Source organism: Furipterus horrens, unplaced genomic scaffold, assembly GCF_987537825.1.
Source record: "Furipterus horrens unplaced genomic scaffold, mFurHor1.1.pri manual_scaffold_13, whole genome shotgun sequence".
Taxonomy (NCBI): domain Eukaryota; kingdom Metazoa; phylum Chordata; class Mammalia; order Chiroptera; family Furipteridae; genus Furipterus; species Furipterus horrens.
The window spans coordinates 13,713,875-13,835,770 of NW_028327183.1; the positions used below are offsets into that span (position 1 = coordinate 13,713,875).

General features: G+C 44.0%; 4 protein-coding genes across 5 annotated transcripts in view; 3 read left to right on the plus strand and 1 right to left on the minus strand.

Moving 5' to 3' along the window:
* The window catches only part of LOC149994047 (chemokine-like factor), a 7,711-nt gene extending 2,848 nt beyond the window's left edge, over positions 1-4,863 (plus strand). Inside the window, exons 3-4 of the mRNA XM_090259010.1 lie at positions 2,210-2,305; positions 4,747-4,863. Coding sequence (XP_090115136.1) covers positions 2,210-2,305; positions 4,747-4,863 — 213 coding nt within the window. The remainder of the gene's footprint in view (positions 1-2,209; positions 2,306-4,746) is intronic.
* An 11,985-nt stretch (positions 4,864-16,848) lies between these two features.
* CMTM2 (CKLF like MARVEL transmembrane domain containing 2) lies at positions 16,849-27,744 on the plus strand. The gene is made up of 4 exons (XM_090259011.1): positions 16,849-17,121; positions 17,253-17,411; positions 26,977-27,078; positions 27,519-27,744. The coding sequence occupies exons 1-4, from the start codon at positions 16,849-16,851 to the stop codon at positions 27,738-27,740; spliced, it is 756 nt and encodes a 251-aa protein (XP_090115137.1). The 3' UTR covers positions 27,741-27,744.
* Positions 27,745-36,690: 8,946 nt separating this feature from the next.
* CMTM3 (CKLF like MARVEL transmembrane domain containing 3) lies at positions 36,691-43,706 on the plus strand. 2 transcript variants are annotated; one of them, XM_090259812.1, is made up of 6 exons: positions 36,691-36,959; positions 37,480-37,699; positions 40,747-40,902; positions 41,764-41,859; positions 42,222-42,342; positions 43,334-43,706. In XM_090259812.1, exons 2-6 carry the CDS (start codon positions 37,556-37,558, stop codon positions 43,360-43,362), a joined length of 546 nt encoding a protein of 181 aa, XP_090115938.1. In that variant the 5' UTR covers positions 36,691-36,959; positions 37,480-37,555; the 3' UTR covers positions 43,363-43,706. The 2 variants fall into 2 exon arrangements, with proteins under 2 accessions (XP_090115938.1, XP_090115937.1); XM_090259811.1 differs by lacking the exon at positions 36,691-36,959 and having other exon boundaries at positions 37,440-37,699.
* A 9,155-nt stretch (positions 43,707-52,861) lies between these two features.
* CMTM4 (CKLF like MARVEL transmembrane domain containing 4) lies at positions 52,862-112,561 on the minus strand. Its single transcript, XM_090260623.1, has 4 exons — positions 112,193-112,561; positions 62,862-63,038; positions 54,136-54,234; positions 52,862-53,099 (listed from the first exon to the last, which is right to left on the minus strand). Exons 1-4 carry the CDS (start codon positions 112,376-112,378, stop codon positions 52,935-52,937), a joined length of 627 nt encoding a protein of 208 aa, XP_090116749.1. The 5' UTR covers positions 112,379-112,561; the 3' UTR covers positions 52,862-52,934.
* Positions 112,562-121,896: the final 9,335 nt, after the last annotated feature.

Sequence of the window (121,896 nt, forward strand, 5' to 3'; positions counted from 1 at the left end):
TGGCATTATATGCTCAACTAAGTTATTACTCCATTATGAAACCCAGTTTCCTCTCTTTTCTTGATCTAACAAAATCATTTATTCAACAAATGTTAAGAATCTGCTAATCCCAGATCCTATAATGGGTTTTTGTAATAAGATGAAACACAAATCTTGTACCTGAGAAACTTCCACTGTAGCCAGGAAGAAAGATAGGTGAGCAATTCAGTGTAGCAGATGCTGATAGATGTGCACCCTGGATGATGTAGGGGCACCCATCCAGGGAAGGAGGCCACATCATAACAGGCTCGCCTGAAGAAAACCATGCCTGAGCTGAGGGCTGAAGGATGGAAAGTAGTTGGCAGACTGACACGGGGAATGAAAGGGCTTTCGCCATAGAAGGAGCAGTATATGTGAGGGCATGCGGGGGGAAAGCATGACCCTCAAAAACCTGCAGGTAGTTATGAATGGCTGAAATCTTGAGTTGTGAAGATGACAGGGGACAAGAGATGCTTGAGAGGCAGTAGGAGGTCAGAGCACGCAAGGTTTTGTATACCCTGGGTTTTAACCCAAAGGCCACTGGAAGCTTTTGAAAGATTAGGTAGGAGAGTGACATGATCACTTACATTTTAGGAGATGGCAATGGTGGCAGGGTCAATAATGGCTTGAAGTGGAACAAAACTAGAGGTAGGTCTGAGAGATCACTTAGAAGTCTGTTACCATAATCCAGGCATGAAACTGATAAAGGCCTTGGACTAAGGTTATAACAGTAGCTGAGAGAAAGGGGACTTTAATGAGGCAGAATGGACAGCACTGAGTAACCAAGGTGAATCAAGGATACCTGCCACTTAAATAACAGTCTTGAGAGGAGAATGAGACAGGAAATACAGGAGGAATAATAGGTTTAAGGAAGGACCAGGGAGAGTGGTATGCAATGAGTTCAGTTTGAGAAATAATAGGTTCTCATTGCATGTGGGTGTTCAGATGGAAATGCTCAGACAGATCTGAAGCTTAGGAGAGAGAAGTTAGAGCTGCAGCTTTGGGAGCCATCACATCACGTTATGATGGACATAAGCTCTGGAACTGACCCAAATGGCTCAGAGAGAGTATAGAGCAAGCTGAAGGTAAAACTAGGAAATAACAGCATATGGGGTGAAAAGGAGGAGTGGCCAGAGAAAGGCAGGACAGGACCCAAGGGAGACCCACATGCATCCTTTGTTTTCCTGTGATTCTCTGTACAATCTAGACCACTTTTATCCAAAGCCATTCATATACACACACCCAAATTACAGGAGGCAGAGCTGCCTGTCTGAAGGAGAGGTACAGTCCATTGTCTTGAAGCAGAGCAAAATATCCAGCACTGAGGGGCAATACCAAGTACAGGTGATCTTAGTATCTCCTGAAAATAAGTTTTTTTCTTCCAAAGTGTATCTAATCTTGTCCTGTCTCCATTGAACCTCTTTCCTATTTTCTTTTAATAACTACTTTTTTAAGTTACCAGAGTCTTTAAGTTTGCTATTTCTGTGTTGACAATTCCTGTCTACAATTATTGGCAAGCATACATAAATCATTCCAGAATAAAGATGATTTACCTTTCACACACCACACATCCATTTAAACTGTAAGCTGCACCTCTTAAAGACAAAGTTCAGAAAGAAAATGCTTCGTTTCAAAAAAATCATTAAATGAATGAGCTACATTATCAGAAATAATAGCATAATTGGCCAACCGTTGCATAGAGATGTGTGAGAGTCTCTTCCTGAAAATTACCATTTTCTCCTAAGTTTGCACTGCTTTTAGTTTTATTAACTGCATTTTATTAACATTATAAATTTGTTTGATTTACAGTGTAGACTACTTTACACTTCCTCTTATATTATTACAATTGAGCATCCTGACTTCCCAGTGTACCTACCATTGTATATTAAACCTTCCACATGTATCATCCACTCCTAACCAGATGAGTTCTCCCTCCAACTACATTTAAAGAGAAGAAAAAAAAAAAGAAAGAAGCCCATTAAGTAGTTAAATGATTGGTGTGTTATAGATTGAGAGGACTCCTAGGCATCCTTATAGACCAAATACAATATAAGTGTTACTTTACTGTGGCAGTTTGCTTTCCTAAAAGATAAACAATAAATTTGCTTAATAAAATGGAACTTTTAAAATCTTTAAGGAGCTCTTTTTGTGATCTTCATGTAAAGCTGAACTTCCTATTATATGTTTTCAGGATATTATCAACTCACTGGTAACGGCAGTATTCATGATAATTGTATCGGTGTTGGCACTGATACCAGAAACCACAACATTTACAGCTCTTGGAGGGGTAAGTGGAGGCCCTTCTCATTTCTTCCTTTGGGGTTGATCAGAATTCAGATTTATCTGAAAAATAGATACAAGAACAGAAAACTATACTCTATTCATCCTTGGGTCTTCTAGGCCAGGATTACAGTATCCAGTGGCTTAATACTTTTTTGTATGAATACATGCCCTGATTAACATAAAAGAATATGATTTCACACTAAAACTGAAGTTACCCAAATAAAGAGGCTCCTACATATTTCTCATGGGTATATAGGGCTAGACTAGACTAAGGTATATAGGGATAGTCTAGAGAAAACCTAGACTGAGAAAAGCTACTGGAACCAGTTCTAATGCTTAGCTCTGAGAAACTTGATGTGAAGCAAAAACACCATGAATGAGTTTCATAGCTCTCCCTTCAAAAAAAGAATACATACCACCTGTTAAGGTGAGACAGACTATTTATTCTGAGCTCAGGTATCTCTTGTCCAGAACCTTCTTCAGAGGCAATATAATAGGTCTCATGATAAGGGAATGGTGGTAGGAAGCGTTGTGACTAAAGGATTATTTTGAACACTGCTTGAGGAGACAAAAATCAGTTTAATCAGACTTTATCCTGGAAAGCAAGCCAAAATAAAAGTGTTAAGTAATGTAATTGAAAGAGCCCCATCTGATATTCTTCAGAGATTTCTCAAAGGAGGGCCAAAATCATTTGGCTTTTCTAGGTTCTGAGCTAGAAAAGTGAATTAAGACAGTTCTTAAATAAATCTCCCTCCTACTTCCTTGTCTTTTCATAGCATGAACCACTTAGGAGAACTGACCACCCTCAGATGGCCATGTATGTCAGAATCCATGCCGTTTCATCTCCCCTCTTAGGCCCTAAGCAACTTCATGAGGGATGGGAATTATTCTGGAAATGAGATAGTGCTGTAACAGCCATTTCCCACAGTTGTCTTTAAAGATAATCTTAACCTCTGCTATGGAGAAAGAGGGACCAGGCATAGGACTTACTCTCATTCACTTATTCATTCATCCATCCATCCATCCATCCATTCATTCTTTAAATGCACTGCAGGAGGTGCTGACCGAGTATAGAGCTATGCCGTCCAGTGTGGCAGCCACCGGTCACATGTGGCTACTGAGTACTGGAAATGTATGTGGCTGGTCTGTAGTGAAATGAGCTGTATGTGTAGAATACACACTGGATTTCAAAGACTTACTACCCCAAAAAGAGAATGTATAATATTTAATTAATAACTTTGTTATACAGATGACACAGTAAAATGATGTTTTGGATATATAGGGCAAAATAAATTATATTATTACAATTAATTTCACTAATTTATTTTTTTAATGTGGCTATTAGAAACATTTTTAAATTAATTATGCGGCTTACTTACATTGATGACTCACATCGTATTTCTTTTGGACAGCACTAGACTAGAGTGTGGGCCCTGTCCTCAAGTTGTTTAGAGCCTAATGTAGGAAACAGAAGTGCCAACAGCTGTATGGAAGCTGTTGACAGAGTACAGGGCACAAGAAAGAGAAAGCAACTACTTTCTGGTAGTGGAATCAAAGTTTGCCAGGAATAGAGGGAAAAGGGGGGATGGTTCTAGGTGGAAGAACCAGCAATGCGCAGAGTACCAGAGTCATGAAAGGATAAATAGGAGGTACCTACTGTGGTCAGAACCAGGGAAGCCACGCTTGAGATTCAGGGTGGAAAAAAGGTGGTGTCTGGACCCAGGTAGCCAGACTTTCAGGCCTTCAGACAGAGCTGAACAAACAGCATGGAGGGACACCCACCCCTTTCTCTAGCCCAGGCACCGGCTCTCCAAGAGCTATTAGAGTACCTAAAGACCATGGTCTAGTTTATTCCCTTTATGTTCATTTTATTTTCTTAAGGCCTATTTAGAGTCCTACCCCTTACGTGGATGTAGCCCAGACTCTGAGAGTTCACTTTGAATTATTTTATCACTCCAGTTCTCCAAAGCTTTCACCACAGCTACTATCACCACGCTTTAATCTTGAGCTGATATTAACTGGAACCCTTTCTCCCATCGAGTTTGCAACAGGAAAGTCAAACTGTTGAACACTGGCGATCTAAATGTTGACTGACAACTACTCATAAATATCATCAGAAGGCCTTTAAACAACACATTCCAGGAGCGAGTCAAGAGATCCAGACACATATTTACTTCAGAGCCCACACCAAGTCAATATTATTCCCATGCACTAAATTATCTTTTCCCTTCCTCTAGGCAGGTATGGGGAACCTCTGGGAGTGAGAATAAAATGATCTTTGAGGTCTCTTCCCATGTTTAGTATTAGGTGGCTCAGTAGGGAGCAATCCCAGTACCCTAGCAGGAGAGGAGGCCAGTGGGCAGACCACTTAAAAAATCAACCCTGTGTGAAAGCCGCAAGTCCAGATCACAGCCACAGCAGTGACACGGGTGTCTTTGTTTCCAGGTGTTCGGACTCCTGGCGGTGGTGTGCTGCATTGCTGATGGGGCTCTTATTTACCGGAAACTTCTATTTAATCCAAGTGGTCCTTATCAGAAAAAAGCTGTTCATGAAAATACATGAATTCTGTAATTTTATATTTCTTTTTAGTATTAAACCTATCTCTTTATTCTTCCACATGACTGTTCTCGTTTTAATCTCAATACGGGAGCTGGAGGAAGAGATTTTGGAATTCTGAGCCCAGTGTTCACCTGTACTGTAACTACCACGGAAGCGCTGCTGGGCTCAGTGGGGTTTTCCTCTCCTGGGCCTGGGAGGCAGGGAAGAATGCGCTGGAACTACTGTAAATGGTCTCCGGAGCCCTCTTCCTGGCTGGCTGGCAGCACTGGAGGGAGCGGGGCGGGATGGCTGCAACACTGAGTTCCCAGGTTAAGCTACTGCGCATCTCAAGGGGCGACGCAGGTGGCAGAAGAGCATAGTTTGTCCTCGGGCAAGGAGAGCTGGGAGCGCGCGAGGGGTGGGCAGCCGGCAGCCGTTGGGGCGCCACGCTGGTGACCGGGGCAGAGGCAGCCGCCACCGTTTAGGGTCAGAGCCGCAGGACTAGCCTGACCTAGCCAGGCCCGCTGTCCACCATGCATTCTGCAGACGCTAAGGAACATTCACGGGACTTGCCATCCCAGGGACATCCCCAGACGCGTCCAGTAAAAGGGGGGCATGCTGCCTCGGGGCATCCTGAGCGCAGCGCACCCACAGTGCAGCAGGCCAAACGCTCAGCAAAGCCCACCCCCCTGGAGCATCCGGACCCCAGTGCGCAAACCGCGCCCTCAAAGAGGCCCACAGGTGCCCTACAACAGAAGCCGGATGAACCAAAGCCCCTGAGCGAATCGGAGAAGGCGGCTATCCAGAAGCGTGCGAAAGGCCGGACCAAAGTCCCGTCCCAATTCAGGGACAGCATCAAGCGTTTTTTCTTCTCGCCCACGGGAGGGTTGAAGGTCCTGAGGCTGGTGAGCAGAGAGAGCCTGTGACTTCTTTGGGCAGGTGCTGGGCGAGCGCGGGGGGTGGGGGGTGGGCGGCTCAGCCTCGGGAAGCTTCCCACTGCCCTTTGCCAGTCACCCGTGTTTTGCCTCATCTTTCCTCTACCGCTCTTTGTTCCTCCCCCACACTCAGCCCTCACTACTAAATTTGGCTTCTTTTCCTGTCTTACATTTGTATTTCTCAGGTTTCCCTTTACAAACGGGATTAGGGAAGCAATGAAGATAATACCACAAGTGTGTAAATTAGCCAACACAAATAATAGGACAGACCAATAACATTGACAAACCTCTGGCCAATATAATGTGAAAAAAAAAAAAAAGGGAGAGGAGAAACCAGAAAGGGAAAATTATCATAAATACTGATGAAATCAAAGGATCCACAAGAATACTTGCAAAACAAATCAATTTGAATAATTGGATGAAATAGTTGTTTTTTTCCAGGGAAATATAAATTACCAGAACTGATCCCAGCATAGAGAAAAACCTAAACAGACCAATAAAAACACAGAAGAAAATCAGAACTTATCAAATGATATCAGACCCAGACTTTTGCACAGGTTCACTCTTTCAAACCTTCATGGGATGTAATTCTGATACTATTCAAAGCTTTGCAAAGAACAGAAAAAAAAAACACTTCTGAACTATTTTTACAAAGTCAATACAACACTGACATCAAAACCTGACCAAGTTCAGAAAAAGAAAAGTAAATAGAAATCTCACTTGTATCAAAGCAATGAGTATATTAGCAGAAATTGTTCATCAGAACTTTTAAAAAATACACCATGAAGAAGAAACATAGGATGATTCAATATTAAAACTATATTAAACTAATCCATAACATAAGTAAAAGGAGAAAAAATAGTACAAGTAGGGAACAAATCACATTTGACAAAATTCAACATTCATCTCTACAAAGAGAGAGAGGGAGGAAACCAGTAAAATAGAAATACACAGATACTTCATTGACTTTGTAAAAATAAACCCAAAAATCAGCATCATACATAATTAAATACCAGAAGTATCCCCATTAACATGAGGAACAAAGAGGATGCCCATTATCAATGCTGTTATTCAATATTTTTCTGGAACCACTAGTCATCACAATTAGGAAACATATAAGAACATTTGAAAAGAAGAGGTAAATATGTCATTTCTTTCAGCTGATATCTAAAATTCAAAATCAACTGGGAAACAATTTAGAACAAGATAATTTCTACTAACTCATTAGTAGAAATAAGCAAACAAGCCTTAAAATAGAAAAAAATATTTTTGTTTACAACTATCAAAATAAACATCTAAGATTAAATGAAATAAGTTTGAAAACCCTATATGAAAATAACTTTAAAACTCAACAAAGATATTTAAAAACCACTAAGACAACTGGAAAGACATACTTTGTTCTTGAATAGTAAGACTTAATTTTGTAATTTCCAGATTATAAATTAAATGAAATCCCAATTAAAACACCAAAAGGCTTAGTTTGGAGAACTTGACCAAAACATGCATGGGAAGCATAAACAATCTCAGACTGAGTATGGGGAGAGGAACCAGGTCAGATTATATAATATAAAATAAACTTCCTGTAATTTCAAAAGTACTAGAGAAGAAATCATCTAATCAATGGAAGCGAACAGTTTCAAAAAAGACACAAATCCACCTGAGAATTTAGTATATAAAAAAGATTGGGTATTAGATCAGTAGGAAAAATACTGGTGTTTCCCAATAAATGATGTTGGGATCATCAGCAGCTCTTTGGAAAGAAAGAATGCTGGTGCTCTTCTCTAATTGTATATACATACTTCTTCCTGGTATAAAATATATACTGTTAACAGTGTTTACTTTTAAGGAGACAGACTAGGACTGGGTTAAGAGAAGGGAAAGAAATTGATGTTATATTTTATCCTTCTAAACTGTGTGCATTTTTATTATTTGCATGCATTATTTCATCTCTTAAAAGTATTTTTAAAATTAAAAATAAAAGGTATGTCCAAAACAATGCAGGCAATTTCAATATAATCATATTTGTATTCTGACAATTTTTTTAATAGCCCAAATGCATTAAAACAAATCCTTTTTTTTTTTAATTGCAGGGTCTTCTCATAGGATCAGCAGCTTGTTTCATCATCAGTGAAGCCCATGAGGCATACATAGTAATCACAGTTCTGGAAATCTGCATTGCTTTTTTTTTTATTCTAATATATATGCTAACACTTCACCACTTGCTGACTTATATACACTGGCCCTTACTAGTAAGTGTTCATTTTCATAATTCAAATATAAGCTTTGCCCTCAGCCCCAGAATAGAGGCTCTCCTTAAGTGAAAACTCCCGGAGCCACCTGTCTGGACAAGGACATAACTGAGCTGTGACAATTGGGACCCCGCTGTCTGCAGGACAACCAGCACACACACCTACTTCCATCTCATTATGGTCCTGAACACATGGCACTTTTCAGCTTGTCCTAAAGAAAAATTTAATTCATATATTCAGTAGGTACCCATTTCTTACCTATTGCTTATGAAACAGCACATGCTTCTAGTTTTCAAACAAAGCAAAAGTGAACATGGCAGAGCTGTAGAAAGACTGAAGGAGTCAGCCTTTTCATGTGTGTTAAGGGTCCGTACCCCCAAAGGGGTGCCAGATGGTGGAAAAGACATCATCACACAGCCTTCTTCAATAGCTGTTTCAGAATCCCACATTCTTTAACAACCAAAAAATTCCTGAAGCTAGTCCCTCGGGTCTCAGATAAATGCTATTTGCTGTGGAGCCTGAAGCTCTGCATCCTCACAGACTAGACAGGAACTACAGGTTTGTCCAGATACAGACATGGCCCAGGTCCCAGCCCTGCACCTTACTAGCTGTGTGAACTTTAGCCTCAGTTTCCCCATCCAGGAACTTCAGGGAAGGAAAAATGTGATAATAGCCGCCTCACAGGGTTCCTGTAACAGCACAGTGCTTGGCACAAAGGAAATACTCATTATGAAGTATCCGGCAGACCCCATAAGGTAGTTGGGTGGCTTTTACCATTTTAGTTTGCACTGTGAACAGTCCTGACTCTGAGCTCAGGCCTCTTCCATACCCCACTTCCTAACAGCACCTTTTTCTATCCTTAAGGTAGAATTGGTGGCTACTGAGCTAAAATTCAAAATATTTTCTCCAAGTGTCTGAGAGATTTTCTGGAAAGGCTGCTGAGCGCTCTCTGCCCCAGAGTGCCGAGCAACAGGAAGCAGACAAAGCCAAGTCTGAACAACTTCAGTTGGACGTATGGAAGACCGTCTTAGTTATGGAGAGCTATAAGCACGCAGAGGTTTCAGAGGGGAAACAAAAATTTCTGTCCCTGGAAATTTTCAAAAAGGGAAGGTAAAGTAATTGTTCTTGAGCACATACCATGCGCCAGATACTTTTTTCATATAGCTTACCTTATTTAATCCTCACAACATCCCGACGAGGTTGTAGTCACACACACCCCATTTCCTGTGTGACAAGTGATAACACTGGAGTACAGTTGCCTGTGGTCATATGTAGGCATGGAAACTGAGATTTGAACCCAGGTCTGTCTAACTCTGAAGCCTGGATTCTTTCCCAGCTTCAAGGATGCCCTGTTGCTCTGTGATGGTTTCTCTGTCTCCACCCTCCCTACATCTGGGTCATCCCCAGATTCTCTGAATTTTGTGTTCTCCGTATCTTGTCCTGTTTCCTCATGGTTTCCTTCAAATCTGGAGCCAAGGATGAACTGATTATCCCGGAGGAGGGAGAGACAGGTCCTTGGGGTGGGTGACTGAGGGCCACACAGCCCCAGGGTCAGCAGCTGTGCGCATGAGGACCAGAGCCCTCGGAGCAAAGGTCCACCGCCATAAAGTGGGAGAGAGCCACAAGGCACCCGGCTTCGCTGTAAGGCCCAGGCAGTGTCCAGGAAGTGTCTCAGGCAGAGGCCAGAGGTGGGTCTCCTAAGCATGAACCAGGAAGGTCCTGGGAGAGGAGCTATACTCGCAGTGGTCACAGGCAGCTCAGGCCAGCCTCTGCGGAGCTGCAGGCTTTGGTGAGCCCCGATAAAGCCAGGCCCCCTTCTGCTACCTCTGTCCTCGGGTGAGAGCATTCTCTTTTCTTCGGATGGCTATGAGAGCCCAGAGCGTGATTCAGCGTCCCTGCTTTTTCCTCGCTACTGTCCTCCAGCGTGCGGGCCAGGGCCCGGACCAGCACGTGGATATGCCTAGTGAACTCCCGGGAGCTTCGTAGGTGGGAAACTTTGTCTTACCACAAGGTTGCCCAGTTATTCTGACGCTCAACTAACTAGCAGTCTACATACTAAGCAACTACATACTAACCACATATTTGGTCAGGTGGTGAGTGATCTAATTGACTTGGAAGTTTTCTAAAAACACCCCTCAAAACAGGATCCAAAACTGTGTTTGCTTCTTCTATCCAGTCACTTCCTTTCTGATCTGCCCTTTCAGATCCCGTAAGATGAAGGACGTGTACATGTATGATCGCTCAGAGGCGTAAATAGGTACCACTGGGTGGTAACAGGGAGGCCTTGGCATGGTAAGAAGTGTGCTGGCTTAGTGGCCATATTGATGCCCAGGAGGTGACTAACTGAAACTTCAGAGAGTGGGTGGACTTGGGAGGTGCTGGCATTGAGCTGCAGGAGTCACTTGGGACCTTATCGGAAGGTCAGTGCAGCAAGCCGGAGAACACATGACCTGTCTAAGACTGCAACTGTTTCAGGGCTCTGCACAGTCCTGAAGCCCTGCCCACACAGCGGCCACTTTCTTTCAGCTCTTCTCTCCAGGCAAGATGGTTTGGTGCCCAGGAGGCAAAGAATTGGGGTAAGAAGTACTGATTTTAAGTGGCAATTTCCTTCAAGGCTCACACAAAGTTAAAGTCCTGATTTCCCTATTCCCACTCTTCGTTGGGGGAAGGCTAAGGATGAAAGTTCCCAGCAGGGAGACAGAAAGTCTGATGAATCAAGGCTTTAGACCCTCAGCAAGGCAGCACCAAGGAGTACTGGCCTCACAGAAGATGACCTACTGAGGTCTGTGGACTCTGGGACCGCATTCTGGCAGGGTCTCCTCCTCTGGAGATATGTTGGAGCCTAGGCTTGGGGACCCACATCCCAGTCTCAATTGCAGCTTCTCGCTTCTGTGAAAGTCGTGCCAGTGACACTGACACGCATGGGTAGGGCGCAGATTCAACCCTCAGCCAGCCCCTGACTTATCAGCACGGCCCTGCATCAGCTGTCCCCAGCTCACCACGGCGGGTCACCCTCTTCATTTTTAGACTAGTGTCAATGTACCCAAGGAGAGCATCAACTGTAATTACTGTCTTCTGAATAGCCCATATTTTTAACACTTCCACATTGTAAAAAATATTCTCCCATAAGGTCAGAGAAACTGAGTCCTGGTCAAGCAGATGTTTTTGCCAACAAAAAGTAATTTTTATAAAAACATAATAAACATGGTGTAAAATAAAACTATAGAAGTGATGATTCGAAAACTACTAGCAATATCTTTACATTTATACATGAGAAGTACCAGCTTTAGAATGTCCCCTTCAAATAAGATCAGTGAAAAACAACAGTTCTAGTGGCTTCTGATCAGACTCTGCCAGGTGTTTGGAGAATTCCTGATGCAAATGGAACCAATGAAAATTGCAGTTAGTTGACCACCATCTAAAGTTTATTGTGTATAAACTCTTGTTACAAATACCACATTTTGTGACAAATTTAAATGTTCAATTTTTTCTTCTAGTAGTGATATTTAAAAATAAGCATTTGACATGAGCATCTTTTTCTTTCCCAGTTATAATTCTATGTCATTCTGTTGATCTCAGAGAACAGTTTGAGAGCTTCAAGGAAAAATAACCATCAAGTAACAAATGCATCTCTCATTTCCATTCAGAGGATGATACTTGAGTCAACAGGGTATTTCATCAAGGTCTAGGGTGGGGAAGAGATGATGCATAAGGATGGCATTAGTGGGGAAACCGTAAGTCCTGTGGCACGTAGCAAGGCTCAGCTGCAGTTCTACCTGATCAAGGAGAACATAGCTCTCTGTGAAAGATGAGGTCAATCAGAGGGTCTGTGGCTAAGGCAAAAGGGAGGGCAGTTAGTCAGGAGGAAGCCTTTGGGCACTCAGGTCAGACTGCTGAGGGTCATAGCCACATACTGGCTGAACAACCCCGATAAGTTGCTTCCCCGTCTGTAACTTGGAGGGAATGAAAGTTTGTTGTGAGAATCAAATGAGATCACGTATTACCACCTTGGTACAGAATGTGACACATAGTAAGTGCTCAAGAAATGTGAGCTACAATAGAAATGTTAGGTGTAAGGCAAACATGAGCTCCAAGGGACAGTTCAGGAGAGCACTTCCTTCCGAGGAAGGATCAGAGTAAACTGTAACGCCCAGTGGTCCAACAAGGAGATAGATGGATTCGTGACAGGGAGTCAGCGTTATTACTACTACCGTTGTTAATGTGTGGTCTATGACAACAGCCAGTTTTTATTTTTGAAAGTCTATACTCTGCTTCGTACTTGTAAGAGTCCTTGTTCACATCTTTGAACATCTTAGTTTGCACTGTCCTCAGCTACTCGGTTTCCTGCAAAACAGCGAACTGCTGTTCCGGCCCCACAGCAGCCGGACCTCTCACTCAGCCTGCAGAACCCCGCTGGCCCTTACTGCCCACCATCCCCGGCCCTGCTCCCTGTACCCCTTCCGGAGTTACACACCAGGTGCCCAAAGAGACATCAGTACCCTTCCAAGAAGCAAGTTCACAATCCACAAAAGGGTTCCTTGCTTGCCAATCTCAATAGCAAAAACACTTGGAGTTTGCCAGAAGTTTACTTACTATCTGCACATTTTGAGGACAGACATCACAGATCTACATTTTGATGCAGCAGTCCCTCTCTCTATCGTGGTTCACTTATTGTGGCCTCACTGTACCACGGGATTTTAAAAAATATTATATTTAATTATTTATCGTGGATTTTTTTTTGCTATATCGCGGGATTTTGCGGTACTGTATACGTATGTTGTTAAAGTTACGCAGGTTTAAGAGTGTAGAATAAATGTAAGTTTCCTACTTCGCGGGGGGGTCTGGAATGTAATACCCGTGATAAGTGAGAGAATACTGTACTCCCACTACCCACAAATGCCAGGCACCTTATCTGACGCTTTCAAATTCATTATGCCATGTAATCCTCAGATCAACCCAGCGAATCCCAGTGATTATCTTCATGTTAAAAACTAGCATGTTGACACAAAGGGGTGAGAAAACCCACCCCAGATCACACATCGAGGAATTGGCAGGCCAAAATAAGTTCGGCAAATGACATCAACAAAAAGCGTTCTCACTTTTTTTGGTCCTATACCATGTTGACCTTCCATGACCCATTCCACAGAAATTGCCAAAGATGGATGCTGCACTTCCAACCTAGGGTGATGGTTTATTTCTTCCTTGTCTGGGTGTCTCTGATGGGAGGCAATAGTGAGTCAAATTCTCGGGAGATATTCAATCGTAGGCAATTTAATAAACCTCTCTAAGCTTCTGTTACATCTTCTTAAATGGAAAGCATAACAATACTGACTTTTCAGGGTGTTTATGAGGATTAACACCCATTGAAGAGCTCCATTGGAGCCATGATGATTCCATACACTGGATTGCAGGGCCCTCGCTATGTTTGGACAAGTACACCAGACAGGCAGGCATGACCAAGTCAAGTCACTTTAAAACTAAAAATATTCAAATTAGATATCTGAGCCATATTTTGATTATATCACCCTGGCTTTTACCCCTCTCTTCAATTATTGCTCCACCACCAAAGCCCAGCCTCTGCTTACACTCAGAAATGCACCCCACCCACTTATCCTTACCCTTTATCTAGCAGTTAAGGAATCCAGTATTGAAAACCCAAAGGAAGGACACATGTAGCCTATAGATGTCAGGGCAGACTCAATTCTGGCCATGTCTTAGGAAATAGCAAAAGTCAATAGCACAGGCATCACTCCAGAATACCAGGCCCGCTCCTCAGATGAGTTCCTGCCTTCTTGGTCTGTGTGAACCTACAGAATAAATATGACCCAACTTCCAAAGGATAGGTTCTATCTGCAGATTTGAGAATGGAATTAAAGCAGCAAAGTCCTACTCTAAAATTTTATTTTTATATTAAAACAAATATATTGTGGAATAGAATGCAGAAGTATATTGATTTAAAATATAAGGTTTCAAAAAATCATATTTTGTGGAAAATGAGTATGGGGCAGGCCCCCAGGTTTCTAGGTTTTTTTCATGTTTGCTTTTCTATCGCCTTTAAGAAAAGTCTGATGAAAAAGTTGTCAGCCTTTTTTGTTTTAAAGATTTTATTTACTTATTTTTAGAGAGAGGGGAAAGGAGGGAGAAATAGAGCAAGAGAAACATCAATGTGCCCTGACTGGGATTTGAACTGGCGACCTTTTGGTTTGCAGGCCGGCATTCAAGCCACTGAGCCACACCAGCCAGGGCAGCTTTTTTTTTTAAATGGTGTTCTTTAATAAAATGAAACCCATTCCTGTTGACAAAGTCCTATCTAAGACCTTACAGTCATATAAACTCATGTCTCTGGAAGAGGTAAGAACTATGCTGCTGAAGGTTCCTCTTAAAGGGAAAGTTTTCAAAAGGTATCAGTCCTTAGATGGGTAATTGGGCAACTTAAATATTTTATGAAATTACATTTTCATGTAAAGTCGACAATTTTTAATTCTGTATTACAGGATCTTATCAACGGTTTCATTACGACTGTGTTCCTTTTAGTAGCTGCTGTCTTGGCAATGCAAGAAAAGGAAAGAAGGCATTTATTCTATGTTGGAGGGGTAAGTAGAGGCCTTTACGACTCCGTTTGAGATGAGTATGTCAAGACTCTTTCAAAAGGGAAACTGGCAGACCTTCAATATTTCACTTACAGAACAACATCCTCACCACCACCCCTTCTCTCTCTTTCACCAATAACTTCAAAGATGTGAATTTATGCAGACTCTCAGCTCAACAAAATCTGCATTCTAATACTCATTCTCAAAACAGGGACAAAAACAAGTCTGTTGAACCTCTTTTGAGAATGGTATACACTATTCTTTCAACCCTTGCAACAAGCCTACAAATAGCACTTTGACTTTTCTGGATTAGAGAATATTTTTAAAGCACATGAAAAGAATGACTGGAGTGGGTGCCGGATTGTCAAAAGTGACTGACCCAGCCTATTCAGGAGGGAAGGAAGGAAGTTCTCAGCAGTGCCCCACACAGGAGAGGCACGTTTGACTTCATCTTTACAGATGTGGTGCTAAGTACCTTGCCCTGGGTCACAAGGCTGGGATAGACTGGGACTCAAATCCTCATATGAAGAGCACAAAATATAGAAGGTTAAATGCTTGGAAGATGTGGGGTGGGGAGTGGGGAAGTGAGACTTTGATTCAAGAAGTTAAGCAATGGTAACAGAAATTAATCCAGAAAAAAAAAATTTAAATTCTTTGAATTCATTCTATAATCAGTAGATATTTGTCAATCCCATTGGACTGTGCCAGGCTTCAAGCCAGTGTTGGGGTCAGATTCCTTGCCCCCTGGGGGAACTCACAGATTAGATGGGGCAATACCTACCATGAAAAGTTCATTGAAGCAGCCAGGGGATTAAGTTTAAGTGGCCAGAAAGAGAAACATCCAAGGCAGACACGAGCTGGGCCCCATCTGCTAACTCAGCCCCAAGCCTTCTCTCACCTGCCAGGGACTCCCACTCCCTGGTCTCCGTCAATTCTTACCTGGCTGGCAGGAGCCCCCCACCGCCACCCAGTGGTTCCCCTGCCTCCAGCCTGGTTCACGTTCCAGTCACCTCTCCATTCAGCAAGTGGGCTTTCTGAGTCTCACAACTGACCTCTCCGCTTCATAAAGTCCCAGATCCTGCCCCCTCCCTCAACGGCTCCAGAGGTCTCAGCCACACTAGATTCCTGGGAGACCTCAGTTCTCCTCCTCCCAGCTGGTTCCCCTGGGAACTCCTTCCTGCCCTTTCACCAGGACCCCTCCACCACCTGGAGCTTCCTAAGGCCAATGCCCTTCTCTGGTCCTTTCCTGCGCTTCGGGAATCCAGTGAGGTCATTACTGGCAGCAAAACCCACCATTTCCAAAATTCCTTTTTCTGGGAGCGGCAGAAAGGGTCACAGCGAGTGTTGGAGGGTCAGAGGACAGGAGGCCACCCGCATCCTGGGATGGGGATAAGGAAGACAGGTTGCTCCCAAGCTGCAAAAATAACCGCATCTTTCCTTCCCGCACATGGACAGTCCCTGTGCCTCACTGCGGTAGTCGTGTGCCTCATCGATGCGACTGTGGTCACCAAGAAGATGAGGAATGAAATGAAAAAAGTGCTGAGAATCGGAGTGGAAGCTGGTTTCTCCCCAGCCCCGGCTGAACCCACCCCAGAATCCGGGAAGGCGCCGGTGGTCGCCTAGTCTCAGGCGTCCTCTCCGGCATCCACAGCGGCGTCCTCACGGGCCCCCTCGCGGGCCAAAGCAGCTGCGGCCCCCTCCCGCTCCTCCCACTACTGAGCTCACACGCTGTCACCCATCCCGGCCCTCCTGCGATCATAAAATCAAGGCTGCTAAGTCGGGAACACTTCTGCTTCCACGTGTTGCCTTGTGTAAAAGTCGAGTTACATTTTCCGTGCAGGCCGGTGCGCCCGTGGGGCACTGGGCGTGGCTGTCCCCAGAGGCTACGCGAGGCCTTTGCCCCTGCCCTGGGTCCAGCCAGCCCAGCCCTGGGGCCACCTTGCGAGGCCACGCTAGACCACGAAGGGAGCTCCAGGCAGAGGTGGGGTCCCGGGGGTGCGCAGGGGGCGGGGCCGGCACCGCAGCTGCAGGGTCCTCGCGGGGAGGGACCAGCCTGCGCAGTGAGCAGGGGCGCGCGCAGCAAGGGCGCCAAGCGTTAGTTTAGCTGGGCTCGGCCGTTGGCTGAGGGTGACCCCTGCGGAAGCCGGTTGGCACCAGGCTGGCTGAAAGGCCAGGCCTGTCCAGGGCCAGCAGAAGAAATTGGGCAGGCCGTGAGAAACTGAGTCCCGCGCAAATATGGCAGACAAGGGCAAAAAGGGCAAAGCCGCGGCAGCACCTGCACCTGCACCTGCACCTGCACCCGCTGAGGCGCCCCAGCCTCCCGGCGCCAAACCCCCGGACAAGAAAGATGCTACAAACGTGGACGAGAAACTGCCAAAGACAAAGTCGGTACAGCCCAAAGATCAAGTGGGCACCAGGAAGGGGTGTCGGCGCTACAAGTGGGAATTCAAGGACAGCAACAGAGAGTTCTGGGTTATGGGGCACGCGGAGGTCAAGATCCTGAGCTTGGTGAGTTGGCCTGGCATCCCTGGGCGGGGGCCTAGGACACAGAGAGGGAGGAGTGGGTTCCAAAGGCTCCAGAGGGGCTCAGGGGTAGGTGAGAGCCCTTCGCCAGGGCTCAGGATCACGTCTCCCAACAGGGCTGCCTAATAGCTGCGACGGTCATGTTCACCGGGACCACCGTGCACCCCCTCCTGACACTCATCATCTCCATGGAAGTGTCCATCACCAGCTTTTTCATCATTGTCCACACCTTCGCCATCCAGAGATACATGCCCTTTATCCTGTGGCCCGTTACTGTAAGTGAGGGGCAAGGGGACGCGCCAGAAGCAGGTGTGCATTCACAAGTGTTAACGGAGACCTGCCTCGCCTCCCACATTAGTGCTGAGACACACAGGCTCAGCGCCTTTGGCTGGGGCTGGGGTAGAGGCAGCTGAATTTAGGCCAAAAAGGCTCCGGGGAAGCCCAGCTTGGGACAGGAGCCTCTTACCCTCCTCATGGTCAAACGAGGTCTTTGCTCTTCTAAGGGTTTGCTCTACTTGGGCAGAAGGGAGGTGTAGCAACTACGTTTTCCTCCCAGCCCCTGTCCCAGCTCACATCTGACTGGGGAGATCACCCAGAAAGTACCCTATTCCCAGAATTCAAAGAAAAAAAATCTTCCCATAAATCAGTAAAACAAAAAGAGTATTTTTTTTTTAAATCACTTCTGAAGCAGCCTTACAGTGACTATCCCTGTAAAGAATGTTCTGCCCCAGAAGATGTCCAGCCCAAAGCAGTCATCCACCAGAACAGGACTAGGCGAGTTACCCAATCACTTCTAGCCTCTGTGTCATCCTTTGCGACAGGAGGACAGTAATACTCACTTTGGTGATTGTTCCTGAGAAATGAATGTAAAGTGCTTGATGAGGAGCCTGAGGACTTGAATGCCCGCCCATCCCTGCACAATCACAGAGCACACCTGCACCTAACTCCCACCTCACCCAGGGCCACCTTATTTATCCATTGCACATTCACAGCATGCCTCCAGAGTCCTGCGCTCACTGGTTCACTCACTTTCCACCTGAAATGGGCTCAGAATGGCCAAGTAACTTGCCCCAGGTAACTCAGCCAGTAAGTGGCAGGAAAAAAGACTCAAACCCAACTTTGTCAGTAGAATCTAAGTCCTTAACTATACTCTGTCCTGCCAACTTCTTAAAAATTATTAGAGTCCAGCCCTGGCCAGGTTGCTCAGTTGGTTGGAGTGTCATCCTCTACATCAAAAGGTTGCAGGTTCGATTCCTGGCCAAAAAACATACATAGGTTGCAGGTTTGATTCCCACTCAGAGTGTGTATCTAAGTTCCAGGTTCGAACCCCAGTCAGGGCATGTATGGAAGGTGACTGAATAATATTTCTCTCTCACATCAATGTCTGTCTGTCTCTTTCTCTTTCTCTCCCTCCCCCTCCCTCTCTCTAAAATCATAAAAAACATATCTTAGGGTGAATATGAAGAAAAATTATTAGGGTCCAGGGATCCACAAGTCTCAGTGAAGTATGTGAGGACCCCCAGTACAGCAAGAAAGGAGAAGAGGACCAAAAAGACCCTTGGGAAAGGATAAGCAGAGGACAGAGTAAAGGGACAGTCAGAGAACAAGTTCCTGGCCAAGGAGCTTGAGAGAGGGCACTTTTGTTCCAGTAAGATGAAAAATCAATGAACCCTGAAAATTCTCCTGCTGCACTTACCTAAACTACTAAGGAGAATGTAACTACTATTGCTTTAACTGAGTGGCTGAGCTGGCAAGAAAAGAAAGGGAAAAACCATAGGTGCCAGAAATGGAAAACAGGAGCAATGATCGAATAAGCCTCTGAAGTGTGGGTGAGATGGCTCCCGGCGTGTTGTCCCAGAAACCCAGAGTGTGGGTTTTCTCCCACTCTTATGCTGGGAAGGAGGCCTTGGTCCCAAGCAAAGTGGGGATTTAGAACTGAGAGCCCTGCATAAAGCCAGAAACCTGCAAAGACTACACCCTTAGGGAAGAGACAGAGAAGATACACCCCCCCACCCCCCGCACACACATACACACACACACACACAGAGGAACAAGAAAGCATATTCATCTGAGCTTTGAGTGGAAAAAAAAGAAAAAGGACCACCTTGAAAACAGAAATCTTGAGCCTGGACTTTATACAGATTTGGTTTGAATTTTTATTACCTTCAGCGTAGAAATCTTACGCAGCCTAGAAAACATAATGCCTGAGGATTTACATGAAAATTGATCCCAATTTGATGATATTTTTATGATATCCATGGGACTCTTGACAGAAACAGAGAGTAAATCATGATCAAAGCCTAAAGAGAGCCTCACAAGGTGGGCATGGGGAGAAGCCTTATCAAAAATGAACTCATATTATGGAGAGGCTCACTGTCTTTTGTGCAGCAGGCAGAGGCATTTTGGAGTCTCTTCCTCCGAAATGTTATGTGTGGGGAAGTGGGCATTTTGAGGGAGAGCGGGGACTCCCGGGGACTGTTGAAGTGACCTATTCTATGGATTATTTACTGTGGTGCCAAAAAATATGTAATAAAGCTTGAGTTTAAAAAAAAAAAAATGAACTCATAGTTCAAAACTACAAAATGTCTTATTTTAAAATCCCCATGACTAAGAATCAAGAAACAGCAAACATAACAAATGGGAGGATTAGAACACTGAAAATATATGATAATTGAGAAGCTTTTGGAAAATAGAAGATATATTTACAATATTAAAGACATAAATAAGAGCCTTAAGAAAAGAATAAGACATTATGAGGCCAGAATAGACAGATGTACTTTATAATGGCAGTTTTTTTAATTGATTTTAGAGAAAGGGAGGAAGAGGGGGGAGAGAGAAAGAGATTGAGAGAGAGAGATTTGTTGTTTGACTTATTCATGCATTCATTGGTTGCTTCTTGTATATGCCCTGGCTGAGGTATCAACCCTGCAACCCTGGCACATTGGGACGATGCTCCAACCAACTGAGCTACCCGGTCAGGGCTAGACAGATCTTTTTAAAGTACAAATGTAATGTCTAGAATTAAACATACAGGGTGAGGCAAAAGTAGGTTTACAATTGTTCATATGGAAAACAATACAACAATTCATAAACAATAATACAAGAACAAACTCTGTGTGTTGCATACTCACAACTGTAAACCTACTTTTGTCCCATTCTGTATAGTTATTGAAAAAAGAAAAATCAATAGATGGGTTAAAAAACATATCAGATAAAGCTGGAGAGATAGTGAACTTAAAGATGTGGGGAAATTACCCAGAACATAGCACTGAGAGATAAAAATTGAAAATGTGAGAGAAGGTGAGACAGAGAATATGGAATGAGAAAGTCCATCACAAGCCTAAGAGGAGTTCCAGAAGAGACTCAAGAGAATGTAGGAAGGAAACATCCAAAATGATAAGAACAGAGAACCCTCCAGATTTAATGAGTGGTGTCACTAAAAATGGCAGAGTAAGGAACTCTAAAACCCTGCCCCTCCATTAAAGCAATGACGAGGCTGCCAAAACTGTCAGAATCAACTTTGTCAGAACTCTGGACGCTAACTTTAAAAAGACTTAACCAGGGGAATGCTTAATGAAGAACTCAGCTATTGAATTTTGATAAGAGAACACTGTGACATTTTAGGTCACGTGCCAGCCATCACTCACTCTCCAGCTTCTCGGCGGTCACAAAGATGACAACCCACACACCTGGCCACATTCCTTATTGATGGCAAAGAGAACAATGCAGACTTATCCTCAAAGAATTATGGTGTGTGTTTTGGCCTGTCTGGTGGCTTCCTGATGGACTGGCCCAGGGACTTGCCTTTGTTTCACCTGCCTCAGAGCTTTCCCAGGGCTGAAGCCACCTCCTGGATAGAATTTGTCAAAAAGCTTTCAAAAGCAAATATACTAACTAACCATAGTCTTTTGGGACAATGGAAAACACATTAGGCAAGCTGTAGACAGACCAGAAGTGTGGAAAGGAAGAGGGTGGGGAAGGAGATACATGGAGAAATAAGAGGTATGAAAAGTTTCTCCCTACAACAGGGGATTTAGAAGGCCATGCACATGCCCAGGGCTGAATGCATTCTCAGGAAAAAAAAAAAAAAAAACTCTAAGCTTTCACCTCTGGCTGACCTTTAGGCTCTGCACAAGCAGTAAATGAAAATTAAGAGTTGTATGCAGCCCGGACAAGTGTTGAAGGAGTACCCCAACACAAAGGGAGTCTGCAAAGACTGGTAGAGTATTTTTGTTTGTTTGTTTCCAGATATTTAAGGAAATGTCTGTCAAATCACTACCTGACTTTTCAGCTAATGAAACAGAGACTTCAGTGTCCACACAAAAGTAATAATACAGTTTTTCAAAAACTAGTTTAGAAAAAGTCACTAAACATACAAATGACTGTAACTCACAATGAGCAGCAACAACTGATCTAGTGAGGAGGGAGAATCTGGTTTTCAGAGTTTCTACATTATAATATTCAGAATGCTCAGTTTTTGAAGAATTATGTGGCATACAAAAAAAGAAAGAAAGTTAGGCCCATTAACAGAAAACATATTAATAGAAACCATCCTGAAAGTGGCCAGACAGAGTATTCCCTCACTTATCACGGATATTATGTTCTAGACCCCCCACCCCATGAAGGAGGAACCTTACATTTATTCTACACTCTTAAACCTATGTAACTTTAACAACACACGTATACAGTACTGCAAAATCCTGCGATATAGCAAAAAATCCGTGATAATTAAATATAATATTTTTTAAAATCCCACGATACAGTGAGGCCGTGATAAGTGAACCACGATATAGAGAGGGACTACTGTTTTAGACTTACTAGACAAAGACTTTAAATCAACTGTCTTGACTATGCTCAAAGAACTAAAGGAAACCAGAAAACAATTCATGAACAAATAGATAATAGCAGTAAAGAAAAAGTATTAAAAAGAAACCAAACAGAAATTCTGGAGCTGAAATTAACAAAAAAAAATGTATATATATATCTCTAGAATGGCTTAACATCATATTTGAGCAGGCAGAAGAATGAATCAGTGAACTTGAAGACAAGTCAACTAAGATTATTCAGTGTGAGGAACAGAAAGAAAAAAGAATAAAGAAAAAGTGAATAGACCTCAAGAGAACTCTGGGACACCATCAAGCATATTTACATTCAGAGGCAAAAAGGATAAGGGAGATAAAGGGGCCAAAAGAATATTTGAAGAAATAATGGCCTAAAACTTTCCAAGTTTTGTAAAGGATATGAATCTACACATTGAAAAAGTACTAACTAGGATAAACTCAAAGTGATCGGCACTGAGATACAAGGGACCCTTAATAAGATTAACAACTGATTTCTCATCAGAAACCATGGAGGCCTGAGACAGTGGAATGATGTTCTTAAACCTGTCAACCAATCATTATATCTTTTAAATTTGCCATCTGTTATGAGCTTAATTGTGTCCCCCAAAAATATGTTGAAGTCTTAACTCCCAGTACCTGAAAATATGAACTTATTTGGAAATAAGAACTTCGCAGATGATCAAGTTAAGATCATTAGAGGGGGCCCTAATTCAATATGACTAGTTTCTTTTTTAAAAAAGGAGAAATTTGGGTACAGAGATAGACATATACAGAGTGAAGATGATGTGAAGAGACACAGGAAGACGATAGAAAGGTAAGACAAGCCAAGGAATGCCTAAAGATAGAAGAGAGGCCTGGAACTAGCACCTTCAGAGAGAGTATGGCCTCCAGAATGGTAAGACAATAAATTTATGCTGTTCTAAGCCACCTAATTGGTGGTACTTTGTTATAAGAATCCCAGAAAATGAATACAATATTCTTCAAAACTGAAATTTTCTTTCAAAAATTACCATTCAAAAATGAAGAAATTAAGAAATGCCCAGATAAAAAGTGAGGGAGCTTTTGCTAGTAAACACATCCTATAAAAATGCTAAATAGACGCAAGGTTCCCTGTCCCGCAGCTCCCTTGGCACGGATGAACGAACTGACTCAGAAACAAATTGTCTGAGGAGAGAGAAGGGTCGGTGTCTCTCAGAGGAGAACACTGATCACTCTTTTCTCAGTCAGGGTTTTTATCGCGTTTTCTATGTGCAGAAACGCACGGGGTAAGCATGCAGACCTCCACCAAATGCGTGGGACTGACAACAAAGGGAAGCAGAAATCAGCATAAGGAGATAGCTGGCAAGACGGTGAGGCGCCAAGGCATATCATAGAAGTCCAGATGTGTCTCCTTACTTAAACATTTTGTTTTCACCCTCTACTGATAATAACTTGGGGCTACACAGAGCAAGCAGGCTTCATTAGCTTCAAAGCGTACATTGCATTCCTAGTCTACTTCTAAACACCCCCTACCCCCACCCCAGGGTGTGGGACTGGCAGCATGGTATGTGGAGCGCATTTGCCAGCCAGTTAAGACTTATGGGCCCATATTTCAGTCCCAGCTCCACACAGCGGCTACAGCCCTCTGTACCATACACACCAGTCTCCCATAGATAGAGTCCTTCAGGCCAAAATGAGAGGACACTACATAGTAACTTGAAGCCATAAAAGAAATAAAGATCACCGCTATAGGTAACTACATAGGTAGAGATAAAAGCCAGTATCTTTGCATTTTGTATCTGTAACTCCTTTTCTGATATGATTTAAAAGACAAATGAATAAAACAATAATTATAAATCTATGTTAATGGACCACAAAGTATAAAGATATAATTTGTGACAATAACAACAAAAAGTTTTTGTGTACTATTGAAGTTAAGTTGGCATCAATTCAAACTAGATTGTTATAAATTTAAGGTAATAATTGTAACCCCAAGGTAACCACTACAAAATTAACATATATGTATATATATGGAAATGAGAAGGGAGTAAAGTTGGTACATTACAAAAAATTAAGCACAAAAAGAGGCAGTAATGGAGGAACTGAAGAACAACAAAAAGATAGGACATATACAAAATAGTAAAATGACAGAAATAAGTCCTTATCAGTAGTTATTTTTAATCTACATGTTTTAAACTCTCCAATAAAAGGCACAGGTCATCACAATGGATTTAAAAGCCATAATCCTACTATATGGGGATCACAAGAGACCCACGTTAGATCTAAAGACACAGATAGGTTGAAAGTGACAATAAAAAAATATATTTCATGCAAACAGTTACCAAAAAAGAGCTGAGGTGGTGATATTAACATCAGGTTTAATGACAGATGTAAAGCCTCAAAGAGGTACTAAGGAGAATAAATAAAAACAAAACTACACCTAGACATGTCATAGAGGCACTGCTGATCACCAAAGACAAAGGAAAACTTAAAATCAAACCAAGAGAAGAGACAATTTACCTTTAAAAAATACACAAACTATTAGGCAAACTATATATTGTTCAATAGCTTCCAGTACATGGTTGCCTTAGGGTGAGGGGCAAAAAAAGGGAGGGAATGGTGAGACTGGAGGTCACTTCACAAAGTTGTGTTTCTGTTTTGTTTGTTGGTTTGTTTGTTTTTAAAGAGACCTGAAGCCAATATTGCAAGACATTAACATCTATTTAATATCAGTGGTTCAGGGCTGGTGGAAGTGGGAGTAGGGACGGGATGTTTTATTATTTTCTGTTCGTTTGAAATGCATTAAAGTTCAGAACACTGAAAGGTAAAAGTAAAGGCCTGAGACAAAACGGTCAGAGAACAACAATTTGCAGAAAATGCCATTTTGGAAACCAAAGGGAAGCATGGGCATAAACCAATGCTGCAGGGCAGGCGTCTGCCCTGTGAATGAAGGACTGCACAACTCTGGGCTGGCATCACCCCAGGAGTGATGGGGGAGGAAGCAGCTGGCTATGGCCATGGTTTGGCCAATTCTGACGGGTTTGGCTGTGCCAGGGAGTGACACAGCATGGAAGGCAGCCCTTTTCTGTCCACTCTGGGACCATCAGGACCTTGTCAGTAGGGTAAAGTATGAAGCAAGGGCAAGGTTGAGGCCACAACGGATGGGAAAGAGGTTTGATTATAGAGGAGGTGGTACAGCGTTGCAAAGGCTGGGGGGTGGGGTGGGGGGACAGTGCTATGGGAAGTAAGGTGGGGGTGAGGGGACAGGGGTGAATAGGCAGCTGCCTGTCTCCCAGTGACAAGGACAGAGTCCAACAGAGTCTCCTGCCAGCAACACAGCCTGCCCAGATCCAGAGCTGGAAGCTGATCCTGAGAGCAGAAAGATGATCAAGATGGTACTCAAGAGGGACATCATTATGTTAGATAGTGGTGCATTTATTTCAACAAGTATTAGTGGGGCGTGGAGAGAAAGCCAACATAACTAGCCATTAAATGTATGATTTCACAGATGAGATGGTAGCAGAGGGAGCCAGAAAAATCAATTAAGCATCCTGGGCTATGGGTCTCAACTCAAAGAGCCCAGCTGAGGAGCCATAGCATAGGTAAGTCTACCTAGCAAGATGTATATTTATATATATATACATCTGTCCAGAATGTACCCAGCCATGTAATGTGAAAAAGAGACATTTATTGAAGAAGATAAAAGATACAAGAAACATTGTACAGAGGACAATGACGACTCAGTCCCTACAAAGTAGGCACCTTGGGACATTACAGAGCTCTCCCAATCGCCATCGTATTTTCCTGAATCTCACTGATGGTCTGAAATTCTGAAATCTCTTCCCTTTCAAAGGTGATTTTAGTTTTGGGACAAGCCAGGAGTCACAGGGCACCAAATCTGGGCTATCCTAAGACTGAGTCACCTGGGTGATTTGATGTTTCACCAATAAAGGGCATGAGATGCAACGCATGAGCGGGCACACATTGTCATGATGAAGCTGCCCATAGCTGCATCTGTCTCTGCTGTATTGCATCTCTCAACTGAAGAAGAACGTTGAGGTAGTGCTCCTTATTAATTGTTTGGCCTGGAGGGGAGTACTCATGATGGACATCTTCTCAATCAAAAAACACAGTCAACACGATCTTGATCTTACTGCGACTTTGCCACAACTTCTTTGAACATGGAAAACAAGGCGACTTCCAGTGGGACAACTGGGCCTTCGTTTCCAGATTATCTCTGGTTATGACCTTCTTGAGGAAATCTGGTTCCTTGGTAGCAGTTTGAATCAAGTCATTAGCAACTGCAACACAATGTTCCTTCTGCTCTGGTAGCAGAAGCTATGGAACGAATTTTGCCACATGTTTCGTGCCAAGTTCCTGCATCAAAATCTTGGACACAGTGGTTTCTGGAGTCCTCAGATCAGCTTCTAGTGCTCGCACTGTCAGTCACCAACCTTTGCTCATTGCAGCCCATACACATTCAACGTTCTCAAGTGTCCTGCTTGTGGCAGGCCTCCCAGAATGTAGATCACTTTCAACAGATTCTCAACCATCTTTGAAGCATCTGTGCCACACTTTTATTTGTGCTGCACTCGTTGCATTGTCCCCAAAAGCCTTCTGATTCATCTGAATAGTTTCCGCGGAAGAATGTTCAAGCTTAACACAAAATCTGATGCAATCGTTGCTCTACTTGCTCATTTTGAATACGACGGTCACACAGGACACATGCTCACTCAACAGTGTCTACCTCCCCCACTGACCAGTACAGTGAAGTCATCATTGTTCACACAAGCGCGTTCCAGTCCACTCTCCTTGGCTGCCAGGTTACATTAATGTCAGCAAATCGTTCTTGTTATATTAACAATGGCTGGACTTTTTCTAGACAGACTGTTTTATATATATATTAGGCAGAAGTTTGAAAATCATTCCCTTTGGAGGAAGCTATGTGCTAGGCCAGGTCAGGTGTCAACAGGCCCTCGGATCTGTTTCAGGCTGACCCTCGTCTCTCCCATGGTTTCAGGACATTCTCAATGACCTGTTCACCACTATCTTCCTGGTGGGGGCTGCGGTGTTTGCTGTGCAAGCTCGACAAACGATGCCAATGAACTACGTTATTGCTGTGGTGAGTCTTGTTGGGCTGTTTATTTGCTCAGAAACCACCTCTTTTGGAGAATGGGTGTTTTCCCTGTTTGAAGGACAGGGCTTCTTTCCTTTTCACAGAATCTTGAGACCCAAGCAAAGTTTGAAGGTAAAGCTGATACATTTTTCCAGAGGAGAAGCCATTTAAATAAAGATGAAGTCTAGGGAACCAGCCAAGCTAATGGCTTTCTCCTCATAGCTGCTGACCCAGAGGCAAGAGTCCCACCCTGGCCAGGTTTAAAGAGAAAGAAGCAGTGGAATGACAGGGCAGTAGGGGAGGGAAACTCAGTCTCTGGGGTCTGGTCCTTGGAGGGGCCTAGGGGATGTGTTTAACAGCACCTACTTACAAATTAGAAACCAGGAAGGAAATAGGTCAGCTTCAGAATGACAAACAAAAGTAACAAGGCTCCTTTTGTTTTCCAGATCCTTATTGGTGTGGCTGCATTTTTTCCTTTAATAGATATATGTCTTCAAAGAAAACACTTCAGAGGCAAGAACATTCGAAGGCATGTGCTGGTTCCTCCTGAAAAAAAGGAGAAAGAAAAGGTAGAGGAGACTGCAAAGCCAAAGGAAGCGGAAAAACCAGCAGAAAAGCCAAAGGAAGACAAAAAGCCCAAGGGGAAGGGGAAGAAGGGCAAGAAGTGACATGAAGGAGACGCCTGTTGTCAGAAATGGCAGCATATTTTACAACAAAGCAGAGTCTTCCTTGTCTTCTTTCTCAATGATCTTTTTTTCCACTTAAATAACCACCTTTGCTTGGAAAAGAAATTCTCTTGAAATGGATTTTTTGTTCATTCAACAAAAGTTACCAAAAATGTTGGTGCAGAGAACAAGGCCAGATCTGGGCCTCTCAAGGTGCTCGCAGATGGCAGGGCACAGAGGGTTTGGGGGACCAGAAGTCTGGGTGACATTGGCTGTCAGCGCCAACCAGCCAAAGGGGCCAGAGGAAAAGGAGAGACCGAAAAACAACAGGATACATTTTGTTCACGTTAATATTTTTATTTTATATATATTTTTAAAGCACCCAGGTAGTTTCTGCGAGAGAAATAATGTTGCTGGCATCCCCGCATCTCACTTTGCAGTTTAGTATTGGTCCTCACGGAAGCGGCCCCATCGGACCTACAGCATCGCTGCCCAGGGAAGACCTGAGCATAAGCCCTGAACCGAGTCTCAGCTGCACCCCAGAGCCACGGTTCCCACACACAGGCCTCGTCAGGGCCTCGCTCTCACTGGGTGGTCCAGCCACCCTGGCAGGACAAGAGTCATCCTCGAGAGGAAAGTGAGGGCCCAAACCAATGCATGAGGAGCTAGGAGGAGGTCTGTGTGTGTGCATGTGTGTGGGTCTGGGGGGTGAGCCCCACCAGCAATGACGGGAGAGACAGGTGAAGGGGGTCCGCTGGGCCTTGGCTGCTGCCATGGTGAACACTTAGGCCTCTGTCCTAAGTGCCATGGGGATCCCTGAAGACAAGAAAGTGGCAGAGTCTGCTTCCACTGGGAGGAGATGACACTTGGCTGCTGCTGAGGAGACGGCTGCCTGTCATTGGGGTGGAGAAGATGGGGGCTGGAGCAGGAACTTGGAACTGGGTGCCCTACCACGGGCCCCACCCACAGTGCCTCTACCATTAAAGTCCACCCTTAGCCCCCACACTGCCCCCTGCTGGCCACGTGGAGTGAGGCAACCCTACTAAAAGGGAACACGTACAGGGATTCGTATTCTAGAAGAAAACTTAAAAAAATGTATACTATCCTACCATAGGACCCAGAATTCCCCTCCTAGATACTTAGCCAAGAAGAATGATGTACTAGAATGTTCATAACAGCCAAAAAGCTAAAAAGCCCAAATGTTTAAAAGGAGACACGCTGTGCTACATTCACACAATAGAATACTACTCAGCAATAAAAACAAATAAGCTACTGATACATGACAATGAATGGTCATGAAAGTAGAAGGTTCATAATGATGAATCTCACAAAGTATTGAGTGAAAGAAACCAGATCCAAAAGGAGGACATATCATATGATCCCATTATATGAAGTTCAAGAACAGGGGACAATATTGTGAAAGAAATGAAAACAGTAATTACTTCAGCGGGTGGAGGGTGGGGATTAATTACAAAGGAGCATGAAGGCACTTTGAAGGTCAGGGGGAAGTTTTATATCTTCACTGGAGGAACTGGTTACAGAGGTGTATACATTTCTCAAACATATGACTGTATACTTAAGGTCTGTGCATTTCATTGTATGTAAACTTTATCTAAAAAATGTAAATATGACTGGGCTCAGAATCCAGTGGGAAAGGGTGGACCTTGCTAAACTCCTTTGTGTGGCCACTCCTGTCGCCCCCGGGGGCAGCTGCCTGAAGCAGGCAGAGTTTTTCCACGCCAGAGAAGAAAGCAGGAAGTGGGGCTGGGTTAGAGCTGAGCAAGACTTGAGGCAGCCACTTGTCATGCTGAGAAGGGGACTGGGACAGGGACATGGTCACCACAGACTGCAGGCAGATGCCCATTCAAAGCACAACTACCTCAGGTGAGTATCCGCCAGGCACAGGGAGGGAATAGCCCAGGAGTGCAGCATATCACCTATGAATCTGGTCAAAATGCAGATTCTTAAAAATCCTAACTAGTACATTCAGAATAAAGATGAATACTGTGTCTTTAAAACCAAAGAGACTGTAAAAACGGGCAATAAGCTAATGACAGTTCTGTGGGTCAGGGGGGCTTATGACAAAATTTTTTAATTTAACATAATAATAGAATGTACTATTAGTGACCTAGAAAATCAAGTCCAGAAAATCTCCTGGAAAATAAAGCCAAAAGATAAGAAGACATATTTTAGAAGAAATTAAGAGAAATAGGTAGGATAGATCCAGGAGGTCCAACAACCAAATCCTGAATCATAAAACAAACCTCAATAAATCTAAAAGAATTTAAATCATACAAAATGTGTTCTCTAACTATAATGAAATTAAACTGAAAATAACAAAAAAATAATTGGAAAATCTCCAAATGTTTAGAAATCAACATTGACAAAACAGAAATCTGTGGGTCAAAGGTAAAGTCTCAAAAGGAATTAGAAAATATTTTGAACAAAAATGAAAACATCAAATTTGTGAAACTGAAGTTGTACTTACATAATTATAGCATTAAATGCTTATATGAGAAATGTATAAAAAAGATATGCCAAAACCCTGGCTGCTGTGGCTCAGTGAATTGAGGGTCAGCCTGCGAACCAAGTGTCGCTGGTTCAATTCCCAGTCAGGGCACATGACTAGGTTGCACGCCAGGTCCCCAGTTGGGGATGCATGAGAGGCAAACGCACAATGATGTTTCTCTCCCTTTCTCCTTTCCCCTCTCTCTAAAAATAAAATAAATAAATAAATAAACAAATTATTTTTTTAAAAAAAGATATGCCAGATTAATGCTAACAAATAGAAAGTAAGGGTGGTGAAATTAATATTAAATAAAATGCAAAGATAGGAAAAAGATGTTTTATTAAGCTAATAGTTAATAAAAACTGACCCTGTGCCAGGCATTGTCCTAAGATATTTATATATTAAGTCACTTAAACCTTATAATAATCACGACTTAGGTAATATTATTATCCTCATTTTGTGGAAGGAGAAACTGAAAATAGTTAAAATAGTAGAACCAGGATTTAAGCGCAGGGCTTAGCTTATGTCTTTTTTTTTTTTTTTTAACTATATGTGTGTGTGTGTGTGTGTGTATCAATATCAGATTTTATTTATTTTTAAAGAGAGGGAAGGTAGGGAGAAAGAGAACGAGAGAAACATCAATGTGTGGTTGCCTGTCATGCGCCCCCAACTAGGGACCTGGCCTGCAACCCAGGCACATGCCCTGACCAGGAATCAACTGGTGACCCTTTGGTTCACAGGCTGGTGCTCAATCCACTGAGCCACATCAGCCAGGGTAGGGGCTTTTGCTCTTAATTGCTACACTCTGCTGAAAAAATATATGCTAACTTCTGTTCATCTAAACCAGAGCTTAAAAAAAAAAACTATTAGAAACGCCAAAACAGAGTAATACATCTAAAACCTTAGTGAGAAGCTTTAATACAGGGTGGGGAGAAAGTAGGCTTATAGTTGTTCTTGTGGAAAATAATACAATAATTAATAAATAATAATACAAGCATAAACTCTGTGTACTCACAACTGTAAGCCTATTTTTGCCCCACCCTGTATACCTGTTTTAATAAGTCAAGACATCAAGTAAAAAAAGGATAAGTATACAGAGGGTTAAGATTACATAATTAACAAGATACATGATACATAGGTAAATATCAACTATTAGGACACAAAGAAATTCTCAAATATTCCAAAAAGCAGAACATACAGAACTATTCTCTGAAAAAAATAATAAAATTAGAAATTAACCACAAAAGTATAGGCACAAATTTATCTAATTAAAAATTTAAATACCCTTTTAAATTATTCATGGATTAAAGAGGAAATTAAAACTGAAACTACAAACTAATTAGAAATGGATAAAAACTAGAGCAGTATTCTTGGGATGAATCTGAAGTGGTCCTCAGAGAAAAATTTACAGCTTTAAGTACCTTCATTAGGAAACAAGAAAGACTTAAATGAAGGATGAGACAAGTGGTAAAATTAAAAACTGCAAGTTCATTCTATTTGTGAAAACTAAGGCAAAAATCCCAAATAAAAATACAGCAGTCCCTCTCTATATCGCAGTTCACTTATCGCGGCCTCACTGTAATGCGGGATTTTTTAAAATATTATATTTAATTATTTATCACGAATTTTTCATTATATCGCGGGATTTTGCGGTGCTGTATACGTATGTTGTTAAAGTTACGTAGGTTTAAGAGTGTAGAATGTGTTTAAGAACATAAGTAGTGTTTATAAAAGTATGGAAAAGGTTAATAAGGGAGTGGGAAAAGTTAATAAGGGACTGGGAATGGTTTATAAGTGTGTGGGAAGGGTTAATAAAGCCTTAAAATATATATAAATACTAAAATAAATGTAAGGTTCCTGCTCCGCAGATTTTCACCTATCGTGGGGGGGGGGGTCTAGAACATAATACCCATGATAAGTGAGGGAATACTGTACTATCAAAATGAATCCAGACTTCCAGTCAAGATGGAGGCCTAGACAGACACACTGAGTCTCCCTCCACAACTAAGAAGGACTACAACTACCTCAAAACTAGAGACAACCAGAAATTCCAGAAAATCAAGCTGCATGGAGGTCCAACAAAGATATAAAGAAGAAATACTCACCCAGAGAGGTAGGAGGGCGGAGCCGACGTGGTGTGGTGGTGGTGGCAGCAGCAGCAGCAGCGGCAGGCCAGCAGTGAGCACAGTCACATGTTTTAAAAAGTAGGGAGGGACACCTGGGGAGCGCTCCCAGCACCAGATCAGACCGAACAGCTCACGGTCCCAGCGCTGGGGGAAAATAGAGCCTCGTTACTTCTGACTGTGAAAACCAGTGGGGGTTGCAGCAGAGGAAGAAACTGCCAGTCTCTCAGCAGAGTACCCTTATTTAGAGGGTCCCCACAGTCCTAGAATGTCTGCAGACCCACTCACTCTGGGAACGATGGCCATGGGAACAGTTAGAGAGGCGCCAGTTCCATACAGAAGTGGGAAAGTGCCTGGAAAAGGGGCGAGTGCTGAGCAAGTGACATTGTTCCTTCTCAGACTCTTCCCCCACACACAGCGCCACAACGTGGTGAAATAGGTCGCCCCATACTGACTAATACCTAAGGCTCCACCCCTTACAATGTAACAGGTGCAACAGCTCTACCTAAGACACAGAGGCAAACAAACACAGGAGCCTGTCAAGGTGAGGAGACAAAGAAGTATGGCCCAAAAGAGGGAATGGATCAAGTTTCCAGTGGGAGAACTAACTGGTGAGGAGATAGCCAAACACTGGTGATAAAGATGCTCACAGGCTTGACAGATATGCTTAAGTATGGCAAACACGTAAGGGAAGAAGTGAAGGCTATGCTAAATGAAACAAAGGGAAATCTACACAAAACCAATGGTTAAGGGAAGGAAACCGGGGTTCAAATCAATGATTTGGAACATAAGGAAGAATAAAACAGTCAACCAGTACAGAATGAGGAAACAAGAGTTGAAAAAAATGATGAGAGGCTTAGAAACCTCTGGGACAACTTTAAATGTGCCAACATCTGAAGCATAGGGGTGCCAGAAGGAGAAGAGGAAGAGCAAGAAATTGAAAACTTATCTGAAAAAATAATGAAGGAAAACTTCCAAAATTTGGCAAAGGAAATAAACATCCAAGTCCAGGAAACACAGAAAGCCCCAAACAAGCTAGACCCAAAGAGGACCACACCAAGACACATCATAATTAAAACGCCAAAGGATATAAAGATAAGGAGACAATCCTAAAAGCAGCAAGAGAAAAGCAGAGCGTTACCTACAAAGGGGTGCCTATAAGACTCTCAGCTGATTTCTCAAAAGAAACTTTGCAGGCAAGAAGGGACTGGCAAGAATTATTCAAAGTGACGAAAAGCAAGGACCCACAACCAAGATTACTCTATCCAGCAAAGCTATCATTCAGAATGGAAGGGCAGATAAAGTGCTTCCCAGGAGTTCATCATCCTCAAGCCATTATTATATGAAACACTAAAGGAACTTATTTAAGAAAAAGAAGATCAAAACTATGAACATTAAAATGACAACAAACTCTCAACTATCAACAACTGAATCTTAAAAATTAAAAACAACAACAACCAAAAAACAAACTAAGCAAACAACCAGAACAGGAACAGAATCATAGGTATGGGGATCATTTGGAGGGTTATCAGCTGGGAGGGAGAAGGGGGAGAGATTGGTAAATGGTGCAGGGACTAAGAAGCATAATTGGTAGGTACAAAATAGACAAGGGGAAGTTAAGAATAATATAGGAAAGGGTGAAGCCAAATAACTTATATGCATGACCAATGGACATGAACTAAGGGGGGGTGGGATTGCTGGAGCGACGGGGGATACTGGGAAGAGGGGAGCTAAGGGAAAAGAAATTGGGACTACTGTAACAGCATAATAAAATATACTTTAAAAATAAACAAATAAATAAATGAAAATAAGTAACTGAGGGAAAAAACAAAACAATATGAATCCAGAGTTTAACAAAAGAACAAACACCCTGAGCCAAAAAGACACACCCATTAGGCAAACCACTACTGTCATTTATGACATTTACAGAGTAAAAGAGAAAAACAGCAAGTTCTGAAAGAAAAAAAAACCTGTATGGCAAAGGTGTAAAGTGAAAGACAAATGACAGATCAGGAAAAAACATAACTCACATTTCAGAAAAAGGACTAATTTCCTGTACATGCGTCTTATGTATCAATTTTTTTCAAATCATAAGGTAATAGGAAAATATACAAAGGATGTGAAATGTCTATTCTCATAAGAGTAAATGCAAATGGCTCTCACATATATATATTTTTAAGTGCTTGTGCCACTCATAACTAGAAAAATGCAAATTAAAAGTGCCTGGAGAGATCTTGGTTTCTAAATACCATTCTCCAATAAAAAGCACCAGAGCTTCTTGGAGAATCCCAGGGCTGGAATGAGGAGAATACAAAATGAACCTGAAACAGTGTCAGAAAAGAAGGAAGTGGTGGGTGGGGAAAGGTGGGGAGGGGGGCGGGGGGCATGTTAGGTACACAGGAACCCACCTAATGGCCAAAGGTGGAACAACAACCAATAAAATGAAGCCCAATAGGAGTTCATTATAACCCAAAGAATAAAATATTCGCAAGGAACATAAAAGGAAGAGAGCCACTCTCCTTTGTTCCATAACAGACACTTCCCGGTGTCATCCTGTGTGACAAGTGCTGGGCTGGGGCCCGTCCCCTCTCACAACCTGTGAGAGGATGGACGGTGGTCCCAAGTATCTAGCCACCTCAGGCAGGGGCACCCACTAGGTTGTCCTTGCCCTCTCCCTGGGCCCTCTCAGCCACTCTGGTCTGCCACCATGTTTCCTTTCTGGCACGCTTTCAGTACACTGAGATATAAATTATATGAAATAAAATGCAACCACATATGAAATGTTTTGACAAATATGTCCCCGGTCACCACCACCCCAGTCAAAATAAAAAACATTTCCAGCGCCCCGCAAAGTTTCCTCCTGCCCCCACCCCAGGCAACCACCGATCTGATTTCTGTCACCATAGCTTAGTTTCACCTATTCTAGAATTTCATAAAAATTGAAACATACACATGTACCCTTTAGGGTCTGGCTCCTTTCATTCAATATCATATCTGCAAAGTGCATCCATGTTGTTTCACTTATCAATGACTTATTCCTTTCTGTTGCTGAGAAGCTTTCCCTCGTGTGGACGTCCCACAGTTAGTTCATCCCTTCCCCTGAGGAACCAGCGGGTGGTTTCCACATTAAGCTATTAAAAATAAAGTTGTGCACATTTATGTACAAGCCTTGGTATAGACAAGAGCTTTCATTTCTCTTGGGTAAATACCTACAAGTAAAATGACTGGATCGTATGGTAGGCCTCTCTTTAACTTTTTAAAAAATGGCTGAACGGTCTTCCCAAGTGGCTGTAACAACCTCCTCCCCATCAGCAATATGTGAGAGTTCTGTCTGCTGACATTGTCACTGGCACTTAAATAGTTGTGTCCCTTTTTATCAGGCCATTTTAATAGGTGTAGTAGTATTTCACTGTGCCTTTAATTTGACTTCTGGATGTCATGATGTTGTTGAGCATCTTTCCATGGGCTTATTGGATGTTCATACACTTTTGCTGAATTGTCTGTTCAGATATTTGGCCCCTTTAAAATTGGGTTGTTGTCTTTGAGTTGCAGTTCTGAGTCACATTTAAACTAACACAGATTAGAACCAAGTGGTCCTCTGTTCCAACCCCCGACCCCCAATCTGGCTTCTTCCCAGGGAATTCGGGGTAAATCTCAAACACCAGGGCTTGGGCCTCCACACTCTGCCTCCTCCCACTGGCCCCTCGCTCAGTGCTTTCTTCCACACAGGCTGCCTGCCCGCCCTCTGCACCTGCCAGACATCTATTACCAGCAATCGACTTACTCAGGACTCTGGACACATTTAGTGTTCACTCACATTAATCCCCCCAATAAACTGGGAAGTCCCTGCATCCTGGGCTTCTAGCCCTGCTGTTGAATGAACAAGTAAATGAATGCCTCTTACCTACCTGGAGATGCCTCAGCAAAGTCTTCCCTGAGGAAGTGACGCTGTGTTATGATCACAGAAGACGAAAGAGGAATTGGTCAGATCACAAGGAGGAGAAGGAGCACTCCAGGCAAAGGGGACAGCCGGCATGTGCAAAGACCCCATTGCAGAAGGGAGCCTGGCTTGTTTAAGAAACTGTGAGAAGGCAAACAGGTGGGAGAGACAGGAGAAGGCAGCAAGGTTATGTTTTGCCCTATACTAGGACCCTGACCGGCATGGGAAGCTCCCAAGGTTTTGGCGGGGGGGTGGGGGAGTGACCATCACTGAGGATTTAACCATCCCTACCGCCGCAGAGCAGAAGCAGAACTTCTGCTTCCTCAGAACAGTGCAGGGAGGAGATAGGCGTGCCCTGTGATCTAACGGAGGCCTTGGTGGTGGTGAGAAGCAGAGGGAGATGAAAGAAAGTTTAAGTGAAGATGTGCAGCTTTAGTGATGCGGATGTGGAGCGAAAGGACAGCCCTCGGGGCTCTCGTTCCTGGGGTGGAAGGATGGACCGCAGCGCCCCTCGCTGAGGCCTGGGCGCAAGCGTGTCAGGGGCTGGTCTTGGTCACAGAACTGACGCCCTGAAGGCTTGCGTGCGCGCGGGCGTGGTTGTGGCTTGTTATGCTGTCGTGAGCTGTGCTGTGCTGTGCATGGGCTGTGAGGTGTGTGTCTGGGCGCCCACTCGGAACAGATGGGGACGATGGATGGCCAAGGGAGAAACAGAGCGGGAGTGGGGCGGGGAGCTGACAGCGCGGTCAAAGCCCCGGGAGGACCTGGGAGTCTTGCCGTTTGGCCGCCTGGCGTCCTGGGTTCCAGCCACGTGCATGGGCATGAAGCTCGACGGGAGACCGCCCGTGTAAACAACCCTTCTGCTCAAGGAGAGATGGGTGGGAGCTCCGACGGAGTGTTCAGGGGTGGCAAATAGGAGGTCCAAGCCTCCAGGACAGGGGTGAGAGGAGAATGTGAGGGGTATGAGGAAGCCCCAGGCCAGCACCGCAGCGGGTCCCGGGCCAGGGCAGCCGGGGTCCCAGGGGAGAAGGGGAGGAGAAGGAGTGAGGGCGGAAGAGGGGAAGGGAGGTAGGAGCCGAGGAGGGGGCAGGAGGAGAGGCGGGGCGGGGGCGGGGCGGCGGGGGGATGCGCCCCTGCGCCGAGCTCGCCTGGCCTTTCTCTCCTTCCGCACAGTCTGGGTTTCCGCTTCCCTCCCGGGTGCGGGGCGTGAGGGAGAGCGAGACCGACCCTTGTCTTTGCCGCCGCCGCCATGTGGCCCCCAGACCCGGACCCCGACCCGGACCCGGAGCCCGCAGGCGGCTCCCAGCCCGGCACGGCCCCCGGCCTCCGAGCCCTCCTGCCCGCCCGCGCCTTCCTCTGCTCGCTCAAAGGCCGCCTCCTGCTGGCGGAGTCGGTGAGTGTAGTGCGGGCCCCCTCGATGGCGCCCCTCGGGGTGTGGGTGCCGCTGTCCCGGCACGCCGGGCCGACCCCTCTCGGAGCCCCGTCCAGTTGGGCAAACTTGCCCACGTTTCGGACGGACTCGCTGAACTCAGCGCGCGGGGCAGAGGCGAGGCGGGGCCTGAACCCGGGCCTTCCTGGCTGTTCAACACGCGAGTGCAAAGCCGGGGGCCATAGGGAAGCCTGGAGAGAAGGCCCGCAACACGAAGCCCGGGCCCCTGAAAGCGCAGCCCGGCGCTGTGTGACCTCGGGCGCCTCCGCCCTCTCTGGGCCCCTGGAGGAATCAGCCCGCTCGGCCCTTCACGGCTCCTGGGTAGGGGCGCCCTTGCCCGCTTTCCGGGGCGCAATTAGGGCCAGCATTGCCTCGAGCTGCAGGGCGGAGGCTGGAGTGGAGACCAGCCAACTGGGGTGGGGACATCAGAGTGGGAAGAGGACCCCCGGGATTGGGTGAGGCCCCAGCAGCACTGTTAGGGGCACGCAGGCCGAGGGATGGAGGCCGGAGCCCAGCGGGGTGACTTCATCCCCCTCCTCCCCTTCCTGGTCGGGATCCAGCCCTCCCGCTCCCGCTGAGCTTCTTCCTTCCCGCTCCCCCCACCCGGGCCAGTCTTGCCTTTGTCCTCCGGACACTGCGAAAACTCGCGCACTGTCCGCGTGTGGGGTGGGGGCTGGTCCTGGGCCTCCGTGGAGGGAAGAGGAGGAAGAGCCCAGGCAGAGATGGGGGGGGGGGGATAAGGGAGGGGCACTTATTACTTAGATGCCCATTAACCCGACAGCCCGTCTTTATTCCCTCTTTGTAGACAAGAAAGCTGAGGCCAGGGCATCCTAGGGGATTTGACAGGTGGATCAGGTGAGGGCCGGGTTCCAGCAAGGACTGGGGGGCATGGGAGTCAGAGGAAGGAGGATTCTGCCTTGACCTCAAGAGGCAGTGGGTGGTCCTATCACCTCTTCTGCACCTGGGGTCAGCAGAGAGGTCACCAGCCCAGGACCTGCCAGGCTCCCAACTGAAGCACCAGGACCCCCCCCCCCCCCAGTTCTCACTCCAAGCTATTGCCTCCTGGTTGGCCACCCAGCCCCACCCAAGAGACTGATGGGAGCTACTTTGGGGGAGAAGCCTTGAATCCACCATCCACTGAGGGGACCTCAAACCCAGCTCACTCAGGCCCCCCTCCTAGGTCAAGGAGTAGCTGGCCAGAGCACAGAAGTGGCCCCGGGCATAGATGGGTGTCAGGAATCTCAGAGTTCGAGTAGGGAGGAAGGAAGGGCGGGCACTGATGTCACAGGGGAGCTGCTCCAGATCACTCCTGCCTCCCGGTAGTCACCTCTGGTCTGCCCCCAGGTCCAAGCAAATGCGGAGGCTGACAAAAGGGGGAGGAAGTGGCTACCAGGAACCCAAGAATGAGGAAACAGGAATCAAGAGGGTGATCCCCAGAAACAGGCTTTGGGGGGCAGGGAACAGGAAGGAGAGGGATACAAAAACAGCTCACGGCAGAGTAAGTATAGCAGGAGCTGTGGACAGGCTGGGTGAGGGTCCCCTACGTTGCCTTCCTGGGAGGCCCTAGCAGACTCTTAGCTGCCTCTGTGCCCTAGTTTCCTATCTTCATGTTGGACTCATCTACCCACGTGGCTATGTTCAGGACAGATGTGGGTGCCCTGGGGACTCCCTAGGATCTCTGTAGCTCATTTGCCTAAAGCAGCCACAGTGCTTCCTGTGGCACATATGGGTATCCCTACAGAGCCCCCTGGGCCCCACTCTGAGCTCAGCCACGGACCTGTTCAAACCCAGACACAGTGCAAAAACCAGGGCAGATAAAAGCCAACACCCACAGAGCAAGATTGCTTAAGAACATCTGTGGGGTCAAGTCAGCTCTGGATTCAAATCCTGGTGCCTTCTTATTAGCTGTATGACACTGAGCAATCACTTCACCTCGCAGAACCTCAGTCTTCTTACCTGTAAAGTGGGCTGGGAGCAGCACCTAGCACATGGTTGTGAGGATCCTAGGAGATCCCATAAGCCTCAGCGGCACTGGCCCAGTGCCCAGTGCCATCACCCTGGTCTGCTCTGCAGCACACACAGTCTGCAGAACTAACTGGGGGCTTCTGCAGTCTGCCAGCATCATCTCCCGTATGGACGGGTCTGCAGAGCACATTCTAATTCTTTTTTTTTTTTTTTTCATTTTTTAAAATTGTTCTATTACAGTTGTACCATCTTTCCCTCATTGCTCTCCCCTGCCCCACCCACCTCCCTATTTTCATTCTTGCAGTTTCTAGGTGCAGCTCACCCAGAGACCAGCAGAGCCTGAGGCATCAGTGTCAACACTCCTTCCCCGGAGGTTTATTGCTTATTATTACTAAAATTTGCAAATATATTTAAAACCCACAAGAGTTATACTGGTTATACCCATATACCCACCACCTAGATTGTACCGTTGTCAACACATTGTTATATTTACTTGAGCACCTATCTCCATCAATCCATTTCATTTTTCCACACACTTAGAGCAAATTGAAGACATCAGTACATTTCAACTCTAAACACTTCAGCACCCATATCCTTAACTAAATTTAAGACTTACTGATTTTCATGTGAAGATTACATTCAGTGAGAAGTACAAATCTTGTGTTGGGAGTGATTTCTTTGCATTTGATTCCTTCTTGGTGGGCTGCCTCTGAGACTGCTTAGGCGTGATTAGCCCCTGCTGGACATCCTCTGAGTTGGGTGGATTCTGCCATAGAGCCTGCTGGAGTGGGCATGGGGGTGAACAGTCCCAGGGGGTGGCCTTCTGGGGGGCAGGACACACCTGGGAGGCTGGGACCTCCTGATTGGGTCCTGGCAGGGTGCTGACATGGGGTTCAGGACTCGGGGCCTATGGGCAGATTATAATCCTGGCAGCTGTGGAACCGAGGGCAGGTCGCCTCCTCTATTCTTGACTGCAGGGTACCTCAGGGGGCACTGGGTAAAAGGCTGTGCAAAGGCTCTGACCTCTCACCCCCCCACCCCACCAGGGTCTCTCCTTCATCACCTTTGTCTGCTATGTGGCGTCTTCAGCATCCGCCTTCCTCACCGCGCCCCTGCTGGAGTTCCTGCTGGCCCTCTTCTTCCTCTTTGCTGATGCCATGCAGTTGAATGACAAGTGGCAGGGCTTGTGCTGGCCCATGATGGTGAGGGTTGGGGCCCCCAGAGGTAGTAGCTGGCCGTCAGAGCTCTGCATTTCGGCCACGCCCCTTGTCCAGTGCGAAGGAGGGCCTGTTGGCTGTTGATTGGATCCAGGCGAGTAGACCTGGTTGCACATGATCTGGGCCCCACGCAGCAGCCATGTGAGGGGATCAGGGCCTTGGGTTGCCTGTTTGGCAGGGAACCCGATTGCATCCTTACCCTTAGCCACCAGGTGGCGCTGTGCTTCCAGCCGGGCCTGCAGGAATGAGTCTCACGCGGAAATTCAAGCCACTTCCTGGAGGGCAGGGCAGATTAACTGAAGACTTGAGTGACTTACCGAGGTCACAGCTCTCTGGCAACTCATTTAATCACCTGGGAAAACCCAGAGCCCTGCTTCAGACTTTGCTGTTTGAAATGGGTCAGAGAGAAGGGACAGCAAGCGTGCACTTGAACACTGGTCTCTTCCCGACTTTGTACCCAGCATCTTTCCTGATCGGTTGCATCCTCTGTATCCCCCTTTCAGAGACAAGTAAACAAACCATAATAAATACGTGGATCTGCAACAAGTATGTGGCAAAGTGAAGCCCAGGGCCAGATCCCCACAGGCCAAGCTGCAGCCTAGTCAATACCCTGTAGTCCACCAGGCAGAGCATGGCAGCCCAGCTGGACCAGGGACAGGGCAGTCTCAGCTGCAAGAGGCACCTGAGCAGGGGTGGGCACCCCACAGATGCTGGACCTGGGAGCCAGGCATGTTATCCTGGCTGCCAGGCCCACCCTTCTCTGGAAACAGTGGGATTCCAGCCCTGTTTTCTGGCCCCTGGTACACTTCTGAGCCCTTCTGCCCTGGTGTGCCCCTCTCTCCCCAGGACTTCCTACGCTGTGTCACAGCGGCCCTCATTTACTTTGCCATCTCCATCACAGCTGTCGCCAAATACTCAGATGGGGCTTCCAAAGCAGCTGGCGTGAGTAGCTACCCTACCCCTGGGAGGGGTTGTCCATTGATGCCCCCTCAAGTTCGCCCCACCTGTCCTAAAGCCCCCCATGCCTCTTGGGACACCTGCTTAGTGTCTGGGGCGCATTCTGTCCCAGCTTAGACCCCCAGAAGTCTCTTATTGGAGATCTACTCTGCCATGAGTTTGAAAGGCTATTTGCCAGCTAACAGCTCATTTTCCCATTTGTCATTAATGGGAGGGGCCTGTGCCTGCCAATCCAAGCAGATAAAATCAGGTGGTGAGGCTGGGGTGGCTGCTTCTCAGGCTCCTGGATCAGGGACTCCCAGCTCCTAATGATGCATCCCGTCCACCCTGTGCCCTGTATCCCACAGGTGTTTGGCTTCTTTGCCACCATTGTGTTTGCAATTGACTTCTACCTGATCTTTAACGACGTGGCTAAATTCCTCAAACAAGGAGGCTCTGCAGACGAGACCACAGCCAACAAGGCGGAAGGTGAGTGGCTGCCCCAGGGGTTTCCATCCAGAACCAGTACCCTAGAAGAGTCAGGACAGGGGCCCTGCTGTCCCCTGGGGACACTCGGCTGGTTTGAGGCTGAGTAGGAGCATTTCTTCTTTCTCCAGGGGCAGGAAGTGTTTTCACAGCCTGCTTCTCATATCTGTTCATGCAACACTGATCATAAAGCCAGCCCCCTCAAGAGCACTGGGCTTCCCAACGCCTAAGCCTTTCCAGGAAGGCCAAGCTGAGGGCACTCCTGGCACCTCCATCTTGGTGAAATGGTCCTTGACCAGCTCCCAGGGCAGCAAGTCAGTCCCTTCACCTGCCTTCAGCCAGCAGCCCCTGCAGCCTGGCCTGCTTATGGCTTAAAGGCCCACAGCACCCAGGCAAGTTAAGGCTTGTTCTGATTTTCAAATCCAAGGACAGTTGCAACAGACATTCTCGCCCCTCCAGCTACCTTTCAGCTCAGAATGGTTGTTGTGCCATTACCTAATTTTTTTAAAAAATGCTGCATTGGATGGTCAGCATAGCCATACCATATTTCTGATCACATTATAAAATAAGGATTGGGGCAAGGGGGGATTAAAATTATAAAATGGCCAACAAGAGAGGTTTCCTGATTTTCTAGTATATTTAGTTTCTTGGACAAGAAAATAGTTTTCCCGCTAAATTGTGGGGTGGACTTGGGGTATAGATATACCACCCTGACACCCCAGGTGAGAACTCAGGGAGCCTGGGGCCACATGGAGCCCCAGAGGAAAGGGCGTTTGGGCTCCCACCTTCATAGCACCATGGAGGTGACAGCAGCTGCCTTTGGAGGGCCCCAGGCCCCCACACCAAGCAGACCCCACCAACCACACAGTTAACTGCAAGAGGAGCTTGAGCTCCGGACTCCAGCTGATGGCCCGGCTGGGCCTCCCCAGAGACAGCTCCCAGGCACCACCAGCCAGGAATCTCCTGCCAGGCCTCCTCTTTGCTTCCCTTTCAGAAGAGAATTCCGACTCTGACTCCGACTGAAGGGCTGCCATTGCTCTGGCAACCCGAGCCACGCAGGCCTTCACTCCTGCACTTGTGACTGCCTGGCCGGAGCGGCCTAGGGACCAGGCGTGTTGGGAAGGAGACTGTGACTTCTCGAGCAGCAGCGGGAGTTGCTGATGGAGCAGGCCTCCTCACAGCTTCCAGGTGGCGCTTCTGAGCCCCGCACACAGAAAGTGCCCCTTGGCTTAGCCTATCTAACCACTCTGCACGGGAGAGGGTCGTGAAGAGTCTGCCACTCCTCATTTCTGTTCCAGACATTAAGCGCTTTAACCTCTTAGCCAAAAATAAGCACAAAGGAACAAAGCAGATAGAGCCTTGTTACCCCATCACAGGACTATTTCATGCTGAGGGGGTGGGTAGGGGTAACAGGACAACTGATAAGACAGAAACCACCCAGGGATCAGCCAGTTCCCCTGGCCCCAGTGACTTCTGTCTGCATTTGGTGCCCCTGCTCGTTCCAGGCACTTTGTCGTGAATGATCCTTCCAAGAGTCTTTGGTTCAAAGACTTCTGGTTCACTTCCCTCTTCATTCTTTAAGCAGAGAAAACTGCCCTTTGCCCTTAACTGACCACTCCCTTGGAAACCATGTCTTCTTCAGGTGATGTGACTATTCTGGGTTTAAGGCTGTGCAAAGAAAAACTCGTAAAGTAGCTTACCAGGTCCGAAAGAGCAAGGGTCTCAAATGATGAAATAGCAGTGACAGCATCCTGCATAGCTGGGCAGGCCCAGCCAAGGCTTCTCTTTCCCTGGGGACCCACCAGCAGGCGCCAGGTTCTCGGGCGCTCAGGACAGTGTGCTTCTAGACACCAGACCAGGTCTCCTGACCACCTCACGATGGGGGAACTGTGCCTTCTGTATTCATCTGAAGACCTGTTGTGTATGTATCTTGACTGGGACTTTGTAACTTTACATATTTTTTACACAAAAGTAGCTTCTTAAATAGCATTTCCTGTGACCCAAGAGGCCTTATGAAATGAGCCAGAGTTCTGGACCCATTTGGGGGCATTTGTAACTTTTGTTCTCTTGCATGTGAATCTCCTACCCTTAAAAAGCCATAATGAATTAAACCAGACTGACTACCTGCTTGGAGTGTGTTTGAAAAAAAACTTGGGGGGAGCGGAGCATAAGGGGACTAAATAGTAATAGAAAAAAAAAAAAATACAATAAAGATTAGATCAAAAAAAGAAAACCCTTACACGACCCAGGGCAACGCCGGCCAGTAACGTGCTTCAGCACAGATGGTCACATCTTCGGTATGAGCCCTGACAGCTCCAGGCTTCAGCAACAATACATGCGCACCTGCTCCTAGCTAGGTACCCCATTAAGCGTCACTTGTGCTCTTATTTACTCCTCGAACAATCCTGTTTTACAGTCCAGGAAACTGACAAGAAGGTTCGGTAACTTGCCCAGGGCCTCTCACACATCAGGGTGACATCCCACAGCATAACTCAGGCAGCCAGACCCTGGGGCTCTCGTGGTTGGAAACTGGAGCCTGGGTCCGCATTTTGGCCTAGGCTGGTGGGAAGAGGCAAGGCATTCTGCCCCCAGTTAGACACACGTTCTGAAAATATGTATGAAAGCTGACTGTGCAGAGGCTCAGAGGGGCTCATGGTGGGAGTTTTTGCTTTACTTTAACAGCCCCAGCCAAGCCGCCTGTTGACACCTAAACCACAGAGGCCTCATCCCGTGGACAGTCATTGTGTTCAATCTCCACCTAACAGGCTTGTTTCAGGAACTGAGTCCACAGCCTTCGAAGGGACAGGAGTGAAGTCAGAGCATTAAAAGAGACAACACCATTTTTACATGTCCATTTATTAAACAAGAACTCCTTCATGACAATTTAGTACAATATTAGCGATTAGTGTTGAGAAAATTATTTTCCCTCTATATACAAAAATACAGATTTGAACACTATGAAAACAATCAAGACAAGTACCATGAAAAATTGGTCCTTCAAAAGAAAGAAGGGGAAAATTGAGGGCAATGTGAAGCTTTGCCTGCTGTCAGGGGCAAACCAACAGGAGCAAAGGCTTTGGGGCCCAAAACCACTCCAAATGGATAGAGTCAAACCCAAGGGCCAGTCAGAGCCTATGGGGCCCACCCTTGGGCAACTGTGTTGGTTTGGGAAGCGGGGTGGGATCTCTGACCAGCCAACAGCATAAACCAAAATTTACCAAATGGGCATCACTTTAGAACGCCCCATGGCTGTGTCTAAACTGTTAAAGGAAATAGACTTTTATGAAGCAAAGTGTAATGGTTATTAAATTAACATTGCTCCCCCAAAGTGCCACTGGGCCATGTAGCAATGAGTAATCCCGTAGTTATTAGCTACCTAACTTGACTTCCTTTGTTAGAAAATAATTACATATTCTGATCCTTCAAAAAGGACAAAAAAGCTACAAACTTTATGTTTCAATAAATCCGTTCCTTCATGTTGCAATGGCTCAGCTAGTTTCCTCAAGACTTTTCTTGACCAGACAGAATTCATGTCTTGCAGGGGGCGGGGAAGCAAAAACAGACAGCTAGGGTGCTATCCTATAGAGATTTCATCAAGCTCCTCGCAGCAGGGAATCTTGTTCAGGCCCCAAACCAGAAAGGGCCACAGGAGCCGACCCAGCTCCACGAGCTGATCAGATCCAGAAGAAGGTGAGCCCGGGGCCAGCGGGGTTGCTCAGCCGCAGGCAGGCAGCAGGGGCAGGCCAGGGAACACCCTCTGGGGCCCGAGTCCCAGACAAGAGGCCTTTTCACCGGTTTGGACCCAGAGAAGGGAAGCCAGAGCACCAAGGATGTTGTTCTTTTCTCTTTGCTGTGGAGCCACTTTGCTCTGTCTGGGGTGAACAGTGACTCTCCAAACTGAACGAGTTGTTTGACAATGCCAAATGCAGTTATACTGATGAAGAATTATTTCACAGAAATATACTCTTACTCTCAGGCTATTTAAATAAGCAGAAACAAGATGGGGCGGGGGAAGCAGCAGAGAGGAGACGGGTGGTTTTTGTCTTTTTAAAAATACACATGAAATTTAAAGAGAAAATGGCCAACCTCATAACCAGCATTGCTGAAAGCAATATTAATAGAGCACAATCTAAAATCATGCTACAAAAATAGTGTTATCTGATTTAATTAAATGTACATCTTTTTTCAATTCCATGATTAACAAGAGTGTTTATGTGACTGACACACGGAAGGCACCAAAGGTGAAGTGATTATTAGTTGTCTTAAAATATACAAAGACAGAATTACCTACTTTGGGGAGAAAGCATACAGTCATACCTGTAATAAATAGTTAAGTTTTTCCCACGGGTTCCTGAACCCCTACAAATTTCAACATATACAGATAGTTTTGATCCCTAGCATTCTCTTAGAGGGAACCGCAACAAAAATCAAGTTAAGAAAAGCATTAGGTGTATCCACATATGTCATTCCATTGTGAGGCAGGACTTGAAGACTCGCTGCTAAATTGGTTCATGGGGTGAAAGTTGAAAGCAGGTGGCCCCTCTGCAGGCTGGGACCACCTTAGGGAGCCCCAGGCAATAGAATCAGCCTTCACCCCACCTTGGACCAGCCAGTTCTTCCTTCAAGCCCCAAATATTTGTCTCCCTCACTTATGCAGAGAGGGGAACAGAATCTTGAAACTTGCAAATTGATTCTGGAGGGAAGCAGCCATCAGTCAGACCTGGCCATGCCTGGCCCAGGCACCAGGCCCCCATACAGCCCTTATTCCCTGACTTTCCCTTCAGGAGGCTCTCCTGATGAGAGGCACTTCCCACTGGGTTCCAGCAGGGTCCTCCAAAGAGGACTTGGATTTGACGGTTTCAGATTATTACTGAACCCCACACAAACCTTACCAGAATCAGTTGTGTCACGCCTCTCCTCTGGGGCACAATTAGGAAAAGAAACTATGGGCCTCACCCTAATCCCATCCACAAAGGTCATTTGAAACAATTTCCTCTAAAAAGAGAACCATAAAAGCTCTAATAGCTCACTAGAGCCCAGGCTATTAACCCCTTAATGAAGGCTCTCCAGCCTTTGAGTGTAAGGCATCCCAAACCACTCCAGGGTGTCTGAAATTAGTCTTGGCATTAAAAATGTAGACAACGAACTAACCCTATGAAAAAGATACACTAATCAAGGATCCATAATCTGAACTTTATTCTCGGAAAACTACCACTGAGTCATTCAAACTCAGTGGGCTTGTGGGTAACTTTTCTTTACTATTATGCTTACAGAATGTGATGAACTAGAAAAAAATCCCCAAGATTGAGAAAATATATCCAAATGGAGTAAGAATATGATCTAGACCAAAGAAGGGAAATTATGTCAGGCCCACTCCTCTGTTTCAAGCCTAAGAAGTACAAATGCCATTTACTGCTGTGAAGAAAAGTCCAACAGAACATTCACTCTCAAAAGACGATCCTCTAGCTCTCACGGAATTGGGGGCATTTTCTTTTAGAGACAGTTTCAAAATGAAAGAAATGTAAAGATGCAAATATTTCAAATTACCTTCTCAGCCAGACAGTTTTTAGGATTTCAATATCTAATGAAAAGAGGACTTCCGGCCAAGATGGAGGCATAGACAGACACGCTGCGTCTCCCTCCACAACTAAGAAGGAATACAACTACATCAAAACTAGAGACAACTAGAATTTCCAGAAAACTGAGCTGCATGGAAGTCCGACATACAACGATATAAAGAAGAAATACTCATCCAGACAGGTATGTCAAGGATGCCATGAGGCCATCGATCCCGGAAAACAGCAAGTGACCCATGAAAGTTTCAGCTGGCGAGCATTAGCAGAGTGCCTCCTGTTTCCCTGCTACAGCGAGTGTCTCATTGAGAAGTACATCCCAATAAAATAACTGGTTTTTGGTAAGTGTAAGAAGTGTAAGAAGACGTAGTAATAGGAGAGAACCAAGCAATATTGAGCCGTAGCTATCCAAAGGGGTGTGGATTTCTACTGAAAATGCAATTTGGAAAAATAAATGACAAAAAAAAAAAAAGAAGAAGAAGAAGAAACTATAAAGGATACCAGAAGATTTTGTTAACTAAAAAAAAAAAAAATTTATATATATATATATATATATATATATATATATATATATATATATATATGGTGAAAAGTGAGCCATGTTTTGTAAAGGGGAAGTGTACAAGGCAGTGTTCCACCTGCGCCATCTCTAAGGTGGGACCCTGACCAGAACCTGAGTCACCTTTCTAGACCTGCGAGTTCCCAAACTCAAAGCCAAGAGCCCCGCCAGAGTGCCAGGGCACACTGGTCCCAGTTCTTGCTCCCAAGGTGATTCCAGAACAAAACTTCACTTTCCCAAAGACAAGCGAATAGAAAGTTAACCAACTACATTTTTTCAAGACTTCCTGGGTCAGTAACCAGTCTAGTATTATCAACAATCCCACAGCAGACAGTCTGGGCTGCAGGCCCTCTCCTCTGTCCTCACAGACCTGCCCCCACTCCCACCTCACCAGCCTGTCCCCTTGCTGGTCCTAAAAGTGGGTGCTGATAAAATAAGCAAGATCTGGGTAAGAGAGAACCCCTGGGTTCCACAAACTTCACCAGGAAATGAAAAAGCTGTCAGGAGACCTCGCAGGCTAATGGCAGTCCCCGGAGCAGGAAGCAACTTTTTATTTTGCTCTAGAGAATCAGTGGGCAGCAGCCCTCAACCTAAAAAGTGTTTGTGCCTTTTGCTACCTGTTTAATGTTGTTACTTTCCTTTAAACAAGATATGGAGAAGATGAGAACCAGGCAGTCGCACAATGGCTTCATGGTTGCTTTGTTTTGAACGGGGATGACACAGCGGGGGGAACATCAATCATCACTGCCTTCCAGAATCACTAAATGGGCCACAGGTTGTCACCACACTCCACTCACCTGTTAGGTCAGGCCCTAAGAACAACCTGCAGAAAATCTTGCACAGCCAGAGATTAGAACTTGGTCCACCTCTTAAACACACAGAGAAGTGAGGGGTTTCTTCTCAAACAGCACGAGTGTCCCACAAGAAAAGGTGAGATTGGGCTACACATGGGACATGACAGATGGCAGGGTCATTCAAGGTTATTCATTGCAAGTGAGAAATCACATATATGTGCAGACAGAAGAGTAAGTGCTTCATCTCCTCAGAGATCACCTCTGGCTTAACACGAGTCAATCACAAAGAAACCTTCAAAGACAGGTAGATGAAGCTGCAAACTTTTAGAGTAGGAATGTTTTCAAATGAGTCACAAAGCTCTCACCAGAAGCATCCAACACAGGGTGATCAGATACACTCCATGGCTACCCACAGGCATGAGCATTCCTGCCTGGGACAGTAATGGTGCCCAAAGGACTGGGGTGTTGCCCCCAGAGCCAAGCCCTCAGAACCAGACCAGGTCCTTGCTGGCTTCCCTGTGGCCACGCTGGGCTTTGCTGATGCTGGCCCTTCAGTTCAAGTTGTCAAGGAAGACAGGGATGAGTATTGGGACTGGGCAGGCTACTATATTCTTGCCTTTTTGTAGGCAAAGGTCATCTCTCTTGAATGACTATTGCTGCAGAGTAAAAATCTAAAATAAAATACTTCACTAAAAATTAACCTTCTGAGATTTTAATCTGTAAATGCCTTGGTCCTTCCCCAGAGTGATATGAGGCCATGAAGTGTCTGTAGGTTTTCATGACTATAATTTCTTTGTATAACAGGGGGAAGGTATTTCCCTTCATGCCTTCAAGCAATGTAAAAGGGAGATAAAAGAGAATCAGAGAAAAATGACCACACCCACTGAATCAGTGCCAAGATAAACTTTCTCTGAAGACAGTAGGATATGCATCCATCTAAAACCACCAAATGCTTGAGGGTTTCAACCCTACAGTCTCCAGGCAGGAATTCAAATGCACAAGGCAACTGTAGTTCTCTCCAAGTTTGGCACAAACTATGAAAGCCATTATCATCCCACCAGAAAACTGAGGAACACTAAGACTGCCTCAGCCTGAAAGTGCCCCAGAACAAACTGACATTAACCCATACTGGAACTATTAAAACACAAAAATACGCTTCCTTCAATTTGGAAAAAAAAAATGTCCTTTAAGCCCCCCCAAGGTCTACATTGTCTTATTTGTACACAAAGGCAACACAGAAAAATGCAGGTGTCTTTACATTCACCTAGACAAGCATATTCCTTCCTAACTTCTGACCACCACACTGCCACGGGTGAAAGACCAGATGATGATGACTGTGCATCACACCAATCAGAGAGCCTAGCTGGCTACTTCCAGATGCAGTGAAAGTTAATTAAATAGAAAGAAATATACTTACTAAAACAATAGGAGAGCCTTGTGGCACAAAGGATATTAAATAGTTACAGGGACATAAATAATTCCAAAGATTCTAACGCTAAGACGCAAATTAACTCCTAGGTCGCTCTGTGGCACAAGGTGTCATCACGGTTTCCATGGGTTTCAGAACCGTTTCTTGCAGCTGACAACACATCCTCAGGAGGCCAATAGGCTCCTTTTCACCAGATGATAAACTGGTCTTATTGAAGTGACTTGGGAAAACTTGGGCAGCAATCCTGCCTGAATGGTATTCTTTTCTTCAATCTCACTTCAAAGGCGGTTTTTTATTGAGGCCAAGTAACATGATTCCCAGGAGGAGATGTCTGATAAAGTTCAGGGTGGTCCTTCCAAATGGGCCCCATTTAATGCAAGGCTGAGTCTTTGTGGCCCTGTTTTTAAATGGAACTCGCAGAGGGAGATAAGCCAAATTTTGACTAGGCAGACACACTCAACAAATGCAAAATAAATACATAAAATGAACAGATAAAATCCAGATGTCAGCATCTTCTCAAAAATCACTGCATATAATAGGTTCAAAGTTTGTGAAGCATCATTTGCACGGACTCAGGACAGACGTGGCAAGCGGCTCAATCAGACCTGCTGGGACCAGGTCTGGCTGCCCTCCGGGAGAGCAGAGGGAGGTGAGTTACCACCATGCCAGCGGGGTCTGCATCAGCAGCCATGGCCCCTGAAGCAGACAAAGGGGCTTGCACATGTGACCTGGCCCACTGCCTGGGGACAGAACTGCAGCAGAACTCAGTTTGTACCGCATGTCCAGTTCAGGGAGCTAACCCTTACCCCGCCCCTTCAGAGACAGCATAGTACCATTTCCTAGAGAATCCCCAGCCTAGCAGTGTCACCTGGCCAATCTCCCAATGCTGCTCTTTTATGGAGAACGCAATGCCACACACGCCTCTATGACACTTTCTCACACCCGCTCTCCTCTCACCACCTCAAAGACACAGTCATCTCCTCTCATTACACAGTATGCTGCTGAAGTGGTGATGGTTCACTAGCACAAGATCCTGGTTATTCTCCAGGTTACAGCAAAATCTTCCCACTTTCCCACCAGCAGTAAATGTTTTTTCCTTGGTGAGGGCTAATCACAAAATATCAGAGCTAGAGAGGTTTGTAAAGCTACAATCCGTGCCGTCTGAACTATCCGTGAAAGAATGTCATGGTGCAAATTCAAGTATTTTCAAAGCCTAGACAAGTCTACCCAGAATCACTTTAGAACTCTTCTCGGGTATGTGAAAATTAGCACACATCTCTGAAACAGAGGTGTGTCCCCACCTGTGGTCCAAATGGGCAAGTGTTCTGGCTCGTGGAATGGATCAAATTTCTCTCCTGGCTTTTACCTGAAAAGGTAAAATTACAGAAAACCTTCAGTTCAGCCTCAAAGTATTAATGGTAGGCAAGAGAGTGAAAAACAAGATGGCCCCCATATTCCTGGAGGAGAATCTGGGATTCAGGGAGGTGATTCACTTGAGAAGGAACCAAGTGATGTCTCAGCAGGGTGGGAAATGAAAGGTGACCCTCCCGCATGTCAGCAGTCCTGTGGAGCTGTCCCAGAAGGACTCCAGCTTTGCCCGTCCCCGTGAAGTCCAGGCCCAACCAAGAGCTCCCCCAGCACACCCATCACCAAGACCCTGAACAATACACACAGCTTCCCGGGCGTCTGCAGGCCGTCTCCATGCCCCAGGCACGGAAGACAAGCAGTAGGGGAGGGTCTTGATAGCAAGACTCACGCTGATGGAGCTTGCTATGGGGCTGCCCAGGAATCACTACTGACAAACTGTTCCAATCTTGTACCTTCACTCCTTGATTTCCACCCCCTCCTAGCAGCCCCCATTTAAACCCAAATCTTAACCTGTCACAAATACATGTGACAGGGTGGCTCAGAGCCAGACGGGAAGCGTGTGCTTGGGAATAGTGAGGAACTAAAGTGAACATGGCAGCCAGGCAGGCCAGCTTTTCCCATGGCCGCCCAGCACTGGAGAATCTGTACGTCTCTCCTACCCACTTCTGTCTGCACCGCTGGGTACAGGGGTTCTCCACCTCACACACCTGCTAACAGGGCCACTCTTGGGGAGGGGAACCCTTTCCCAAAATGAACTTTTACCAAAGTGGACAAAATTCAGCTTAATCACACGAGAATCTGACGTGACAAGGGAATGAAAACTTGATTGAAAGGATGGACATGAGGATGAGAGGGAGGACTCTGGTGGGCCCTCAGGTGTCCAGCCGCTGGATCTCGGGGCGACCGTCCACGTCTCTGGACTCCGTGCGGGCTCGGATGTAGTCATTAGCGCTCTGCTGGTGGATGCTGACTCTCCATTTCTGCACCGCCAGGAATGTGTTCACCGCATACACCGCAGTTGCCAAGAAGCCAAATATCTACAAGAAACAGCACACTTAGTCCTCAGATGCATTAGCAGTCCGAGGTGTCTGGGCAGGACCCTGAGCAGCTTTACAGCTGAGACCCCACACACCTAGCCCCACTGTTTAGCTGTCAGACTGTGGCCAAATTTCTAGTCATGTGACCCTCCTAAGTCGTGCCCGATCTGAAGACAGCCTAAGGTTTCTTTCTAAGTATTTTGGATCTACATATTTTTAATTTTAAAAAAATTGCCTCTTTTACAGCACCTTTATGGTTGGTCACTGCTCCCAGATGAGAAAATGCATGAGGACAAAATACCATGTTCACAGAAAATGAGGGGCTCCTCTGTGAGCCCAGTTCAGGTCACAAGGCCTGACATTCCAAATCACAGCCCCTGAACCCCCGCCTGCTCTCCAGCTGCCTCGAACCTGGGCAGCTCCATGGTGAGAAGCAGCAAGGTTTGGCTTAATTAATAATGACTGATGAATCTACTGAGTGACACCTGGGAGAGCAGCTAGTTTAATGCTTTTTATGAACCCTTTAATCTCCCCATTACAAAAGTACTGCATAGTCTTTGTAAATACAGAACAAAACAGAAATGCAGAGCACAGAGAAAGTCTTACATTATCTGGTTCCCACCCCACCCCTATGCTTCTACCCTGAAGAGCAAAAACATGTCATCTGAGCGCTAAATGGTGTCAAGACTGTGTTCTTCTTCATTAAGAGCCCCATGCTGGCAGGTAAGGCTCTTAAAAGGGTCCTGCTTCAAACAGACTAAAGTGGTGGTTCTTAAACCTGAGCGTGCTTCTGAATCAGCTGGAGGGACGGTTAAAACACAAATTTCTGGGTGATGCTGAGGCTGCCGTCCTGGGGACCATACTTTGAGAACTGCAGCACTGAAGGAATCGGGACCTCCACTGGCCCAACAGCAACTTAATTAGCAAAGAAAAAGCTAAAAGAGAATGAGTAGGATGCATACTAGGAGACAGAGGAGAGAAAGTCACAAAAAGCATGCACATCAAGCCCATGTTTTAAACACTTGAGTTCACCTACCACAGCAGCAATTTCTGCTCCGGTTTTGTGATTTAAAGCAGCCAGTACAATCGAAGCAATAAAGAAAAACAAAGTGCTGAGTCCAGTGTTGACCAAATCCTAAAGAAAAAGATACATAAAATCACTTGAAAGAAGCATTTCATGCTTTGCCCTCAAAGCCATTGAAGAACTTTCAAACTAAGAAGCATAATACCCGGACCCTCTGATGGCTCCATATTTTTGTCTCGATGGCTGGGGACATTGGTTATACAGGGATGGCGGAGACGAGAACAGTGTACGATGCTACTTGATAAATCACCACAGCAAAATCCACGCGACCGTTTCTTAATGACTTATTATAGAAACCCAGACTGCTAACCTATCAAGGCTAGGCACAATAATTACCGTTTACAGTTCTAGTGCCATCTTTTAAAAACCCATTCAAATCATCCTGGCATGGGCAAAGCGCCCCAGAAGTCCAGAACAGCATTTCAACCGGTGTGCCACGGCAGGCACACTGGTGTGCCGCAAGAATTTTAAAAACACACAACACCTAACTCCTTAGTCAGGGGCACTAACCTACCTCTTTTCCCTTAAGACTGTCAGATCAAAATGACAACAGCCAACACAACAACAGCCATCCAGTGGGAATGAATCAAAATGATACCTTTCTATGTCAGATCGGCAAAAAACATTTTTTGGTGTGCTGCAAAATATGAGTAATAAGTTTGTGTGTGCCGTGAGATGAAAAAGGTTGAAAATCGCTGGTCCATAATGTACCGAAACAGGTGGAATCCTCTCCAACATCCCCTCAGTCATTTGTGACATTTCCAGCACTGTTTCCAGACCTAGGGAACACACTGCCCCAGACCTCATACTCTTTTGTATGCATGGTCTTTCAAGCCTCTCCGTTGCTAAAGCCTAGAGGATTTGCTTCTAAGTTTCCTGCCAAGCAAATCAGGTTACATATCCAATGCTTCAAAGATTTAACTCCTATCTTCCTTGTCAAGAGAAACACAGCACAACGATTAAGAGTCTGGTCCTAACCAACCATGACTTTGGACAAGGCACTTCATGTCTCTGTATCTTATATGGGAATCGTACACCCTCCTCCTGGAGCTGTTTTAAGGATTAAGTAGAACAACGCAAATGAAGAGCCGAGCACCGCGCCTGGTCCACCGTTAGCGTTCCCTGCACATCTATTGTTATTTCTGTTATTATTGCTTTGGCATTAGGCCCTGACAGCCTGGGTCATACCAGAGTTCCTCTGTGGTCTCTACAGGAAAAAAGAAAAACCAGGTAAAGTTCCAAACTGCTTCAGTGCCAGACTGACTGCACCATCAACACCAGGTGGGTTGTCCTGGCTGGCCTGGCTTCAAGGTCTGCGTATCACCTCTTTTTAAGATACAAAAAGGCAACATTCACATCAAAGGAGTACTGAGCCTGTGCAGCAGGAACCCCAACACACTCCTGGTCAGGGGTTCTGGGGAGCAGCAAAGTGCTGGCTGTGAAACTGTTCAGAGACGTCTGCCAGCAGGGACAGCTTCAGCTGTGGCCAGGACACATTTTTCACAAATTCAAACCAGGAAGTGTTGAATTATGCTCAGCTTTGGGTAAGGTACTAGAGGAATAAAGAGAAGACTGTAAAATGTACTTTCTGAACCAAAGATTATTCCAATATGAGGAAAATGTCTTATGATACAATGCTGAAGCCAAACATCAAACAAAATAGTGTATACGTTAATGAGACTATATAGAAATATAAACATAGTAAAGGGCCAATAGATATCAAAGATTTTGAAAGGTTTGTGTTATTTGTGTATAAATTCCACATCTGGACTTCATCTTAAATATCATACTTGCGCCAAAAGATCTAAGTATAAGGATGATCGTTGTGATATTATTTAGAACAGCAAACAAACAAAGCAAACAAAATGCTCAAGAATAGAGGATCTGTTCAATAAAATGGTATTTCCATAAAGGAACACTATCCAGTCATTAAAAATAATGATATGGCTATGTATCTAATACAGAAAATATTTAAGACAGTGTTAATGAAAAAGCATGACTTCAATGGTTCCATTTTTCTTTAATCACATAGCACAACATACATGCATATATCTAGAAGGTTACACCTAAGTATTACAAGTGGTTACCCCTAATGGGTTGTATCACATACAATTTTTTAAACAGTTTTATTGAGATATAATTCACACATTATGTAATACACCCAATTAAAGCATACAATTCAATCACCATAATCTAATTTTAGAGCATTTTCAGCATTCCAAAAAGAAACCTCGTACTCATTAACAGTTAATTCCTCATCCCTCCCCTAATCCTAGGCAACTACCAGCTGGCTTTCTGTCTCTATGGATTTGCCTATTCTGGACATTTTGTATAAATAGAATGATAAAGCATGTGGTCTATAGTGACTGGCTTCTTCCATTTAGTATAATAGTTCTGAGGTTCATTCATGTTGTAGCAATACTTCACTTCGTTTTATTACTGAATAATATTCCATTGTACAGATACACCGCATCTGATTTATCTTTTCAACAGTTTTTGAACATTTCAGTTGTTTCTACTTTTTGGTTATTATAATACTATTACTATGAACTTACATCAGAGAAGGAAAACTCTGACTCCAAAAAACCTCCGCTGCCTTGCGGCATACCTCTTCAGGGGAAAGGCTAAGGGAGTAAACCCCGACAGAAAATCCGGAGCCGGAGTCCCTAAGGCGGTTCGACGTTGTAGTCAACACCGGCAACTCCTGCGGCGCACCTGAAGCCAAGCTGTATTGACTCCGTCTTTCCCTTGGACCCTTCAGCTGCGAAGAGAGGGGGGGTCTGCTGCATGGGCAACAGCAGACCCTCCATATCACCCTGCCCAGGCTCTGTAGCTTCAGCTTCACTGGAGAGGACACTCCAGTGTCATCACAAGATGTCAATTCAACACGGGAGGAGACAGATACCGTGTCACTCCCGAGTTGGACTGCACAGCCATTCTCGGCGGTGCAGATAGACTCTTAAGAAGCTACACCATTGTCTCTCGAGACGGACGGCTGCCGACAACGACTATGAACTTAGAAGCCTTTCTGCAGACATGTTTTCATTTCTCTTGGGTGAGCACATGATTTTATTTATTCTATTTTAGTATCTATATCTCCTAGTTTTTCTACAACAAACACTTATTAGTTCCACAGTTTAAAAGGCTTAAAACTGGGGTGCTGCAAAAGTAAGTCACCATCAGGTGCTTGAGTTCCTTGGCCGTGAAACAAAATCAAGGCTCTTCACATGCATTGTTCCACTTACGTTAGGGGGCACGCAGAGGCATGCCCCTCAGAGGTAGATTTTTGAGAATTTTTAGTGAATATTGATGCTTAATTTCTTAAAAATACTTTTAATGGGATGTGTAGTCTCTAAGCCACGCATTTTCCAGGTTGCCACATTCATCCCCGTTCCTTGCCGTCTCGCTCCCAGCCACTTTGGGTTTCCTGACTGGCCCCTAAAAAACCCGAGGCTGCAGCCCTCCTATGCTCAGAAAAGAAGAGGAAGGTCAGCCTCACATTCACATGTTTTCGAGTCCCTTCTTCAATAACACGTCAATAAGTACAGGTGTGAGCCCAAATAAATCCAATAACATATCAAGGGGATCTGGCCTAAAAGCCCGTTGGCCATATCCGGCCCACAGATAGGTTTGACTTGTATAGTGTTCAAAACAAACTTGAACAAGCCAACATTTAGACATCAGAAGCCTGAACATATCTTGAATAAATTGCTCTATATTGATATTTAAAATTAAAAAAAAAGAAGCCTGCATAAAAACTAACTTCTAAAAAAAACAAAAAAACAACTTCCAGCTGCTCTCAAAAAACTCCCAGAAGTCCCGTGGGGCAACAACACAACTGGCTGGGGCTGAGGAGAACCACCTTCTCCATGACCCTGACTGCCGGCCCATCTTCTCACTTGCCCATTTACATCACATGCCCAGCCCCAACGGGCCCTGCGTGTATAATCCTGCTCCATCCTACAGCACACCCCACCCTTCCACACTCTGTCCAGGGAGCACCCTACTGGAATCTGGCTTTTTCTCTGACTGACTCCAGGAACCCACTGCCTCCTTGCCAGGGTTCTCAACAAAACTGGATCATGAGAGCGCCCTTAACCATAGGAGAGCAGCTTGTAACTCCCTACCCTGCGCTTTCAGTTCCCTGGCCCTGGCATAAAGCAGGTGGTTAAGAAATGATCACAAATGAAGCTTCTGTAAACAGGTCCAGCCCTGGTCTGTCACTGCAATCGCTCCCAAACCACGGGGCTTTCACTGCACGGGGGTGAGAGGAAGTTTACAACCAACTGAACCATACTGTACACTGACTAGCGTTCAAATGGCCCCAGCACCAAAGGGACAATCGTAATACAGATGACAGTAGTGACTACTATCTACGGAGAGTCTTTTATGTCAACCACATAACTGAAGTGTCTCGCTGAATCCTAACCTAGTTACGATCCAAAATACCTATCAGACAGGACATGTTATTGTGTTCTACTTTTAAAAATAAGGAAACTAATCCCAGAGAGGATGTGTGGTTAATGAAAAATATATTTTTTGTCTCTCTCTGTAGTTCCTTAATATTTCCTGAGTGATAGGAGTATCTTTTATCTTCATAATGAGCCCCTTTCCACTCTCCCTGAATTTATGCGAATGAAGTGACTCTGGAGCCCCCGGATAGTTTCAGAATGGGGGATGGTTACCAGAAAAACCAACCAGGTGATTAGAGGGTTGAAACTTTCAGCCCTGCCGACCCTGAACTCCAGGGAAGCGAGAGGGGCTGGAGACTGAGTTCAATCTCCAGATGGCTGATGATTTAAATAATCATGCCTGCATGACAAAATCTCCATAAAAACCCCGAATGACAGGGTCCAGGGAGCTTCCAAGTTGGTGACTATGTCCACGTTGTACCCCAATCGCATGGGACTCTTCTGGATCCTGCCTTATGCATCTCCTCTTCCATTTGGCTGTTTCTGAGTTATATTCTTTATAATAAAAGCCATTATAAGTAAAGCAGTTTCCAAAGTTGTTCTAGAGAATAAGTACTGAACCTAAAGAGGGGGATATGCAAACTCCCGAATCTGCTGGCCAGGCAGAAGTGTGGGTCACCTGGGAACCCATTTGTGGCTGGTGTCTGAAGTAGGAGCAGTCTCATGGGACTGAGTCCTGAACCTGTGGGGTCTGTGCTAACTCCAGAAGTTAGTGTCAGAACTGAATGAAATTGCTGAACACTCCTGTTGCTGGAGAATCAGAGTACTGCTTGGTATAGAAAAACTAGGTGGATTTTTTGTCAGAAAAAAACCACACATTGGGTTCAAGAGTGGTGTCAGAAAACACCACACAATGCATCACGGTCAAGGCCTCAGGGCTCTGCAAGTGAGCCCTCTGGGTGGTTCCAGACTGTTCTCAACTCACCACAGCACCTGGCCCGTGTTCTAGGATAGAGGTCTGTGGGAGGAGCAGGGGCCACCAAGGCCACTGAAAAGGAACGCCAAGGAGAAAAAAGAAAAACTGGCACAGTGTGGTGTAATAGGCGGCATGGGTACAGAGAACGCCAGGAAGGACTGAGTGTTCCGCAGCAGGCGCCGCTGAAATGTTTTGTCGGGGGGAAACTGAAGAATGACCAGATCCAGGAACACGGAGGCCCTAAATGCTCCTGAACAGGACTTTCAAGGACAAAAAGTCAGGACAGTGGACTGGCTGGGGCGAGGCGGGGTAGGGTGGGGGTGAGCCACTGTAATTGTGTTTGGGAAGACCACCTGAGGCTTTTGGGATGTTGACACTATCCTATCTCTTGACCCAGGTGGTGGGTACGCAATCTTTATCATTCTTCATTAAATCATACATTTACTTTTACAAATTTTTCTGAATATGCTGTATTTGACAATAAAAGGTGAAAAAAGAGACATTAGAAGATAGGGAAATAGAGAAGACATGTACTGACCTCCTCCCTCCGCTTTACAGAAGATTGGACAACCAGGAGAGCGGGAGCCCCCGGCAGGCTTTCAGTGATGGGAAGGGAATGGGGAAGGGATGGGGTGAGGGGGAGGAAGGTGGCATTAATCAAGGTAAACAGAGCTGAAACAGTGAGTGTGTGCACTCCTAATACACGGAGAAAAACAAATATAGCAGCACTGTCCCATAGATTCACAGAAAAAACAAACCTAACTGACATTAATACAATGTGAGTGCATCAAATTATGCTTGTATAAAATATATACTTTGTATCATCCTCCTTATTTACCATTTTCATGCATATCTGTATTAACATAGGCTCCTGGAATGACCCATTTATCTAAATGCATACCAATCACACCATATTTCACTGGCTCTGTTGGGGACAAAAATACTCCCACCATCTCGTTAGAAAAGCGCACATCTAAGACCAGCTCTCCAGTGACTTAATGAGCTGTAATGGACTCTGAAAACTCCCGTTTGCTCTCCTCCCAGAGAACAGATGACCGAGCGCCCTTCAAAAAGTAGCATCTTCTCAAGTTTGTACAACTCACATGCCCTTTTGCTGGATAAGCATACATCTCCCTCTGCTCTAAAAGAGTAAAAATTCTGGAAAGGACCCCAAAGGGCAGAAAGGTGCTCTCAAGTGACACATCACCACCCAGGACTTGCCCCAGCCAACACCATCCAGGGGGCAAGGACTGATATTTAACTTTCCAGTGAAAAAGGTGCACTTTGATATGACCTGAGGATATAGTCAACAAGCAGAAAGTCTTTCATAATTAAAGTAGAAAAATTAATATTTCAGAAAGTTCACTAAATAGGTACTTCTGGGGGTAAAACCCAGAATGAATTAGTAAGAAACCTGAAGTATGATGTTTTCTAACAGATTTATCTCTATCAAATAAGCAGGTAAGACAGAATTAAAGGAGTCAAGTCAACCCTGAAGAGAGAAGTCTGCAGGAGAATGAGGTGGTTGACAGGTGACAGCAAGGCCTCTTACATGTGCGAAGATGAACATTTCTGACTGGCAGCAGCGACCACTGGTTTGAGGTGCTTTTATACGCATTGTCTCATTTCATTCTTAAAACAACCCTGTAAAAAAAAAATTATCATCTCTACCAATGGTGGGATTTTGTCAACGTAGGGCTCTAACTGACTTGCCCCAGGGTCATTTGCACAGCCCTTATGAGCCATCATGGACTTGAACCCAGACAAATCTGTCTGATTCAAAGTCCCTGGTCTTAACCTTTCGGGCATCTACTTCTGTCAAAGAAGTTTGCCTGCACGTTTCATTCAAAGCCCACCCAGGCCCCTCCCTAAACAACTATTTACTGAGAAAGCCTTAGAAACACAGGGATCTGGAATACCAATGAACCTTGCTCCCAGGGGACAAGGACAATGACCTTACCTCAGAGCTCGAATTTTGTTTGGGGGAGGTTTGTGAGGTTCTCTTTGCTATTTCTCTACTACACTATCTTAACAACTCTGCAAGCATTTCCCTAGAAATAACACAAACTGATCTTAAAAATAGTTGAGACATGAAAACCTGTCACAAAAACTCAGACAAAATGCCTCCAGTATCTTGAGGTTTTAGAGTTTAAATTTAAATCACATTTTTCTCAGTTTTTCAATGCTGAGAAAAAGAACAACTGAGTTTTCAACTGACATCAACTTTTCTTGCTCAGCTCTGCTCTTATTTTTCTTCCTGAAAGAAAATTTGGACACAGAGAGCGTCTGTCGGAAAACGCTCTGCCCTGGACACCAACAGGACCACCCTGGGAGTGGCTCTGCCAGGCAAGGTGACCAGCTCCAGCCTCTTCCCCAGCCCCCTCGGTGGTGCTGCGACTGTACACGCATCAGCACCAGCCAAAGAGAGAGGCGCTCTCCCCCGAGTAGCTGGTCTCGGCGCCCTCCTCTCTTCCTGCCGCTCTCCCAGCAGCTGTAGGGTCTGCAGGGTTTTCCTCCCACAGGCTCAGAAAGGTGAGGCAGCTAGCTGACAGCTTTCCTGTGTTTCGCTGATTTCTTTTGAGCTCTTCCACATGGTTATTTGCAAAGAAATATCAAGGAAACTAAATGTTATTAAGTTTCCTATCTTGTTTAGTGTGGCAAGGACAAGGAACACAAGTCCAGGAAAACGGGTCTGGGAGTGATCAGCTGGAGCTTCCCGTGCTGATCGGAGGGTAAGGATGTCAAAGACGGTCTATAGAACCCCAAACCACAGAGAAAGAGGGGAGGACGCATTTCCACTCAAGACTGATCAAACTACTAAACCTTCTATCCAGTCCTCCCAGTTGCTTTGAATTTCATAATATTCCTAGGCTTTGCACATTGTTGGCACTTTCATTCACATTTTCAGTTCTTCCTGAATCAATAGTTTTTGTAAATGGCTTTTGAGTCCACTGTGGAAAACATGCAAAAATGCATTAATTCCATTTTCTCTTTCCCATATTCTGTACATATCAACATTACTAATCTTCTCAGAGGATCATGAAATTCAAATAACATTTTTAAAGCTTGGTCAAAATAATTGTTATATTTCTACCACTATTGAAGATTGTATTTATGTTATAGTTTTATTCAACCCAGTAAATAAATTTAAACTTTCACAGTTAAATTACAATGGAATATTTTAAGTATCATAATGATCTGGAACTAACTCACTGGAAAGACTCCAACTTTCCCTTGGAGCAAGTAGCAACCTAGCCTTTCACAGCCAGAGAGTGGTGACTTATACTTACTGTCAGGTTCCAGTTGATCTGGGGGATCCTCATGTGAAGGTTGAGACTGAACAGAATCAGCAAGACTCCAGTCACCACAAATGCACTACAGCTCACAAACTCAAAAAAGTAGAGGCCTTCACATGGGGAGCATTCCATGATGGTCTCTATGCAGATGAATGCAATCAAAGCCAAAATCTAGGAAGAAAATTGGAAACATACATGTATATGTAAATTTAGTACACATCCATAGACAAATGTGCCTGCCACATTTAAATAAAACTCAACACCCCCATTTGCAACCACAGACTTTTCCTCTGGGGATGGCAGTTATCACTGTCAGGAATATGACCTGATTCAAGTCTTATGTAAGTACATAAAGGTATGGAGCTTTTACCAAATCCCTCAGGTGGCAACTAAACCCCCACCACAGTACCCTGGAACCAGTCTGGTGCGGTACGACCCTTGTGAGGAAGCAGAAAGGGACATCTCCGCAGTGCCTTTAGTTCTGTCTCCGCCACAAGTGGACACTGACAATGCACGTTTCTAATTTACAGTCTCCACCCTAAAAATGAAGCCCATTTAATTAATTCATGAACTATGCTTTTTTATTTAAATCCTCACCCGAGGATATGTTTACTGATTTTAGAGACAGAGGAAGGGAGAGAGAGAGAGAAAGAAACACTGATGTGAGAGAGAACATTGATTGGTTGCCTCCCATACATGCCCTGGGGGATTGAACCTACTACCTAGGTATATGCCCAGACAGGGAATCAAACCTGCAACCTTTATGATGTATGGGATGACACTCAAACCAACTGAGCCACTCAGCCAGGGTGTGAGCTATGCTTTTAAAAAGTGAACTATGCTTTTAAAAAGTTAAATCATTGGACTTGATCAGACTAGCAGTTGATAAAAACATGTTTAAATCTACCAATAATAGGATCAATTTTCTTCTGAGGGACCAAAGTGAATTTTAGCAATATGTCCCAAGATATTGGAGATTGTAAAGTTAAACAGGTATCAATGGAAATTACCAAGTGAACTTTTGTTTAATATATGATTCCTTTCTTGTTCTGCTTGTTTATTTTTTAGATTCAGTTGTTGATAGTTGTGAATTTGTTGCCATTTTAATGTTCATAGTTTTCATCTTCCTTTTCTTAAATAAATCCCTTTAACATTTCATGGAGTAATGGCTTGGTGATGATGAACTCCTTTAGCTTTACCTCATCTGGGAAGCACTTTATCTGCCCTTCAATTCTAAATGATAGCTTTGCTGGACAGAGTAATCTATGATAGGTTGTAGGTGCTTGCTTTTCATCACTTTGAATACCCTTCTAGCCTGCAAAGTTTCTTTTGAAAAATCAGCTGACAGTCTTATGGGAACTCCTTTCTAGGTAACTCTCTGCTTTTTCTTTTAATATTTTACTTACTCAGAGAGAGGAGAAAGGGGGAAGAGAGAAAGAGAAACACTGATACATGAGAGAAACATTGATTGGCTGCCTTCTGCACACCCCCAACTGGAGACCTGGTCCGCAACCCAGGCATGTACCCTGACTGGGAATCGAACTGGTGACCTTTCAGCCTACAGACCAGCACTCAATCCACTGAGACACACCAGCCAGGGCTCTTGCTGCTTTTAAGATTCTCTCTTTATCTTTAACCTCTGGCATTTTAATTATGATGTGTCTTGGTATGTCCTTTTTGGGTCCAACTTGTTTGGGACTCTCTGTGCTTCCTGGACTTGTATGTCTATTTCCTTCACCAAGTTAGGGAAGTTTTCTTTCATTATTTTTTAAAATAGATTTCCAACTTTTTGGCGTTTCTTTTCTCCTTCTGGCACCTTTATGATTTGGATGATGGTACGTTTAAAGTTGTCCCAGAGGTTCCTAAGCCTATCCTCATTTTTGTTTTTTGTTTTTTGTTTTTTAATTATTTTTTCTTCCTGCTGTTCTGATTGAATGCTTTTTCCTTCCTTGTGTTCCAAATTGTTTATTTGATTCTCCGTTTCATCCTTACTACTGTTGGTTCACTGTAGATTTTTCTTTATTTCACTTAGTGTAACCTTCATTTCTTCCCTTATGTTTTTGCCATACTCAGTGAGTTCTTTGAACTGCCTAATCACTACTGTTTTGAACTCTGCATCTGATAGGTTGGCTGTCTCCATTTCACTTAGTTCTTTTTCTGGGATTTTGTTCTATTCTTTCATTTGGGCCATATTTTTTGTCACCTCAATTCGGTAGCCTCCCTGTGTTTGTTTACGTGTATTAGGAAGAGCTGCTTTGATTTCCTGCCTTAGGAAAAGCACCTATCAATTGTGTGGGGCGGAGTCTTAGGTATTCGCCAGGGTATGGCAACCCACTTCATCACTTTGTGTCTCTGCAGGGAGGGAGGGTTTGGAGAGGGGACAATGCTGCTGCCTGGTTTCTGGACATTTGCCTGGCACTCGCCCTATTCCAGTCACTTCACCCACCTTCCATATGCAACTGGTAGTGTCCTTCCAGCTGTAGCTCTGGTGGTGAATCCCAGAGTGGGTGGTTTGCATACATTCTAAGTTCATGTGGGCCCTTTAAATGGCCTCTCCTGAAAATATGGCAGTTTCTCCCACTGCCCCAACCCCTACTTGTTTTTACAGCTAGAAGTTATGGGCATTTATATTCCTGGCACTGGAACCCTCAGCTGTGCAGTCTGGCCTGGGATCACCCACTCCCAAGGTGTAGCCCTCCTGATTTTTATCCATCACATGTGAGTGTGGACACACCCATTCCACTACCACCACTTCCTCTCCATGCCATACAGTGTCTCCGCACCTCTCCACCCCTCTCTATGACTCCACCCCTGCGACCCATCTGGATAAATGTGGCTTCTTTAAATCCTTGGTTGTCAAACTTCCATACAACTCAATCTTCTGACAGTCCTGGTTGTTACTTGTTTTGAGATATAGTTGTAATTCTTTCTGTGGTTGTGCGAGGAGGCCTAGCATGTCTACCTACACCTCTATCTTGACCGGAAGTCTCCCAGATTGTCTATAGAGCCAGGGACATCAGCATCACCAGGGAGGCATGTGAGAAATGTAGAATCTCTGCCTCCCCTTCTTGACCTACAGAGTCAGAATCTGCTTTTCTGACAAGATCCTCAGATTATTGAAGTGTGGAAAGCACAGGAAGCACAGGAAGCACCAGCTGTCCTGGGGCCCTTCTCCGCCTACTGTAGCCTCACTCCTGCCCTTCAATGCTCTACTCAATGCCACCTCCTCCCCATGCCTTCCCTGATTCTGTCTCTCCCTGCCAGGCATTATCTGATTCCACCCTCACAGGAAAGCTTGCTCATCTGTGATTGCATTCTACCCTTTTTTACAGTTACCACTGTGCCTCCTGAGCTTTTTAAGGGTACAGCCAGTCTATCTCTCTCTACTCCCAAGATACGAAGCAAAGTAACTTGCACACAGCCAGAAAATGGGGGCTCATGTAGCCACTAAAAGCCCATACCAGCAATTCCTGACATACCTGTCAGCATCCTGCAGGGAAGAACAGGTGGCTCTGCCTTTTCCACTGCCGATACGTCCAAGCAAAAAGACACCTTTTCTAACAATATGTGGTATTTCCACATCTCTATTATAATCAACACATTAGAGACATGGGGTTTTAAGCACACACTTTGTGCTTCTCCTAATGGCTCTCCTTATAATTCTCTACAGAACCATAGGCTTTAATTCTGCACCTGAATTACATGCCTAACTTGCAAGCAATTCACAAAGAAATAGTTCATATAAGGAAAACTCCTAAACTATTTTTTTTAAACTCCTGTAATTGGATCTAGCAATCTTGGGCAAGAAATAACACACTGTACTGATGAGTTACAAATGTTTCTGGTATGCTAACTTCAACCATATTGATGTGGGAAGGTAACATCTACATTCTTAAATATTAAGATAACACTGGTTTCAAGAATTTGCAAATCTAATAGGCCATTCAATATATAAGTGAACAAAACAGACAAAATTCCCTGTTCTCTAGCTCATACACTTTTTTAAAATTGATCTTGGAGAAAGAGAGAGAGAAACATTGATTTGTTTTTTAAATAATTTATCCATTCATTGATTAGATTCTTGTGTGTGCCCTGACCGGGAATCAAACCCACAACCTTGGCGTATTTGGATGATGCCCCAACCAACTGAGATACTCAGCTAGGGCTCTAGCTCATATTCCAATGAAGAAGTTTCTAAAACTTAAATTAAAAATATACTATGTTAGGCAGTGATAAGTGCAAAAGGGAAAAATCAAAGCAAGGACAGAGAATGAAATACACCTGGGGCAAAAGTGGTTGAAATTTTGGAGTGACCATGGAAGGCCTCACTGAGAAGGTTCTGGATTTTTTAAAAAGTTTATTATGGTTTATCAAAAAGGATCTTAAAGGACACAACTGAACAGCCAGATGAAGAGACACATAGGACAAGGTCCAGAAGGGTCCCTATGGAATGGGAACTGTGCCACCCTGCTGTCACCTGGATGCATTCTTGTTCACCAACCTAAAAGCTCATCAGTTCAACAGAGTTTAATAGGCAGCCCCATTCGCTCCCCCTTCTCTGTGGTAAGTGGGGTTCAAAGTTCCAAAACTAATCAGTGTTTTGTTCCCCTGGCAACCAGCCCCCACCCTTAGGTGCTTTCCAAAAGTCATCTAATTAACACAAACTCAGGTGTGGCTGAAAGGGGTTTGTTGTGAATATCAAAAGACACCTCTTACCCCTATCACTGTGGCTCAGTTGGTTGGGCATTGTCCCACAAAACAGAAAGGTCACCATTTCAATCCCAGCCAGGGTACATGCCTAGGTTGTGGGTTCAGTCCAGTCATGGCACATGCAACTGATAGATGTTTCTCTCTCACATCAATGTTTCTCTCCCTCTCTTTACCCCTACTTTATCCTCTCTCTAAAAAATAAATAAATAGATAGATAAGTAAATTAATTTTTTTTAAAAAACACCTCATCACTTAGGAAATTCTAAGGATTTTATGAGATCTGTACCAGAAATGGAATGAAGAAAATAACAGTATACTTAGTATTATAAATCATAGTAATTCATTATAAAGCACAATTCAGAAATACAGATACATAAATACACACAATAATTTAATCAACCCCCCTATTGATAGATATTTTGGTGGTTTCTAATACTCTGTTTCTAACAAGGAATACATCTTTCATGCCTACCTTTTGGCACAGCAAATGTCAATTTTTCCTCCAGCACAGTGAATTCTATCGATTATTACTTAAGTAAAATCTACCCATTGATCAACAAGAAGAAAATAAGGACTCAAAATTATCCTGGAAGCAAACAATTTCAAGACAACCAAAGAGTCAAAAGTCATTCAACTTATAACAACTTTTTTTCAAAAAGATTTTACTTATTTATTTTTAGAGAGAGGGGAAGGGAGGGAGAAAGAGAGGGAGAGAAACATCAACACGTGGTTGCCTCTTGCACGCCCCCAGCTGGGGACCTGGCCCACAATCTGTGCCCTGACTGGGAATCAAGCCAGCAACCCTTTGGTTCACAGGCCGGCACTCAATCCACTGAGCCATACCAGCCACACTTATGACAACTTTTAAGTAGGCAAATTTCACACATAAAATTGTACAGAGACATTCAAGAAGATGTAAATGAGGTTATGGGTGCCCTGGAAGAGAGCCCTTTCCATGTAGCACCTACCCATTAACCAGGACTAAATATTTTCATAGTTGACAAGTCAGTTGACATTAAAAGGCTGTCAGATTTTCACAACTGCAACAAATTATGATTGGCAGCATCAAAAAGCAGGGGAGGAGGGGTTGGCTGGTTATGTTACTATAAAACTTTTTTTTTACTTTCCTCATCCATGTTACTATTGGTGGGAGTATCAACTGTCAGGACCTTTCTGGAGGGCTGTGATAATGAACAGTACCACTCACTAATACATGTGCCTGGCAGGCACATAGTGGGGTTGAAGATTTGTGCTATGAGGTTTTGCCAATGCAGATTTATTCTCAGGATGATGAATGAAGCTTCAGAACTTCGGAACTCTAACTTCTAGACTATCACAAGTCCTTTGCCAAGAGTTGATGGAATAGCAATGGGTATTTGGAGGATTCGGCCAATTAAAGGTTCAGTGAGAGATACGTTAAATTGGGGTTTAGCTTTCACTTCCACGTAGTTACTGCAGCTTTCCCACTGCAAGAATGGCTTCCAGATACGCTTTGATCTGACATTACAATGAAGAAACAGGCCCTAAAATTCCCAAGATAAATTCGTCCTACCGTGCCACAGAAGCATGTGGGTGGTGACAGAGAGATGGAGTTTGAAACATATGGAGCCAGAAGCTAATCTGTGGAGAAGTCTTTAGATTATCAAATGCACGATACTATAAATGGACAATTCTGTTTTCGTCGGTACCTAAGGGGAAGTTGTGCACCAACAGGAATATATTTAAAAATGCAGAGTATGCAATTATAAACACACTCTGCATTTTCTCCCTTTGTGGGGAGAATCACATAAAATAGAATTTATTAGAATTCCAAGGTTTGTAGGGCAGAAACCTGTAATGGTTCTACAAAGAGCGAGTACACATGTGTAAGAGATGACTGTGCATGCATCCCATGAATCAGATCACATTATGGCATATCCGACAAATCCTGAACTGACAAAGTCCAATGATCCCAAATAAAACAGCACACAAAATTGCCTCTGGCACATTGAAACAGCCTGAAGAAACAAATGTTCCAGTGACAATTTCCTACACATACTCATCAGAAAGTCAGTGTATGTAGTATAAGAGCACGTGGGTTGTATAGTGATGGCACGTGACACAACGCAGTGGCAAGCTAAAATCTGAATCTTTCGGCTGCACACCTACCTTCCAGATTGACTTTGAATACTTTTTCAGAACTAACTGATCATACTAAAATTCAAATATGATCTGTCTTAGTGGAGGCCAAAAACAGAAAGGGAACACTTCTTAAATTTGCGATTCAATACATTTCTCATTCTAAGTACTCACTATTGTACCTAGTTTTATATGTTTAATGTCATATCTTCTACGTTAAAGTGAGCCTCCAAAATCGTATGAGTCTCAAGCTGCTCAAAACCTGATCTGCTCCTGAGTTTAGGCAGCAAAAGGTGAGTGGATGAGACATCTGTCACTTCTGGCAGCCGCCTTTATGAACCATTAGCAATCTCACCATGCTCCCTACCCCCGCCACAGCCCCCAACAACGTTCCAGGTGGCGGTGGCCTCCGTGGGAGGCTGATGGGCAGCCAGCTCACCACTGACCTGAGATGAGTGTGTAACATGTGTGAGAAGGAGACGTCCCTTGTGCTAAGCCTTGAGATTTTAGGTTTGATACTTCAGCATAATCCAGCTCATGCTGACTAGAAGGAGCACTTTGGCATAATGTTAAATTGACACATGTCCTGGTTATCTAATATGATAACTGCAAATTTACGGGATGAATATGTTACCATCCCACTCTTAGATAACAGATTCAAATGGTTTTATAGATAAACTCTAACCAGATTGTCATGGTAAAGATATTGACTACATTAAACTTTATTTATTTATTTATTTATTTATTTATTTATTTATTTATTAAGAGAGAGGAGATGAAGGCAGAAAGAGAGGGGGAGACCATAGATGTGAGAGAGAAACATCCATCAGTTGCCTCTCGTACACACCCTGACCAGGGACTGAACCTGAAACCTAGGCATGTGCCCTGACTGAGAAGCAAACCAGCAACCTTTCACTTGGTGAGACAATGCCCAACCAACTGAGCCACCCCAGTCAGGGCTACCTAAACTCCTTTAAACCAAAGAAAATATTCAGAATTTCAAGAATCTATCTACGTGGTTAGGACTGTAAATACACTTTTTAAAAAATATAGACTTCTTTTATTTTTCAAAATTTCTACAATAAATATTATTTTTATTTTAAAAATTAAATATTCTATGTATAAACACTTTTTGAAACATTCAGGTTTATTATGAGTTAAATGTTAGTGTCCTCTAAGAATCAATCCTTATTTGTTTTGAAACCACTGAAGAATATTTTTAAATGACAAAAATTTTAATGGAACATGAGTTACCCTGCAAGTCCATGTTGGTCCCATTTCTTTATCAGAAGAATTCCATCATCTCTAAAGCCTCCTTGATAGCACACAATCCTATATACTGGCCTATGTAAGCTGCAGCAGGTGGGCACAGAGCAGCCCCACGGCCCGCACATAATTAAAAAGTCAAGCTTACTCACTAATGTGATGAAAAGGACCCCTCAGGAAGTAACAAATCCCTAAAATCTACAAAGACCTCTTCAAAGGTTAGACAAAAATATTAATCTTCCTTAATCACCAGTTTATCAAATGATCTAATGCAGTTCTTGTGTGTGTGTGTGTGTGTGTGTGTGTGTGTGTAAGTTAAATGGACTTTCGGTCAAGATGGAGGAGTAGGTAAACATGCTTAGCCTCTTCCCACAACTACAGCAAAAATTACAACTAGACTACAAAACGAACCACCCAGATTCATCAAAAAATCGAGCTGTAGGAAGTCTAACAACCAAGGATTTAAAGAAGCCACATTCATCCAGGCACATAGGCAGACACAGAGAACGGGAGGTCCCACATCCACATGTGGTGGATCAAAATTGGAAGGGTTAGCTCGGGAGTGAGCAATCTGAGCCCCACACGAAACCACTCAGCCCAGGGTTCCAGCACCAGGAAGTAAGTCCCCATAACTTCTGGCTATGAAAACCAGTGGGGCTTAGGGCAGCAGAAGAAAATGAAGGATTCAACAGGAGACTCCTCTTAAAGGGCCCATAAAGGTCTTAGGACTTACATAGACCCACCCCCTCTGGGATTCAGCACCAGGGCAACAGCTGGAAGAGCACAAGTGGCATACAGGGAAAAAGAGAAGTGACTGGCAACGGGGCGCGTGCCGGGGGACAGCTTCCTACCAGGCAAATCTCCAGGGGCCAGGCAGTGGCACTGTCCTCTCTCCAAGCCCTCCCCCACACACAGCCACAAAATGGTGAAACATGTTGCCCCCCCCCCAGGGATTACCTAAGGCTTCTTTTCCACAATAGACCATGCTATTAAGACAGAGAGTCAAAGCAGTTCTACCTAATACACAGAAACAAAAACAGGGAGGCTACAAAATTGTGGAGACAAAGAAATATGGCCCAAATAAAAGAACAGAACAAAACTCCTGAAAAAGAACTAAACAAAATGAAGATAACCAACCTATCAGATACAGAGTTCAAAACACTGACTATAAGGATGCTCAAAGAACTCATTGGGTAATGCAACAGCATAAGAAAGACCCAGGCAGAAATGAAGGTTACACTAAGTGTAATAAAGAAAAATCTACAGTGAACCAACAATGGAGGGGATAAAGCCAAGAATAAAATCAACGATTCGGAACATAAGGAAGGAAAAAGCATTCAATCAAAACAGCAAGAAAAAAGAATCCAAAAAAACGAGGACAGAATAAGAAACCTCTGGGACATCTCTAAACATCCAAATCATAGGAGTCCCAGAATGAGAAGAGGAAGGACAAGAAATTGAAAACTTAATTGAAAAAATAATGAAAAAAAAACTTCCCTAATTTGGTTCAAGAAACAGACATACAAGTCCAGGAAGCACAGAGAGTCCCAAACAAGCTGGACCCAAAGAGGATCATATCAAGACACATCATAATCAAAATGCCAAAAGATAAAGATAAAGAGAGAAAAGCAGCAAGAGAAAAGCAGAGAGTTACCTACAAAGGAGTTCCCATAAGACTGTCAGCTGATTTCTCAAAAGAAACTTTGCAGGCAAGAAGGGATTGGCAGAAAGAATTCAGTGATGAAAAGCAAGGAACTACCATCTAGATTACTCTATCCAGCAAAGCTATCATTTAGAATGGAAGGGCAGATAAAGTGCTTCCCAGACAAGGTAAAACTAAAGGAGTTCATCGTCACCAAGCCATTATTATATGAAATGTTAACTTTATAAGAAAAAGGAGATCAAAAATATGAACATTAATGTGGCAACAAATTCACAACTATCAACAACTGAATCTAAAAAAAAAACAAACTAAGCAAACAAGCAGAACAGGAACAGAATCAAAGATGTGGAGATCATTTGGAGGGTTATCAGCTGGGAGCGGGAAGGGAGAGTTTGGGGGAAAAGGTGTAGAGATTAAGAAGTACAAATTGGTAGGTATAAAATAGACAGGGGAATGTTAAGAATATAGGAAATGGAGTAGCCAAAGAACTTATATACATGACCCATGGGCATGAACTAAAGGGTAGGGGAATTGCTGGAAGGAATAGGGTAACAGGTGGAGGGGGGACAAAAGGGGAAAACTGGGACAATTGTAATACCATAATAAATAAAATATAGTTTTTAAAGAAAGTTAAAGAGACAAAAGAAGTGCCCTTGGAGCATGAGAATGGTAAAGGTAACACATCTGGGGCAAAGGAAAGGAGGAGGGAGAGGGCTCCTCGTTTTAAATATATATTCAAGCAAAAATCACAGCATTTAAGAACAATTTAAAGGTGTCTACAACACTGTGAATCTGTAGTGGCTCGGGGGCACTGGGAGGCTGCTTGCTGTACTTCCAACCCAGACAACACCCCCCATTCTACACACACAGGTAACTAACCAGGGACCAGGGGCTCGGTGCCCAGGGAGGTGTTGACATCTGACAGGGGGAGTCACTGAGGGCTTGAGCAGCAGCAGGCGGCTTCAGAAGTTTCGGGAGAGCACTGGACTCGGGTCTTAGAGGACAAGCAGGAGAATGGTTGAGGTAGTTCCTCACTTTCAAATTGAGTTACTTGGCTGGAGAGGAGGTGGAGGGTAGGGACAGAATCTAGTCCCTCACCCAAATACCTTTGCTTTTATGTCTATGTTCCCATTAGCAGTGGTTTCTAAATTTTTCTGACCGAAGAACACAATACCTGTAAATAGCCTCCTGAACTAATGCTCCAGGAAGCATAGTTGGCAAATAATCAGTCTGGTTTATACACTGTGCTTGGCTGTGGCCCCCATGGGCACACCACTCTGGGGGTCCTCATGCTATTTCTATCATAACTATATCCTTGGTCATGGGGTACTCAGAGAGCATCAGGATATTAACAGTTCTAAAACGCCTCACAGTATAAAACCTGTTTGCCTTTATTGAATGCAACATTTACATTACCTGAACACAGAACTTTTTTTCCCCTAGGCAAACCTATTAACACTACCTCATGGTGTTTGTAAGAAAATCAGCTGGGGAAACAAAAAGCATGTGCTGGTCAGTACTCAAGTTTGTCAGGTCGTGCACAATTTAAATCCACAGAGTAAGGCCCTGGCTGCTGTGGCTCAGTGGATTGAGTGTCGGCCTGCGAGCCAAGTGTTGCTGGTTCGATTCCCAGTCAGGGCACATGACTAGGTTGCATGTCAGGTCCCCAATTGGGGGCGCGAATGAGAGGCAACCACACAGTGATGTTTCTCTCCCTCTCTTTCTCCTTTCCCCTCTCTCTAAAAATAAATAAACAAACAAATAAATATTTAAATTATTTAAAAAATAAAAAATAAAAAAATAAATGCACAGAGTAAAATACAGAAGCTCATTTACTCAGCAGGGGAAGCAGCTACTGAGGACCCCGAGGACCTTGTTAACTGAGTGATGAACACACACACACACACAGCAGGGTCCAAAGTACATTCAGAACCAAACCAAACTCTAATCAACTCTAGCACATTCAAAATTAAAATGTCTTCCTTCCCACCAATACTGGAAAAAATATTTGAACGATGAGACATGGCTTGTATTGAGCCACAAAGACCCAACAGGCAAGTTGCTGAACCGATGCTTCAGCTGGAAGACCTCATGATGTGCAGAACAAAGAACCCAGAGAGGAGAGAGGAAGTGACTGTGCTTCAGACACCAGCTCCATCCTCAATCACAGAGGATGCTAAGAGGTGATCCTGGAGCTAGAATCATGGAAGAGGCACAAGGCCTTTCTCCACCATCTTACTGAGTCCTAAGGGCAGGCGCTTTAAGCTGCTCTATATGCACATGTCTGTTAAGTGACAGATCACATTAAAACATAGGCTCCCAGGCCATGTTGTAGGGTCTGCCAAAGGGGCTCAATGCTGCGCATTGCCAGGCACCGCAGAATAACAATGCCTTGCATTTGGGCACATCAACAATGCAAGGATGGTCTCGAGCCCTGTGCTGGGTGCATCTTGTCTCTGGTACCCATACCCACTCCGGAAGCAGTTGGCATCTCTACCGTGTTGTCCAGAAGGTTTACCCAAGGCCGCAAAGCTAGTCCCTCCCCATACCTCATTCTCCTATACCGATGACTAACATAACTTATTCAGTCTCTTCCCTCCCCACACCCTTGACCATGGGGAAAAGTATCTGTATAGCATTTTTCTTCAAGGAACACAGTATGTGACCCAGGGAGCCAGTGCCATCAGGGCTTCTGACAAAGCACACAACCTGATGACCCATTCTCAAAGGGATCTAACTACTACTGTATTTTTCTAAGAAAAATAATCCTCGGGTTGCTCCCCTCAAGGGAGGCCATCCCATGAGGAAGAATTAAAATATTACCCTCTTCTTCTGAGACAATAGAGCAATAAGCAAATATTTTTTTGTTCCGAATCGCAGGAGCCAGATGTAGGTGTAAATTATTTAACCTGTCATCAATGTCTTTGCATGTGATCTTCGGTTTCATTGCTTTTCTCCAGCTAAATAAACAGTGTCCAAGCTATGGATCTGAGATATGCGGAAAATGAAAAGAGAGCTACCTGCTCTGCAAGGGCAGGGATGCCCTCGGGTGCTAACGCCACCCAGCTGGCAGGGAGCACTAATTAGGCAGTAGGATGAGTTAAGCAAAGGAGCCAAGGAGCACAGGCAAATAAGTTACTTATTGTTGAGAAGAAAAGGAGAGATGAGGACAAAAGGGGGAGGCTGCCAAGGGCTCAGGGAGGTCAGAAGAAAAGAGGCGGCTGAAAGGACCGGGGTGCTGGCAGCTCTGCCAGGTACATGCAGCTGGCAGTCCAACCAGCCACACCCCAAGCTGTGCATGCTCCAAGCCCCTGAAGGCTTTGTTTCTTCTGAGGACCGAAGGGCTAGGGCTGCCATGGCTCCAGGCAGCTGTCAGCTCAGTTTGGTCTGAGCTTGGCCCACATCACGAGGCCTGCTCAACCAGTGCTCCTAAAACATTTTTCAAGCTGGTTTCTGTGTAAATAATTTTGCTATTTTGGAATCCTAAAGCCAAACATAAGTTAAGAGCTAACTCAGGAGATTGGATTTCAATTTCTTTTTTTGGCAAGACTCTCATCTTTAACATAAATTATTATACTTACAGCATAGCAAGCGCTAATGTACACATATTAAACCCACAGGTTACTTGTCGGCAATGGCTCGCCACAGCAGATCACAGTCTCGGACAAATTAAAACAGGCTTGACAGCCACTACCTAGAGCACTCAGACAGTATTACTCAGTGAAGTGCAAAATATTTTCTTGTTTTTTTTTTTCTAAAGTCCATAAAACCTTATTATGTGGTCGGATGATATAATTGCACATGATTTCAGAAAACCACAGGACGGTCAGCATCTTTCTTGCCAAAAGAATACCCACAACATTTTACTGCAAACGCCATCCTGCCCAGAAAGCTATGCTTTCAGACCATTTAAATTACTAATGAAGCACATGCAGAGGACGAAGGAAACAAGCTGCCTTCAAACCATACGCAGCTGAAGACATTTAACTGCTGCCAGCGCTCGTGTCTTCGGTTCCCCCTTCCCTCTCACATCCTAGCTTCATGGACAAAGCAGAAGGCCCAGGGAGTGGCATCCCGGCCTCCCGTGATTCAGAAGCAACCCTTTCCTCCTTCCCTCCTCTCTGCTTTAATACTTGGGCACCTCCCCACTCTAACATCTTGGACAAACCACCTTAGCCGAATGGGAGTAAGGGCACTGCTTTTCTCATTGAATGAGAAACAAGAAGACCAAGAGTAGCTTTTTTCTAAAGATTTAGTCTAAAATAGTGAACCAGAAGTCCTAAGAGGCTAGGAGCCAGGAGGAAGTCCACCTAGAAAACACAGTTCTGCTGGGAGACCCATGAACCCTAATAGCCCCCAACACCTCCATATCACCCAACTGACGCAGGCCCAGAGGAGAGGAGCCTCCTTAAGTGGCCAAACCAGGGCCTGCCCAGGGCCTTGCCACAGATTCAGGGCCTGTGGATTCGGGTACCTTCCTCCCTACCTTACCACACAAATTCAGCAGTCTTTGTAAATGGTGTCCCCTAGCTCCAGAGACAATAAAAACTGTGGCCCCTAATATGTGTGACCCTGGGGTCCTCCTAAGCAATTCGATATTAGCTAAGTCCTTCTACTATGGGTCAAATGCTATGCTGGGCACTGCCACAAGCACCCTCTCATTTCATCTTCACTCCATCTTCACTGGTTTGCTTGTTTTTAATTGAGATGGAATTCACATACCATAAAATTCACCCATTTAAAGTGGTTTTTGGTGTATTCAGTTACGCAACCATCGCCATTATCTTATTGGGTTGGCCAAAAAGTCCTTTTTTTTTTTTTTATGTAAAATAAGACACATTTTTCATTTTCACCAATAACGTTATTGAATTGGATATTCTGAGTATGCCGGCTATCTCTCGCTATTGGCTTCTAGTGGGAAGAGGCCAGGGGTGCTGCTAAACGTCTTCCAATGCATGAGACAGTCCCACAGCAAAGAATTATTTGGCCTAAGTGTCAGTAGTGTCAAGAAACCTCACAAACCACTTCTGACACATTCGATCAGTCACAGCAGCTTCTCCATGCACAGTACAAATCTTTGTTTGCGTTTTAGTTGCACTTTTACCTTTGTTGAAATAATAAAGCATAATATGTTGAGAATGTCACATATTTTCTTCCATCTTCAATATTAAAATGGCTGCACAAAAATTCACCAATTTTGATAAGGTATTTTTTAAATGCATGCTGATATGACAACTGTCACAATACAATCTAACAAAATTGTTTCAAATGAACTTAAAGACAACTAAGCAATACTAGAGCCATCGGATGGGAAAAAACTAAAAATTTCCAGAATATTTTCATCACCTCACGAAGAACAGTCTTTAATCACCATCCTGTTGATGGGAAAAATGAGAGAAAGATGTTAAGCAACCCATCTGAGATCACGAAGCCTCGTTAATAGCAGAGATGGGGTTCAAACCCAATCCCTGACCCTGTACAGCCCTGGACACGGCTGATCAGCCCTCCATCCATCCTTGGCCTTCCACTGCTCCCTTCCCATCCTGCCTCCCCTCAAATGGTGGGTGCTCCCCAGGGCTTTGTCATGTTGCTTTCTCAACAGACACACGTACCCAACATATTCCTCTGCTCCAGCCTCCCACTCTCAAATCTACTTCTTCTACCTAAGCTGCAGACCCCAGCTGCAACACTCCCTGCCACATTCCCCCCACACTGGGCAACTCTACCTCAATGTAAATGTTCCCAGGTACCCACTAATGTGAGCACAAAAATCCCCTTCCCTGGCTCAGCTAATGGCATCACCAGCTATTAGCTCGGTCACTTAGCATAGTAGTTAAAGAGTTCTGAATTCCAATTTCAATTCTGCCACTGATTAGTTCTGTGAGGTACGCTCACAATAAAACACCAGTACACAGGACTTGAGCAGCAAAGCGAGGCGTTTATTCACAAGTCTGCAGAGTCGGGCGCCCGGCCAGCCAGGAGCACGTGACTGTGTAGTAGACTAAGTAAACTGGTTTTATACTAACGTGATTAGCCCCCCTCTCCCTTCTCCTCCCCCATTTCTCCATTACTGGTTAATCTGGGTTCACAATCTAACGTGATTAACTACTTAACTAAGGGTGTGATTAACTAAGGGTAATCTAGTTATAGTTCTATCTCCAACTTATTTGCAAAGTTATCTAGCTACATCTTCCCATTTCTCTGTGTTTGGTGATGACAATCTTTCTCCTTTTGATCCCAGAAATATGTTATTTCCTTGCCCCTTTTCCATGATTCATCAGTTAATTATCTCCTGCTGGTTTGAGAGTCACTGGCTTCTTTATCCCTAACAGTTCTGTGACTCCATGAATGTTGCCTCTCTTCTCTGGGCCAGTCTGTATGCATCTGTGAAATGAATGGGGACAGTTCTTAACTCATAGGGTCTGCTACAAGGATTAAATGTAAAATACTTAGCACCATGCCTGGCACATAGTGTCAAATAAATGGTAGCCATTGTCATTACTATGTGAAAGTCTAACAGAACTCAGACACAGTTCCTGTTTTCACCAAGCTAAGTCTGGTGGGGGGGATATGTACATGCTGTAGCATGTACCAGCATTTCCTTCCTTTTGAAGGCTGAATAATATTCCATTATATGTATGTATAAACTACAAATTGTTTATCCATTTATCTATCAATGGACATCTGAGTTGTTTCCATCTTTCAGCTATTGTGACTAAGGCTGCTATGAACACAGCTGGACAACTATCTGTCTGAGTCTTTGCTTTTAATTCCTTTGAATATATATACCCAAAAGTGGAATTGCTGGATATATCATAACTCTATTTTTATTTTTTAGGATTCAAAAATGTAAGCATAAAAGAGATTTAAAAAAAAAAAAGTGTCTTGGCTGCTGTGTAGTTCAGTGGATTAAGTGCTGGCCTGTAGACTGAAAGGTTACCGGTTCGATTCCCAGTCAGGGCACACACCTGGGTTGTGGGCCACGCCCCCAGTTGGGAGCATGTGAGAGGCAGCCAAACGATGTTTCTCTCACATATCAATGTTTCTCTCCCTCTCTTTCTTCCTCTCCCCTCTAAAAATAAATAGATATTTTTAAAAGAGAAAGATAAAAATATAATTAAATAACTCTCAAATCTTAAATTGGAATAGAATCTATTAATATAAACTTTTTTCTTTTTTTTTTAATGTAGCTGTATCCACCGAAAAAGCCTAGAAATAACTCAATAACAATGAGCACCCCTAGCCCACATTGAGATCTAAATATCTTTTTCTCATGAAAAGAATAAGAACTTCTTGGAGAAATGACAGATTCCAGGTCTGGAACACGACATACACAAAATAAGCATATCAGAAGGCAAGGACACTATCAAGGACAACTGAGGCTGTCAGGACACAGGAGTCAACTCGAGGAGGCTCCCATGGCCAATAATGGGGCAATATAAACCTATATATACCCACACACATACATACATACATACACACACACGCATACCAATACAAACATACATACATCCAAATCTTGGTTTCTAAATAGTATCCTTTTTCACCGAAAGGAACCAAGGCTCCTTAGAGAATGCTCAGGCTGAGGAGAAAAGCAGAAGAGGAGCCTGGAAATCTTATGCCAGAGAATGAAGGGACATTAGAGCCAGTTCAAAGGGGCTTCCATGGACCAAATCTGCGACAACTTGAGCATCAAAATAAATAATGATAGTTAAGTATTAATATCCATGAATAAAATATGAACCCATAAGTCCATACTGATATAAATAAACAGGGGAAGAGGGAAAACTCTTCCTTTACAGTTGAAAATCCAGCTAATAAATCTAAAAGGAAAGACGGGTTTATAAATTTGCCATTTTGGCAACCGTCATAACATTACTTAATTCAAGCGAGAATCATCAATGGATATTAAAACTACAGTTTAAGAAACTACAGGATATTTACGTAGTTCATAAGTTATCTCCTCACAAATATACGTACTAATTACATGGAGTGGGGGGAGCAACTTGACAGCGGAGAAGCCTGGCAGATACCACTTTAACCAAGTTAAGATCACCAGTAATGGAACAAAGCTACACCATTTGCTTCTGATACGATGCACTGAAAAGAATACATAATCATTTCTGTGGTATCCCTGACAATACCACAAAATAGCCAGGATCTAAACGGAAGAAATGTCAGAAAAACCCAAAATTGAGGGACATTCTACAAACTAACTGGCCTGTCATCTTCCAAAATGTCAATGTCATGAAACACAAAGGCTAAGGAACTATTCCAGACTCAAGGAGATTAACGAGACGGGACAACCGAATATAACACATGATCCAGGACTTTCTTGTACTACAAAGAACAGCTTTGAGACAACCAGGGAAACATGATTAAGGTCTATAGTTTAACTATAGTATCGTATCAATGTTAATTTCCTGACTTGGGAATAAAGAGACACCAAGTCTGCAATGTACTCTCAAAAAACTTAAAATATTAAATATACATATACACATGCATACATTCACATATGCACACACATAAACTGAAAGAAGGGATAAAGCAAATGTGGTAAAAAGCTAACATTTGGAGAATCTAGGTGAATATTTGTATTATTTTGTATTACTCTTACAACTTTTAAGTCAAAAATTATTTCAAAATAATGTATTTTTTAAATGAGTACAAAATACTGAAATATATTAAGTGCATAAAAATTCATGAGTTTGTATTGCCATTACAAAGGGGGAAGCTCCATTGTTCGCCTTCAGAGATAGCTAAAGCATCAGCTTATAATTAGGAAAACTGATAAATAAGGAAAAGCATCAAGTATGTATGTACCTTGCCTTTCCTGTATAAACTGTATTTCAGGGTAATCATATGGATGACTAGGAAAATTCCTTACAGAATTCCAGCAAAATGCAGCAGGAATGATAGAATTAGAAAATCACCATTTTGTAATGGACCTGTGCCAAAGATTCTCAATCCACCTGAAAACTAGAAGATATTAACTTTGCTAAGCTCAACCTAATAATATTCTTTTTATGTCTGTTTACTTACCAAAACCATCCTTCTAACTCCCATTCATGTCACCCCCCACTAACGCTTTCTCTGGCTTTTTCTTCAATCTGAATCACTCTTACCTCTCTCTGATTTCCTGTAGGTAGCTCTTGGTCTACACCAGTGGTTCACATACTTGGTTCATAAAGAAATCTTTTCAAAATTCCAATACCAGCACTGTACTCCAGAACATGGGTTCCTCACAATCTGCACTATTGGCATTTTGGACCAAATAGTTCTTTGTGGTGGGGGCTGTGCTGTGCATCACATGATGTTTAGCAGCATCCCTGACCTCTTGCCCACTAGTTGTGAGTACTCAACTCAGCTCCTGTGATGGTAACCAAAAATATCTCCATATATTGTCAAATATCCCCTGGCAGGCAAAATCTTCTCCCACCTCCAATGAGAACCACTGATCTAAGCCATGATCACCAATGGCTGTTAAGCTACTAATGCAGGCATTCCAGGGTTACACACAGCAACATGGAAGAATATCTCAAATGTAGCATGCTAAGCGAAAAAAAAACAAACACTCAAAAGGCTACATACTTTGTGATTCTATTTATGTGACATTCGGAAAAGGCAAAATGATCAGGATGAAAACAAAATCACTGGCTGCCAGGGGTTGAGTAGCAGCAGAGAGGGGGGTTGAAAAAAAAGAGCAAAATGAGACCATTTTGAGGGATGATGGAACTATTCTGTACTTTGTGGTGGTGGACACATGACTCTACATATCTGTCAAAACTCACAGAACTGTACACTATAAAAAATAAAATTTATTGTATGTGAATTTAAAATAAAATTTAAAAAATAAAATGCTATGAAAGCCAATTATTAAAGAGGCATGCATAAAATAGTCATGTTATACGGCAATTTGTACACACCCATATGTACACATGTTAATAAAAACACAAACACGTGTTACCCACAATGTGAATGGTGCTCATCTCTGATTGGTAAGATTCCAGGAAATTTGTTTTCTTCTTTTAAGTTACTGGTACTTTCTAATCTTTTTCCTAAAATAAATTAGTATTACTTGTGTGATTTCTTTAAAAAGTAATTTTAAAACAAGCAGATAAAAAGATTAATGCAAGTTCCTCTGGGAAGCCTTCCCTGATCCCTCCACAATTAGCCTCTCCCCATCTAGGCTTCACCCCATCTCCTTCAAGCACCTGTAGCCTCATTGTCTCTGCAGCCTCAGCCTCTCCTGCACACCCAGCTGAATGCAGAAGTGCCCCCACTTCCTCGGTCCTGTGTTTACTCCAGCTAACTGCACAGTGGCACCTATCTCAGAAATTGTAACTACCTGGTTTACCGCTCTATCCTCTCCCCCACAGCAGGTGTGCAGTAAAGAGCTAGTCAGTGACTGACCAACCAATGGGGATTGAACAGGCATCTAATCAATGACCATGAAACCATACCCACAGTGACTGAACACTATCCAAAGAGTGATAATTAATATTTCCTGCCAGACTAAAACACAGATTAAGGTGAAAGACCTTTGGACTGGCCCCCTGCCCATTTAAGTTTCTAGCAACTGTTTGGGAGAAAACACACAGGGTTGGCTTATCATTTGCCATATTTGCGGATAAGAGACTTGGAATTGTTAATATGTAAGAGGATAAGCTTCAAAATTATTCCAACAGCATAGAAGGCCAGGCTGATGCCAGGAGGTTGACTCTAACTGGAATACATTTAAGGTTCAAAGACTGAGCAATAGGGATACAGAATAGAGAAGAACAGCACAAGATTTTATGTGGCATCAGTCATGCTGAAGCTAAATGTTTGTCAGTAAAGGATGAAGTAAAAGACATATTTTGGTGGCATGGATTGAGCTGAGAGGTCACAAACCTCTTCTTACCTAGGACATTCCATTTTCACATCTGCAGGCAGAAGCCTGTTCATTAGTTTAAAAGCTATTATAAAGTCCAAACCTTATTAAAATGGGTATTTTTTATGATTCCATGCACATGCCAGCAATATCCAGAGTGATATTTTAAGTATTACCTTACCTTAAAAACAAAAACAAACAAAAAAACAAACCAAAACACCACAGCACTATAATTTATCTCTAGCCTAAGCAGACCAGGGCCCCAGAAATCTGCAAGCCAACAGTCTATTTGCTACAGAAAATAAAAATAAACTAAAAAGCTTCCAAATATCACAATTTTTGAATCTCAGTTAAGTACACTCCACCCCGTCCATCCCACTAAATGCTGCTATAAATCTGGAAACAATGCATGGAGGCACTATTCCATGACTCTGAAAAATAAACAGTAGTAGGCAGATGGGAAAATTAGAATTGAAAGTACCACTGAACCGGCAGTCAGTTTCCTATTTCTTCTCCAAACTACTCCAGTGTAGACCCAGGGGCCTATGGGGTAATAACCAAAAGGTCTACTCTATGTGTGATTGGAATCCCAAAAAGTAGAGAAGGAGCATGCACCAGAAAAAAAAGTATTTGAAGAAATAATAACGAACAACTTCCCATATTTAGCAGAACACATAAATTTAAAGATTTAAGAAACTCAGCAAACCCCAAACAGAAAAACTCAAAGAAATCTATGCCCAGATGCATCATAATCAAACCACTGAAAAGAAAAAGTCCTAAAAGCAGCCAGAGAAAAATTATGCATTATACGTAAAAAAGAAAAAGATTTGAATGATGTAGATTTAACATTAGAAACCATGGAAGCCAGAAAGTGAAATACATTTTTAAAGTGCTGAGAAACCAACTTGACAACTCAGAATTCTATATTCAGCAAAACTAACCTTCAGGAATAAATGTGAAATAAAGACATTCTCAAATTTAAAAAAATTAAGAGAATTCATAGCCAGTAGATCTGTTCTAAATGAAATGCTAAAATTTCAGAACTTCAGATGGAATGGAAATGATAACAAAGGGAAACCTGGAACATCAGAAATGAAAGATGATCAACAGAAATGGTAAAAACCTGGGTAAACAGACAATTCTTCTCCTCTTAAATTCTTTAAAATATGTGTGATGGTTGAGAGCAAAATTTCTAATGTCTGATGGGGTTTCAGTGTATATGATAACTAAAACAAGGAAAGAGGGAAAGAGGCAAATGGACCTATGTAGTGGTAATGTTCTATACTGTACTTGATATAATAAAATAGTAATTATAATTAGACTGTAAAATGCTAATGTTATGTTAATTGTGTAGTTATTCCTAGAGCAAGTACTTAAAAAATCTATATAAAGAGATAGCTCAATTACATGGAATACCTGCAAATATTCAAATAATCCAAAAGGAGAAAGAAAAATGAAAACAGAACAAAACAGAAAACAAACAGATAATAAATCATAAAATGGCAGGTCTAATTCCAAACATATTAATAATAACATTAAATGTAAATGGTCTAAATACACACTAACTAAAAGATGAAGATAGTCAGAATGGATTTTTAAAAATAGTCCCTGGCTGGTGTGACTCAATGGATCGAGCACTGGCCTGTAAATAGAAGGGTCGCTCATTTATTCCCAGTCAGGGCACATGCCTAGGTTACAGCTCAGGTCCCCAGTTGGGGGCATGTGAGAGGCCACCAATCCATGTATCTCTCACATGTTTCTCTCCCTCTCTTTCTCATTCCCTTCTTCTCTCTTTAAAAATAAATAAAATCTTTTCTAAAAAATAAAAAATAGGACCCAATTATATACTGTCTGTAAGACACTCTCTTCAAATATAATGATATAGGCAGGTTAGAAGAAAAACAATGGAAAAAATAAACCTTACAATCACCAGAGAAAGGAGGAGTTGCTAAATTAATATCAGACAAAGAAGCCTTTAGAGAACAGAAAATAACCAGGGGAAGGCACATTACATTTAAAAACTGACTCAATTTACTAATAAGATATAATAATCCTAAATGCATACTCTATAATAATAGTCTGTTCTTAACGCCATCCCAGACCTACCAGTCATGGAGGAGCTAGACACCCCACCTACTGCGGCAGAGCTCGGCAAAGCCATCGACCGCCTCGCTTGCGGGAAAGCACCAGGAAGCGACGGAATCCCTCCAGAAATCCTAAAGAGCGGGAAACCAGTCCTGCTACAGCCGCTCCACCATCTACTCTGTCGCTGCTGGAAGGAGGGTTACATCCCCCAGGATATGAGAGATGCCAACATTATCACCATGTACAAGAACAAAGGAGACCGCAGCGACTGCAACAACTACCGGGGCATCTCTCTCCTCAGCGTCGTCGGCAAAGTATTCGCCCGGGTCGCTCTTGCCCGCCTGCAGACCCTTGCTTCCCGCGTCTACCCAGAGTCCCAGTGTGGCTTCAGAGCTGGCCGATCAACAGTGGACATGATCTTCTCCCTACGCCAGCTGCAGGAGAAGTGTCACGAGCAGCATAAACCACTCTACCTCGCCTTTATCGACCTTACGAAGGCGTTTGATCTGGTCAGTCGAAGCGGTCTCTTCAGCTTGCTACGGAAGATTGGCTGTCCACCACATCTGCTTGCTGTGGTCATGTCCTTTCACGACAACATGCACAGCACGGTGTCCTACAACGGCGCAACCTCTGAGGCCTTCCCAGTCAGCAGCGGAGTAAAGCAGGGCTGCGTCCTCGCGCCTACGCTGTTCGGAATCTTCTTCTCCATGCTCCTCCAATACGCCTTTAAGGACTGCAGCGAGGGTGTCTTCATTCACACCAGATCCGATGGCAAGCTCTACAACCTGGCCCGTCTACGAGCCAAGACCAAAGTCAAAGAGGTGCTCATCCGTGAGATGCTCTTCGCCGACGACGCAGCTTTGACATCACACTCCGAAGAGGGACTCCAGCAGCTAGTCACTTGCCTTTCCCACGCATGCAAGGAGTTCGGACTAGCCATCAGCCTGACGAAGACGAATGTTATGGCTCAAGGCACGGGGACTCCCCCATGCATCACCATCGACGGGTACACCCTGGAGGTTGTCAACGACTTCACTTACCTCGGGTCCACCATCTCGAGCTCTCTGTCAGTCGACTTGGAGGTCAACCGGAAAATCGCCAGGGCAGCCACAGTTATGGCCAGACTGAACCGGCGAGCGTGGAACAATTCCAGCCTCACTGAGAAAACCAGACTGCGCATCTACCAAGCCTGCGTACTCAGCACTCTCCTCTATGGCAGCGAGACGTGGACCACCTACGCAAGGCACGAAAGGAAACTCAACAGCTTCCACATGAGGTGCCTGCGACGCGTCCTGCATGTCGCCTGGCAGGATAAGGTCCCCAACACCGAGGTGCTGAAGCGAGCCAATATGAGCAGTTTGCATGCAGTTCTTAGCGAGAGACGCCTCAGGTGGCTCGGCCATGTCAAAAGAATGGATGCAGGCCGTATCCCCAAAGACCTCCTCTACGGCGAGCTAGCAGAAGGCAAGAGGATGACAGGGCGCCCAAAACTGCGGTTCAAAGACATCTGCAAAAAGGACATGACACAATGCTCCATCAATCTCAACACATGGGAAGTTCAAGCAGACGACCGCCTAGCCTGGAGGCTCGCGGTCAGGCAAGGTACGTCACGGGCAGAGGCTGCGCGCAACGAGGAGGCGGTCCAGAAAAGATCGAGGCGGAAGCAGCGTCAACAGCAGCAACAACGGCCATCTGCCTTCACCTGTAACAAGTGTGGCAGGGATTGTCACTCCCGAGTCGGACTGCACAGCCATTCTCGGCGGTGCAGATAGACTCTCAAGAAGCTACGCCATCGTCTCTCGAGACGGACGGCTGCCGACGACGGATAATAATAGTCTTAAAATATATGAAGCAAAAACTGACCAGAGAAATAAAAATCTATGTTCACACAAAAACTGTATGTGAACGTTAATAGCAGCTCCATTCATAATCATCAAAAGTTGTAAACAACCCAAATGTCCTTCAACAGCTAAATGAATAAAGAAACTGTGGTACATAACTACAATAGAAAACAAGTCAGCAATGAAAAGGAATAAACTACTGACAAAACAACATGAATGAATCTCAAATGCATGACACTGAGTGAAAGACAGTCCCAGAAGTTTAAATACTCTATGATTCTATTTACATGACATTCTGGAAAAGACAGAACTATTGTGATGGGGAGCAGATGAGTGGTTGTCAAGGGCTGGGTGTGACTACAGAGGAGGAGAATGTGGAAGTTTTGTGGGTTGAGACTGTTTTGTATTCTAACTGTAATGGCTGTATGATGGTACGTATGTATTAAAACTCATAGAGCTGTATATCAAAAATAGTAAATTTTATTGCATTTTAATTTAAAAAACAGCACATGTGGATACCACCAACATCCTTGGCACATGCCCAAAATCCTATACCTCAAACTTCTGGCAGTTTTCTTATGCTCTCAGAAAGAAAATGACGTGCGCTCTCTTTATTAATTTTTTTCCTTGTTGGTTTAATTCAAAACCATGATATGACAACTTCTAAATTAGCTTTTTAAATTTTTTATTTATTTATTTATTTTTAGAGATGGGGGAAAGAGGGAGAAAGAGAGGGAGACAAACATTGATGTACAAGAAAAACATCAATTGGCTGCCTCCTGCATGCCCCAAACCAGGGACCTGGCCCACAATTCAGGCATGTGCCCTGACCAGGAGTCAAAGCAGCAGCCTTTCAGTTTGCAGGACGATGCCCAACCAACTGCGCCACACCAGACAGGCCTCTAAATTAGCTGTAAAATGCCGTTTTTCCAGATTCAAAATACAGAATAAAAGCCTTCAATTTTGCCACTCACTCATAAAACAAAACAAAAATATTCTAAAGAAAGAAACAGATCAATTTCCAAAGTGGCAACCAAAACAAAAGCAAGACAGGGTAGTCTACTTGATGGGCACCTAAAGCATAAGCAGGCAGGCATGATGTTGAGGTATTAGCTGTATAGTTAAGGTTTGTGCACTTTTTGGTATGTATACTGTAATTCCATAAAAAGTTCTTAAAAGCAATAATGCAAATCTATTTATAACTCAAAAAAAAAATACTTGTACCATACCCAAAATATAATATCCCAATTTTTATAAGTATGAACACATAGGAACAAAGTCTAAAACGATACAAACCTATAATTGGAAGGTCTCTCCAGCTACTGAGAATACTGGTGATTTTTTACATTTTTATTCATTTTTTTTTCCATTTTTTTTAACAGACAATACTTTTTTTTTTTTTTTAAGATTTTTTAAATTTATTTTTAGAGAGAGGGGAAGGGTGGGAGAAAGAGAGAGAGAGAAACATCCATGTGCCTGAGAGACATCGATCAGTTGCCTCTCACACGCCCCTAACCAGGGACCTGGCCCAAAACCCAGGCTTGTGCCCTGACTGGGAATCGAACCGGCAGCCTTTTGGTTTGTGGGATGATGACCAATCCACTGAGCCACAACATTCAGGGCAACTTTTTTTATAACAGTTTTGGATTTACAGAAAAAAATTGCATCAATAATATAGAGAATTAAGTGAGGTCCACATGCTGTACACTCAATTTCCCCTTAGTAACATCTTTTTTTTTATATATATATATTTTATTCTGGAATATTTTTATTTTTATTTTGAGTTAATTTTTTTTCCAGCTTTTCTTTATTGATTATATTGTTACAATAGTTCCAATTTTCTCCCCTTTACTCCCCTCCACCCAGACACAATACTTTTATCATCAGGAAATTTTTTTTTTCCATTTTGGAAAATAGCATTCAAGTTAAAAATGTGATATTTATATTACAGTTCAATTTATATATGACTTAGACTGTGGTCCTTGACATAAGGGAGTTTTGTAAGCCTCAAACAGTACCAGATTCCAAAAGACACTTTACCAGATGTGTAGCTGAAACATGAAGGGTAGAAATATGGAACGCTTCTCTGGTGTCTCTCAATAAAGAGGGGGCAAAAATCAGGCAAGTAGCAAAGGGGTTTGGATGGAAGGAGGCCTGTGGAGTGAACCTAGGAGAAGACCAGGAAATCTGGAAGAGGTGTGAAGAAAAGGGTAGAGCTGAAGCAAAGGCTTGTGATGGAGAGAGTAAGACTCATTTCACAGGAAAAGATCAGTAAGTATGCTAACTGATGCCTCCAAGAGCTATTCCATCCTTCCTCCTCCCCTGCCTTCCTCACCCCTAAGAGAAGTGACCCCAAGCACATGAGCCCCTTGCACAGGGGTGTCATGCTCAGGACCCTTAGTGCACAAGGTGGGTGGGCATCTGACCCATAAGCTAGCCAAGCACCTCTGGGAAAGTCCCACCCAAATAGAGACAGTGTTAATCAGGCCAATCAATGTGCTCTCTGGAATTCAACCGCAGTCAGCAAGTTAGCATCACAGCGGTCAGATCTGAAATGATTTTAAATAGATAATCTATCAGAATATATCCATGGCATGTACGAACATCTCTCTAACAGAAAATGCAACACCTACAACTTTACCTAAGCATTCTTTTATGATTCCTGTGACCTTTAACAGTTGCTTTTTAGGCTGCTCGATCATTTACAGAAAATACCTGAGGGTCCACACCAGCGCCTGAATGCTGTACTGCACTTCTGCACGGCTGCTTACCAGTGAAACGCAGTTTGTCCTGTGGACCTCTTATATGGCATTCCTACAGCAGAGGGTTGTGTTTCCACTGCACGCAGGTCAGCAGCAGTGTTTTCCACACACCTCCTCGCACTCTACTTACTTTCAAACAGTGTTTTCCACACACCTCCTCGCACTCTACTTACTTTCAAACAGTGTTTTCCACACACCTCCTCGCACTCTACTTACTTTCAAACAGTATTTTCCTCAGCCAGTTCTCTCTTCTTGGAAGCAAACAAGCGGAAGGTTCACACTTTACGAAGAAAATTACCTTCTTTGACCAGATTTTCAACCTCCACTCAGGTCCTTGACCAGATGTATTCCTGGGATTCTTTCATGTCGATGGCAGCCAGTCCTTGGCTATCTGAGACAGACACAGTGCCACGGGCTGCCCTCCACAGTGTGACCATTGCCCCTAGGCCCCGCCAGCCAGTTTTTGCCCCCAACTTCTCAGATGGAGGCCCATCAGTGCCCTAAGCCCATGTGGCAGATAAGCCTGCTGGACGAACACCCCTCCACAGCAGGCCCAGCTGGCAGAGGACGGAGCCTGAGGGGCCTCCGGCTATAGTGGGGCCAGCATGGAGCAGAGCACAGTCCTCTTTCAGATGCGATGAAGTCACAGTCCGGTCTGTGAAGGGAGGACATGGGCGCTTTGTGGCCCACGAGCCATGGGCTGCCTTATGACTGAGTAGCTTGAAAAAATGAGTCCCCTTCAGTGAAGCACTGACTCAAGCAAAACCCCCAAGACCCATGAGGCTCATCTATCTGCTTGGCCCTCCCTGGGTACCCTCCAAGGTCTGGTTTACCTGGTCCCGAGCAAACCCAAAAGGAGCCCATGAGTCTATCCCTGGCAACTTCAGAGTTGACCAGTACTGCAGGGATGGGCTCGGCCTTGGGAGCTGCCCACCCAGTCACCCACCCAACAGGACCTCCTAGAGCGGAAGTTCTATCCGGTTATCCACCCCGACCTTGACTACCCATCGTACATCATCAATTGTTTGACAGATGTTCTAATGATAGTTTAGGTTCTGAGAAGGACTACAAGGTTTTGATTTCGACATAGGAGCTCTTGTTGAAATGAAGCAGCAAGTTACCTTTTTATCTGCATGCAGTCAGTCATGCACAGTTGAATACGTTGCCATGCTTTCTAATTCAAAAAAATTAGTTTAAAATACTATGTCTGGAAAATTAAAGCTTACATTTTGTTTGATTTGGTCTTATTTTAAAATGCACTCTTCCATCTAGCTTATTCTCCCAGTTAAGCCATGTCTCTAGAATGTTTCCCACTTAAATAAGACACAAGCTGCTCCATACAGCACCTCTGTGCCAGTGAGAAACAGATCCCAGGCTGGATAGCAGCTTGGCTTGGCAAGAGGACAGCAAATTGAAAATGGCACCCCTCTGGGCTAATGAACTGGGAATAGGCAACCCTTCCTCCCACTGGGTGGTGCCCAGTGTCAGGGCATGTACCTTCATAAGCAGAGCACGCGGCTGGTTCTCAGCTTCCCTCCCCCTCTCAGCTGGACCCACTGTGCACAACCTGCCTACTGTACAAAGTAGCCCAGGACAACAGAGATTTAGAACAGGATGTCGAGGACTGTCTTTGTCTCTCTATGACAATAATATTGCTGAAATCTTGTGTTCGGCAGGTCTTTTATCTCATTTTTTTAAGATTTATTTATTTTTAGAGAAGGGAAGGGAGGGAGAACGAGAGGGATGGAAACACCACTGTGAGAGAGAAACATCAATCAGTGGCCTCGCGCATGCACCCCAACGGGGAACCAAACCCACAACCCAGGCATGCATCCTGACAGGGGATCAAGTGGCAGCCTTTTGCTTTGTGGGACAATGCCCAACCAACTGAGCCACACTGGTCAGGGCGTGGCAAGTCTTGATGAACTGTGTGTTAAGTATTAAGAAGTTTACTGTGTAAACAGGTAGAATTGTTTAAAATTCTTTTTTAATTTGTTTTCATTTATATTAATCTGCTCTGAGACACAATGACTGATTCTATAGCCCATTTAAGAAAAGAAAGAGCCCTGGCTGGTGTGGCTCAGTGGATTGAGCTCTGGCCTGGGAACTAAAGGGTCACTGGTTTGAATCCCAGTCAGGGCACAGGACTGGGTTGCAGGCCAGGTCCCCACTTGGGGGTGCGCAAGAGGCAACCGCACATTGATGTTTCTCTCCCTCTCTTTCTCCTTCCCTTCTCCTCTCTCTAAAAATAAATAAAATCTTTTAAAAAAAGAAAAGAAAGAAAAAAGCAGCTTTCCTACAGAACTCTGTACGAGACACATTAAGAGAGGCTCCATAAACTACTGCCCCGCTAGGCTCCCCCAGGTTTCCCTCCATCCTTCAATTTGTCCATCTTTACTGAGCACCACACCTCATCCTCATCACCACCTCCAACACCATCACACATTTCAGGACCATGCAGAGAGCCATGTAGATGCGTTCACCTGTCTCAAGCAGGGGTCTTTCCCAGCTTCACCAACAAAATCATACTCTAAAAGAATATAAACCAATTTGCTGGCAAATTATCCTGACCTCAATTTACGAGCAGAGAAATTAAAAAACTAGAAGGCAATTTTACACCTGCAAACATTAGGGTTTTGTTATAATCCAAACTCTAGGGTTCCTCAGCAGCTGCCCTCCCTTTGCCTGGGCTGGTTAAACACCTGCTCTTTAATTTTTTTAATTATATTTTATGGATTATGCTATTACAGTTGGCCCAATCCTGCCCCCCTACGCCCCATCCACCCAGCAACCACCACCACCACTCCTTCAGGCAATCCCCACACCATTATTCATGTCCTTGGGTCATGAGTATAAATTCTGGGGCTACTCTTATACTATATTTTATAACCCCCTGGCTATTATGTAACTACCTATTTGTACTTCTTAATCCCCTCACCTCTTACCCATTCCTCCACATCCCCCTCCCATCTGGCAACCATCAAAATTCTCTCCATATCCATGATTCTGTCTCTGTTCTTCTTGTTTGTTTAGTTTGATTTTTAGATTCAATTGTTGATACATATGTATTTACTAAATTTTGTTGTTCATAGTTTTTATCTTCTTTTCCTTAAATAAGTCCCTTTAACATTTCATATAATAATGGTTTTGTGATGATGAACTCATTTAGTTTTTTCTTGCCCTTCAACTCTAAATGATAGCTTTGCTGGGTAGAGCAATCTTGGCTGTAGGTCCCTGCTTTTCATGACTTTGAATATTTCTTGCCAGTCCCTCTACCCTGTGAAGTTTCTTTGGAGAAACTTTGATAATCAACTCCTCTGTAGGTAATTATCTGCTTTTCTCTTGCTGCTTTTAAGATTCTCTCTTTATCTTTAACCTTTGGCATTTTAATTATGGAGTGGGCCTCTGTATCCATCTTATTTGGGAGTGTCTGTGTTTCCTGGACCTGCATGTCTATTTCATTCAACAAATTAGGGAAGTTTCCTTTCATTATTTTTTCAAATAACTTCCCAGTTTTTTGGTCTTTCTCTTTTCCTTCCTATAATGTGACTGTTGGAACTGCTAGTGCCAGGTCTGGGGCCACTTAGCAAGTGGTATGGGGGATGGGGGCTCACTGGGGCTTGCTGTTGCTTGTTTGAGAGGATTTAAGAAGTTGTGAAGCATGAGTCAAAATCAGTCATTCATAAGAAAAAGCAGCTTGGGTGAGACAGCGTCTCTGGGGATCTCTAGGGCAGGGCAAGCAGTATTAGCCAGGTTGGTGGAGTCTCAAATATGGCACCTACCTACTGGCTCTGTGACTCTGTAGGGGGAGGGTTCAGAAAGGGACAATGGCCTCTGCCCACCTTTCTGTCTGGGACAAAGCTCCTCCCAGCTCTCGCCTTGATGTGAGACCCTTCAGTTTCTCACTGTATGCCACTGGTGCCTTTCAAGCTGCTACCCCAGAGCTGGAACTCAGAGGAAGTGAGTCTAAACAGGTCTGTGAATGGGTTCTTTAAGAGGAACTGCTTGGGACTCCTAGCAGTTTCTTCCACTGACTCAATCCCTGCTGGTTTTTGCAGCCAGAAGTTATGGGGACTTATGTTCCTGGCACTTAAACCCTGGGCTGGGGGGCCTGGTGTGGGGCTGGGACTCCTTGCTCCTAAAATATCCCCCTCAATTTTTTACCAACCACACGTGGATGTGGGACCAGCCCATTCCACATCTCTGGTCCTCCTACCAGTCTGTTGGATGTGGTTTAATTCCACAGCTGACTTCCATGCAACTTGATTTCTAACAGTTCTGAATGATGGCTATTCTATATTTTAGTTGTAATTCTGATGTGGTTGTGTGAGGAGACAAGCCATCTTTACCTACGCCATCATCTTGACCAGAGGTCAACATCTGCACTTTAAACAGAACATCATAAGCAGACTTGATTTGGCATATATAGTCTCCCCAAAAACTATCTTAAAGCACACCTGATGATATTTACCATTCATCCTCTCTCCCCCAAACCATATAAGGATAAGAAAGACTATCAGAATTAACCCACATCTGGCTTCATAGAAGGTAGCCAAACTATCACCCCTCTAGCACCAGCTGCCACAGGGGAAAGAATGCCAGCCTGAAGCTCAGGTTCCAAGGCCACCAACAAACTGGGTCACCAGAGGTAAGTCACAACTTCTCTAGGGGTCAGATTCCTCACCCATAAAACAAGGGACGCGCGCACATGGATGGCTTCAAGATTCCTTCTGTCTAAAATTCTGAGTTTCAAGATATTTCGAGCCATCTTGAACCTCCATTACTGATTCATAGTATGCTCTCACCTTTGCTATTGACTGAATTATATCTCCCCCACCCAAATTCATATGTTGAAGCCCTAACTTCCAGTGTGATATCTGGAGATGGAGGCCTCTGGGAAGTAATCAGGTTGGATAAAATCATGAGATGGGGCCCTCATAATGGGATCAGTGTCCTTGTAAAAGAGGGAGAGAGAAATCATTCCCTCCCTCTCCATGCACGCACAAAGGTGTGAGCACATGACAAGATGGCGGTCACGTACAAACCAAGAGAAGAAACCTCAGAATGAAACCTACCCTGTAGGTACCTTGACCTGGGACCAGCCTCCAGAAACATAAGAAATACATTTCTGCTGTTTAAACTGCCCAACCTGTAGTATTTATGACAGATTAATTACTTGTTTTTCTTTTCTCCCTTCATTTGGAACTTGTTCCAAATACACTAATACATCGAACTGAACTTCGATGAATTGGAAAGTGATGACTAAGCAGCCAAGCGTTCACTACTACGAACACTCAACAGGAGAACACTGGGTCTTGAACTTGCAGGTATTTAAAAACTTATTACAACAGACTGTAAGTATATCCAAATCTGTTCAGGAAGCCAGAGTCCAGAGAGTGAGGGACATATGTAATGTAAAGTAGTCTATAATGAAGCTAGAGTGGCATCACAGGACATCACATGACATAAGACTTCAATCAGTGCAAAGAAAAACCCATGAGGATGAGCATGGCGCAGCCAGAAGGAAGAGGGCAGGGAAAGGGGATACAGTATTTCCTCACTTATCGCAGGTATTACATTCTAGACCCTCCCGCAAAGTAGGAACCTTACACTTATTCTACTCTTAAACCTACGTAACGTTAACAACATACGTATACAGTACCGCAAAATCCCGCGATATAGCGAAAAATCCGCGATAAATAATTAAATATAATATTTCTTTAAATCCCGCGATACAGTGAGGCCGCGGTAAGTGAACCGCGATAAAGCGAGGGACTACTGTATATAGAACCCGGCCTTCCCCTGGCCCACATGCTCCTGGGATATCTTCTCGCTGGGCAAAGGGCTGGAGTGGCCTTTCAGCAGCAACATATTACTGTGGGGAACAAGGGGTTTCCAGCCAGGTAGGCTAAGGCAGCAGATTTATGGGGAGGGAACGCGAATAAGTGACTGAGCCAGAACATGGCTAAATGAGATGGGACTCACGGGCATTAATAAAGGATAACAGCTAGTATTCACCACGCACTTCTCGCAGCCATACCAGGCACTTCCCACTCGACCGCAGCCCAACCCTATGGCGGGAGATAAGCCTCTTACCTGAACTCCTTGCTACTCAGGCCTGACTCAGGCCTCGAAAGGGCATGGTCCTAAGTGTAGATGATGAGGATCTGTTTTTATGAAGAACAATGACCAGGAGAAAACAAGAAAAACAACAAGGAAATCTAGAGTGGGGTGTAGGAGGCCATAAAGGATGCCCCTCTAGCAACCCAACAGATCAGGGGTCACCCATCAAGCTGGAGGAGCAGAGGAAACACCAAGGGATGAATGAAACTGGGAAGTTCTAACATGCACAGGTTGGATATTCCCCATATATTCCCCATCTCAGGATAAACAGTGAAAGATTTGAAATGGACCAAAAAGATAATTGAGTAACTTCAATGGAAAAATAGGCCTTGTTAGAACATGACTTTCCAAGTTATCTGATGCTATGGGATCTGCGCCTTTGTCTTTAAGCCATTCTGCAACTTTGTCAAGTTATATATAACAGCTAGCAATGCAAGTGATTGCTATTAGCACACAAGCAAAGGAATTACCTGCTAGAGAGACAACTGATCCCCTCAAAGCCCGAGCTGCATCTATTTTAAATTCATTTCAAGAGGGGAGGGCACTTAAACGCTCTTTGAATTTCCCTTCGCACAGGTTGTAACATCTTACTGGTTCCCTCATTAATTAATAAAATCTTTTACATTTGTATGAGAGTCATCATTTTATCTTTTAAAAATTACCTTTTAATACCCACATGCTAAAGTGAAAAGGGTGCCAATATTCTGAATTAGCTTCTCTAAGAAGGAAAAAAGTTCCAGAGGTCAATAATTCTTCCAGCCTTAAATACCTTGAAGTCTACTGACTCTAGCATGCAGAAGGATAAGCAAGTCTCAATTTTTTACTTCTCTACCCTCCTCCATCAGCTGTCTCCAGCTTCCTCATGACTTTCCTTCTCTGACCTCGGCAATTCTTAAATTTCATGGATAATCCAAGGAGCTAGAGGAGAATGGCCAAGGGGCCTCCCTTTATAATAAAACCGTCACCTCTCGCCTGACTCTTAACAGGTGTGACCCATGTATTGTGCACGAACTGGGACACAGGAGAGCTCTTAAGGCTGAGGCCCACCAGGAGCAGGGCCAGCAGAAGAGAGGAAATAGAAATGGGCTACGTCCCTGTAGAATAGGAAAGACAAGTGATGCTGAAACAGTGCTCATAATCTGCCAAATGGTTGTAGAAACAGGCGCACGCAGGAGTTCCAAATGTGGTCTCAGAAGGTAGGCTGCATAGCTCCCCACTTGACAGCTGTGGGGACTTGGCAAGTTATTGATCTCAATAAAGCCTCTGTTTCCTCATCTGAAAATTATCTGCCTCATAGGATTGCTATGAACATTAAATGAGGTAACACCTGTAAAACATTTAGCAATCTTACACACAGTAAATGCACAATAAGTATTAACTTCAATATTTCTTTAAAATTTTTTATTTATTTTTAGAGAGAGGGGAAGGGAGGGAGAAAGAGAGAGAGAGAGAAACATGAATGTGTGGTTGCCTCTCACGCACCCCCAACTGGGGACTGGCCTGTAATCCAGGCATGTGCCCTGACTGGGAATAGAACCAGTGACCCTTTGGTTCACAGGTCAACACTCAATCCACTGAGCCACACCAGCCAGGCCAATATTTTTACTGAGAAAGAAATTTAGCATAATAAAAAAAACCAGGAATATCACAAAGCCTGATTGCCACCTCTTAACTCCTATCTGTCATGTCTTTTTCACCCTCATTGCTAAAAGACCAGTTGACCTTTGTTTCTCAGCTGAATTACTAAATCTCTTACCCGGCCTTGCTTCTATCATCTCATCCTTCTCAAAGCCATTTCTCACACCCTCTAACCCAGTGATATGAAACAGAAATATGCCACCCACATACATAATTTTAAAGTACTAAATTTGAATTTAAATTTTCTAATAGCCATATTATAAAAAGTAAAAATAGGGCCCTGGCCAGCTAGCTCAGTTGGTTAGAGCATCGTCCTCATGTGCCAAGGTTGTGGGTTCAATTCCCAGTCAGGCCACACATAAGAATCAACCAATGAATTCATAAAGGAGTGGAATAACAAATCAATGTTACTCTCTCTCCCTTCCTCTCTAAAATAAAAATTTTAAATAATAAAAGTAAAAATAGGTAGAATTATTTTAATATTATATTTTATTTATCCCAATACAGTCAAAATATTATCATTCAACAGGTAATCAATATAAAAGTTATTTTTTTCTACTACATCTTCTAACTTGAGCATGTATTTTGTACTTACGCACATCTCAGTTCATAATAGCCATAATTTCAAGTGCTCAGCAGCCACAGCTCTCACTGCTCCCCATTTCTTTCAGAAAATCCAAATTCATTACCCCAACAAATTAGGCACTTTCCAATCTGGGTCCCCCTCATATCTCCCCAGACCCGCCCCTTCCATACCTTTGCCTAGTGAAGGATACTTGGTTCATTTCCTTACCACCCCTTCCTGAGACTTGCTCTCGACCCCCAGAACCTGCTATACTCCTTCTCATAGGACATAGCACACCTTATACCAGGCACTGATATCAATACTCAACATGTGAATGTGCCTATTTCCCAGAAGGCCACAGGGCTTCCTTGCCATGCCCACATCCCCAGTCTCTATTAGAGCACTTGGTTCCTGTGAGTGGGAAGGTCTGTGGACTTTCTCTGCACCATACCAAACCCTCACCCCCAAGTAGACTGGGAGCCCCTTGGAGGCAGGATTTTTGTCCTATTTATGTATGTCTAACAGTACCTGCCCCACCTAGGCATTCAAACATACATGAAGTACATTTTTTTTTTTTAAGGGAGGGAAGATATTAGAATTTTTACCAACATCTAGCTACTGACCTTGATCTAACTCTAAAGTTATTTACCCAACTCTCAATTTCAAAGTATACACATGTAAAGGGTTTGGACCAAAAATGATTGAAAGTAGACAAGGTAAAGAAGCAACTAGCTGGAAGAGACATTGTTCCTGGGATTTGTTCTTCTTCTTTTTATTTTTTCCACTGGCACAAAAATCTTTTAGCCTTAAACTGTTTTTCATAGCTGTGCTGGAATAAACGAGAAACCACAAAAATGAAGGCTTCCACTACACCAGTCATCAAATCGCAATGGCAAGAAAGAAACCATCCAAAACTATCCACATTTGATTAAACGCTGATAATTTTAAGTGTTTCTTAACCCATTTAATTCCCAAATTTAACCAATCATTTGCAATGTTCAGACAAAATTCTGCATTGCAGTATTTCTTACAGTTCTCTCCAGCCTCCAGAAGACAGAGGCCTCACTCCTCAGGTCCCATGAACTGCTGTTCTTTTATTTTAATCAGAGACCTTTATAAAAACAACCATTAGGAACCTCAGCCTCAATCCCAATTGTGACTCTTTCTTTACACATGTTAAGTGTCTGCTCTAAGGGTTCTCAGAATGTTAGCTTAGCAGATCCTGAGCGACTCTCTCTCTCAACGTGTTAAGCAGAAAGTAGATAACTTCAATAATAATTACAGAATCTGTGGTTTTCATTTTACACTTCCCTAAGCAAAAGACCTGGCAAAGCCTCTCATGGTTCCCCCATTTTTACAAAAATCTGTCTCCTAAGCAAAAGCTTCTGTTTCCTAGTAGCAGTGAATACACTTTTAAAACTTACAGTTAAAAAAAGAAAAAAATAATTACAATGGCATTTTCTTTTCATACTTCTTCCCGGACATTTTCCACCTAGAACAGAGTCCAGAAGTTTATGTATTTATAAATATATAAATAAATATGTTATTTTTCCCTATGGATCTCATGTTTTCAAATAAGATGGCCTTGACCTGACAAACTACATTAAGTAATAATTCGTTTTTTTCTTTCTTTTATTAAACAGATAAGTCTATTTGTCTATTCAACTGTTTATTCATGCCTTACTATGAGCCAGGCACTATTTTGGACACTGGATAAAGCAGGACACTTAAAACACCTCTGCTTTCATGGAGCTGATCTAGTCAGGCTGTAAACAAAGCAAGGTGAGGGGGACAGAGTGCGGACAGGAGAGGGTCCTACTTTATGTTATTTATTTACTTTTAGAAAGAGGAGACGAAGAGAGAGAAGCATTGACGCAACAGGGAAACATCGGTCAATTGTCTCCCACACATGCTTCAAACCAGGGCCAAACCCTCAACCCAGGCACATGCCCTGATCAGGAATTGAACTGGTGACCTTTAGATTCATGGGATGACACCCAACCAACTGAGCCACATTGGTCAGGACTGAGAGTGTCCTACTTTAGATAGGGTGGTCAGAGAAGGTCTTTTCTGAGCAGAACAGAAAAACAACAATCTTTTTTTTTATTTTTAATAATTTATTTCTTTATTTGTTTATTTATTTATTCATTTTTAGAGAGAAGGGAAAGGAGAAAGAGAAGAAGAGAAAGATCACTGTGTGGTTACCTCTCACTCACGCCCCCAACTGGGGACCTGACGTGCAATCTAATCACGTGCCCTGACTGGGAATCAAACCAGCGACACTTGGTTCACAGGCCGATGCTCAATCCACTGAGCCACAACAGCCAGGGCTTAACAATTCTTAAGAACAAAGCCAAGTGGACATTTTTGGGAAAGTGTTGGGAGGCAGGGGATGAAAGAATAAAATCTCAAATCCAAAGACTAAGTTAATCAAAATGTTAAAGCTTCTGATCAACATGAAATAATCAGTAACATAAAACCCCAATCCAAAAAAAAAAAGGCCCTCCTTTGTTTAATGCAGTTTATATTAAACTTTTTGAAATATAATTAGTTCCCAGCCCCTCAGTCTAGCTTTCAATCCCCCATTTCTACAGTAATAAACTCAGGGGCTCCCTGGGAACTCCCCTCTGAAAGCCAGGGACAGACTCCATCATTTTATGTGAGGGGACAAGGCCACACACAGAAGGCGCTAAGATGAGGGCTGGGCCCCCCCTTAAGTGAGAATTTTTCACACAAAAACCCAAATACTAAAAAAGTAAGACCTTGTCCCGCAGGAGATGTAACTTTCTAAATTCTGTACCCTTCCTCTCAGCCATGCCCTCTTCAGCCAGCTACAGGCCAGCCTCCAGCCCTGGTCAACTTTGAACTGAGCCTTTGGAAGTTTAAATTGGCTCTTCACCACCACGTGAGATGCTGAGGCCATCCCCTTGGCCAAAATACCTTACTCTCGTATTTTCTACCTTTCCCAGTCTTCCCTCCCTCCTTCTGAGCCCTCTGAGTCCCACCTTGCTAAAGAGTCCAAGCCCCAGCTCAGCTCATCCTGCTTTTTACTTCTCCTGCACATACAACCTGTCCCTCAGGAATCATCTCATTTCCCAAAGAAAAATCTCAGGACACATTGTCAGTACACAGATACGTGTTATATGAATTACTCTAATTCCAATGCTTGGGATACTTCATAATTTAAAGCAAATAATTTCTCAAAACTTGGGATGTCGCCCTGGCTGTTGTGGCTTAGTAGATTGAATGCCAGCCTGTGAACACACAGGTTTCCAGTTCAATTCCCAGTCAGGGCACATGCCTGGGTTGTGGGCCAGGTCCCCAGATGGGGGCTGCTAGAGGCGGCCAATCAGTTTCTCTCCCTCTCTTTCTTCCTCCCTTTCCTTCTAAAAATAAATAAAAATCTAAAAAAAAGAAAAAGAAAAAGAAACTTAGGATGTACCTATACATAGTCTAATGAGATAGCCCAGGAAACTGGGACTGTCTGGGATAATTCACACTGTGATCACAGTCACAGGCCTTTGATTACTGCTCTTTTCTCTAACAAACAACTTTATTTTTCAAGAAATCTAACCTCATCCTCCAAAAGGATTTGGAGCTACTTCCAGGAATAAGAATAAAGTGAGATAATGGCTTTAAGACCAGAATGCTGGTATTTCCAGGTTATTTCAACAGCTCGGAGAGCTACTGAGCTAAGAGGATCGTCATGGAAAACAATCAGCCTCACTTGCCATACAGACCTTGGCCCTTAACGGGATGGATCACATATGCGCTGTGGCCCAGGGAAATCCAGAACTACCTCTAGGCTGGAAACATGCCTCTCTCTAGCATATTTCCACCAAGAGGAAGAAGCATCTTGGATTCAGCAGGGCACATAACCCTCCTGTCCTTGCCTCCTCCTCTAAGCATCCCCTGAAGTACTATGAACTGGAAAAGGTTCTTACCACTATCTAAGAACAATGGTCCTCCAGGGCTGTCAACAGAGAATTCATTTGGCCTTCTGACCCACAAGGAGACAAGTCTTACTGAGCTCACCGCTGCCTACTGGCAAGACCTCCAGATATGTTAACAGACAAAAATACTGACCAAGTCTAGAACTTTTTAAATGTTAAGAAATATTTTTTAAATATATTTTATTGATTATGCTATTACAATTGTCCCAATGTTTCCCCCTTTGCCCCCATCCACCCAGCACCCCACTTCCCTCCAGCAGTCCCACCCCCCCTTAGTTCATGTCCATGAGTCATACATAAAAGTTCTTTGGCTTCACCCTTTCCTATACTATTCTTAACATCCCCCTGTCTATCTTGTACCTACCAATTTGTACTTCTTAATCCCTGCACCTTTCCCCCCATTCTCCTCCTTCCCCCTCCCAGCTGATAACCATCCAAATAATCCCCATACCTATGATTCTGTTCCTGGTTCTGCTTGTTTGTTTAGTTTGTTTTTTAGATTCAGTTGTTGATAGTTGTGAATTTGTTGCCATTTTAATGTTTAAAGTTTTTATCTTCTTTTTCTTATATAGTTCCCTTCAGCATTTCATATAATGAGGGCTTGATGATGAACTCTTAAGTTTTACCTTGTCTGGGAAGCACTTTATCTGCCCTTGGATTCTAAACAATAGCTTTGCTGGATAGAGTAATCCAGGTGGGAGGTACTTGCTTTTCATCACTTTGAATACTTCTTGCCAGTCCCTTCTTGCCTGCAAAGTTTCTTTTGAGAAATCAGCTGACAGTCTTATGGGAATTCTTTCGTAGGTAACTGCTTTTCTCTTGCCGCTTTTAAGATTCTCTCTTTATCTTTCACTTTTGGCATTTTAATTATGATGTGTCTTGGTGGTCCTCTTTGGGTCCAACTTGTTTGGGACTCTCTGTGCTTCCTGAACTTGTATGTCTATTTCCTTCACAAAATTAGGGAAGTTTTCTTTCATTATTTTTTCAAGTAAGTTTTCAATTTCTTGGTCTTTCTCTTCTCCTTCTGGCATCCCTATGATTCAAATGTTGGTATGTTTAAAAATGTCTCAGAGGCTCCTTATTCTATCCTCAATTTTTTTGAATTTTTTTTCTTGCTGTTTTGATTGAATGCTTTTTTCTTCCTTATGTTCCAAATTGTTGATTTGATTCTTGGCTTCATCCCCTCTACTGTTGGTTTGCTGTAAATTTTTATCTATTTCACTTCTGCCTAGGTCTTTTTTATACTGTTGCAATACCCATTGAGTTCTTTGAGCATCCTGATAACCAGTGTTTTGAACTCTGAATCTGATAGGCTGCTTATCTCCATTTTGTTTAGTTCCTTTTCTGGAGTTTTGTTCTATTCTTTCATGTGGGCCATATTTCTTTGTTTCCTCAATTTGGCAGCCTCCCTGTGTTTCAGTGTATTAGGTAGAGCTGCTTTGACTCCCTGTCTTAGTAGCATGGCCTATTGTAGAAAGGGCACCTGTAACCCTGACTGGTATAGCTCAGTGGGTTGGGCATCTTCCCACAGACTGAAAGGTCGCCGGTAGGATTCCCATTCAGGGCACAGGCCTGAGCTGCAGGCCAGGTCCCCAGTTGGGGGTGTGTGAGAGACAAGGAATCAATGATGTTTCTCTGCCTCTCCTTCTCCCTCTCTTCCCCTCTCTCTAAAAAATAAATAAATAAAATGTTAAAAAGAAAAAGTCACCTGTAAATTGTGCGGGGTAGAGCCTTAGGTAATCACCCGGGGCTGAGCAACCCGTTTCACTGCTTTGTGGCTGTGTGTCGGGGAGGGCTCTGAGAGGGGACAGTGCCACTGCCTGGCCTCTGGAGATATGCCCAGGAGGAAGCTGTCTCCTGGCACTTGCCCTGTTGCAGTCACTTCTCTTTCTCCCTGTATGCCACTTGTGCTCTTCCAGCTGTTGCCCTGGTGCTGAAGCCCAGAAGGGGTGGGTCTATGTACATCCTGAGACCATTATGGGCCCTTTAAGAGAAGTCTCCTGTTGAATCCTTCATTTTCTTCTGCCGCCCTAAGCCCCACTGGTTTTTATAGCCAGAAGTTATGGGGACTTACTTCCTGGTGCTGGAACCCTGGGCTGGGATCGCTCACTCCCGAGGTATCCCTCCTGATTTTGACCCACCACACATGGATGTGGGACCTCCCATTCGGCCACCTCTCCACGCCACTCTGTGTCTCTGTGCCTGCCTACACACCTAGATGAATGTGGCTTCTTTAAATCCTTGGTAGACTTCCCTACAGCTCGATTTCCTGATGAATCTAGGTGGTTCGTTTTGTAACCTAGTTGTAATTTTTGTTGTAGTTGTGTGAGGAGGCAAAGTGTGTTTACCTACGCCTCCATCTTGACCTGAAATCTAAATATTCAGAAATTTAATGAAATTGCCCTTTGATCTAATAAAAGCACTGCTTGAAATGTAACAAAACATAATAACAATTCAAAAGAAGAATGCAGCCCACTTAATGACGCTTTCTTCCTAATAGAAAACAATTGGAAACCATCATCAGGGGATTTTATGAAGCCTTTGAAAGAAAAAAATCCCAAGGTTCTTTTTATTTGACTCTGTCACTAAGATTTTTTTCCTATTTTCCCTCAATATTCCAATGTATTTTAATTGAGATATAATTTTCATGTAACATTTGTTTCTGGTATATGAGATAATGATTCAATATGTATATATATTGCAAAATGATCACAATAAGTCTAGTTAGCATCTGTCACCATAGTCTTTTTTCTTGTGATGAGAACTTTTAAGATCTATGGCTCTCTTACCAAGTCTTAAAGATGCAGTACAGTATTATTAACTATAGTCACCATGCTATATATTGCATTACATCCCCACATGTTTTAACTAATTAATGATGGTAAATTACTTTTAAATGAAAGAAAATTTGCCATTAGATTCAACAAAGGTATTAAGTACTCCTATTTGCGCAGAATGCTTGCTTAAAAAAAATTTTTTTTTGTTTTTTTTTTTAAGATTTTATTTATTTATTTTTAGAGAGACGGGAAGGGAGGGAGAAAGGGAGAAAAACATCAATGTGCAAGAAATACATCAATCAGTTGCCTCTCACATGCCCCCAGTCGGGGACCTGGCCCGCAGCACAGGCATGTGCCTTTACTGGGAATTGAACCAGTGACCTTTCAGTTTGCAGGCCAGCACTCAATCTACTGAGCCACACCAGCCAAGGCTGCTTGCTTTTTTTTAAATAAGAAAACATACTGAAAAAAACTTAAGCTTCACGTTCCTTCGAGTTCTGTATTATCTAAATTGTTCTCAAGAGCCTCCAAATTATAAGGTAAGGCCAGTAATAAAAGGTTAATTAAAGATTAGTCAGTATATTAGCTTTAAGGCTAATATATCCTAAAGTACTAAAGCTAATTACAGCCAACCTTTTAGTAAGTTTTGAATAGAAGATATTTGCATGTGGTATACAATTCAAAAAGTATGAAAAGTCACACAGTGAAAAATAAATCTCCCTTCCACCCTGGCCCTCAGCCACCCAGTTTCTCAACTTGTATCATTCCAGAGATATTCTACAGTGCCAGCAGGTCTGGATGACTTGGAATGTGAAAGACATTTTGCTCAGGGCTTTGAAAGGAAGGCTCATCATGCAGGTAGTACTAACACCAGCCCCAATTTTCAACTGAGGAGACCTGTTTGTGGCCTAGAGTGAAGATGCCACTGGCCAAAAGTCTCATGGTAATAAAAGACAAGGTCCATATTTTTGGAACCCATCCTCATCCCATCCCCACTTCCCAACACACACATATACACACAGAGCCCTTAAACAAAGGTGACTTCGGGTCATCTTGTTCCCTCTGCCTGAACACTCTTGCACCAACCTTCACCATCCCTTTGCCTAGCTAATTTGACTTTCCATATACATTTTACAATCAGCTGGTCTTTAAAAACATCTTACTGGGATTGTGGGATTGTGTTAAACCCACAGATCAATTTGTGGAGAATTGGTATTTTAACAATACATACCGAGTCTTCCAATCCATAAACAGTTTGTCCACTTATTTTAGATCATCTTTGATTTCTTTCTTTTGCAGTTTTTGGTGTGCAGATCCTGTACATATTTTGTTAGATTTATACCTAAGTATTTCGCTCTTTTTGGAGCAACTGTAACTAATACGGGTTTTTGGTTTTGTTTTTTTTTTTTATTTCAATTTCCAATGATTTGTTGCTAGGATACAGAAATACAATTGATTTTTGTGTGTCGACCTTGTATCCTGCAATCTTACTAACTTTCTTATTAGTCCCAGGAGCTTTTGTACAGATTCCCATGGAGTTGTCTACATAGATAATCATGCCATCTGCAAACAGGGACAGTTGTTCTTTCTTTCCGGTCTGTATGCCTTCTATTCATTTTTCTTGCACTGGTTAGCACTTTCAGTAGGATGGTGAATATAGTGGTGAGAGCAGTCGTCATTGGCTTGTTCCCCATCTTTGGGGAAAATATTCACTCTTTCACCACTATGTTAACTGCACCTATCTATGTATGTTAGCTGTAGATTTTTGGTAGATGCCCCTTTTCAGGTTGAGAATGTTCCCTTCTCTTACTAGTTTGCTGGTAGCATTTATCATGAATGAAAGCTGAATTTTGTCAAATTTTTTTCTGCATCCATTGACATAATTGTGTGGTTTTGTTAAACTGTTCATATGGTGGAATACATCTATTGATTTTGGAAAAGTGGAACAGCCTTTTGTTCTTTGGATAAATCACAACTGATGTGGTGTACTATTCTTTTACAGAACGTTGCTGGCTTTGATTTCCTAATATTTTGCTGAGGACGTCTGTGTCTGTGCTCATGAGGACAACTGGTTGGTACAGTGTTCTTTTCTTGAACTGTCTTTGTCTGGTTTTATAAAACAGATATGTATACTATATACTTTTCTGAGATCTTGGATGATAATTTTACTATTTTTAATCATCATGAAAACTTAACAGTAGCTTTATCTTTGCTTTTCTGCTAGACTTTGATTGCAAGTCCTTGACCAGAAAGACAACTTCCAAAGATAACAACAATCTTCCTAAGGGAAAATGAGACTGTTTTTACAAGGGGCCACTGAAGGTCTGGAAATGCAATGCAGTAAAACCCACTACTTTACCACCATCACCTGCATGACCCTCCTTTGTCCGGGCACGTCCCCCAAAGAGTAGGATTTGTGAGGGATTGTGCTGAGTGGCTTTGGATGAAAAACAGACATGGTTTCCACCAAATAAAATATATACTATTATCTCACCCTGAAATACAAATACTCATATTTGTCTTTGAGTTATCTAGTAAAGTACCAATCAAACATTAACTCCTACAATTCCTAAAATGCTCAATCATTCACCCACATGCTACTTACTGAGGAAGTCAAGACACAACAGGATTAAGAGATTTCAAGATCAACAGAGCTAAAATTTGAATTTAAACATCTCCTATTACCCAACTTTGTTAGAAAAAGTCCTACACAAATGCAATGCAATGTTAGAAGGTCAATTAGGCAAGGGAGGGTCTCAAGAATGCAATCTGAAACAAGAGAGTTCCCTGAGGGGTCTTTTAAGAACTATAATGCTGATTCTGCTCCCATCCCCTCATTGCAGGAAGCTGGCAGGTCTGTTGGGTGAGGACACCACACAAAAATCGCACTTGTAGGAACAGCACACTGCACACCAAGAAATCAAAATCCTTGGAAGTCTGTTCTTAGGCATGTAAAAGTCATCCTAAAGGTCACCAGGCTGCTCAAAGACCACAGAAATGTCATTGGACTCGGTTTCCTGCTCTGCTGTGAAACAATTCAAAATGATGTGTTTGGGAGGCCGTAAAGAGCACACTCTGAAACCAGACTTCCTACGTTCAAATCCCAGCTCTACCGTGGCACGTGAGCCATGTGGCCTTGTTAGAAACAAGGACATAGTGACTCCCAAACCAGTAAAAAGTCATTAGTAACAAAGAGCAAATGTAATTAAAGGGTCTTAAGGGCAAATGTAATTAGAGGATCTCTAAGAAGGGAGCTGACAGCACTGGCATATCTACAAACCACAGAAGGGGCATTTAGATAACCGTGTTAGATTGTAACTCCGGAGTAACCAGTAATGGAGAAACGGGGAAGGAGGAGAGGGGAGGGGGAGCTAATTGCGTTAGGGCGGGAAAGCTAATCGCTCTCACTTTAGGGCAAGGAAATAATCACTTTAGGGTGGCAATTTTAGGGTGGGGAAGGTAAGACTATAAAACCAGGTTCCTTTGTCTACTTGGCGCGCACATACTCCTGGCTGTGAGGGTGCGCCCGGCTCTGCAGACTCGTGAATAAAGGCCTCGCTTTACTGCTCAAGTCCTGTGTCCCAGTTTTTATTGTGAGCGTTTCTCACAACCTTAAACAATTCACAACCTCTGTGCCTCAATTTCCTCATCCATAAAATGGGGATGACAACAGTAGAGTATGCACTCAATAATGATGCCTGTTATTATTTCTCAGAAAGCCTTGTCCAATCCAGGACTTGTCCTCTTCTGACACTGTCATTATATCATGGTATGTGTGACAGTATGCCTCTTCCTCCAACCCCATCCCAAAAACAAAATTCTGCTTTCAACAAAGGTGATGGGGGAAAAAATAAGCAAAAGACCTACATTAAATATTTCTTTAAATAAAGCCTGGGAGCTAAAAAAACAGTAAGTTTTCATAGAATCCACATTCATAAGGAAGAAGGTAATTTAAATCAACAGTTTAAACCAACTCCTTTCCCACAAAAAGTACATTTTTACTGTTTGATATAATAATCACAGGAGACATTCTCCCCAACTAAAAGGTAGGAATGAGTTTAATTTTTAAAATATATAATCTATGAAAATGTACTGATTCATTTTCATAATATTTCAGATTACTTTCACTATTAAATAACATTCCATTTAAAATACCAATTTAACTTTTAAATCAGTAGGAACTGACCTACCTTTAATTCAAATATACAATTGTAATTTGGGATTAGCATTTTTATCAAATTTCTCTAAAAACAGGAAATATGACCCTGGCTGGTGTGGCTCAGTGGATTGAGTGCCAGCCTGAAAATCAAAGGGTTGCCGGTTCAATTCCCAGTCAGGGCACATGCCTGGGTTGCGGGACAGGCCCCCACTTGGGGGTGCACAAGAGGCAACCACAAATTGATGTTTCTCACCATCTCTTTCTCCCTCCCCCTCTCTCTAAAAATAAAAATAAAATCTTTAAAAGTAAAAAATAAAAACAGAAAATATGAATGAGCAATAATGAGCAATAATGATAGCTAATGTTTCCTACACACTAATTAAGCAAGTACCTAATGAGCTTGGTGCTAATTTCTACATATTACTTCATTCTCTTAATCCTTTGAGGGAGGTAGAGGCTCGTTTCACAGAAAAACCTCAGCTTTGAGGTTGACTATTAATGGTTCTGATAGAGAACCGATTGCCAGACCTCTATGAGGTTTTACTGCTACGATGATAAGAAAGACAAACTTTAATGTGTATGTGAATCACTTGGAGAAATCTTGTGAAAATGCAGATTATGATTCAGAAAATCTCGGGTGAGGCCCCTCTGATTCTGCATTCCTGACAAGCTCGCCAGTGCTAGAGATGCTGTTAACCACACTTGGAGTAGATCAAGGATCTACAGGTTGTAATGGGTCACAGACCACAAAGAAATGTCTATAAAAGCTAAAGTGAAAAAACTCAAACTTCTCTTAAAAACCACAATTAGAACTTATCTCTATTTCTTGATGAAATTCTGAGCCTTGTAACATCTTAGAAATATCTTCATAACAACTTCTCTTCCTTTCCAGTTTAAATTTAGATTCCAATTTTTTGCACTTTTGTGGGGTTTTTCCCCCTATAAACCCTGATTTTTATCAAGGCTGAGAATCCAAGTACATAGAAGACTGTTTCAAGTTGCCATATCTTTCAAGCAGGTTCCCTCCCATCCTTCACTCACCTCCACACAACCTCTCTCTGTTTAAATTCTAGAGATTAGACCAATGGCAGACTTAGGTGAGATTTTAGGGGCTAAGCCCGAAAGTCCTTACAAATGCAAAGGAAAGCTCTACACCAAAATAACACCTTACCATACCGCTGGCTTCCATTTCTGGCCTTAGGTGACAAAGTTCCAGCAATGAGGTGATAACTGCTGGATAACATTTTATACAAACGACTGGGTTTCAATTCTTTATCCAGCTCTTTTGAGTGGCAAGTTCTATTTACTTTCAAAAGTCCACAGAGGAAACAAAGCAAGGTGCTTAACAAGGCCCTATATTCTACCTGGACCCAAGTTCCCGCCCAGTCTCTTATTCATTTCTGATTATCTCTGTTGTACTCAAACATTGGCTAGCTGCCTCTTTTAAAAAGTAGTTACACACCTACCCCCACCTCCTCCACTCTCTTTGGTAACAGCATATCTACAGAACGAGCCTATCTCAGAGCACTGCAGCTTAGAGGATCAGGTCAGTTTAAAATTCTGGAAAGGGATAACCTGCTCCTTTTGTCTTTCCTTTCTGTCCTTCAAAAATACCCTCCAGCAATCAGCAGAACAAGCATTTCACCCAGGAGATAAAACATCCCATGATCCTGCAATTTACAAACACTGAGACCTTTATTGAAAAGGTGTCCCCAAATGACGTTATTCCTAAGGCACGTTTATCTATGTACTCAAGTCAGCACAAGAAGCCCAGTGCTTGTAAGAAACAAAATGCACATACATTACAGCTCTGTGCAAATAAATGGCTTCTCTGGCTGAGAAGTCCATAAAGTCTTGCTGCCTGGCCTAGGAGGAAGGCCCACCTGTGACAGGGAATATCGGGACAGTTTTTTCTGAACGATAGCATGCCCTGTCCACAACAGAGCTAAAGAACTGCCCAGAGAGGCCTGTTACAAAACCACAAAAGAGGGGCTGAGTTGACAGGCCCCTGCCTTGAACACCCTGGAAGCTAAAAATAAGAATTCTGAGAAATGAGCTCTACCATAGGCAAGTCCAACAGAAAGTTCTCTGTTTCTGTTACCTCCCAAACTGGCTGCCCTCCCAGAGTGATTTAACTCTGGGTACCAATTGGGCAAAGCCAGCCACCGTGCTGAGGCGGAGGAGTCAGGGATGCTGGTTCTGCCTAGGTTAATTAAGGAATCAGACCTCTGCTGTACAAACTGGAGACTTTTGTGAACAGACCTGGGCTCCCCCACTGCATCTAGGCTACATGGCTCCATTCAACAAACATTTATTGAACGTCTGTCATATGCCCGGCGCTGCTAGGAGCCAGGGAGGAAACCAAGCCACAGTCCCCAGTGGTGGAAGCAGACAGAGAAGGACCATCGGGAGGGGTGGACATTGTGCGGGCCTGAAAACCTGTCACAACAAGTTGCTATGACCAGTAGTACCCAGGAGACAGCACAGCCTCTAGGCCGGCTCCGCAAACCACCAAGCATGAGACGGCGAAGGCGGGAGCAGACAGGTAGGCCCGGGGACAGGTGTTCAGGTAGGAGGCGCATACCTGAAGCGGCAGGGCAGAGTTCCCAAGGGGGTGGGGAGGGCGGCCCTGGGACCCCGGGAGGGAGAGGGGGTGCGTGGAGCTGGGGTCTGGTCCCACGAAGCAGATGCACGGCAGAGGCTAACCGGGCCTGCGCCCCCGGAGCACAGCAAGGGGGGAAGGCGCGCGGCTAGGCCGCCGGCCGTTACCTGGGGCCCCGCCCGGCACCTACCACTTGGGCGACCTTGAGGCAGCCGAGCGCGCTGCGCAGGTAGTCGGGGTCGCAGCGCAGGCCGGCCAGTCCGCGGCGCTGGCTCACCGGCTCCGTGGTGGGCTGGTACGGGCTGCTGGCGCCCGAGATCATGGAGGTGCTCGAGGCCTCGCCCTCGAAGCCGTCCAGCTCCTCGCCGCTCCGCATGCTGCCGCCTGGCCCGAGCCGCCTAGCGCGGCCAGCCCCCGGCGCCTGGAGCTGATGGGCTCAGCGGGGCCGCCGCATCGCCGCCGCCGACTGACTGACCGCCTGCGGCCCGCCCCGCCGCTGCTGCCTCCTCCTCTGCGCCCGCCGCCTCCTGCGGCCCCGGCTCGGTCCGCTCAGGCTCGGCTCCCGCCGCCTCGGCAGCGGAAAGGAAAGGAGGCGGGAGCGGCCGGAGAGGGAAGGAGGCGGGAGCCGGCGCGGCGGGACGGGAGGGGGCGGAGCAAGTGCCCGCTCGCCAGCCGCTCGGCAGCGCTCCTAGGCTCGGGAGAGGCGGAGGTGGCGGCCGCGCCGCTGCCCTCGGGGGGCGGGACGAAACGGGGCGGGGCGTCCTTAGGCCCCGCCCTCACCTGCCAGTGCGTGGGGTCGGTGCAGCGGCTCTGTGCCCCGCGATTCCGGAGGGCCAGAGTGGAGGTCCGGGAAGGCGGGTTGTGGGGACCCGGAGGAACCGGGGCTGAGAGGGAGGGTGGAGGTGGACCCAGGGGCAAGGAGTTGCTGTCCTAGGGAGCTGTTTCAGTTTTTCCTCTGGAGGATGGAGGGTCCTCTGCAGGTAGCCTGGTGGACTTCGCGGTGAAGACGAAGATGCGCTGCGCAATTTGGCTACTGGGAACAGTGCATGGCCCAGGGTGGGCCTAACTCGGACTTTCTGGCTCACAAGAAGGGGCTAAGTGTCTGCGCTCCCACACTGGGCGCCTCTAAGGCCAGGGGCAGAACGCGGCAGGGGTATGCAGTAGGGGTGAGAGTCGCTTAGTAAGGATCTGCAGGGCAGACACTCGGTAAATATTTGTGAAGAATTGCAGTCTAAGTTCTGGATCCACCAGCCTGACCGAGAAAGGGCGCTACCACACAGTGACCTTCTCTTAGCTGAAAAGGTTCTGCGATCTCTGTCTAATCAAGTTAAAAACAGACTTTCGCGCTGAAGAGCATTAATTAGGGACCAATTTGCAATTCAAGTGTGAAGGCTTAAGTAAAACACTGACTTTCTAAGAATTGTCGCTTTGGTGTTGAACTCTTTACACATCACAAATGTGATGGGAGCTTCCTGTGCTCCAGGTACTGAGCAAGGAACTAGTCAGAGGTATTATTGTTCCCATTTTACAGAAAAAAGAACTGAGACCCCGGAGTGCTGTAATAGCTTGTCTGAGGCCACACTATTAACTGGTGGGCAGAGCCCAGGTTCCAACTTTCTTCACTACACAATGTTGCTTACTATACAACCCAGATGGTTTGTGAACTCCAAACTAAGCAGTACATACCAAATGGGCTCTCATCTTTTGGTTACCAAAGATGAGAAACTCAATGCCTCTAATTAATACTCTATTCAACTAACGACTATTGGGCACTTATGCGCTAAGCAATATGCTAGGGACTGGAGACAGACTGATAAAGATGACAAGTTGAATGGTTGGATGTAGGCGCTGGCCTCTGCTCTCTCTCCAAATCCCAGTGAAATGACAATTACAGGGATTTACTTTTTTAGGGACATAAAACCATTGGGACAAAGAATGGGAAAGGAGACAGTATCGATAAAATGTTGGAAGCAGAAAAGCAAATGGGCAAGTGGTAACTGATTTAGCAAACCCAAGAAAGCTAAACCCTTAGCTGGCACAGGGAAAGGCTGAAATGAAACCTAGTTTCTATCACAGAACAAAAGGTGCTGAAATGGGCAGCACCAGCTCATCTAGAAGTGGTAGTGGAGGCAGGAATAAAAAGACAAGGTCAATTGAGAGTCTTTTCAAAAAGCAGTTTGATCCCTCGATCCCCTCTCACGCTCATCCTCCAAGACTAGAGTACTAGTCTGCAGAAGGTAAAACAGAAGGTCTCCGCTGGGAATCACTAGGCACACAGGTGATGTCAAGGGTACCTTCCTGAAAACTGTGTGTGTGTGTGTGTGTGTGTGTGTGTGTGTGTGTGTGTGTGTGTCCCTGAATAGTAATATGAAAGAAAAAAGGAGTTAAAGAAAATCTCACAGGAAATAGAGCCAAAAGACAAAATGATAGAAAAGGAGATTAAAAGAAGTTAGAGCTACAGTCCAAGAGAATAATAGAATAAGACATCCGTAAAGTTAGAAGAGAGAATGAAGGGAAGAAGACATAAAATAATAACTCAATAACATTTCTCAGAACCAAAGGACACTGACTTCCATCAGTGCCCAGCATAGTGAGTGGACATGGATGGACACCATGGCACATCAGCCCACTAGGGCAAAGAGAAGATCCTTGAGATTCCAGGAGGAACAGAGTAGGTTTCATTATCAAGAATCAGGAATCAGAAAGGCATCGGACTTTTCCACAGCTGCTTTGGGAACTACAAGAGAATAGAGCAAACCCCTCCACATTCTGAGGAACTGATCCTACCTAGTCTGGTTCCAGCTAGAGTATCAATCAGGTATGAGAGTTGATGGAAGATTCTAAATTATCCAAAGACTTCTCTCTTTCTCAGGAGGCTGCTAGTGGAGGACATCACCAAAACAAGGATTTAAACCAAGGAAGCAGAAAACAGAATCCAAGAAAGGGTGCATGCAACTATAGAGGTGATAAGTATTCCTAGGGTGAAGGGGGCAGAGGCCCCTATGCAGGAGAACTGGGAGTTAACCAGCCCAGATTGGAGCAGCCAGAGACTTCTAGAGAGTTCTTCAAGATGAAGTTAAGAAAATGCCTCATACACAGCAAAGAAAGACACATCGTTTGGGGAAAGTTTTGAGATAAACTAGTGATAAATGCATAGGAAACTAAGCAAATATTCACAGATACTAATTACAGGGAAAATAAATGACCAATAGAAAAAGATAAGTATGGTAAATCACATGGCTCAACTGTGAATAACATTTGCATAAATATAATAATATAAACAATGAATACTGACCCACCTAAAAGTATGTGGCCATATTAGGAGAGGATGGGATCCAGGATATGTGCATGTGTGATAGGGAGAAGGGGATGTTGTGCAAGAGACCTAAATACTCATCATTCATCATGGGAGCTCAGTAGATGCTTAAAACTAAAAAACCAGGAGGTAGCAGTATATGCATGTTCATTAAAAATATAAAGATAAATACAAAAATAATCAGTTAAAAGTTCAAACTGTTGCCTCTGGGGGCAGGAAATGTAGTGGGGTTTTAAGCCTTGTACAACTATTTGATTTTCTCAAACATTACCACTTATAACTTTAATAAAAACAAAAGCTGAATTTAAAAAAACATTTTTAAAGAACGTGAGTCAGTGGTTAATAAGGCAGAGAGAGCTCCTGCCACCATGGCCACGGAGAGCGAGTACTGAATCCAGTAATACAACAGCATGTGGTGAGTGTTGTTCATGGTGGTATGGGGATTTCAGCAAGGATTTAATCAAGTCTGTGGGTCAGAATTTCAGCTGAGATTTGAACTATGAACAGCAGTGAGCTAGGCAAAGAGATGGTAAAGGTGGGTGGAAGAGTGTTCCAGGCAGAGGGAACATGTGCCAAGGCCCAGACACAAGCAAAAGCAAAGCACAGTGAAGAGGCTCATGGCAGAATTCAAGAAGAGGACTGGCAGACACAACCTGAAGCAGAAAGGTAGCCTTAGGCCAGTCCCTGCAGGGCCTCACGGGCCTGTCAGAGGGCGGACTCTGAATAGTAGAGTGTTAAGTAGGAGAGTGGCCTAGTGAGGCCTGGCTTTTAGAATACTCTCTCTGGCTACGAGAGGAAGATGGATTGAGTGGAGGCAGAATTGGGGGTTTTCCTCCAGTACTTACTGTTTCCTGTCCCTGAACACTAGCCTGTGTTTATTTTTAGTTGGAAGAACAGATTCAATATTTTTTTTACTGTTGACAGAAGTTCACAGACTTCCAAAAGGCATTGTTGGGAATCCCACATAGTAGTAGTAGATACAATGCGGTACTGTGGTGCCTTCCTCAGTGTTAAATTACAATGCATCATGATCTGTGGCTATCGCTGTGTTTCTGGGTGTGTCTGAGTGCTGAAGTCAAAATAAGAATAAATGATAGAGAAGATAAATTAGTGATAAATGCACAGGAAACTAAATGCCCTTGGATAGGTCCCTGGGTTTCAGAGTCTGATCCACACAGTAGGGGCTGACTCAAGGCAACCAGACTCAGCAGAGACTGATGAATAAACCAGATGCTACTTCATTAAATGTTGCCAGTGGACTCTGCCAGCAACAGTAATGCTGATTCTTATCTCAGCCCCTGAATTCACCCTGAAAGAGCTGCTCAGAGTATAGCATCCTTAATATGGGCTGTTCCCAGGATACCCAGTTTACCTGGATCAGGCCTGGCCTCTTCCCAAGTCCCTCAGCCTCTCCGTTGGCCCTGGGCTTGTCTCCCTCCAAGGAGAACAACCTCCATCTCGGGGCACTCCTCACTCTAGCCCCTGCTGTAAGCACACTGATTCCATGCACTTACAGAGAGTCCTAACGGCAAAAGCATTGATCCTGCAAGGACTTTAGATTCTAAATTCCATGAAGGCCTGGGAGCAGAACACCTTCCCAAACTGTGGTCCTGCATGTTCTGCCCCTGGAGGCAGTGCCTGATAATGGTGAAGAAAAAGGGGGTTTGCATTTCACTTCACTTTCTTAGTGAGATCTCTCTCCAGTGCATCCTTGTGAGTGTTGGGGTGGGTGGGGGTAGCTTTTCCTATAACTTCAGTTAAACAAGAGATCTCATCTTTGTACTACTTTTAATAAGCTCAGTAATTACCTTAAATAAAAAAATATAAACAGTGGGGGGGGTTTGAACATTTCAAGTATAAAGTATATAGTAGGAATACCAATTAAGTTTATCAGGAATAATTATCAATATTAAGCAGGAACCAAACACCCAGGAAAATCTTATGTTTAATGTTACATGACTAACAACTTGATTTGATGTGATTCTCTCTACTCTGAAAAGGCCTTTCAAAGAAAAGTGCCCATATAAATTCCTTATGTTTGAGGGATTACTCAAAGGCGTAAAAATAAACAACCCATTCTGGTGTTTGAAAGCAGCAGATGCCCATGTCTTCCACTGGGGGACTGACGGGACTCAAATAGTGTGCCTACACGTCTGGAGGGTGGGGCCGGGGCCTGGGCGAATTCCAGGCAGAGAGGTTCAGGGGTTAGAGTTAACTGCTACTTCTGAAAAAATGTGTCCCCTCAGCCGGAAAAATGCTCTCCAACTCTTCTCTAAAAATAGTGCTCGCTGGGATTTTCCAGTTTGACATTCCTTTGGTTCCTATGACCAAGGACAACCCGAGCCAATATGTGTGTCCCTTACTGGAACCTCCAGTGGAATCCCAGCCCTTGTGGGACCCTGGTTTCTACAGTTCCTGCTGCCCCCAGACCCTGCTGGCGCTTGACAACTCAGGGGAATTCTTCTGCTCAGCAGCTGCCTGGCCTCTCCCTGGCTGCCAGCTGCCTTCTCTTCCCATGGCACAGGAAGGGTGGCTTTCTGGGGCAGGTTAAAAAGGGTGGCCACAAGGAAACGTGGGCACTGCTTTCACTCCGGTACCCGCGGTCCTGCCAGACCAGGTGCTGGCTAAACTAACCTGTGCACCTCAGGGAGCGGCTGAGGTAACCAGGAGGCAACCTATGTGAGCCAAATATTTGCTGGTGGCCTGCCCTTGGGCCAGGCACTGCGTGCGCCACATGCTGGGCCCCCAGAGCTCTCCCAAAAGAACGATGAAGATAGTAATTATGGAACCAGAGTGGACATGCTTGCTTCTGTCTGCCAGGCATCCATCATCCCCCTACTTCTAATGACAGCACCCCACCTTGTTCTGGGCCTACTCCTCTTCTACTTCCACCTCCCGGGTGATGCTCACCCAAGAAGAGTGGGCACTTGACCCTAGAATGACTAGTCATGGGTCCCTGCCATCCTAGGCCATAGCTCAGGGCGGGCATGGGAGCTGAGTGGCTCCAATGAGACTCCTACCCTGGGACTTTTCTCTCCAAAATGCAGGGGTCTGTGAACCTGCATGTGCAGAGGAATCGCTCAGGGAGTAGATAGATTCTCAGGACCTCCTCTAATAGTCTGATTCTTAGGCCTAAGGTGGGGGACAGGAATGTGCTACAAGTACCTGCAGAACTGCAAGGTCAATACAATTACCTGGGGCAGGAGAGGGCAGGGAAAGCTTTAAGGAGTTAACCTGGGTCTTGAGGGATAAGTAGTTCACTCAGCAGCATGTGATCCTGCCAAATGTGTCTGCCTTCTTGAAACAGTCTCCTTGCTTGGCATATGTAACCCCAGGCTTTCCTGACTGTCCTCCTACTTCTCTGGTTGCTCTTCTCAGTCATCTTTACAGGCCTGACCCCTGGAATTCAGTGTTTCTCAGTGTATAGCCATCCTCCCCTTACCTGAGGGGGATGCATTCCAAGACCTCCAGTGGATGCCTGAAACCGCGGATAGTACCAAACCCTATACATACATATGTATGTATTTTTCCTATATGTACATACCTATGATAATGCTTAATTTATAACTTAGGCACAATAAGAGATGAAAAACAGTAACTAATAATAAAATAGAACTGTAATAATGTACTGTAATAAAAGTTCTGTGAATGTTCTCTCTCTCAAAACACCATATTGTAACCATCTCTTACTTGCAGTAAACGGCTTGGTGTCCCTCATTTCAGAGGATCCCTTGCTGAAGTCTTCCTGTAGATAGGCTCAATGCTTTCTGGCGCAACACACTGCTGTCAATGGGAACATGTTTTTTATTCGTGTCTTCCACCCATGAACTTAATGCCTTTCCATCTGAACTAAGCACTTACCCATGCCCTGTGGCCATAATTTTTGCATTTTGAGGTATGACAGCAAAATAAGGAATTTTTTTCCTTTTTCACAATTTCAGACAGAAGATTTGTTCTTGTTGTAGATCTTAGCAATCTCAGCATATGGCTTTTATTTTTTTTCTTTCCTTATCAAGAACGTTCACCTTTTCATTTAAAGGGAGCCCTTTATCACTTCTCTTTGGCTTAACCGAATTGCCAGCACCGCCACTCTTGCCCTTGGGGCCATTATTAAATAAAATTAGGGTTACTTAAACACAAGCACTGTGGCAATGCTCCTAAGTGACTACCAGGCAGGGAGCATCCACAGCATGTCGGCACTGAACAGCACGGCTGTTTATCCTCAGACAAGATATTAAACTCTCCGGGCCTGTTTCCCCCATCTGCATATTGTAAATAGTTTAGAACCGTGTCTGAGACAAAGTAGACACTCAGCAAATGTTTGCTCATTATTGTTGCCATTGTTCTGAACAAGCAAGGCAGGGCAAGGCATTCTGGAAAGAACAGCTATCCTAGCCCTGATTGGCACTGCTCAGTTGGTTGGGGATCGTCCTGCAGAGCAAAAGGACGTTAGTTTGATTCCCAGTCAGAACACGTGCCTGGGTTGCGGGCCTGGTCCCTGGCTGAGAGCATGTGAGAGGCAACCGATTGATGTTTCTCTCCCTTTCTCCCTACCTTCCCTTCTCTCTAAAAATTAAATAAAATCTTGAACACAAGGAAGGAAGGCTATCGCCATGCCAGGAAGGCCTGAGAGGTTCAGAAAGAGGTGAGCAGCCTGGATTTCTGTTCAGATAGGGAGAGTTTAAAAGGTATTTAAAGGGCATGGGGCATGGTAGGATAGGCTGGGTACACTGGGAACAGATTCTGAAGAGCCCCAGCAGTCAGTCATCAGAGCTGCATTTTGCTCTTTAAGCAGGGACTGACGTGATCAGATTTGGATGAAAACAAAAAGTACAGATGAATAATTCAAAGTCTTATCTCCTCTGTATCAAATGGGTAGTAGAGATTCTGTTACCATGAATAATGTACAATGCCCTTTAAAAAAAGTCGGAGTCCTAAGAGTACATCTGAGGATTCCTAGGGGTCCCCAGACTCATTTGGGGAAACCCTGGGGCAGCTGGAAACACCCTCAAGAGTTTAGGGAGCCTGATTCTTGGAGACGAGGGTGGGACGGAAGGCCCTCCAGATCTGTGGGTCCCTGAGCTAAGACTGGAGGACAGACAGGCCTTAGGTAAGTGATCAGAGGACACTCAAAGGACAGTCTGGGAGACCAAGAAAAGAGGGTAGGGGGAATGAAATAGTGGCTGAGAAACATACTTATTAAAGAAGTCACAGGGGTGAAGGTTTCAGGAGCTGTTGCCAAAGGCCTGAATGTGCTTTTTCACCTGTATACATAGGCATACTTGAAGATTGTTTTAATTAAATGTTATTTATTTGGAAACAATATCAAAATTACCTTTAAAAATTAAAAGCTGTAAGTGCAACACAAAGAAATTTCCCCCCCTGAACTATTTGAAAGTGAGTTGCCAACTTAATACCTCATCACCCCCAAATACTTCAGTCATGCGTCCTACAAACAGGGACCCTTACCAGAATATAAACAGGGAATCATTATTGATACATTAGTACCACCTAACACTTGGATCCCATTCAAGTTTTGCCAATGCCCCTGTCTTTGTAGCAAATTAATCCCATCCAGAATCAGGCATTCCTTCAGTCTCCTTCAGACCGAAACAGTTCCTTAGACCCATCTTGACTTTCATGACCTTCACGCTTTTGAAGATTACAGCCAATTATTTTGCAGAATGTCATTCAATTTGGGTTTGTCTAATGTTTCTTCATAATTAGATTCAGGGTATACACTTTTGGCAGAAACACCCTGAAAGCGATGTGTTCTTAGTACAGCCTATCAGGAGGCACTCGATTGCTCTTTGTCCTATTCCTAATGATGTTCACTTTGATCAGTTATTAGGCTTGTGTCTACCAGACTTCTCCACTGTAAGTTACTCTTTTTTTTCCCTTGTAATTAAAAAAACAAAAAACAGAAACCTGGGACAATTTAAGCATACAAATATTAATCATAATGGATTATAACCCAGTGAATATAAATTTTGATGAGCAATGTTGTTTCTCATGAAACTTTCAACTTATTAATTTATACCACTATAGACTCATGATTTCCTATTTTACTCAATGGGTTACACTACATTACAACCTTTACTTTTTTTTGATGCTCAGATTGTCCCTGAGTGAGCCACTGGGTTCCTGTTTCTTTTTTGACATATTTCCATCATTCCTTAAGCCCTTTTACTTTCTGGCACAGACATTCCAAGCTCACTTGCTTGCCCCAGCCCTGGAATCAGCCATTTCTCCCTGATTTATTTTACTGGAAAATGGTATTTAGAAATGGAGACCAAGGCACAAGGTGTACTCATTGTTATTAGGTTGTGTTTGCTCCCAGGATCTCTCAGTGGGGAATAAATGTATATAAACATACACATATACATACATATTTTTTATATCTGTGTGTACGTATTGAAAACCATGAGTTTGCACTGACAGCTCCACCACCACTCCCACATTCCAGTTCTCTCTTTTCATTATTTTTAACTCTCTTCTCTGTCAGTGAGAAAGCTGGCTATTTTCTTTCATACACTAACTTACTTACTCAATGTCACTGTATGTAACTGTTTTCCCAT

Bases quoted from the DNA above. Each gene is read 5' to 3' on its own strand.
- CMTM2 (XM_090259011.1), top strand. From the start codon at position 16,849: ATGGCAGACAAGGGCAAAAAGGGCAAAGCCGCGGCAGCACCTGCACCT. The intron at 17,412-26,976 runs GTAAGTGAGGGG...CCATGGTTTCAG, and splicing joins TTATCCTGTGGCCCGTTACT to GACATTCTCAATGACCTGTT. The intron at 27,079-27,518 runs GTGAGTCTTGTT...TTTGTTTTCCAG, and splicing joins TGAACTACGTTATTGCTGTG to ATCCTTATTGGTGTGGCTGC.
- CMTM3 (XM_090259812.1), top strand. From the start codon at position 37,556: ATGTGGCCCCCAGACCCGGACCCCGACCCGGACCCGGAGCCCGCAGGC. The intron at 37,700-40,746 runs GTGAGTGTAGTG...CCACCCCACCAG, and splicing joins GCCTCCTGCTGGCGGAGTCG to GGTCTCTCCTTCATCACCTT. The intron at 42,343-43,333 runs GTGAGTGGCTGC...CTTCCCTTTCAG, and splicing joins CACAGCCAACAAGGCGGAAG to AAGAGAATTCCGACTCTGAC.
- CMTM4 (XM_090260623.1), bottom strand. From the start codon at position 112,378: ATGCGGAGCGGCGAGGAGCTGGACGGCTTCGAGGGCGAGGCCTCGAGC. The intron at 63,039-112,192 runs GTAGGTGCCGGG...TTTTCTTCCTAG, and splicing joins GCCTCAAGGTCGCCCAAGTG to ATTTTGGCTTTGATTGCATT. The intron at 53,100-54,135 runs GTAGGTGAACTC...TGTTTCTTGTAG, and splicing joins GAGCAGAAATTGCTGCTGTG to ATATTTGGCTTCTTGGCAAC.